The sequence below is a fragment of the Rhododendron vialii genome, chromosome 3a, assembly GCF_030253575.1.
Source record: "Rhododendron vialii isolate Sample 1 chromosome 3a, ASM3025357v1".
Taxonomy (NCBI): Eukaryota; Viridiplantae; Streptophyta; class Magnoliopsida; order Ericales; family Ericaceae; genus Rhododendron; species Rhododendron vialii.
This window is the reverse complement of record NC_080559.1, coordinates 10,963,085-11,069,890: the sequence shown is the minus strand read 5'-3', so window position 1 is coordinate 11,069,890 and position 106,806 is coordinate 10,963,085. Positions and strand designations below refer to the sequence as shown.

Sequence of the window (106,806 nt, the reverse complement as noted above, 5' to 3'; positions counted from 1 at the left end):
AGTCCTCTTGAACGGAGCGAGTACCACTTTTGATGTTTGGTTCATAATCCATGGAGTCCTTTTGGGTGCAGTTTTCAGAGAAGGTTTATACATCTGTGGAAGCTCGCTTAGTTATACTAGTTGGGAAGTGGCTCCTGCGTGCCATCCGTACACGTCAGTTCTCATATGGTCTGTGCCTTTATCATTTTCGGCCAATAAATGTGACGGTGGGCCACCGTTCATTTTATCCTAAAAATGGAATTAAGATGGTTCTAAATGAGAATCTCCAACACCAAGGGTTTTTCTCGAGGATCGCTTGAACAATCTTTGAGACAAAGACCATGCGAAGAATATTGGATTTTCCAGTCCCAAGGGTTATTCTGGTTGATTGGTAGGTTTTTTCTCCACACAATTGACCAGTGTTCGATTTTTGAGGTCAATTTTTTGTGAATGCCTTATTTTCGGTGTGGATGGCCTGTCTTTGACCAGACCTGGAAAATTAGTCAAAGTGCGTGTAAGTTGGTTCGGACATCCCTTACCGTTGAAAAAAAAGAAGGATTGGATTTTTAAAAAGGTATTCAAACTTCCATGCCAAATTTCTAAGTGGAGACTACTGAAAATGACTGGCTATTCCACCCATAGTTCTGAATAATTGCAACACTATCATTTCCTAGGCAGATGAAAGCTACATGCCTGCCCCAACCCTAGTTCTAAAAATGGACCAGCAAATTCAAAAGCATGTTGTACCGTAAAGCAGTGATTAGCAAAAATTACAACACCGTGAAATTTCTTTCCGCGCCACTGCTAGTTGCCTACTAATGCAATTTTGGCGAACAAAACAAGGACTTGGGAAAACCCCATGGTGGTCGAGTCTGGGCCGAGATGTGCTACCTTTTAAAATTCTCAAGTCCAAAATTTTTTAGATGCTACCAACTTTCATGAGGCCAGGCCATACGAGTTTTTGTTAATTGAGCCATTCAATAGATATTAGTCTTCCGAAATTAATCAAAGTGCCCGTCAAGTGGACACCCGAGCTACCAAAAAAATAGAAGGAGTTATGAATAACAACTGAGTGCTGGGGCATGTTAAGCTCCTGGCCTCCACAAGTCACATCCCTCGTTCAATGCACATCCTCTCACATGTTAGGCTCTTGCATCACCCCAGCGCAAAGGAGAAAAAACTTTCCCGGACGAATTAGGTTATCTTCCAAACACCAAAACTAAACCTGGAAAACAACTCACCATTTTCTCCCAATTTCCAACTTCTTACAAAATTTTCCATCACTTCTCCTCCCGCACTTAACCCAGGGCCACCTAATCCCCATGATAGACATGGCCAAACTACTAGCCCACCACACCCCTCAACGCCTCCCGTCTTGCCGCCACCGTCGCTCGGTCCACCCAACAGTAATAGTTTGTTTTTAATCCGGATTGTCCAAAACACTTTTGGACGCGCAAGATGGAGCGCAGTCAATTTTATTTAAAGGAGGCCCCATTAAAAAGTTTTTCTCCTACATGAATGTGTAATGAGTGATAGGGTTGTCTCTGGTCACTACTACTTTGAGTAGAGTAGTAGTGTAAATGCATCAAATACTGGGGAGGCATTGATGCTTTTGGTTTCTTAATGATGTTGTCTTAGCAAATAAACACATTGTCAGATGTGAATCTCACTTATGACTGTTTTGTATATACACCAGGTTTAATTAGACTCCTCGTTCTACTAAGTTTTTATTTTTTAAATATTTATTTTTCGTTTGATGAGACAAGTCATTCTCTCGCAATACATCACCTTTAATTCAAAAAATAAGTACTTATTTCCCTTAGCGCGGAACGGAAAAGTGTGATAAAGTGTCGTCCTTGAATTTTCTCCAGTATTGCTACACCTAAACACAAATAAAATGTCACAAAAATAGACTTATGACTCTCGCTGCGAAAACATCACGGTCACATAATTCTCGTAAAGCTTTTTAGGATTACTCAAAGCTTCAAGTATAGTTTTCTCACACTTGCTAGTTCAGTCACGCTTTTGCTTCTATTTCTTTTCATTTTTTCCTGCTCAAAGCAAGTCCGTTTGGAACAAATGTTTTGAACTTGTTCATCGTAGAGAAGAAGATCCACGACAACAAAATACACCATTCCCGACTAGAGAATTTTTAGTCGGCAAATATAAGCCAATTTCGGACTAAAGAATTTTTAGTCGGCTAAATATAAGACAATTACCGACTAAACTATTTTCGTCGGCCAAAACATATATTTTACCGACTAAAATATATGTTAGTCGGCAAAAACGTAGCACCAACCTAGAATTTTCACTAAATCGTCATATTACAGAGTGAATAGTGAATTGAGCAGAAAAGAAATCTGTGTTGTATATAATCAATATTTTTGTTTCTATTTACGAAGAGGAATGGAGAATGGTAGTGAGAATAGAAATTGGTAAATGGAGAATGAATGCCAGAGAATGCTTGATTGATGGAAGTTGGCTGAAAATGATGTCCAAACTACAAAGGAAATTTCGCAAAAAAGAAAAAAGAAAAAAAAGGCAATGCACTAATTAGGGGTGGGTATCGTGTCGTGTTTTTTCGAGTTTTCTTTCTTTTCGGATTCGTGTCGTATTCAGGTTGACACTTCTTTTATTTTTTTAACATTTACATTAAATTGTATAATTTTCAATGCTTTGAGTGAACTACTTATTTAAATTGATAACAAAAATTGAAGACATTTTGAATACCATCATGATCATAGAAATCGTAAAACCAGCCAATCATGACATTAAAAAATGTCTTAAGTCACACTTAGACATATCACTCATAATTAAATAGTTTTGTACAATTTTTAGCGAAAATAATACAAAAGCATCAACAACTATAAATTAAGTCAATACAAATTTTAAACTAGTAAAAGACTATGCCTTAATAATGAAAAAAAAAACAATTCCAATAAGCCTAAATATGTTTAATTAATTTTGCATTCTTTAGCATGAAAACTCAAGTGAATAAATGATTAGAAATTAGATATATATTCAATTGGTTTTGATTAAAAAAAATCTCTAATGGGTTCTAATAATATACTTGTCTTGTCTTTTCATAATTTTTTTTATCAGCAAAGAAAGGTTTTCCTATTATTAATAAAATATACAAAATAGTAATCCTATTGTGATACATTAGGGAGCATCATGCACAAACGGTAGTATCTCACCTATCACTACACTTCATCTCACATTTTTTTAAAAATAAAAAAGAAAAAAAAAACACCCAAAAGTTGGTAAGCACCATCATAGACCCACAAGGAAACCATTCCAAACAAGAGGGCTAGGCCTAAACACCCAATCCTAACAGCAAAAGCCTATATCAGCCTAAATAATCCTAATCCTGCAATCTGCGGCCTCCACGCCAGACCATCACCGCCACCTCCCCAGCCCCTTAAAGTAATGAAAAAATAGCACAACTCCGGCCAAATACCGCAAACCCTTCAATAAAATGACCAGGAGCACACAACCACATCCCACCTCCATCAGCAGTCACCAAAGCCGAAAGATCAGCGATGCACGCTCGCGCCCTCCACCGGACAACCAGAGCACCAAAGACGATCACAGAAATGAAAACAGCATGGCCAAAGAGGAGGAAGCCAGTAGCCGCGTGAATCCCCTCTCCGTTAAGCATAAACCAGTTCACCCCATGAAAAGGAACTGGCCGGAGATCCCAAACGCCAAACGACGATCACCACCTGCAGCCGAAAACCACCAAGCTGTTAAGCACAAGATCGGATCTAGCCAGGAAAGAAACTGACGGGCAACAATGGAACATGAGAGATCGACGACGGGAAGATGTGCGAAAGGCAGAGAAGTGGAAAGGAGGAGAGCGCAGAAAAAGAAGAAAAAGGAGAAGAAAGCTAGAGGAGTGCCTAGGGGAGGAGGACACCCGCCCCCCAGAAGCCCAACCGGTGAGGGACCAAGGGGAAAGGGAATGGGTTCTAGAGATATAGAGACAGACTAGTGTCTTTCCATAATTATATTGGTATTTCTTTTTATACACGTTCAGCGTGATTTTGAAAATTTTAATCTGTTACTAATTAGAAAATTCAAAAAAAATCAAAACTAATCGTGTCATATGTGTTCGAGTCTTGTTGTCTTGGGTTAACGTGTCGACACGGAAAATTAAACAGTTATCTGTGTCCTTGTAGAGTCAGGCGAGTCCAATCCGTGTTTGACCTATTTAATTGTTGTATTGGCGGACCGTGTCATATTCGCGTTAGCTAGTGTCAAAAATGGTTCAACCCAAAATCCTCTAATTTCGTGTCATGTTCGTATCGTGTTAACTGGTCGTGTCTGAAATTCCCAGCCCTAGCACCAACAACATAGGAGTATCACTATTTTTAGACAAAAAATTGCAATGGCTGAAGTCATTTTTAAAAAACCATTGACCATGCTCTCAGAGGCCCTTTGCTTGCTATGGTCTGATATTTGGGCTTGCACTCCATTTCCCTTTTGGAATCACATTATCCAATCCAATAATCCGTAGAATTGCACAGAACAATTAGTAATATGGTTATATTGGGTAAAAAAAAGTTTAGGAACACAACTTCGGATATAATTGTACTTCAGAGGCGTACGATGTATGTGGGTCCACGTGCATCGAACGACTCTTAACGCAATTGTGTCTCGAATTATATTTTAAAGTTGTGTTCATAGCATTGCTCTAATATCGCTATTAATTATATTATATTATTGTCACATGCAGTGAATCTCACATGCTCACTTGGGTTCTCTCCCAAAAGGTGCGCTCGATTTCCTGCAATTACCCACGTTAACTTCTCTGTCTTGTACGAGAATTTTTTTTGGTGCAAATAGGGTGTCGCTAACGTGGTATTCATGCAGCACATCCGAACCGTCCAAACATGCAACCGACGGCTAGAATTGAAAAGTACGGAACGGGTTTAAAAAAAAGAAAAAGAAAAGGATTGATTTGCACTTGTGTATGTCCGAACCGTCAAAGTGCTATAATTTGCACTTGTGTATGTCTTTGAATTCTGAAAATTCTAATACTCGTATAAGCTAAATTGATTGTTATCCACACTTTTTCTTTAGGCATCTGTTCAAGTCTTATTTTGTGTAAAACAACAATGTAAGAGCTAGGCACGCATCTCTAATTAAACACAGATAAATCCGAAATTGTCTGATTCATGTGGATTTTACACAATAGATGCGGAGCTCACACAAATAAGATGGTTCTGAATACTTGTGAACTTACAAGTTTGAAACTTATTTCAGTATTTTTTTACTTTTCATAAATTTTTGTTTAGTTTTTTGTTCGTAGTTTTTAGGGTTAATCGTTCGTCTCGACGAGACGATTCGAAAAAGTATAAAAATAGGGAAATGATCCCGACATGCATGACCTGTCTTTGACCGGACTGAAAAGACGGGAAGGAAATTAGTCGAGGTGCGTGTAAGCTGGATGTACAACAATACATGTGGTATTAATAATTCTCAGACGACTGCTAGGGTCACAATTCACCGGCCTTGGTGTTTTCCAGTAGAGTTTCTGAGGTACGTCTGATTATTACGATCTCTGTGTCATTTTTTGTTTGGTACACTGGAAAACAAACAACAGGACTAAATTCTCTGAAATGCTACTTCTCTCATATCCGCCTCAAGCAGCGGGATGATGTCTTTCGGCGGGATGATTTTTTCCAAATGAACCCGTTGCTTTCTATTGCAATTTTCACTGTTTAGTTTTCTCGATCCTTAGTTCTGACCCACGTTCAATTCTAATATTCTCAAATCTCTCTGTTGGGGATGCACACAACTTTCAACAACGGAGTTCAGCAACAGAGATTTATGACCAGCGCAAATGGTTCCGCGGAAGGGGTTCCACGGCAGGTGATCACGCGGCAGAAGGGGTCCTGCGGAGGTGTCTCGCTGTAGGAGGGGTCCCACGGCGGGTGGTGTCCCGTGGCGGGGTCTCGTGCCCTAGGAGGGGCTCGCGGCCAAGAGTGGTCTCGCTGACCTAAGTCGATTGGAGGTGTCAAGCTATCACTTAGGATTACCTATAAATATCAGTTGCTGCATTCATTTATTTCTTTATGCTATACGGAGAGAATTCTAGAGATAGAGAGTGCAAGAGAAAACTTTTCTCAGAGAGGAAAAAGAAGACTTGTAATCTTTAGTTTTCTTTGTTCTTAGTGGACTGATGTGGCTACCGGAGACGTAGGCAAGTTGTCAAACCTCGTATATCTGTGTGTTCTATTTTTCTGTTCCTCTTTCTCTTCTTTTTTTCTCTTGTTTGTTTTCCCAAGATCCTGAGTGATTTGTTCGTTGTGAGTATGAGCGCGCGGCTCCGATTTTTCCCAACACTCTCCACCGTTTAAGCTCCTCTCTCTCTACACTATTTTTCAATTTCTGCAAATATTTTTCAAGTGTCAACTAAACACCGAAAATTAAAAGTTTTAAAATTTATTTTCTGAAAAAATATTTTACATGGTAAAACAAACGGAGAGGATAACCCCCCGTACGTGTTTTTGTAGGACCGTTTGATGTTGGTGAAAAGCCAGTCCCTCCAATCCTCCATGTTTCCTGTTTGAGGTCCCAGGACGCTAGGAAATTTAGTCCAAACATTAGCACTCACAGGGCAATCGAAAAACAAGTGTTTTAGATCGTCTCTCCAAATTGCATCTCGGGCACAAGTCGTTATCAACCAAATTACGGATTGATGTTCTTTATTTGTGTTTCTTGTTCAGACATGAATTTCCCTTTTGTTTTTGGAGGAATTAATGAAGCTGAACTGTGTGATTGTTTGCGTACTTTTTAAACTTTGTTATTCGGTAGCTACGAAATTTTTCCTATTTTTTTAATTTATTTATTGGAATTGAAGTTGAATCTCTTTCTCTACCAACTTACCCGGATATAATTGTTTGGTTGGGGGGGGGGGGGGAATGTTTGATGTAATGGATGAATAAGTGGAAAAAAATAAATAGGAGTAGAAAAAATTATTGAATTCTGTGCAAAGAGTAAACAGCTTTTCTCAAAACTTGTAAAATAATTACGTGGTCCACCACTTACTCAAATTTTCACTCAAAAATTTGAGTAAAAATATGAGTAAAAGTTTCATTTGGTATTGTGTATTCCAATGGGTAAACTCAAACCCAAGTACAGATATGCACAAATTGAATAAAAACTTCATTAATGGCAATATTGTAAATTTAAAGGTGTGAAATTTGCAAACAAAAAAATGAGTAAGGGTTTGAGTCTAACCAAATTTGAATAATTTGCTATAGAATTGGGTAAGGAGTGGAGTAGGATTTTGGATGTAGTTTGAGTCAAAATTTGAGCAAGGAGTGGAAATGTTCTTCTTAGGTAAAATAAAGGGGGTCTTGGATTCATTCTTTCTAGAGTTGGAGAAGTGAGATTGAAATCAACCGGGCTGTTTTTATAGGAAAAACTAGGCTCTGTTTTCCTGCTGTTTCAAATACAACGGGGAGAAATTATGTTGCAACGGCTGTATAAGGCCCCTTGGTACCTTCTCCAGCCCTCCATTTTAGAAAAAAGCTCATTAACTGTTGCACTACAGTTAACCACACAGTTAACTTCTATTAAAGTTAGCAAAGTGTTGACAAAACCACTAGGAAGCCCAAACTAAAATTAGTTAACTAAGTCAGCAAATTGCAAGATATAATTAATTGAAAAGTGGCACAAACTCGGAGGAATTTAATTTTGTTCACCCTCTTTTATCCTGCTTTCTATTGGTCGAAATGGTGTAAATCCTACCACATAATGATATCATGTCATGCTTATCAAAAAGATGGAGGATAAGGTTCACTCTCTCTGGGTGAACAAAATTGCAATCAGGGTCGGAGAGAGTAATAGGTTTCAAACTTACATATAGAGATCAAAGAAAACTAAAAGAAGCCACCCATTTAACATCTCTCCGTTTTCCTCTCTTGTCCATTGCCATGGCTGCCCAAACTCAACAGCTTCACTTTATTCTGTTCCCTCTAATGGCCCAAGGCCACATGATCCCAATGATAGACATAGCCAGACTGTTAGCACAACGCGGCGTAACAGTCACAATAGTGGCAACACCCCACAACGCCAATCGGTTCAGGGCTATCGTTGCTCGGGCCATCGAATCCGGACTCTTTATCCGGTTTCTGGAACTCAGATTCCCATGTGAAGAAGCTGGATTGCCAGAAGGATGTGAGAATCTTGATTTGCTCCCTTCAGTGGACTGGGCCTCAAAATTCTTTGTGGCTGCTTCCATGTTGCAACAACCATTGGAGGAGGAGCTTGGGGAGATGGAACCAAAGCCTAGCTGCATAATCTCTGACATGGGTTTTCCTTGGACAAGTGAACTGGCAAGTAAATTTCACATTCCAAGAATTGTTTTCCATGGGACTTGTTGCTTCTCTATGCTGTGCTCTCACAATTTGAAGATGTACAATGTTCTTGATAATTTGAAGTCAGAGTCAGAGCCCTTTGTGGTGCCTGGTTTGCCTGACCTGATTGAGCTAACCAAAGCTCAATTGCCAAGTTTCAATTCAAGGTCACCGTCCCCATTTAAAAGCATTGCTGACCAAATTATGGAGGCTGAGAAAGCAGCATATGGAGTGGTGTTTAATACTTTTGAGGAGTTGGAGACGGAGTATGTCAAGGAATTCAAAAAGGCGAAAGACGGTAAAGTTTGGTGCATTGGTCCTGTTTCATTGTGTAACAAAGAGGTTTCAGACAAGGCTGAGAGAGGTAAAAAGCCTTCAATTGAGGGCACTCATTGCTTGGATTGGCTTTACTTGCAGGATCCAGGCTCCGTAGTTTATGTTTGCCTCGGAAGCCTCTCAAGGTTAACAGCTTCACAGATGATAGAGATTGGTTTGGGACTAGAAGAATCGAACCGACCGTTCATTTGGTTCATTAAGGAAACATCTGACGAGTTGGAGAAATGGATATCAGAAGAAGGGTTTGGGGAGAGGACTAAAGACCGAGGACTTCTGATCCACGGTTGGGCTCCACAAGTTCTAATATTGTCACACCCGGCAATTGGCGTATTTATCACGCACTGCGGGTGGAACTCGACTCTGGAAGGGATATGTGTTGGTGTGCCAATGATGACATGGCCGATGTTTGCAGAGCAGTTTTGCAATGAGAAGTTGGTTGTGCAAGTTTTGAGGATCGGAGTGTGTTGGTGTGAAGGTTCCCATGATGTGGGGGGAGGAGAATAAGGTAGGGGTCTTGGTGAAAAGAGATGTTGTCAAGGAGGGTATAGATGACTTGATGGATGGAGGAGAGGAAGGAGAAGTGAGAAGGGAAAGAGCTAGGAAGCTTGGGGATATGGCAAGGAGGGCAATAGAGGAAGGAGGTTCCTCTCACCTCAACATGACTTTGCTGATTCAAGATATCATGGAGAAGGTGAATTGTGAGCAATGAATATGTGTGTGTTTGTGTGAAGGAGACCAATTTGTTTGTACTTGTGAAAGATATGATATTTTTTCCTTTTGTGCGAGGAACAAAAAATTGCCATCAATAGAGATTTCTATGATTGGCAAAAATCGTGGGTTCAAGGCGTGCTATCAACGCTCCTTTGAACCTGGGGCCACCGCCCCACGACTCAGGTCTTTGGACTCAGGTCTTTGCACACCTTTGGTTGTTCTAACACACAGTTTAATGATACAGTGAATGCAATTTGAAGTTCGTAAATGCAGAGTTGAGTCTGAAACGTGTTCTCTTTTTGAGTCATTTTGGAGACAATCCTTGGGAGTGTCTTTTAGACATCTCCAGTAATAATAGATTACCTAGACTGCAGTTTTTATGCTCCAAAAACATACTCCTACCTACTAGCAAAACTATAGCTCAGTGCAAGAGTCTCCAGCCTTTGCAAAATCTGCAATCTGGCTAAATGTAAGCAATTTTACCCCATTGTTTTCCAAGTTCCAAACCCAATGGTGGTCCTTTGATCCATTTTCATTCTTCTTGTGGTTGAACAGTTACGGTTGAACAGTTACAGTTATTTCCAAATTTGTTTTGTAGTCAATAGAGTACGTTAGAATGCATATGTTCGCAAAACTATGCCCCTGCTTCCTACTGATTTTTCAGTGGTGCCAATGGGTATATTGTTGTAACGAACGCTATGAATGCAAGCTAAGAACAAGAAATTGAAAAACTAAACATGAAATCACAAAGACACAAGATATACGTGGTTCCCCAAGATGGGTACGTCTATAGGCGAGGAGAGAGAGGATTCACTAACCAACGTGAAGAAGAGATACAAAGAGCCGGCTATAATCCGTAACTCTAGAAAGGCCACAATATGAAAGCCCAAAAGATAATTTAGAAGTTCCCCAAAAGCCCTATTTATAATAGGCTACAAAAACGGGAACAATATAATTAACCAATGTGGGACTAAGAATACAAGGCATTCCCAACAATTCTCTACCTTGACTTGAATTTCACTGAACCAAATCACCAAATATAGCTCTCCCCTTCTAACCTCTCACTCACCAAATGCCCCCGAGGGGAGATCAACTGCAAATACCAAGCAAGCCCAAGCAATACTTGAACTTAGCAACCGGAACCAGTTTAGTCAACATATCTGCTGGGTTATCTGCCGTACCCACTTTCTTCACCTCAACTTATTTCTGTGAGATGATATCCCGAACGAAGTAATACCTGACATCGATATGCTTGATCCTCTCATGATACATCAGATTTTTAGTCAAATGTATAGCACTCTGCGAATCACAAAATACTGAACTCACACCCTATGCAAGACCAAGCTCACAAAGCAAACCTCTCATCCACAATGCCTCCTTCACAGCTTCAGTAATGGCCATATACTCCGCTTCTGTTGTAGACAGCGCGATTATAGCCTGTAAAATAGCTTTCCAACTAATGGCACTTCCGGAAAGAGTAAAAACATAACTTGTCAGAGACCTCCTCTTATCGTGGTCACCGGCAAAATTTGAATCAACATAACCAACAGCATGATCACCAGAATTGGCAACCCTAAATAATAGACCAACATTTGTAGTTCCGCACAAATACCGTAGTATCCATTTCACAGCCTCCCAATGTGCCTTTCCTGGACGGCCCATATAACGACTAACGACACTAACTGCATGTGAAATATCAGGACGAGTACATACCATGGCGTACATAAGGCTCCCAACTGCACACAAATGTGGAACCTAAGATATATACTTCTCCTCATCCTCCGACTGTGGTGACAACTCAGCTGAAAGTCGAAAGTGTGCTGCCAAATGGGTACTAACTGGCTTCGAGTTCTGCATGGCAAAGCGCTCAAGCATTTTAAGAACATAAGACTTCTGATTCCAAAATAGTTTGCCAGCTACTTGATCTCTGCAAATCTTCATACCCAAAATACGTTTTGCCGCACCCAAATCTTTCATCTCAAATTCACCAACTAACTGTTGTTTCAACCGATTGATTTCTGATACACTCTTGGCAGCAATAAGCATATCATCAACAGACAACAGTAGATAAACAAATGAACCATTTGGAAGTTTTCGAAAATACACATAACTGTCATACTCACTTCTTGAATATGAATGGCTTATCATAAAAGTATCAAACCATTTATACCACTACCTAGGGGATTGTTTGAGGCCATACAAAGACTTACGAAGTAAATAAACGTGATCCTTCTCACCAGAAACAATAAATCCCTCAAGCTGATGCATATAAATCTGTTCCTCAAGCTTGCCATGCAAAAACGCAGTTTTGACATCAAGTTGCTCTAACTCAAGATCATAACATGCAACAATAGCAAGTAAAATGCGAATGGAACTATGTTTTACAACTGATGAAAATACCTCATTGTAGTCAACACCTTCCTTCTGGCTGTATCCTTTTGCCACTAACCATGTTTTAAACCGAGCATCTTCTACCTCTGGAATACCTGGCTTGCGCTTGAAGACCTACTTGCACCCAACAATCCTCTTTCCTTTCAGCGGTTCTACTAACTCCCATGTCTGATTCTTCTGAAGATACTCAATCTCCTCATTCATAGCAACAAACCACTGTGCAGACTCAGCGCTTAAAACAGCTTCCGTATAGCTTGAAGGCTCCTCATACTCAACTGTTTCAGCAACTGATAAAGCATAGGCCACCATCTCAGAATAAGCCGAATACCTTTCAGGAGGCCGAATCTCCCTCCTTGGCCTATCTTTAGCAATAGTGCGTGGTTGCTCAACTAACGCATCAACCTCTATGTCTGAACTCTTGAACTCCTCTTCAATTGACTGTTCAATGTGCTTCTTCCCTGAGTCGGAAGATTCACTCAAAAACTCCACCTGCTTTCGAACACTCTGTTCTTGAACTGTATCATCAACCTGCTTAGACCCCTTGATCAGATAATTTTCATCAAAAGTCACATCCCTACTGATCAAAAACTTCAAATCATCAGACCACCATAACCTGTACCCTTTAACACCTGCTGCATAACCCAAGAAAATACACTTCTTGGCCCGTGGCTCCAATTTACCTTCATTCACATGAGCGTAAGCTGGACACCCAAAAACACGCAACACAGAATAATCAACCGGATGACCTGACCATACCTCAACAGAGTCTTACACTCAATAGCAGTCGACGGAGACCTGTTCACCAAATAGCATGTTGTGGAAACGGCTTCAGCCCAAAATTCTTTGCCCAATCTGGAATTAGACAACATACAACGCGCCTTCTCTAAAATAGTCCTGTTCATTCGTTCAGCCACTCCATTCTGCTGAGGGGTTTTTCTCACTGTGTGATGCCTCACAATGCCCTCATCACTGCAGAACCTATCAAACTCGCTAAGACAAAACTCCATACCATTGTTAGTTCTCAAACGTTTTATTTTCTTTCCAGTTTGATTCTCAATCAAAATTTTAAACTGTTTGAATATATTAAAGGCGTCACTCTTATGTTTCAACATATATACCCAAACTTTACGAGAGAAATCATCGATAATACTCATAAAATATCGAAAACCACCTTTAGAAGTTACCTCTGCGGGACCCCAAAGATCCGAGTGAAAATAATCCACCGTGCCTTTGGTGCGATGAACAGCTGTACTGAATTTTACCTTGCACTGCTTGCCGTAAACACAATGCTCACAGAAATCCAGCTTCTCAATTTTCTGGCCATATAGCAAACCCTGTTTGCTCAAAACTGTCATCCCCCTCTCACTCATATGCCCAAGGCGCATATGTCACAAACGAGTCAAGTCTGAATCTGAAACCTTGGATGAAGCAACCGTTGCTGCAGCACCTATAAGTGTACTACCTTGGAGTGTATACAGGTTACCACGCTTCTGACCCTTCATCAGTACTAATGCACCCCTTGAAAATTTCAAAACTCCACCTTCACCGAGGAATTTGCAACCATGAGAATCAAGAGCACTCAGGGATATAAAATTTTTCTTCAAATCCGAAACATGTCGAACCTCAGATAAAGTCCTAACAATACCGTCATGCATTATAAGCTGAATCGTTCCTGAACCAATAGTCTTACAGGCCATGTTGTTGCCCATCAAAACTGTACCATCATTGACCGCCTCATAAGTAGAAAACCACTCTTTATGCGGACACATGTGGTATGAACATCCAGAATCTAGAACCCACTCGGTATTAGAGCAAGAATCGCCTTCTGTAACTGATAACACGTTATCTGACTCATCTGAACTTTCAGCAATTCCAGCAATTACTTTACCCCATTTCTGGTCTTCTTTTTCCTTCTTCTTGAGTTTTAAACAGTCACTTTTCCAGTGCCTGGGTTTCTTGCAATAATTGCACTTTCCCTTCTTCTTACTTGATGACCTGGATCTTCCCCTATTACTCAACTTCTCCTTTCCTGTTGTTCTTCCCCTAACAAACAAACCCTCCGCATGTGCATCACCCTCGCCTGACACTTTTTTCCTCAATTCTTTCGAATATAGGCTGGCCTTAACATCCTCCATGGATATCGTGTCTTTGCCATACAATAGGGTTGTAACAAAGTGCTCATACGAAAGTGGTAAAGAACATAGCAAAATTAGGGCTTGGTCCTCATCCTTAATTTTACTATCAATATTTTTCAGATCCATAATAATACGATTGAACTCGTCTAAATGATCCTTAACAGGTATACCTTCTTGCATACGAAACGTATAAAGACGTTGTTTGATAAATAACCTGTTGGTGAGCGACTTCGTCATATATATGCCTTCCAACTTCAGCCAGATTCCTGCTACTGAAGTTTCTTCTTCCACCTCGCGAAGAATGTCATCTGCCAGACTCAACTGAATAGAACTCAGAGCTTTGGCATCCGTATCATCCCAATCTTTCTCTTTGATTCCAGAACTAGTCTTGCCTAACAAATCCTTATGCAATCCTTGTTGGGTTAACGGAGCCTTCATCTTTACTCTCCAAAGACTAAAACTGCTGCTCTGCCCATCAAACTTCGCAATCTCGAATTTAGCCGCCATAGCCACAATCGGAAACAAAACCCTAGTTTTTGTAACCTAAGGCTCTGATACCAGTTTGTTGTAACGAACGCTATGAATGCAAGCTAAGAACGAGAAATTGAAAAACTAAACAAGAAATCACAAAGACACAAGATATACGTGGTTCCCCAAGATGGGTACGTCCACGGGCGAGGAGAGAGATGATTCACTAACCAACATGAAGAAGAGATATAAAGAGTCGGCTATAATCCGTAACTCTAGAAAGACCACAATATGAAAACTCAAAACGTAATTTAGAAGTTCCCCAAAAGCCCTATTTATAATAGGCTACAAAAACGGGAACAATATAATTAACCAATGTGGGACTAAGAATATGACGTAGCGGAAATAACAAAGAGATTAGTTGCGTACTAATCAAACGAATAATAGGAACTCGTAGCCACGAGCAGTTCTTGAATCCTCAAGAGAAAAAGACAAAGTCTGAATATTATTGATAAAAGCTGCATAAACATTAGGTTACAACCCCTTTTATAAGAAAAAGGCGTAACCCTAACTCAAAAATAGAAATTCTCAAAATTTGGGAAAAATAATAAAATTGGAAAAAGGAAAGAAAATCACGACTTTCCCAAAAAGAATCAACTTCTACGGAATTATACGCTGAAAGTTATTAACGAAACAAATATTTTCTAAAATAGCAAAAACGTCTAATTGGAAGCCTAAACGAAGGAATTAGGCCGAAAAAAACCACCAATCACGACTTAGGGTCGTGAGTATTGATCGCAGCGCGAAAATGAGTCAGCCCACTAAGTTTGGGCCCAATCCAAGCTTGTCCGAAAGTTGCTAAATCGGGTAATTTACAATTAACCACGTTTGGACTTCTGAGGCTTCGACCGGTCCAATTGATCATGAAATTGGGCCTCCACGTGTTCTACATCAGAATACAAGGCATTCCCAACATATATTGAGTGCCAAATTGTTGTTGAAGAATTGCAGCACTATCATTTCCTAAGCAAAAAGCTACATGCCTGCCCCCACCCCAGTACTAAAAATGGACCAGAGAAATATCATATTCAAAAGTATGTTGCACCGTAGAGCAGTGATTAGCAAAAATTACAGCCCCAGCTAGTGATGAAACTGAAAAGCACAGATTGAAGATTGAAGGATGTCTCTGGGGCAACCTAGCAGAATCAAAGCATCTGCAATGGATGTGGTATCTAGTGTATTAGTGGTGTGTGGTAAGAACTAACAAACAAATATGCGATTTAAGTGCTCCGATAAATGTATTGTATAGTGTGCTAGAATGTGTTAATTTTGGAGTGGACTGTGCCAAGTTTAGAGAACCTCTTAGCACACTTGAAGAGTGAGGGAGAGGAGAGAGAAAGGGGGAGAGACAATGGCATTTTTGAAAAGTCAGCACCTCACATGCCTGTGTGGGCAGCACCACGCATGCCTCTACTAACATGAAATTTCTTGGTCACGCCACTGCTAGTTGCCTACTAATAATGCAATTTCCGCGAACAAAACAAGGACTTAGAAAATTCCATGGTGGTCAAGTCTGGGCCTCAAAGATTTGCTCTCTCTTAAAAGTCTCGAAATCGAAATTTTTAAGAACAACGCTGCCAATAAACAATGATGCTATGGGGACTGACGGTGCACAGATAGCACGCGGGGCTTACTCCGGATTCCGCACGGATAATCTGAGCTAAAAAATTGGAAAATTGGATCAAACATCTAAGCATATCGGATTTAGCTGATTTTTCGTAGGGCCGCTCGAATAATTATTTCAAAATTATTGAACGGCCCAAATTATCCGTATGGGACCCGGAGTTGTTCCTGCGTGCCATTTGTACACCGTCGATTCCCATGTAGTCGGTGCATTCATCATTTTCGACCAATAAATGTGACGATTGGCCAACGTTCATTTTATCTTAAAACTGGAATTAACATGGTTATGAATGAGAATCTCCAACACGTAATGTTGAAAATCTCGAGGATCGCTTGAATAATCTTTTAGACAAAAACCATACGACAAAGATTGGATTCTAGCTCCATTGGTTATTTCGGTTGATTGGTGGGTTTGTTCTCCATTCAATCCATTAATGAGTGTTTGATTTTTGGGGTCAGGATGCAAGAAAGAAATTTTTTATGAATCCCCTAGTCCTGGCGTGAATGGCCTGCCTTGGACCAAACTGGAGAGAAGATTAGTCGAAGTGCGCGTAAGCTGATCCGGATACCGTTACCATTGATAAAAAAAAAAAAAGATAGGATTATTCAAAAGGCATTCAAACTTCCACCCTCTTTGACTGCCAAATTTCTAAGTGGGGACTACTTCTGAATATGACTGGCTATTCCACCTCCTCCTCGCAGTGGGTGACAAGTTTCAAAGAATCTCTATTTGAATTCGTGCACGCAATGGGTGACAAGTTGACTGCAGAGAAGGACGTGCAATTCTATTTGAATTGTTCATCTTAAAAATTAATGGTTCAAATTTGTTGAATTTATTATCGGTTATAAATTGAAAACAAATCTGGACCCTTAAAAACTTTATCTGACGGCTTCGATCGCTTGAACTGCACCTTTGCAGTCTAAAACTGGATCATAGACAAGCCAAATTCCAAATCATTCTCATAACCGCGAGGGACTGTTCTGCCACAAACCAAATACATAAGTCAAGAAAACAACAATCGCAACCAGAAAATTCGATAAAGTTGTCTTTTTGGGGCTCTAAATCTGGATCAGGTCACTTCTCTAACCTCTGGTTCAGATGTGCTTTGCACCTAGCTAGGTTCCTCGCCGGTAATATATATGCATGTCTCGGCGTCTACGTGATTACAAGTTTCAGTTCGTTCCTATATTATATGATTAAATCTCTTGTATTGCCATCGGGTTTTGAATGAAAATTATCTATGTTCATAAAAAAAAAAATTGTTATACCATACAATATGGAGAAAAGCTTTGAATACACACCCCTATTTTCAAAAAATATTTCGCCTATATTCGAAAAATATTACGACTCTCAATGGTACTAAATGTTACGTCTCACAGTTGTTAGAAGTGCAAATGGTACACACTCTTTATAGGTGTTACGCCTATTGACTAAAATGTTATGCCAATATTATGCCTCTTAGTGACAATGTTACGCCTCTCAATGGTGGATGTGTATCCTATCTCCGAAAAGTGGTGTGGTGTGTATTGTAGCTACCCAACATTTTTTATTTATTTTTTGATCCGCCTACCCTACAATATGCTTCATTCACCTAGAAGAATCAGGTAGTAGAAAGTTTACCGTGGGGTAAGGTGAATCCGTGAACGCGTGGTGAGGTTTCCAATACTTAAACAGACTTCACAAACCAGACAAGGATAACAAAGGAAACTAAAAGAAGCCACCCATTTAATATCTCTCCGTTTCCTCTCTCTTGTTCATTGCCATGGCTGCCCAAACTCAACAGCTTCACTTCATTCTGTTCCCTCTAATGGCCCAAGGTCACATGATCCCAGTGATAGACATAGCCAAACTGTTAGCACAACGCGGCGTAACAGTCACCATAGTCACCACCCCCCACAACGCCAATCGGTTCAGGGCTATCGTTGCTCGGGCCATAGAATCCGGACTCTCTATCCGGTTTCTGGAACTCAGATTTCCATGCGAAGAAGCCGGATTGCCGGAGGGATGTGAGAATCTTGATCTGCTCCCTTCAGTGGACTGGGCCTCAAAATTCTTTGTGGCTACTTCCATGTTGCAACAACCATTGGAGGAGGAGCTTGGGGAGATGGAACCAAAGCCTAGCTGCATAATCTCTGACATGGGTTTTCCTTGGACAAGTGAACTGGCTAGTAAATTTCACATTCCAAGAATTGTTTTCCACGGGACTTGTTGCTTCTCTCTGCTGTGTTCTCACAATTTGAAGCTGTACAATGTTCTTGATAATTTGAAGTCAGAGTCAGAGCCCTTTGTGGTGCCTGGTTTGCCGGACCCGATTGAGCTAACCAAAGCCCAGTTGCCAGGTTTCAATACACCTTCATCATCCCCGTTTAAAAGAGTTTCCGACCAAATTAAGGAGGCTGAGAAAGCAGCATATGGGGTGGTGGTTAATACTTTTGAGGAGTTGGAGAAGGAGTATGTCAAGGAATTCAAAAAGGCGAAAGGCGGTAAAGTTTGGTGCATTGGTCCTGTTTCATTGTGCAACAAAGAGGTTTCAGACAAGGCTGAGAGAGGTAAAAAGCCTTCAATTGAGGGCACTCATTGCTTGGACTGGCTCGACTTGCAGGATCCAGGCTCCGTAGTTTATGTTTGCCTTGGAAGCCTCTCAAGGTTAACAGCTTCACAGATGATAGAGATTGGTTTGGGACTAGAAGAATCGAACAGACCGTTCATTTGGGTCGTGAAGGAAACATCCGATGAGTTGGAGAAATGGATATCAGAAGAAGGGTTTGGGGAGAGGACTAAAGACCGAGGACTTCTGATCCGCGGTTGGGCTCCACAAGTTCTAATATTGTCGCACCCGGCAATTGGCATATTTTTCACGCACTGTGGGTGGAACTCGACTCTGGAAGGGGTGTGTGCTGGTGTGCCGATGATGACATGGCCGATGTTTGCAGAGCAGTTTTGCAATGAGAAGTTGGTCGTGCAAGTTTTGAGGATCGGAGTGAGTGTTGGTGGGGGGGTTCCTATGATGTGGGGGGAGGAGAATAAGGTAGGGGTATTGGTGAAAAAAGATGTTGTCAAGGAGGGCATAGATGACTTGTTGGATGGAGGAGAGGAAGGAGAAGTGAGAAGAGAAAGAGCTAGGAAGCTTGGGGATATGGCAAGGCGGGCAGTAGAGGAAGGAGGTTCTTCTCACCTCAACATGACTTTGCTGATTCAAGATATCAGGGAGAAGGTGAATTGTGAGCAATGAATATGTGCGCGTGTTTGTGTGACGGAGATCAATTTATTTGTCCTAGTGAAAGATATGATGTGCGTGTGTGTGTCTATATATATATATATATTGTGCGAGGAACAAGAATTTGCCATCAATAGACGTTTCCACTATTGACAGAAGTCACGAGTTTAAGGCGTGCTATCAACGCTCTTTTGAACTTGGGGCCAACGCCCCACGACTCAGGTCTTTGGAATGTTGTTCTAACGCAGTTTAATGATACAGTGAATGCAATTTTAAGTTAGTAATGCAGTGTTGGGTCTGAAACTATTGGGAAAAGAAAATTGCATCGTGTTGTCTTTTCTAGTCATTTTGGAGACAATCTTTGTGCCAAGTTTAGAGAACCTCTTAATACACTTGAAAAGTGAGGGAGAGGAGAGAGAAAAAGAGAAAGGGGGAGAGATGAGAGAGAAAAGACCATCATTATGTAATAAATATGCATGTACATTTGTATATATTAATGCATCTAACTTAATTACTCTAGATCTAGAATACACTTTAACTAACACTACCTATTGAATTTCTGAACTAACACATGCCTAATACACATAAATAGGTCCCCACGACTCCCACCATTAATATATTTCATAATTAAGCTAGTACATATTTTAGCACACATTTCCTAAGAGCCCATTGGAGATGCTATTTGGATTATTTCGTTCTTCTGGACCTCTGGTATCAGGAGTCTGGTTTGGTTGTGTGGTGACTTGTGAGAGTAACTTCAATTCGCTGTTAGTTAGTTTGTTTGCGGGTTTGCTTAGCCTAAGGGCTGTTTGTTTGCTTGTTAATTTCTTTCTTGTTGCTTTTGTTGGACGCACAAGGTTGTATCTTCGGTTTTGGTTTTTCGGTTTTGGGTTCGAGTACGAGTTGAATTACCAAAAACAAAAAAAATCAGCATATTCCTAGTTTGGGACGTAACATTGTCGGATTAACATTAATCAATAATTCTAGTTAATATGGCATTCTTCTCCTTCTATGTAAATACATACCAGCATATATACACTATTGCAAAAAATAGTGATACGGTGGAAAATTAATAGATCCTCCACTTGGTGGAAAATTTCTCCCAGTTTATGCAAACGAAACAACGAAAAAATGTTCCAAGGACTTAGACAAACCCCATGGTGGTCAAAGCTTCACTTGTTAAATGAGCCATCCGATAGAGATTCGTCCTCCAAAATTAATCGAATTGTCTGTCAACTGAACACCAGAGCTATCAAAAAAATACAAGGAGTTGCGAATAACAGCCGAGTGCTGGGACACGTTAAGCTGTTTTTGGGATCAAGACCAATTGTTTTTTTTTTTTTTGCTAGTTTGGTCTTTGTTCTGACCGTCTCTCAATAAGGTCAGTTCCTTATATACTCTCCTTATTATTTTTGGCCAAGGTGTAGACTAGACTTGGTAGTGGGTCAAGTATGGTTAGTTCTGAAATAAATTAAGTTTTGGTCAAGAGTACATAATGTCTGAATGTCTATTCCAAGTCTCTACTTGATTAATTAAACGATAATCTTGTTTTGGTCTAAACCTAAATGTTGCTAACAAACTTTTAATGTGGCACCGGATTGAATAGGACACTTTCGGTAGAAAACAATGGGTGGGATCTTGAACAAACCCACCCCCATTGATTAGAGGGCCTTTGGTTCCACTCGCATCTTAGTCAGGCTATGGTAACTGTCTGTCCTCTTTTGAACAACGGTTTATTTGTAAGATTCTGAGAATGTTGTGTAGTGATGACTCTAATCATCAAGACAGGCTAACATTCCATAATGGGTGGGTACCCCGTTGATCACACCCATGAGGGGAAGCTACACCAGTCGCCCCTTCCCATCTTTTTGCTTAGCAACGAAAATCAAGTTAAGATCCGTTTGATAAAACATGTTTATTTGCTTATTTTGGGTATTGCCGACTCATACTTGATTTGATTGCAAGTAAGCAAGCAATGGATACCTAACGAGCCCTCAATAATAATAACGGGCTCTTAAAAAATAAGTACGTGTTTGTAATTTTTAAACTTAAAAATAATGTCTTTATGAAAATAATTTTTTGATATTTTTTGCACCGTTCAAAAGATCTCATCGGAATTTATCAAACAAGATCCATATTGCACAAAAAATTATTTTAGTAAGTCAATTATTTTTAAGCTTGAAAATTATAAATAAATATTTATTTTTTAAGAACCTTTAGCGGAACACAACCTAAGAGAGAAAATGGGAGTAGCTTTTAGGATAGTATTGTAATACGGATTTGAAGAGAAATTTTTTGAAGGGAACAAATGTACTGTAAATTATATTTATGTTCTTCATTGTGTTTTTTCCCCTTTAAATGCTACAAAAATCCTTTACACAACACAAGTGTTATGGAGAGGACCCATTTTTGTTCACTTTTTTCCACCATGGCCTGGTCAGTTTGTGGTTGGATTATGGATATGTGGAGGGATTAGGAGGGGGAAAATGTTTTTTTTAAAAAATGATTTATTTCTTATATTTTTGGAAAAAAATATCGTTTAGTATCATGTAAGCATTAGAAATTGAAAGCAAGAAGCCTACTGAGGCCTTACAAGACACAAAGCCCATACTCATTCCAAAAACCAATTTAACCCGAATTCGTGGGCCTATAATCTTAAAATTCTGTTCATTGGGAATCAGTCAACAAATTAAATTAAATGGTCTTAATTAGCTCCTTCGTACTTTTTTTTAATCGATAGAAGATACTTCCTCCGTCCCTATTTAATTGTCCACTATGATGCGTGCATTTTTAACGGCTTATATCTCTCGACGTACTACAAAAAAGTCGAGTACTACAACTTTTATAGTTTAGTGGAAACAATTAGTTTGGTTTGATTTGGTTGTAAGCTGAAAAAAATTCCAAAAACAGATTATTCAAAATTTATCAGCCCTATATATGATCATGAGATTCGTTGGTAGCTCCAAGCTTTCAAGGACCACACTTGAAGAATCAATACCTTAGCCCTAACACATCGTATCAAAGTAGTAGATTGGGGAGTAGTTTTCATCATCACTTTATATTTGTTGGCCTGAAATTGGCATTTCTATGTTGACTCGGAACTGTAATGCCTAAACACATGCAAATTCAATATTGCCAACATTTGCGTTTAAAACTCTAAAATGACATGACATGGCAAACACCGAGAACCAAACCCAAAGAAAGTCAATGGGCCAACCAAAACAGCACAATAAAAAACAAAACTGAAACATCCGTTGAAACAATCCAAACAACCAGAAAAACCGAAACTCAAGAGAGCAAACCAAAAGGACAAAGCTGAAACCAATAATACAATCCAAACCCGCCAAAAACCTAGAAATTAGAATCCCAGAGAAAGAGAGGCACCATCCTCGAAATCAACTTCTTCCTCTGAAACAAACTCTTCCTCTAAGTCATCTAGAGTATGGATCATTTCCTTAAATTCTTCCTTTTGTATTTCAACAATTTTTTATAAAATAACGTTTCTTCCTCCTCTAACTTCAATGCCGAACATAGAACCTCTATCCCAAAGTCTTGCGAGCTTCCTCAAAGAGAATGAAGTTTCTCCACACGGTTATTATTGACAGAACAAGAAAGGGAAAAAAGGAACAATTGTTGGGCCCAGCCTAATTTAACCCACCACCACATACCTACTTCAATATGAAACAGCCAAACAGGGTACATAAGTAGCCATGGGTGGGTCGTATCAATTTTCAAAGGTCAATTAATTCACAGAATCAATTAAGGAATAAAGAATATAGGTGGCGCCGATTCATTGGCTTGGCGCACAAATGGGCTTACAGGGAGCTTCCATGGCTATTTGATAAAACTGAAACTGAAAGCTGAAAAATTAAGTACTGAAAGCTACATGCTGAAATTTTAAAGCTGAAAAGCTGTTTGATAAATATATTGAGCACTGAATTAAAAAATAATAAATTAATTTTAGTTCCGATTCTCTCTTAATTTACTAATAGTCACAATGTATTTATGGTAATGGTGGAGTGGTGATTGTGGTGGTGGTGTGGTGGTGGGTTGGTGGTGATGGAGCGAGGGTGGTGGTGGTGGAGTGGTGAGGGTGGGGATGGAGTGAGCATGGTGGCGGAGTGGTGGCAGTGGTAGTGTTGGAGTGGTGGTGGTGGAGTGGTGAGGGTGGGGATGGAGTGAGCATGGTGGTAGAGTGGTGGTAGTGGTAGTGTTGGAGTGGTGGTGTAATGGTGGGGTGGCGGTGGAGTAATGGTGGAGTGATGGTGGCAGTGGAGTGATTGTTGTTCAATGGTAGCGTTGGCAGTTGTGGTGGTGGTGGTGTAGTGGTGGAGTGGGTGGTGGTGGTGAGTGGTGGCGGTGGAGTGGCGTTGTGGTGGTGGTGGCAGTGGCGGCATGGTAGTGGTGGTGGTGGTGGAGGTGGATTATTGATGGTGATGGTTGTGAAGTCGTAATGGTGGAGGTGGAGGTGGCGGTGGAATGATTGTAGGAGTGGTGGTGGTGATGGTGTGGTGGGGTGGGGTGGGGAGTGGTTATGGTAATGGTGGTATGGTTGTTAAATGCAAATACACAAAAATTCAGTCAGAATTAAGCTACTTAATTTTTTTTTCAAGTTTTTAGCCTACATTTTAAGTTGCATTTAATTTGTTAAGCAATGTAAAATGTGGTTATCAAATCTACTGAATCACTTATTACTTAATTGATTCAGTTTTAAGTGCTGAATTTAGGTTATCAAACAACCCCTAATCTCATTCTTAAAACCGTCTAACAATATAGATCAGCTCACGAAGAATAACGACATTCTTAAGAGTCAATCCCACTTATTCTTATACACCGCCGATGTAAATATTTGTTTTCCCAAATCAATTATAGTACCCTACGTCGTTAAAACAGTGGTCTCAATTAATAGAACATGACGACGTGGCTCAATGTAATTTGGAGGAAACAAATGTTTACACCGTTGGTGTAAATAATTTAATCTCTTGATGGATTGCCCCTTCTCCTCTCAAGTGTGGGGGCACTTATTGAGGAAGAATAAAATTGGCTTCGCATGTGGTGAGGTAAACAAACGATTTAACACATACGACAACAATCAACCATCAACGATAAACAAAGAGAGAACAAACCATCAAAGACATAGCTAGAGTCTTGTCTTAAAGGCTCCGAAAGCCTCGCTTTGACACTATGTTAAAGCATTCAACTCAGAATCAATTGGCAGTGAGTGAAGAGGTCGTTCAGGCTCATATAATAGTTTTGGTGAAAATTATTTAATACTCCCGGAGTATATGAACAATATACTCTCTCTTCTCACATAACATATGGGGTCCACACGGGGGACACATATGGGACCTACATGTTATGTGAGAGAATAGAGTATATTGTTCATATACTCCGGGAGTATTGAATAATTTCTCTAGTTTTGGAGGTAATTGTTAACCAATATGGGACAAGTTCTAACACTTTGGGCTCATACACTTGTCCAAAGTGTGTGAGAGCCACACAACTTGAGAGTTGGACAGTTGTAACCTGAGGGAGAATAGTATGCTGTCTGTTGTTTGGGATTTACGCACCGAAAAGACTATATCTCCTTAACGAGAGTGAGATACTCGCGCTTCAGCCAGTCTGGTGTTATGCTTACAGAATTTAATATATCATCTGCGGAATATTTCACCAACACTGGTGAAATATTCCACAGATGATATATTAAATTTTGTAAGCATGATACCAGACTAGCTGAAACACGGATATCTCTCTCTTTTAAGGAGATACATCTTCTGCAGTGGGTAAATTCCAAACAATGAAACAACCCTGACAACAAACTATTCCCCCTAAAATACAATAGTCCAACTCTCAAGTTGTGTGGCTTTCACACACTCTGCACAAGTGTGTGAGCCCAAAGCTCCACCAATTAGAACACCTTTCTTTGCCCAAAGAAAACTAAGGGATAAGCATAGTGAAAAATGTATTGCTTTTATTCTTGTTCACTGATACATTTTCCAAATCCTAAGCAGATGCTTTTTATAGCCTATGTAATCTCCTTCATTTTTAATGTCTTGAAACACCCCGCTCACAATTCCTCCCATTAAAGTTAGTAACGCTATTAAAAGCTAATCCGTTAAGTTCAATGTGGTGAATTTAATATTAAAATGTAACAACGGAATTTCTCCCCCAAAGTCTTTGATAGTACTTCCTCCGTCTCTAAATAAGTGTTCGGCGCGCAAAATTAGGCCTTCAAAAAGATGCATTTGTTTCATTAAAAAAATTAATTTTTTTTCACAAATCAATAGATAGCAATGAGTTCAATTAGATTGTGAAAAAAAATTAAATTTTTTAATAAAAAATATGCATATTTTGTATAGTCTAGTTTTGCGCGCCGGACACTTATTTAGGGACGGAGAGAGTAGTACTTAATTCCTGTTTTGACTTGTTCTCTATAGGTTTGTTTTGGGGGGATGGAGATACTGCCAAGCATCCTTGCAAAGCGGGTGCAGTGTGGCCGATCCGGCCGTTCATCTCGACAATCGACGGCTCGGATATTAACCGATCCGTCTGTGTCGATATGAACGGCTAGATCGACTGCTCGGCATCCGCTTTGTAGTTGGTCTTCTGTTTGTTGTTCTGCACTTCTAGTGCTGGTCTAGCTCTCCTTTCCCTTTTAATGAAGTTGGTTGGTTGAGTTCTGTTGGGTAGTTTCCTTTTCTATTTTCTTTTGGGCCTGATAATTGGCCTGATTGTCTGAGTAGATTTGGCTTTAAAAGTTAAATAATAATTTATTTTCGAAAATTTTTAGTCGGTCCTGCTTTTAGAGTTTTGTCTCACAGAAACCCTTTATTGTATTTGCCTTCCACATAGGTCCTAGCGCGTGGACTCTTGCTGATTTTAGGATAGGAAAATTTTCCCATGCGGATGGAACATTATCTTTTGCATTACAAATTTTAAAATGCAATATTTTTTATTATATATATATATATATATCCATTTATAAAATTTATATTTTTAGAATTTACTTGAAGAAATGTATCAAATAAAATCCATATTGACTATAAAATTATGTACAGGAAAAAAATTAATTTTTTGTGGTGTGAATTTTTTGTTATAAGTGAGTGTGAATTGTGTATAACACCAGGTGTAAATAAGATACAAAAGTTTGACGCAAAACAAACAATTCACACCTGGTGTTACAAAAGTTTGACGTAAAACAGACAAATGCAAAAGAAATTCAAATAAAGACAAAAAAAAGTACTACTTAACTTTTTAATCCAAACCTACCCTATGTATGGTTGGTTCTCAGGGATATGCCCCGGTGGTTTTGTATTATGGTTAGTTTCAATAAAAAATTTAACTTATCAAAAAAATATACGAGCTTACGAAATAACCATCCAAATGCACAAGGCTATCCCTACCGTCGATAGACCGACAGCCTAAATAACATAAAGTGCATTTTACCCCTACATTGAGAATTTTTTGCTCAATTGCGTAAAAGAAAATTTAATTTCTTGCTGCAAACCAAAGACCAATTTTCTTGCCAGTTTTTACTTTCATTTGAACGTTTTTTCAACTCGAATCCATACTTGCTTTTTTTTTTTTAATTCCTGTCATTGAGATGAATCAATAAAAATATCCAGAAAAATAAAAAAATAGATTGGCTGTGGAACATATTAAGCTTTTTTTCACCAAAGTGTACGTGCATAAATCATTAGTCTTTTGTTTAATACTAATAAAACACGCAGACTATTATTTACATGACTTTTATACCCTCATAACCTTACAAACACCAACTCAAGGTTACAACCTATATTGTTCCAATTTACTGTAACTAAATACCGAAACTATACAACCAATCTATCTGTCAATGTTTGGCGGTAATTGGTGGACATCCATGGCGGCACTGCAGAGCCGGTCCTGAGCTAAAGCCTGTGTTGCGGCTACTTTAAGCCTCCAAAAAATTTTGAATTTCAAGGCCCCTATTGCTTTTTTTTACCCCTTATAATAGTCTTAAAAAAGCTCTCATTTTTTATTTTTACTTTAAATCCCTGAAAAATCAGGGTCGGCTTTGGGCGGTAGCTGAGGTGGTGAAGGTGGTGCTAGCAGAATTCGTAGTACCCATCTCACTCTCTGCCGCGGCGGCTGCCTCCCTGAACTTCTTATAAATATCCCCTCGGTAAAACTTCCTTGTCCTAATCACCAGAACAAACGAAACCAAACACCCGAACAAAGTCGCGGCCGTGATGATTAAAAACGCCATCTTATAACACTCCACCCCGGTACAGCTCAAGTCCTCCCCTGCTCTCCTCATCAACCCCTTCGCGGCCATTTGCCTCGCCGCCTCCTTATCGTACAACTGACCCGCAACTTTCACGTTCAGTATGTACGACCCGACCGGACTTGCCACGGCTCCGAAGTTGTACAAAGTGGAGTAGTACTTGAGGCCGAAGATCTCTGATATGATGGCGAAAATCAACGGCCATTGCGCGCCAAAGGAGAATCCTATGATGATGGATGAGATGTAGAGGGAGTTGGGGACGCCGAAGGCAATGAGGAGGTGGCCGAGGCAGGAGAAGAGGAGGACCAGGGTTAGCATTAGGGGGCGGGGGAACTTGTACTTTTTGAGGAGGATCTCGGAGGCGAATCCCGAGGCGACTCGGCCGAGGTAGTTCCATATGCTGACGAGAGACACGAAGGTGGTGGTGGCGTGGGAAGGGTAGTTTAGGGATTTGCCGATCTGGCCGAGGTTGTCGATGGCGGTCAGGGTGCCTCCTACGCCGCAGGTGGTGGCCACGAAGAGGACGAGCATATCGAGGCTAAAGAGGGCTTGAAGGATGGTGTAGTCGTCGCCCCTGTCTGGGGGGCGGAACACGTTTGTGAAGCACGAGTCGGACTTTTTCGGGCTCGTCGGAGCTTTGGCATGGAGTGGTAGCGGTGGCGGTGGTGGTGGCTCTGATTTTTCGGCTTGCGGTGGTGTTGGTAATTGGATTGCTGGTGAGTTTTCTGCTACTACCTGAAAACAACGATCAAAATTTGGTTTAGCTGTTTAGGTGAATATCGAGACATGAACTAACAAAGTACACACGTTCAAAATGAGAAGAAAAAAAAAACCTACCGTATTAGTAATAGAAATCGGACCAAGTTATATGTATCTTAATCTTGGGACCATGAAATTAAAGATCGGACAAATTTTCAACGGGCACAACAATTTTTACAAGAGGTGGTGGGTATCGAATTTGCAAGTTTGGAGGTACAAATTTCTTGATGTCATGCATTCACTTGACCAATCGCTTGGAATCATTGAAGCCTAAAGTAGTGATAAATACAAAAAGTATGGAGTAGAGAGGATTATGGATTGATGCACCAACTAGCCAGAGGAGACAACTATACACTACCAATTAAATGGTATGTGAACTAAAATTTGTTGAAGTATTGTTCACTAAACTCATACAACATTTAATTTGATATGTTGTAATACTCTTCATGTGATTTGCTTGCTACATATTCTATTGTCTTCCAGGGGAAAGACCTTTGAATTTGGTTATTTCCACTTCTATACATGGAAAAAGTGAAAGCGAAAATGATTTGGACACAGATTCAAATACAGGTGTGTTCGCAACCATCCTTCTCGTTCGAGTTTCAGGAGTGTCATCTAAAACCCACGTGCACCGAACGCATCTGTGTTTGAATATGTTTGTGTGCAGCAGTACTCAAGTGAAATGTTTTGAAATTTTGTTCGTTACCTGAAACTTTGAAAAATCATTGAGAGCTTCTTGCTTGCTCTTCCAAATACTCAGCTCTTCCCTTATCAAGACACCAAGCGGCGCAAAAAGCAGAACAAGCACAACCGCCGCACTCCCGCCGTACGCCGCCGCAGAGAACACGAAACTGTTTTGCACAATTATTATAACCATCAAAAAACCCGCAAGCCCAAGTGAGATATACAAAAGTTTGTAAAAAATCTCCAACTCATTCCTCTGTCGGACCACTTTGATGATCCGAATCGTCCTCAGAAAAACAAACGAAACCGCCGCCGGAAGCCACCCGATGAGCAAAATGAGATGCGCCGCGTTATTATTCCCGTATAAAGCGTGGAAAATCTGAGTCAAAATCGCCCCACTTAACCCCACAAAGCCCTTTAACAATCCCAAAACGATTCCCCTGCTCTCGGGGAAGTTTTTGACGCACGTGACTAACGCCCCGGTATTCGCAAACGATTGGGAGTTGGCGGCAATGCAAATGTACAAGCACATGTGCCAGACGTGGGGTGTGGGGATGCGGCGGGTGACGGCGAGGTACATCATGAAGTAGCCGGAGAAGTTCATGGCAGCACCGATGGAGAGGACGACCCACGGCGGGGTGAGTTCGTTGATAAGGCCTGACAAAATGCCGACGTTACCGCCGAGGTCCTTGGAGAAGCTGAGGAGGTTGAGGGTGGTTTGGTCGTACCCGAGGGCGAACTTTATGTAGTTGGAGTAGAGGCCGAACATGTAGGTGGCGCCCGCGGTGGACATGATTAGGAGGGATGCGAAGACCATGAACCAACGGCCCGTGATGACGTGGAGGGAGATGTTTTTCATGGTTCCGAAACCGACGCGGCTGCCGGGGGCGGAGGCGGAGGCGGACGCCACCATGGTTTTGGTGAGAATGTCTAAAGAGTTTGGGTTTGGTTTTTTGAGTTGGAGTGGGGAAAGGTTATGGACTGTGAGAGTAATGAAGTGGATAGGCATTTTATAGGCAAGGGAAAGGGGCAATTACCACGTGGCATTGATGTGTGATACTTCTGCAAGTAAATATCGACACTATATAATGTGTGTGATTTCTTATTTCTCAATCACCATATTAGATTTTTTAAAGGGCAACTTAAAACCAATTGGCTATAATAGGTGGAGACCAGAAGCTGAGCGATTGACTCGGACGATAGAGATGACAGACGCCACCCAAAACCTAGCTCTGATACCATATTAGAATTTTTGGAAGGTTCAAACCTAAAACCAATTGGTGGAGTAGCCCCTGAATTTTATTAACCAAGTTTTGGTAGTTTAGATGAGCGATGTAGGATAAGTCTAAGACACCAAACAAAAGTAAATGATGATGTCTCTACCGGATAATTCTGTCGCTATGTAAATGGTTGGGACGCCACGTGGTACCGGGAGTGCTGAGAGAGAGAGAGAGAGAGAGAGAGAGAGAGAGAGAGAGAGAGAGAGAGAGAGAGAGAGAGAGAGAGAGAGAGAGAGAGAGAGTGTGTGTGTGTGTGTGTGTTTTAGGTTGGGGGAGTGAGGTGGGTGTCCTGATGAATGAAAGGTTGACTTGTATTTTGGATGTGGGAATCGAGTGAGGTGAGGGGTTTCTTTAGGAAGGAAAAGCCAAGGGGATTTTTGAGTTTCAAACATGTGAGGAATCGTTTGATCAGAGAATTGAGGAAGGAAAATAACAAACGATACAGAACTCTGACCATAGTGGAGTCGGCAAAGGTGGGTGCGCGATTCTAATAGTCACTTGCGCGGGCCATTGGTAGGTCTATTTCGGCAGTTACGTGTTGAAAGCTTTGTGCTCGTGATTTGGATTTTGACATTAGTTTGTCTCTTTCTGCTTATTGTTTATCCTTAGTTTTCCGGATTAGCGTTTTTTTCTTTATCTATACATTTTGATGAAAATCATGTAGATGCCGTATGGCTTTTACGAATGAAGTTTCTTCTTCGGATAAAAAATAATAATCACGTATGACTACCGGTCAAAAACACATGTTCTAACTCGTGTTATAATGGGATCACTGACTCTCTCGAAGAGCACTTATTTAGTCGAACATTGCACATTTAGAAACCGTTATGGACACATCCAAAGAAGGTCTCTTTGTTCGTGTCCCCTCTCCAACTTTTTTTATTGAATGAACAAAAAAAATACGAACCGGGAAAAGAGTCATTCAGTCCTATTTTCGACTATAAGGTTATATTGAGGCCCTTTTGGAATCCTTCTCGAGCCCACTTTTCTATATATATAAAAAAATCCTATTCACGGTATAAATTTATTTTTTCGAGCTTATTGTGTTACAGCACATTCATTGATCAACCACTGATTCAGTGAGGGATCCCGCATTTTGTTAAAATGCCGACATCCCCTTTCTCGATCTGAACCGTTCAATGTGATTAGAATGTGATTTTAAGGGTTCCATGAAAAATCAGCAAAAAACATGACCTAAAAGTCCTTCATCCGAGCAGTTTTTATTGAACAGTTTAATAAAAAACTGCACAGATAAAGCACTTTCCTGTCTTTTTTTTTTTTTGTTGATTTCTCATGGGGACCTTTAAAATCACATTCTGAACACATTAAACCGTTTGAATCATCGAAATTTAATCAGAAAAGGGGAGGTCTGCATTTTAGTGTTCGAGTCCCACGAGGGACGGGGCTTTGGAGGCCAGGGCTATAGACAGTCTTTGGACCCTTCTGTGCTAACTCTAACACCCCTACTACTAAAATATATACAAAAAAAAAAAAAAAAAAGGGATCCCTTATAGAATAAAGACTGCATTGATCAATATCATATAAACATAACTTTAGCATGATTGGTGTATTTGACTGGGTTAGAATAAGTGAACACTTACATTATCAAAGTAGGCCCAACAATTAATGACAAATCAGAAGCTTAACAAGATACCTAATTTATTCTCCTAAAAATGTGCCAAATTTACCTCCATTTAGATATGTGGTCAGTCGACATCTTCAATTCCATCTCAATTATTAATCAAGTGATGTCATCTCAATTATTAATCAAGTGATGTCATCTTGGTGTTCCCATAATATGTGTAATTGACAGGGACGGCGGCAAGGCATAGGTTGGGTGGGGGTGTCCTACCACTGGCATTCTGGCAACGATTCTGTTCAGTTAGGTCTTTTGATATCCCAAAATGGAACAAGTAATTTATGTGATACATATGGCTAGCTAGATAGGGAGGGGCACTTGGCATCTTAAAAAGTGGAGTAATCCACTATCAAGAAGCGGAATTAATAAGTTTGGTACGCAAAGAACAAATGCATTCTTCGAATTCATCATGTACAATGTACATGCCTAGAGGGGAAAAGTCTACGTATTGAATGTGTCCTTAGCGTCTCTCTTTTGCATTTTGGCCGAGAAAAAATGTAGCGAAACCACCCACCACAATCAAGCGAAACCACCCACCACAATCATTTATTATTTGGCAAATTTCGCAAGATTTGAAAACTTTGGCAATATTCCAAACATTTACTGAAGCCAAAACACATATTTATCGACCGCTCCCGAAAACCTGGAAACAAAAACCGAACGCAGCAAACACAAAACTCACTTATATTTTGCAGATCAAATCATATACAGCCAATCAGTGATTGTAGTGGCAGTAGACGAAGCTTCATATGTAAGACAATGCACCATTTTCTGCGCTCCGCACTGCCATAAGCCATTGCTGCATATCAAAGATGAGATCGATTCAAACCAACAGTATACACCCCACATTAAAGAGAAACATCAACATAACAGTTCCGTAGAACTCATCATCTCTCCTCCTCCTGCCAATGAACTTGGACTAATCAACAGTAGCAGCACAATACTTCGATTCCCCAATGAAGCATTTTGGACAACATTCTCTGAATATGCTGAGCATTGGCAACTGCAGAAAACGAACAGCACAAAAGATGCTTCCCACAGAAAGTGAGCTACAGAGCAGGCAGTTTCTTAACGGCAAAACCCACAGAATCAGCCAGCTAGATGCATAGTTAAAATCATCGGAGCAAGATACCTGGAAAAAAAAAAAATTTCCCTGGACTACAAACAGAAAATGCAATTGTACACGAGATCTCTGAATACGTTACTTCCAGTAGCTAAACTACAAACTGCGAGAATTGAAATGCCAAAGTACTAAGTGGCTAAACAAACAACTATCAACGGACTGGATGACAAAAGCAACCATTGCCTTAGTAACGGTCACAAGAAGAATGACCTCCACTTCTCGGGCGGTCATAAGGACCAGATTTGTCTCTATGACTTCGTCCTTCATAACGGGTGGGCCCTCCGCTTCCAAATCTATCCATACCACCCCTTGGGCCTCCATCCCTACCAATAATCATATCTCTGCTGCACCTGGCTTGAGGCTCCCGGTCTGGAAACCTATCACCTCCGGTCAGTGGCGGACCCAGGATTTGCTTCACGTGGAGGCACATTATACTACTAATCTTGAGCAAAAATCGAAATTAAACGCAAAGGCACAAACTATGAAAAATTTAATTATAAATTCCATTCACTGGGTAAAAACCAAGTAAAGAAATGAAGGCCTAATTTTCCCAAACAATCAATATATATATTACGAACCTTAAAAGAAAAGAATAAAAAGTTTTAAATTATGTAGCCCCAATTAAAAGTCCTTTCAATAAATGTTACTTTTGCCGTGTTGCCCCAAATTTAATTGATGATTGGGGAGGAAAACGGTGAGGTGACGGGCGACGACCATAGAGACGAGCGATCAGCAACGACAAAGTAAATCAAGCATCGAGCGAGTTCTCCTCGTCGAGTTTTTTGCGTGGATTTCTTATTCTCCCACTCATTTTTGCCAAAAAAAAAAAAATACTGATTTTGTATAAAAAATAAACTACAAATTAAAAAAAGGGATGGGGTGGGGTGAGGTGGGGGCACGTGACCCCGCGTGCCCCTTGCTCTATCCGCCCCTGCCTCCAATAGGAAACCTGTCATTGCTGTAACAATCACGAGTCTCGTACCTTCTCTGTGACCCAACTGCTCCCTGTCTCCATAGCGGCTCCCATCAAACCGGTCATCAAAAGTTCAAAACGGTCCAGTCCAAATCAATCACCGCCACCAAATCGTGAATGTGAAGAGAAACTACCGCCACCACCAGTTGAAGGGCATTCCCGTGCAAAATGACCCAAGCACCCACACTTGGAACACTCGAATTGTCCAACTGGCTTGTCCCCTGCCCTGTAAGTGTCCCGACCACTTGGCGCTTGTCCCCTACCATAGCCATAGTCAGGATCATCCCCATCCATTTTGGGCTGGGCCTTGTTCACAAAGATGACTAGACCGTCCAATTCCTGACCGTGCATCTCTCTGATTGAATCCTGCAAAGCCTGACGGTCTGCAAAGGTTATAAACCCGAATCCGCGAGGACAGCCAGTCTCCCTTTCCACCATGACCTATAGCAACCACTTAATATTAGTCTTATCAAAGAAGAAAGATTTCAGTATACCAGCGTGCCTAGAAATTGTTTTCTATTCAGAACAAACAGAAGTGAACCGATCAGTTTTGCAACAAAAATTAGTAAAATGCCATTTATGATGTCTCCCAAGACCAACATGGTAGGATGGAACACAATATTTGTGCAGTACTGTAACAAAACATAAACAGCTGGATATCAAACACACAAAACTTACAACAGTAGGAGGTATCAGGTTAAGGATATGTCGTCCATAAACCACCAAAAACAATGAGGAAATACCACTAAAACACGGAAAACAACATTCAATCAAGAATTTAAACATCATCAACTCAAACAAAATATCCCCTACCGAAAACTATTATACCGTAAATGTTAAAAGCACGTAAAATCAAGAGTCAAAAGTGATGAGATCCAAAATTACACTAACATGCAACATACCTTAAATTTGATGGGAAAAAAAAAGTGGTGTTGAATGTACGTACAAGACTACTTTCTTTTGATCAAGAAGGGAGGCTACAATGTTGCATACGCATGCGTGAGTGATGATGGCGCAGATAAGACAAGACATAGCAAGTTTGACAATAGAAAAAAAAATCACAAACACTTATTTTGACAACAATAAACATGTTTTACACATAGATTAAAACAATAACTAATTCATTTTTAATATCATAACTACATTTATAATCAACCACATAATAGCATTTCAAAATCATTTCTCACCTTCCACACAACAGAAATGAAGTGCCGATGAAAAGTCCTCAAATCTACTGAGGAAACTTTAATAGGAAAAAATTTGGCAGTTTTGGGATATAATTTTTTTTTTTTTTTTTTTTTTTTCGGGGGGGGGGGGGGGGGGGGGGGGGGGGGGAGGGGTGGGGGGAACATATATTCTCTACTTTGTTACTGAATCCAAGTTATTCCTTCCAAACTTGTCATCATTTTCATGGGCATCTAAGTGATGGAAACTTGTGTCCCTCCAAGTATTTAAAGTGAGGTCTGTGGTATAAAATTTTAGGGGTCATACTGGATCAGTTTGAGACTGTGCCTCTACCACAAACACGCTTCCTTCTCAGGAATATACGACTTCGTACAATATAGATAAATATGATTAAGCTGAACTTTCGCTACCAAACGCAATGCAGCAGGTTTTAGAGCTATAGTCATTCAGAAGGGTAAAGGAAAAAAACAACTTAACTCAAAACAGGCTGTTCAACTTTTGGCAAGAATTCTTACCCGAGAACGGTAGAATTGGCATGATTCCATGCTGACCGAAAAGCAAGGCATCCACATAGTTTTTCTAATGACCTAATCAATCTGGTCTTTGTAGCTACAGAAGTCACAGGAAACTACAGCATCCACCCACAGGTCTCTCAGGTACTTCAGGAAACCATTGGTAATAAATCTTCATGGGAAAGGCCGGACACATCATTACAAAGAAGCCACATTAGTAGACGAAATTTCTGCCTCGTGCCTGGTAAAGCAACTACTCTATTGCACTCGACTCCATTCGCAAGCAGATTATACTGGCACAAACTTGAAAATTGCAAGCACTAAAGCTGTTACACAGAATGCATCAGATATAGTCTTCCAAACATGTAGCCAAACTAGATGAATCTTGTTGCGCAACCCGTATGACTCACCTAGATCAGTCGGTCATACTCTTCCAGTGGGCTCAACTCAAACCTCCACCATTCCACTGACTACGGGCTGAATCAAGAAAACCTAAAATGCAGCCTCGAAGAAGACTTGGTCGGTATACAAAACTCATTATATTTAAAAGGAAACTAAATCCTCAACTTTGCAAGAACACTAAAACAAACCATGGAACCCACAGAACAACCAGTCGTCGAACAACTTTGCGCAACATGCACCATCACAACTTTGCTTTTCTGACTCGTAATTTGGCATATCCAAAGAAAATTGAAATCCAAATGCTTATTCTGCACAACAATGACAATATTAAGGCCGTATGCACTGGCAAATTGCTAACCAATCTAAGCCGCACTTAGCAACATCAAGCAAATAACATGTCCAAATATGAAAATAAGGGTGGTGTTCCCGGTATGCAATGACATAATATCAGCTGACAGCCACACAACAGCAATCAGACACTCTAACTCGAATAGCGCACACATACAATCCTGAGAGATGGCGCTTGCAATCAGACAACCAGGTATTAACGGTAGCTGTTGTCCTCATGTCAACTGAATAGTTCTTCCACAGCTCATAACACTCAAAAGGAAAGCGCATGAACATATATGATAAATGAGCTGTCCAGAGATGGTGAAATCCAAGTGAACAACAATCTCGCACATTGGCCATCATAACAAAACCAGAACTGGTATGAGAAGAGTATAACGAAAACAATAATGGTAAGTTCCCTGAAAAAAAAGGGGAAAAAGGAAATGCATAATTGAAGAGAAGATGTCAGAAACACCAACCACCAAATGCAACATATAACTAGTGAAAAATGAGAAATTAGTTAGCTCCCACTTTGACCATATGGAGCATTACGTAATTTTGTAATTTTCAAGTTTAAAAATAATGAGTTTATTAAAATCTAAAAATATACAATATGGATCTTTTTTCACGATGCAAAAAAATTGAAAAATTATTTTCATAAACTCATTATTTTTAATAAGCTCATTATTTTTAAGCTTGAAAATTGTAAAAAGTACTTGTATTTTAAGAAGGTTTAGTGGAATTGAGCCCAAGTCCTCCACAACCACAAGTCTCATCCCTCGATAAATCAACATCCTCTCTCACATGTATGCTCTTCCATCACCCAGCACAAAGGAGAAGAAAACTTTCTCAGACGAATTTGGCCTCCACCTTATCTTCCAAACACCAAAACTAAAAACTGAAAAAGCCTCACCATTTTCTCCCAATTTCCACCTTCTTGCAAAAATTTCCATCACTCCTACTCCTCCCAATCTTGCAAAAAAATGGCTTCACAAACCCCCCTCCACTTTCTCCTCCTCCCCCACCTAACCCAGGGCCACCTAATCCCCATGATAGACATGGCCAAACTACTAGCCCAACACCACATATCCATAACCCTAATCACCACACCCCTCAACGCCTCCCGTCTCGCCGCCACCGTCTCTCGGTCCGCCCAATCCGGCCTCAAAATCCAACTCCTCCAAGTCCCGTTTCCCACGTCCGAATCCGGCTTGCCCGACGGATGCGAAACCATGGACTCTCTCCCTTCCCGAGACCTATTCCCCAACTTCCTCACCGCCATTAAGCTCCTACAGCACCCAATAGAACATTTGATCGACGGCCTAAACCCCTGTATAAGTTGCATAATCTCCGATAAAAACCTAGCGTGGGCCTCGGAAACCGCGCGGAAGCGCGCGATCCCGAGGCTCGTTTTCGACGGGACGAGCTGTTTTTCCGCATTGTGCACGCATGTTTTGCTGAGTAGCAAAATTCACGAGGGTACGGCGTCCGACTCCGAGCCGTTTGTGGTGCCCGGTTTGCCCGACCGGATCGTGCTGACGAGGTCGCAGTTGCCGAACGCGGTTAACATGCCGGACGCGAAGGGTCTCCGGTTGGAAATCAGGGCGGCCGAGAGGGCGGCCTACGGGGCGGTGGTTAACAGTTTCGAGGAACTTGAACCGGAGTACGTCGAGGAATTCGGGAGGGTGAGAGGAGGGAAAGTGTGGTGTATCGGACCGGTTTCGTTGTGTAACAAAGATGATTCGGATAAGTTAGAGAGGGGAAGCAAATCATTGGTTGATGAGAAAAAGTGCTTGGAATGGCTTGATTTACAAGGCCCTGGGTCTGTGGTTTATGTTTGTTTCGGAAGTCTCGGGCGGTTTACGACACCGCAATTGGTGGAAATTGGGCTGGGCCTCGAGGCGTCGGGCCGGCCGTTTGTTTGGGTCGTAAGTGGGGGAAAATCGGAGGAGTTTGAGAATTGGATTGTGAAAGACGGATTCGAGGAGAGAAATAGAGGGAAGGGTGTTTTGGTCCGCGGTTGGGCCCCGCAAGTGCTGATATTGTCGCACTCTACGGTTGGGGGGTTCGTGACACACTGCGGGTGGAACTCCACGCTGGAAGGAGTGTGTGCCGGGGTGCCGATGGTGACGTGGCCGCTTTTCGCAGATCAGTTTTATAACGAGAAGTTGATCGTGGAATTGCTGCGGGTGGGAGTGCGGGTGGGAGTCGAGTTTGTTGTGAATTGGGGGCAAGAGGAGAAGTATGGGGTGGTGGTTGGGAGGTAAGGAGTGACGAGGGCAGTGGAGGAGTTGATGGGTGGAGGAGTGGAAGGGAGAGAGAGGAGGGCGAGGGCTAGGGAGCTTGGGGAGATGGCTAAGAGGGCTGTCGAGGAAGGTGGTTCTTCTTTCCTTAATATCGAACGTTTAATTCAGGACATAAGGGAACAAGTCATGGGCAACCAAATCACTAAATGAATGTGTAACTTATTCACGGCTCAGTCGTGAACAAATTCTTTACAGCAGCAACCAATCGCAACAGTTCAAAAGTGTTTTGTACAGTTGCGATTGACTCTGTAAACAGGTTATTCACGGCTCCTCCGCTAAAATGATCTTCTCATTAGGGATAAGAGCTGTCTCTGATCAGTATTACTTTCAGTAGAGTTGAGAAGAGTAGCGTACGTGCATCAAATATTGGTGAGCCATTGGATGCTTCTGGTTTATAATGCTATTGTCTTGGCAAATAAACATATTGCCAGATGGGAATCTCACTTTTGACTGTTTTGTATATACACCAGGTAAGGTTTAATTATGAGGTTCATATTGCGATAGACTTAAAAGCGTGATCAAGTAACCTTGTATTTTCTCCAGTGTCGCTACACCTAAATACAAATAAAATTTGTAAAAAAATTAGACTTATGACTTTTGCTACGAAAACGTCACCGTCACGTAATTCTCCGGAAGCTTTTTAGGATTATTCAAAGCTTCAAATATAGTCTTCACATTTGCTAGTTCAGTCAGGCTTTTGCTGTTTTGAGCAAAAAGAGATCGCCCGTGAGGCGTTTTTGAGGATTAAAAAAAACAATAAAACAAAAAACAAAAAGAGAATGGGTCGGTTAAAATTAGAGGTGACAAATGAGCGTGTTGGGTTGGGTATGGGCGTGTTGAAACGGGTCATGGGTCAAATATGAGCGGGTTAAATAGTAAATGGGTTGAAACGGGTCGTATGGAATATGGGTCAAGTCAAACCCAAACCGACCCGGCCCGTTTTTCCATCAAAATTTTGAACGGGTGTTGGAATTGGTAAACGTATGATCTAATCTCTCTTCTCTTTTAAAAAAGTGGCATATGAGTGATCGATCAGACTCAAAGGATGAAAAATTCAAGCCAATCAGTAGGACTCGAGGGTGTTGTAGTGCACGCCCCGCACTACAGCACCCTCAAGTTAAGTGATTTTTTTCTTGTTTCTATTAAATTTTTTTTGAATTTGTTTGTTTGCGTCAAATTGTTGTGACTTGATTCGTCTCATCGGGAGAAATCCGAAAAGTAAAAAAAAATGATCGAAACTCGTACTAATTTTTTGAATAAAGCAAAAAAAATGAGTTTCAATCAAATTTTTTTTACTTTTTCGATGCCTCTCAATTAGACAAATTAATAAAAACTGAACGAATTGATCAAGTCTTTATCGATATCCGAGTGAGTCAATTTTTTAATAAGAATTTCTTAAAAATATGTTTTAAACAAATTAAACAACTCTGATTATTAGCGTATTTGGGTCAAATTTTGTGTTTAAAACTCTATCCAATTATTCACGTAATTAACTTGCTTGTGGTTTTCCAAATCAATTGAGAGAGAGAGAGAGAGTCGCTGACATGTACAATGCCCACACTTCAAGCGTGAGGTAAGAGGTTCTGAACAAATTTTCGGAAAACAAGTTACGGGATTTTAGGAGTAAAACAACTCTCGTGCAAAATGAGTTTTTTTAATTCAAACCCATATTAAATCCATCAAAGAGCATATTCAGCCTTGATCTATTTTTAAAAAAATCACAAAAATTTCTCTCCAATCCTTGACCCAAATCCTTCTCCATTTTGGATTTTACCCATTTCTCTCCAAATCTGGAACAACTTTCGCCTTGACCAATTTCTTCAACGGCTAGTTAGAGAGAGAACCTTGTCTACAGTGGCGATAGGTCGAGGCAGTCATCGGTCAATGCAAAAAGTGGTGATGGCGTTGTGACCTCTAAGCCATCTTGGATCCCCCTAGAGTTGTTGTCTTCTCTTCTAGCCTCCTTCTCCAATGATGAATGAGTTTCAGAGTTGCCTTTCATGGTCATGTCCGGTTCTGTGTTTTGTGTGAAATTTTTTGTGTATGATTCTGGGAGAGAAAAGAATACAATTTCTCCTCATTTTAGGTTTGATTGATCTACTTCATTTACCATTATGCCATTAAGAATAAAACATAGTAGTATATTTTTGGGTAAAATTTGGATTTGATGGTTGGATACGTGCCTACCCAAAATGGATTTTTATCCTAAATTTGACTCAAAATTAAGGGAAAAAATAGTTGAAGGCTGGAGATGCTCTAAACCCATGTAAATATGGGTTTATATGGGTTGAACTCATATCAATCCGTTATGTAATATGAATGGGTTGGGTTGGGTTATGTTATAAATGGGCAAATTGGGCGGGTTAAAAAAATATGGGTTGAGATTGCCTTCGGTTAACATCCATCCCTTCTAAGTGTGTGTGTATATATACCCACACACACTTTAAATAAGGGAAAATTTCAAAAATAGCCATCAACCTTTACACCAAAATTTAATTAGACTCCTAATCTTTTAAAAACTTCAATTTTACTCCAAACGTTATATTCCGTTAATCAAAACGCCTCATTCCGTCCAAATGACTAACAGATTCCGTTAAAAGGCTCCGTTAAATATGGTCCCGATTGAATTTTGATGATCCGAGCCGTTCAATATTTTCAAAACGTGATTTGCTGGGAATTTTATAAAAATCAGCAAAAAAAAAATGACCGCGCAAGGCTTCATCTAAACAGTTTTTATTGAATAGTTTAATAAAATACTGTTCAAATCAAGCATTTTCTGGTCATTTTTTTTGTTGATTTCTCACAGGTACCATTAAAATCACGTTTTAATCACATTGAGTAGCTCCGATCATCGAAATTTGATCGAAAAATGGGAGGTGCAGACCGAAGCAAAATCCGAACGTCCGGACTTGAACAAAATCCAGATCGATCCACACCTCCCCTTTTCCAATCGAATTTCAATGATCAGAGCCGCTCAATATGATTAAAACGTGATTTTAAGGGTATCTGCGAGAAATCAGCAAAAAAAAAAGACCGGGAAGGATTTGATCTAAACAGTTTTTTATTGAACTATTCAATAAAAAGTTGTTCAGATCAAGCTCTTCCCCGGTCATTTTTTTTTTGCTGATTTCTCGCGAATAGCCTTAAAATCACGTTTTAAACATATTGAGCGGCTCGGATCATCGAAATTCGATCGGGACGCTATTTAATGGAGTTTTTAACGGAATCCGTTAGTCATTCGGACGGAAGGGGGCGTTTTGATTAACGGAATATAACGTCGGTAGTAAAATTGCAGTTTTTAAAAGGTTGAGGGTCTAATTGAATTTTGGTATAAAGGTTGGGGGCTATTTTGAAATTTTTCCGTTGAAATAATCCCTTCCAAGTTTCGAATACATAGCGGATAAAAAAAAAAAAAATAGTTTCGAATACAGAAACCCAAAACCCTCGCCGGCAGAACTCAACAGACTCACTAACAGAGAGAGAGAAGATCAAATCGGTGGGAGAATAAAAATGGTGGTGAGACTAAGGTTATCGAGGTTTGGATGCAAGAACAGGCCGTTCTATCGAGTAATGGCTGCCGATAGTAGATCTCCCAGAGACGGCAAGCACTTGGAAGTCTTGGGCTATTACAATCCCCTCCCGGGTAAACTTCTATAAAGAATATAAATGAACTCCCCTTTCTGTGCGGATAAGTAGAGTGATTTGGCAAGTCTTGCTTCATCTGTTGTAGATTGAATTGGTATTATGCGCTGAGTTATGCGAATTCTTCCCTGCTTATGATTACCTTGTTTGCTGAAATAACGTTGGTAATGAAAGAATTTGGATTGGAATCCCCTTAGAACCCAAAATGATTAGGCTTTGCTCTTTCTTGTATTGCTTCGAAATTTCAATTTGAACTAAACAAACGTATATTGTTAGAAAATTCTGACCGTAAGAGTGGAAAACCCGGAATAATTTGGCTATCTATTTGTCCAATTGCATCAAAATTCCTTTGATGGCATCCCTCTTTATTGTAAAAAGCAACCTTGATATCTATGTAGCCATAGCAATAGCCTTTGTTTCTTCGGTTAAAATCCCATTCATAGTTTATTGAAAGAATTAAAGCAAAGACCGGGAATGTAACCATCCATGGAGGCTGCTAGCAGGAATACGGGAATAAAGCAATTTCGCTTGCGGTTCAAAAAAAAAAAACAAAAAAAAAGCAATTTCGCTTATTGGTCTCCATAGCCGCAGCAGCAATTCAAAAGTCAACTATTGCGATTGAAAGAAATTCAACAGTGTTCGGAAGTGAACTGAAACACATTTTGTTCAAAGAGTCTGTAGTATTATATTGGCCAAACGGTGTTCAAACAGTGTATGCTATAAATGCGTTTCAAATGGTGTATGCTATTTAACGGTGTTCAAACGCATTCTGTTTCTAATCTTCTTAGAAACAGTACACTTTTTATGTTGTTCTATGTGTATTAGTCTATATAGTTGTTTCGGCTCCAAAGTAACTCAAGGACTGAGCGGGCGTGCCAGGACTTGTCGCGTCCAACGTAAAGGACTGAGTGCCCCTTTTCTGACTTCGAATCTGTGAGGGCGACAGTGCTGCAACCTAAGGGCTGGATTGCAATGAAGGTCCGTGGTTTTGCCTCTACGAGCGAGGACTTAATAATTTCCTAACCGTGTAGGAAAAGAAGTAACAACGTAAGAATAACTTTATTATATCGTAATAATAAAGTTGGGGATACAAGGGAGAGATCAATAATTTTGTTATGTCGTAATAACAAAATTGGGGGTACAAGAGAGATAGAAATGAGGGAGAAATGAGATAATTGCTTCGCTAGGAAGGCTTTTGGTTTTAAGCGTTGAGCTTGATTGGTGTGTGAACCCTTTTTTCCTCTTTGCTTCTAGTATTTATAAGCCACGGCATTGCATGCAAAAGGGTTTGCTGGCCTTCTTCTCGTGATGACACGTGTCCCATGTAACTCCTCCACTTGTACACTTCATGGGATAATGGGCAGTTGCTGGAGGTTAATAAAATTTACCCACATGCCTTTTTCTCCGTCATGGGAAGTTACTGGAGATAATGGAGTACTCCATTTCCCCATTTCGTGGGCACCAGAGAATAATGAGTCAGTTAACCACATGGCTTTGGAACAATTATTCCATGCATCATGGCCCGCAGTCTTCTTTGTTCCCAACGGTTGGAGTCAATCCACAACTGTTTATCCACAAATCATGGGCCAAGCCTCACAAAATAAAACATGGGTCAAGCTTCAAGACTAAAATTAATTGAGCCTTACTCCCAATCACCAACTTAATGCGGCCCATTAATTTTTAGCCCGAGAAAGCAATAGACATCGGCCCAATTTCATCAATAAATGACCCCTCCAGCGCTAGTCCAAGAATTGGTGCCAAAAACGGGTGTAAACAATAGTATTGGTGTATGCTATTTTTTCTATTTTTTTCACCTAGGTACGGCTAGCTTCAAAAGGCGCGCGCCTCTCGCCTAGGCCCCAACAGATCTTTGCGCCTTCTGCCCTTAACATCTACTGTCTGAACCAACCAATAGCATGTGTTTTCCCGTGTGTGTCCTATTGGCCTTCACCCATCCACCTCCCACACTTCTTCTATGTCGTAGTTCTGATTTCAATGGGAAGATTTTTCAGTTCACCTTTCGGCAGTTTGAAAGGTTGAATCTACTCGATATCTCCACCCAGAAATTGTGGGATTCAACATGTATTTTGTTTGTGTTGTCAACGAGTTGTTACTATCTGAAAGACTATTTTGATTTTGGTATCACTAATTGTTTTCGTTGTGTTTTCATTTGTGCAGGTCAAGATGGTGGTAAAAGAATGGGTCTTAAATTTGACAGAGTGAAGTAAGTAGCTTTGAGAGCGGCTCTCCTCCTAAGTCCTAACTTATAATCCCAAGTCTGTGATAAATACTGAAATGCTGCATTTAGGAAGTTCTTTTTATTTTTGGTTTGTTTGGATGGTTGTTGGGAACTTGGAAACTTTTATATCTTTGTGTCAGCACTATTCGACTGATGAAAAACTAATTAGATGACTGTCACTCCATGATGATGGGTAGCCAAACTGTTCAAATTGTGCAAGTTTGATTAAAATGAATATCTGATCATAATACTCTCTCAGATTGTTAATTGCTCGATTATCTAAAATTTTAGGATGTTAGGAGAATTTATCCTCAACTGTCAACTTGTGGAACAGGTATGAGGTATTACAATACTTGGATAGGATGCGAGGTTCATCTATATTATCTTTTGCTTCCACTTTTTATTGCTTATCAGTGTGATCTTTGGCTTATGATTCCATTTTCAAATTTTGGTAGATGACAATTTTAAAGATTAAGTTTTCACGACAAATGATAATCTATCATCGTATTAAGAAATAACAAATCACTTATCATTGGTTCATCTAGTTCGCCTTTTACGGCAAAGAAAAGAAATTAAGCTGAATGTTTTTCAAGTTTCTGTGACAGTGGTGCCTAAACTAACCGTGAGCAGGAACTAATTTTATAGAGAGTTTAGTATTTCGTTGCAAACTGTTATGTTCTTTCCTCTCAGACAGGGAGAAGGGAGTAAACACCTTCATTTTCAATGCCAGTGCAACTTTAAACGGGTGGAAAGGCTGTGGTTATGCTGATTGTCATGGTTGACCTTTTCCTCGTCCCCTTTCTATGCTAGGATTTGTTGTGTGCAACCAAGTTGTCTTAAGACTCTTAATGCTTTTTGTTCCATTCAAAGCTTATATACCTATTCAGTTAAATTTTTTTTTTTTTTTGAGCAGGACTTATTCAGTTTGTTAGAAGTTTAATCTTTCTTATACCGGAGTATAAGTTACGGTCTGCAAACAAGAAGTCTAGTCATTTTGGTCCTCAGCATGGCAATTTTGATGCTTGTCATGCTGAGAATTATTGAAAAGGCACCTGTATGCCGTAGATTTAAGTGACCGTTACGTAAAGAATCAACTTGGGGTTTGGTAAATGGCCTATCATGTATAGTTTGGCGACTTGGTTTGTTGAAAGCTTGCGGCAAAATGACTATTTTGTTTTGCTTTCAGGTATTGGCTATCAGTCGGCGCCCAGCCTTCAGAACCAGTCCAGCGCCTTTTGTTTAGAACAGGGTTGCTACCCCCTCCCCCAATGCTGGCTATGGGACGCAAAGGTGGGCCAAGGGACACCCGTCCAATCGATCCAATGACAGGGCGCTACTTGACACCTAATAAGCCAGCAACTGATGACGGACTGAAGGAGTCCGAAGGTGATGGACAGAGTGGGTAAGCATTATGGTGAAGATTGTTCAAGAACATTGTTAAACTGTCTGTAACTTTAGCACCTAAGATCTGGATATGGTTTCTCGCAGTTCTGCTCGTATTATGGAAGAGTTGTTTCATGTTGCGTTTGATTGTGAAACGAGTTCGATTTTCTCAAGTGACGAAGCAGCCTTGTGTGTAGAACCTTTTGATGCATAACTACATCTTGGTTGAGGAAATATCTTTGTCTTGCTCATGTCTCCGGCATTGTGTGTTCACAAAATCACTCCTGCAGTTTTAGCAGTGACAAACCATGATACTCCATCTATCTCCAATGTGTTTTTGGACATTACTCGAATGGAATGGGTTGTCCAACATTGGAACTTCAATTTCCTTGCTTTTTATTAGGTTGTTTGATTGGAATGGTAATTAGCAAGGCCTAATCTTGAGAGACGAATTTCCAGTAAAATAACCATACGAGGGAATTTTGGTGGATTTCAAATAAATGGTTTCTTTTGCCAAAAAAAAAAAGGGGTTCTATTTCTTTTAGTTTCATTGCCCCGCATTCCGATGATTGTACTCTCTTATTGATATCAATGAAGTTTTCAATTTCTAAAAAAAAAAAATAATAATTGTAGTAGAGGGCTAACCCAATACACAAGGCTTCCATCGTTACGAGGTCTGGGGAAGGGGTAGTGTATGCCGTCTTATTCATTGACAAATAGAAAATAACAACTCAATGAATGACCCTGTGGTGGAAATCCTCCATTGGTTTGTCATTTTGGAACTTGGTCAAGCAACTTCCAATGGTTAAGAACTTGAGGGTCTCCACACAAAACCTATTTATCTTTTAGATTGATTTTTGAGGTAACTTATTTTTACGCACTTTTGAAGAGAGTTTTCAACATTCTTTACCACATTGAAAAGTAAGATCAAGATGGCTGACAAAAATACTAAGATCAAGATGAACAAAATTTAAAAACTAATTAGATCCTCAATCCACACAAGGTTTTTGGTGTTATTTTTTGCATTTATCTGGAATGATGTTTTATGAAACACGAGATTATTGGATAAAAGAAAATTTGATGAAAAAATAAATAATCTCCCCTGACAAAACTATTCCCCCGTCCGTGCCTGTTTCTTTCTTTGGATCTCTGGAAAAATTGTCTAAATCTTTTATATCTAATATGGATCTTGTTTGATGAACTCCATTAATTTTGTTAAATAAGAATTCCAAAATTATAAAGATATTATACATTGTGAAATACAGTCAATTTTTTGAAAGGTCCCAAAAATGAAACAGATACAACAATTTGAAAGGAGGGGAGTAATAATTATGTCATTACATTATAGGAGGAGTATTTTCTTGTTGCGTAGGTATATACGAGTACTTATGCTCAATTTCAAAAGAGTAATCCGTTCCACATTCACTTCTTAAAAAAATAAGTACTTATTCACACTTCCCAAGACAGGTCACTCTTTCACAATACACCACTTTTAATTCAAAAAATAAGCTACTTCTCTCCAAATAAGTACTACTTTTTTGAGCATGTGTGGCTTATTCACGAAGGCTCCGTGAATCTCTCATTCACGGAGCCGCGCGATCTCGGCCTTTAATTTCGACTTTAACTATTCTCCTGAAAAATTTCATTAACATTCGAACCGTTCAAAACACTCTTGGACGATCGCAATTCACCTCCGTAAATAACTGTTCACGAAATCCTCCGTTAAAAAGTTTTTTCTCAAAAAAAAAAATGGTCAAGCTTAGTCGGTGTGTCCAAAAAAGAAAAAGAAAAGAGAAAGAGATTAGGACATACACAGTGGTATAATCAAAAGCCAATTATTTTTAAAGTTAATAATGTTAGTGCAAAAAATGGCTCACAATGGTATAATCAAACTTAACATCCTTAGAAATAATCAAATTTTGGACTTTGAATAACCAAAATTAGTAACATTTTTCAATAATCAAAATTTGTGGACCACACCACATAAGTTAACTAGTTCCAAAATTTGTATACACGCAAGTTTCAACTTGTATTTTCTTCTCTTCTTCGCCTACTCTATATATTTTTCACTTCACCCACAAATTATTTCTCTTTATTTCCCTCTAAAAGTGAAATTCATATCTCTCGATCATCTACAATTCAACCCATCATCGCTGGATTAAGGTATTTCACTCTTCTTTCTCATTTCTATTTTTTTCCCTTCAAAAAAATTCATAATAGGAGGGAAGAAAGTCACAAATTTTTTTCCAAAATTAAAAAAGGGAATCAATATATTTTTGCAAAAAAAGAAAAGACGTAAATGGAGGGAAGTGAATTGAGAGAGAGAGAGAGAGAGAGAGAGAGAGAGTGAAATTGTAGTGAATATCTTATTTTGGTTATGGACTAGAAGTAATCATTGTAAAGCTCAACAATCTCTTAAGTGAATAATCAAAAGCTGATGTGTCAACTTTTGTTTATTTTATTTATTTATTCTTATATCACTGTAGAGAAAGGAAAAACCATAAACCCTAAAAAACACTCCCGCGGAATGCTCTCCTGGTATGTATTTGCAGTATTGAGTACTGCTATTGGTACTGACGGTACCGTAGGGAAAATGCACGGACGGCCACCGGAAGGCCATCTCCGGCTACCGGACGGCCGATCCGAGCCGTCCAAAAATTTAAAAAATAAAACCGAATGGGTCTATGCGAGAATCAATGGCATCAGAGGTGTGTAGGGTACTTGATCCGAGCACCCCTTTTTTGTGTATATACACGTATATACAAATATACACGAAAAATGGGTGCTCGGATCAAGTACCCTATACACCTCGGATGCCATTGATTCTCGCGTAGGCCCACTCGGCTTTATTTTTTAAAATTTTTGGACGGCTCGGATCTGCCGTCCGGTGGCCGTCGGTGCATTTTCCCTATGGTCTCGTCGGTACCAATAGGATTTCTGGTATTTGCAAGACCTCGATGAGACTATACATCTACTCGACGCACGTGTAAACTAGTTCTTTCTTCGATTTGAGCAGTACGTTCTTACTCCGATTACGAAATGGATTTTGGTGCGGACTCTGATTTATCCCTTTTTATGCAGTCGATACGTATAGGTGTGCGTGTATAAGCTATTCCGAAGAGGATTTTGCGTGGTGCAGTGGACTGTGGAAATAATTTGAGAGTTTTTTTTTAGAAAGTCCAATGGCGAGGCTTCTTCGGAGCGACCCGTAAAGAAGACTTTTACAGACCCGTAAAGAAAACTTTTACAGGATTTATGGCGCTAAATCGGACATTTTTGGACGGTCTTGATTGAAAACCAATTATGACCGATAACAATTAATTTTGACTGTGCGAATGAATGGATGAAATTGTGCGAAGCCGTTATTCATGGTTTCTCTCTGGTTTCCTTTTGTTTTGTTTCTGAAAGCTAGATTCTAGCTAGACAGTTCTAAGCATCTGAATTGGGGATTTCCAATTGCTAATAAGTATTCATTCTATTCTAAATTGAAAGTTCCTTTTGAGAATTTCAACTATTTAAGAAAACATGGAATGATTACATCTATAATATCTATCATTTTCATCATTACTCCTATATTTTACTTACTTTAAAACACTTATATTCACATGTGAGGGAAACTTTTGAAAAATCACCAAATTTTTTCTTCCATTTTGGAACAACCCAAAATGGGACAATGGACTCTCGATTTGGAACTATGGGAGTATGTTGATAGATTTATTTACTATTTTTCTGTTTGAAAGTTACCAAATTCTTGTTGCAATCATTCTTCTAGGGATTTACCCTTTGTGAAAAATTTGTAATGTACTTTTTCCAAAATCGTGGGTTGGATGAAGCATTGGAATTGTTAAGTTAGTGCGTCAAACTTTCCTGGCAAAGTTCTTTACAATGAGATGAGGTATTAGTTGAACACAAATGGCTTCCATTGTCCACATCATATCCAACCATGAATTTACACAAATTTTTTTTTTTTTTTTGGGGTCAAACGGAAACTTGAATTTGCACATTTTGTCCATGTGTGTAGGTCTCATAACCTAGTTAAATGTCCATATTATCTGTTTTTGATCTGAAGATGAAATTGCATTTGTCCTTGCAACTTTCAACTGGAAACATATTCAGCATAAAATTTTGCGGTAAAAAGGGAGGAACATTTTGGATTGAGGGAACTAGAAACACGAAGTTAAAAAATTGCATGTTTCAGACTCCTGCATTCATTGTGAATCTTAAGAACGACGGCAGAACATGCGATTGGAAGTACATGCCACTTTTTAACTCAACTTTTATTTGGCAGGGTTGCAGAATAGGGCTATTAGTACCACCTTCCAATATATGCAGCTTTTCTACTAAAGGTACTATTGCAAGCAACATGGATGCAATTAATTTGTTCTCTTTCCCTCTTGCATCATTCATCCCTGATTATTATTATTGTCATCTTTATGCCTGGTTGAAGGTAGAAGGAAATCTAAATCAGAAGGGAGTGATTCTAATGAAGAGAATTTGTCCACGAAAGAGCTGGCCTTACAACAAGCATTGGATCAGATCACTACCTCATTTGGAAGGGATCTATCATGTGGTTAGGTAGGTCTGTCTCTCCTAGCTAGACAAGTTCCAGTGGTGTCTACAGGATCTTCTTCTTTGGATATGGCTCTGGGGATTGGTGGACTTCCAAAGGTATCCTTTAGCAGTTGGAATTTAAATGACTACTTGTTTTCGGTGCTGCGAATTTGTCGAATAACGAGTATTAATACAGTTTCTGGTTGTTCTTCGACTGTTTTTTGTTTTGCATTTAGGCAATGTGTCAAAGACTCAAATGTGTTGTCTGGCCACACGTTTTGATGAAATATATAATTGCTTCTTTTGTTTTTTTCTTGGGCGACGGGAATATTCCATTCTGCTGGCAGCTACTGTCCAACATTTTCTGTAACTAATATTTTTATTGAACTACCGTGGCCTGGTTTGGCTTAATAATCCTTGTTGGTTTTTTTTTTTTTTTTTTGTATTCATTCAAATTTTTTCTGCATTTGTTAGTTTTGCATGAATTTTTTTTCTGGATTATTGGTTCGTCTCAAAGAAAGAAATCTAAAAAGTAAAAATTATGTTCACATAGATATTTTTTTTAAATAACAAAAATAATCCAAAATTTAAGTGATCCATTGTGCATAGTTCGTAGAATGCTCCCAGAGGCAGCTGAGGGTCCTCCTTATGTTACTATGAAGATGTGGCAATGAATCCCAAAGGAATTTGGAGTACCATATCTCGATTTCTATTTGACATTGCCCCGGAATTCGTAGACTCGAACCACTTTTGTGCGACTGCTAGAAATAAAGGTTATATACATAACCTCCCAATCCACTACAGGTTCCAGATTCATCCACCTATATATCCACTCAAAATACACCAAGCCTTTCCTCATACAAAAAAGAGATTTTTTCGTATTTGTCTTTATTTATTAAAAAAAATCTGCGTTGAACATAATCATAAATAATTAAATTTCTCTCGTCAAGACAAACCAATAATCTACAAAAAATTGACGCAAAACTAACGAATGCGAAAAATTTGAATAAAGGGAAACACACTAATCCACGCATATTAATTATTAAGCCAAACCATTGATATGTTAATACGCGCGTACACTTTCTGTTTGCTTGTGCAGATGAGATACCAAACTAATGTAGTAAGTAATTTCAAATAACTTTAGTTCATGCATTGTAGAGTTTGACTGTGATTGTCAGATTGAATTAGATGATTTGCCAGTTTCTTCCTCTACCTATATTGGAACCATAAGCTCGATCGGTCACCATTCTTGGACATTTTGTTTACTTGTTAGGATTATGTTGCTGTGACAGGTATTGTTATCTTGTATTGCTACAACTCAACTGTATAGGCTTGGATCACCGACTCCATGTATTCAGTTCTAATTGTTCTTTCCAATCTGAGACACATTACAGGCCGTATCCGTATGTACTAAATGCTTGAAATTCGATGTTTATATGCTGCCCGACACATACAAGCATATTATTTTGTACGTTGTAGCTTAATTGTATGGCTGTATTGTGTGTAAATCTGTTCTATTTCTCTGCACAGAGAGTTGGCAGAAGACAGAATTGTGATCCCAAGGAATCTTTTTTCTTTTTTTCCTGGCTGCTTAATGTCTTACTGGATTTCTGCAGGGGCGTGTTGTGAAGATATACGTACGGTCCTGAAGCTTCTGGGAAAACAACCCTTGCTCTCCATGTAATTGCCGAAGCACAGAAGCAAGGAGGTTACTAGCTCTTTGAGATAAGATATATATATATATATATATATATATATATATATATATATATATATATATATATATATATCGTAATTAACGTTATCTGAATCATCAAAGACATAGTATGGATGATTGGCTGAATTTGTTGATGAGATGTCTGATGCGTAACATTCTTGTCCTATTCAAGTTATATTTTTTTGATTGTTTGAACTCTGAAGTGCAGGATTGGTTTGGGATCCAATTAATCACTTCTTTCGCCTTTTTTGGTTCTAATAATGCTCGCCGCTTTCCATGTGTATGTCACAAATGAATGGCTACCTTTTCAGTCGACATGAAGTTAACGTACGTAGTCAAGTGCTTTAGTTTTTCTTATTTCTTCTTTTGCGAAATCCATTGACCAAAATCTGGCTACAAGAACAGACGGACATAAAATAATTAACTAACTCAATTGTTTGTCCGTGATTTTATTTCTTTTGGATGGACGGGGGGGACGGCCTAACGAATATTCCGTGATTGATACAAGGGGAGAAGTCTCTTAGCATAATTGTAAGATGAATAAGATATAATAGGACAAACTGGTAGCTTGTGCAGGCTAGCTCTTAGTTTGAATATCTATCATTGACACGTATGTATTGTATTTTATTGTTTGTCTTCTTGATGAAAGGTATATATATATCCTTTGTAGTTGGTTATAAAATCAGTTTCTTCCGTTGATTCAGAGTTTTATATGGGTGCAGGTTACTGTGTTTTTTTTGTAGATGCTGAGCCATGCTCTTGAAGGCGGATCCACCATACGCCCTTTAAATTTTATTTTTTTTCGGTTTTGTATATATATTATTTATGTTGAATGCATGTAAGGAGTTGTTGTTAGTGTAGTGTTAAAGTACTCTCTTTCTTAACAAGAGGTGGCAGGTTCGAGACTTTGCCCATGCTCTCCTGCAGGTTCTTTCTGCCTGCCTTTTCCCAAAAGGCAGAGTAGAATATATATATATATATTCCCCCAACAGGCAGAGTAGAAAATCAAAAGGCAGAGTAGAATATATATATATATATTCCCCCAACAGGCAGAGTAGAAAATGTGTTTTTTTTCTTCTTTTCAAAAGGCAGTAGAAAATAGTAGTATGTATCTTGATTTTTATACTATTCATGGGTTTGAGTCTACCCCCGCATTGCATTTGTATACTTTTTGTCCCCAAAATTGTAATAGTAGAGTTAGTAATAGAAGAATAGATGATGAACATATGATAATGAATATAGTCAAGGTGCGCAAGCTTGTCCAAATAGCTAATTATTAAAATACATATATACTTTAAAATTGTTAATTTATCATGAATGCTGAAATTATTTTGGAGTAAATGTGCTTAACTGTAATTCATATATATACTAACCAACAACAATCGCAGCCTATGAGTCCATTTTGTTGATCTATATACTTAGTCCTATTTTGGATCTTTTGTTGTGTTTTAATCAGTGTTTTGGCTGTGACAGGTTGCTGCCCGCCCTTGTACCCAAAGGTGAACTCGATGGTGAGATGGGGTATGCCCCCCGCGCCCCCCCCCCCCCCCCCCCCCCCCCCCCCCCCCACCAACACACACACACACACACAACATGGCAATGCAAGCTAGATTGATGAGCCAGGCAGGCTACTTCCCAGTTGGACGTTGTGGTAATTGTAATTTTATTCAATTTGTATATGGATGTAGTAGTACTATAAAGTGTGAAGTGAAATAAAGTAAAAATAGTGCTTTACTTTTAGTCATGTCATTCCTTTAGGAATGAGTGAATTATGTATCACAGGTGGAATAGTAAGTCTAATTATGTGTACCACCTTTCGGGAACCTTCCTGAGTGGTGATAAATATGTGTTGTCGTAAGTGTGTAGTATTATTGATGTAAAGTAAGGTGTGATGTAAGCAATATATGATGTAAGCAAGAATATACTCTTGCTAGTGTTTCCTCCTTTTATGCTCCATTTTCTTTTCTACGGATGTTCTTAAATAGAAAATGTTCACATCCTCTACTAAATCTAAAGGTTTCTTTTTGCCTTGCGCGCGATCCCGTCACTAGCTAGTGAATAAAAAGAGAGTAATTGTTAGGTAGTTCGGGAACTTCATTACATCAATCTGCAACATCAACTCGCAGAAAACCACCCTGGCAACCTCAACTTTTCCTCTCCTCTACCAACTGCTCGGCGGGAAAGGCCGGCCCACTCAAACGTACCGTTCTCCCTTCTTTTAAGGCACACTGACACTCACGACGGGACTCTCTTCTCAAACATCCACTCTCCCTTTTACCGTTTTCCTTCGCATTCCCATCTCCCTTTTAAGGTTTTGATTTACTTCCCCATTTTCCTTTATTTAATCCAACTATTCATTTCTTCTGCACGGTGATTAGGATAGTGTATTCTTTGATTCTGGAACTTGTATTAAATTTTGATGTGTTAATTTACTTGGACACCTACAATTGTAGAGTTGCTCTGAATTTTTAAACCTGCTCCCGCAATTTGTTGAATCTCCCATGGATTGTCTTGGTAGGGATGTATTTAGATCTTCAATTTGTGGAGGGAAAAGAGACAAATTGACCGACGAACGAACAAGTGGCTGGCGATCTGAGATGGAATTGGAAATCTACAAGAGTGGGAATAAAGCCGCCGGAGTATATTAGTTGGATGAGCAGAGGCTCAACACTTTCTACTGGTATATATCACGCACAAATTTCTTTGCTTTTGTTTTGGTTATGGCCAAAAGGCCTCTATCTCTCGAGATACAATCGTGTTTTGCTAATTTTATGGAGTTTTTGTTTGATGAAAGTTAGAACTTAGAAGAAATGTTGCTTTAAGTAGATATGATTCTGTCCACTATTTTGGCTGATAGGCCTGGTTGGTGATTCATAAAAGAACTAGAAAAACCGTCAGCCGAAAACACTTATTCGCCGATTACGTGTTCGGAAAAATGCCAACAGGGGAAGAAGAGGTATGAAGACTTCTTATATATGTCTCCCTTTTCTTGTGTTGTCTTTTTTCTTTTGGTTTGACCATGTGCTGATGGAAAAAGGAAAATTCGTTGAAGGTGTGAGTCGTGTGACAATCTATAGGTTTTACCGTCGAATTCAATTGTTTGATGAGTGAAATAAGCCAATGATCCAAGAGAATGGATTTACCGAGTCATTAAAGGTGCAGTTTGATGGAGTCAAGTTTTATATTGTATATCTATTTTTCGACAGGATCCCTTGTCACCGCCTACATTTGAAAAGGTCCATTTGTTGCCAGTTTTGTATTGTACGGAGTAATTCTTTGTATACGCGTTGGTGAGTTGTTTGACCACGTGTATGATTTTTCTTTGTTGTCTCAGTGGATTGATAAACACCTTCAATCGGAGAAGTATGTACGAATTATGCTTCAATCAGAGAAGTATCTATCTAGATCTTCACAAAAATGCTTAAAATTTTAAATTCGGAAGATGTTGGTCGTCCTCAAGAATAATGTCAAGTTGTCAACTTTCATATGGCCGACTTGTTGGACTTCATTTTTGACTGATTTGTTATCTTAAACCTTAAAGGGCATTGCTTAGTACAAGGTTTGCACATGTTTTTCAGATTCTTGGGTACTCCACAGGAAACTGTAAGTTGCCGAAACTAAGGCTGTAGGTCGTACTTTGATTTCACTTATCAATTTTGAGTAATCTGGTCACTCTATTTGATTAAGACGAGATGTATCTCAAGTTCTAGTCTGTGAGTTTCAGTGCTAATTTTCAATAATGGGAAATAGAAAGAAATTTTTCCATCCGTTAAGATGGATCATTCGATGAGAATGAGAAAGAAGTTTTGCAGGATTGCTTCCAATTCTGCTACAAGCCATCAGGACTCTCCTAACAATTAGTATTTTTTGATTCTTGACTGCAATTATTTGAGAAGTACCCATTGGATTTGACGAGGGTAAATGGTCTGCTCAGGTGACCGGCTTTGATATTGTAGAAGCAACAACTTCTTTCATGAGACATACTTTTTGTTAAACTCGTTTAAATATGTTGGTGCCTGATAATTAACCCATTATCACTATTAAACTTGTGTTTTATCTCTCTCTCTCTCTCTTGACGATTATGGAATTGCCTTGAATGCAACTAACAAGACTTCTACTTCGAGGCAACATTTGTTTGTAACTTTCAGGATGGAGAGCTTGGATTGGCAAGGTGCTGCAACCTGGGTAGAACATAAACAAGACCAATCAGAGGGGGTTCTGTTTGCTCATTTAGCTGCTTTCGTGGAGGCTTTTGCAGGTGTGGAAGTATTGCAATGTGTTGCTGGTAGAGGAATCAAAGAGGTTGTGATTTTGCTGGGCTTAAAAGACCAATGGATGCTGAGACTTTTTTGGCCAATGTTCTTTTGGATACTCACTCCCTATGTAAAAGTTTTTTAAGTATTGTAGTTGTTAAGGTATCTAAATGTGTTGTTAAGGTAGTCCATGATGTGGCTAAAACTACTTTGTAATCCTTTTGGGGGGTTTATATATTCTGATCTCGATTCCTCAAAAGAAACAATGAGTGCCATGAAGAATATTGTCAGCAATGTTTGCATTTGTAAGCTAGGTTTGAGTTTGATGCATCATTATATGAACTGAGTCTTATGCGAGTATTGCCGAAGCAAGGTGCACATGCCGATCAAAAACAACTGTCATATGGTAGCGGAGCAACAGTAACAAAAGTAAAAACAAGAGTGATACAATGTGAGCATACACGCTTAAACCCTTTCTCTCTTACCCATAAATGTTTTGGCATTCTTTGGCAAAATGCCCTCTCTCAACGATAGGTGTAGCCACCACCCCCTCCACAACCACCACTGCTACCTATGGCAACATACCGGCCACCGCCTGATCACCTTCATTGCAGTCCCGAGACTTATGTTCCATTTCCCCAACTACTACTGCCACCTTGGTGAGTCTGTTTGGTGCAGTAATATCAACTGCTTCAGTACGGCCATCAACATCCTCTCCGAGGCCACTATGCAAATGCATAATCATAAACCAAAAACAAAAAAGATGAAGTCATCTCACATATTAACACCTCAGGCACAGGAAAACAAAGAAAATCAAATCAAACTGCAATAGATTAAGCATACATCAAATGGAGTTGTATACTGACTGATATTGAATCTTTAACCAATTGAAATTGTTGCATATAGTCCTAGTCAATAGGGGCATGAAAATGTTGCTATATACATGTGTGTGTGTGTGTGAGAGAGCGAGAAAAGATGAGCACTATTAGAAAAAAGGGTAGTGCCAAAATCACTTCCCTTTCCATAGATTTCAATACACTCGCCAGATATTTATGCATCTCTCACATATACCAATTCACTTTTTCTTTTTGTACAGAAATCACAACGAAACTATAAATCATCTGGAAGAAGATAAAGTGCAATCGTACATAAAAATGTAAGATGGAATCAGTAGACAACCAAAGTAGCAAAAATCAGTCATCTGTGGAATCCCATCTCTACGGTTGTCTGGCCGCTGCCTGATTTTCCTAACAATTCCACCACCAAACACAGTTTTAAACAACTCTATTTGCACTGAAATCAAGAGTAAATTAGACGTTCAATGTATGCACTGTTGTTACAGAGGGAGAAACAAAAATCATAGATTTTCCTTCCTCTACAATCAACACAACAAATGCTAGCGCTAAAAACTGATTGCTAATTTTGGCGAATTGTAGGGCTCATATCAAGTGTAATTTTTATAAGAACTGTCATCGTGGGCGAAACCATAATCAAAAGAGGGGAAGAGAGAGAAAATGAATGGATTTTGTGATTTCAGACACCAAACCCTAGGGCAGCACCTAATTCACTAGATCTCCATCGTCTACTATCTCTTCCTGACGTCGAATGGGCTCTCGGTAAAGAGAACAGCCCACTCAAGCCTCTCTTTTTAATCACAGCCCCAGTAATGATGAGAGAGAGAGAGAGAGAGAGAGAGAGAGAGAGAGAGAGAGAGAGAGAGAGAGAGAGAGAGAGAGAGAGAGAGACCAAAGCTCCTGATCTAGGTGCAGGCAGAGAGGCGTTTGGGAACCCTTATGCATATAGTCATCTATATAAATAGATCTATGGGTGTTAAAACCCTAGTATTGTGGGGCTGAGATCCCCTTCCCTCCAGCCCAGTCCAGTCCAGTTTTGGAACATTTGTGAGCCCTTTCCAGTTTAGCCGATTTAGATTGGTAACTTTGTTTTCCATAGGGGGCCCTTTTCTCTAATGGCACTCGCCTTCTGTGTCTTTATCAGGTGGTGAAGATAGAGAGAAAAGAGGAGTGCTATTGGAAAAAAGGGTAGTGCCAAAATCACTTTCCTTTCCATAGATTTCAATACACTTTGCTGGATATTTATGCATCTCTCACATATACCAATTCACTTTTCTTTTTGTACAGAAATCACAACAAAACTATAAATCATCTGCAAGAAGATAAAGCGCAATCGTACATAAAAATGTGAGATGGAATCAGTAGACAACCAAAGTAGCAAAAATCAGTCATCTGTGGAATCCCATCTCTACGGTTGTCTGGCCGCTGCCTGATTTTCCTAACAATTCCACCACCAAACACAGTTTAAACAACTCTGTTTGCACTGAAATCGAGGGTAAATTAGACGTTCAATGTATGCACCGTTGTTTCAGAGAGAGAAACCAAAATCATAGATTTTCCTCCCTCTACAATCAACACAACAAATGCTAGTGCTAAAAACAGATTGCTAATTTCGGTGAATTGTGGGGCTCATATCAAGTGTAATTTTTATGAGAACTGTCATCGTGGGCAAAACCATAATCAAAAGGGGAAGAGGGAGAAAATGAATGGATTTTGTGATTTCAGACGCCAAACCCTAAGGCGGCACCTAATTCACTAGATCTCCATCGTCTACTATCTCTTCCTGACGTCGAATGGGCTCTCGGTAAAGAGAACAGCCCACTCAAGCCTCTCTCTTTGTAATCACAGCCCCAGTAATGATATTAAATCTCGATCGATCGATCAATCGAGAGAGAGAGAGAGAGAGAGGAAAACCAAAGCTCCTGACCTGGGTGCAGGCAAAGAGGCGTTTGGGAACCCTTATGCATATATATATACACTCCCTCCGTCCCATAATATTTGTCCGGTCCGCAAAACGAGGACTATAAAATAATGTATTTCTTTCAAGAAAAAATTCAAATTTTTTTCATAAGTTAAAAGAACTCATCAAGATCTAGTAAATTGTTGAATTTATTTCCAACTTTTCTTACAAAAATTGTATTAATTTTACATCTCCGTTTTGCGGACCGGACAAATATTATAGGACGGAGGGAGTACATATCTATGGGGGTTAAACCCTAGGATCGCCGGGCTGAGATCCAGTCCAGTTTCCCTTCCTCCAGTCCAGTCTAGGTTTGGAACATTTGTGGGCCCTCCAGTCTAGCCGATTTTAGATTGGTAACTTTGTTTTAAATAGGGGGCCCTTTTCTCTAATGGCACTCGCCTTCTGTGTCTTTATAAGGTGATGGAGATAGAGAGCAAAGAGGAGTGCTATTAGAAAAAAGGGTAGTGCCAAAATCACTTCCCTTTCCATAGATTTCAATACACTTTGCCGGATAATTTATGCATCTCTCACATATACCAATTCACTTTTTCTTTTTGTACAGAAATCACAATGAAACTATAATCATCTGCAAGAAGATAAAGCGCAATCGTACATAAAAATGTAAGATCGAATCAGTAGAAAACCAAAGTAGCAAAAATCAGTCATCTGTGGAATCCCATCTCTACGGTTGTCTGGCCGCTGCCTGATTTTCCTAACATTTCCACCACCAAACACAGTTTAAACAACTCTGTTTGCACTGAAATCGAGGGTAAATTAGACGTTCAATGTATGCACCGTTGTTTCAGAGAGAGAAACCAAAATCATAGATTTTCCTCCCTCTACAATCAACACAACAAATGCTAGTGCTAAAAACAGATTGCTAATTTCGGTGAATTGTGGGGCTCATATCAAGTGTAATTTTTATGAGAACTGTCATCGTGGGCAAAACCATAATCGAAAGGGAAAGAGGGAGAAAATGAATGGATTTTGTGATTTCAGACGCCAAACCCTAAGGTGGCACCTAATTCACTAGATCTCCATCGTCTACTATCTCTTCCTGACGTCGAATGGGCTCTCGGTAAAGAGAACAGCCCACTCAAGCCTCTCTCTTTGTAATCACAGCCCCAGTAATGATATTAAATCTCGATCGATCGATCAATCGAGAGAGAGAGAGAGAGAGAGAGAGAGAGAGAGGAAAACCAAAGCTCCCGACCTGGGTGCAGGCAAAGAGGCGTTTGGGAACCCTTATGCATATATATATACACTCCCTCCGTCCCATAATATTTGTCAGGTCCGCAAAACGAGGACTATAAAATAATGTATTTCTTTCAAGAAAAAATTCAAATTTTTTTCATAAGCTAAAAGAACTCGTCAAGATCTAGTAAATTGTTGAATTTATTTCCAACTTTTCTTACAAAAATTGTATTATTTTTACATCTCCGTTTTGCGGACCGGACAAATATTATGAAATGGAGTGAGTATATATCTATGGGGGTTAAACCCTAGGATCGCCGGGCTGAGATCCAGTCCAGTTTCCCTTCCTCCAGTCCAGTCTAGTTTTGGAACATTTGTGGGCCCTCCAGTCTAGCCGATTTTAGATTGGTAACTTTGTTTTAAATAGGGGGCCCTTTTCTCTAATGGCACTCGCCTTTTGTGTCTTTATAAGGTGATGGAGATAGAGAGCAAAGAGAAGTGCTATTAGAAAAAAGGGTAGTGCCAAAATCACTTCCCTTTCCATAGATTTCAATACACTTTACCGGATAATTTATGCATCTCTCACATATACCAATTCACTTTTTCTTTTTGTACAGAAATCACAATGAAACTATAATCATCTGCAGGAAGATAAAGCGCAATCGTACTTAAAAATGTAAGATGGAATCAGTAGACAACCAAAGTAGCAAAAATCAGTCATCTGTGGAATCCCATCTCTACGGTTGTCTGGCCGCTGCCTGATTTTCCTAACAATTCCACCACCAAACACAGTTTTAAACAACTCTGTTTGCACTGAAATCGAGGGTAAATTAGACGTTCAATGTATGCACCATTGTTACAGAGGGAGAAACCAAAATCATAGCTTTTCCTCCCTCTACAATCAACACAACAAATGCTAGTGCTAAAAACTGATTGCTAATTTTGGCGAATTGTGGGGCTCATATCAAGTGTAATTTTTATGAGAACTCTCATCGTGGGCAAAACCATAATCGAAAGAGGGGAAGAGAGAAAATGAATGGATTTTGTGATTTCAGGCACCAAATCCTAAGGCGGCACCTAATTCACTAGATCTCCATCGTCTACTATCTCTTCCTGACGTCGAATGGGCTCTCAGTAAAGAGAACAGCCCACTCAAGCCCCTCTCTTTGTAATCACAGCCCTAGTAATGATAAGAAATCGAGTGAGAGAGGGGGAGACAGAGAGGAAATCCAAAGCTCCCGATCTGGGTGCAGGCAGAGAGGCATTAGGGAACCCTTACGCATATAGTCATCTCTCTCTCTCTCTCTCTCTCTCTCTCTCTCTCTCTCTCTCTCTTTATATATATATATACCCAGGCTAAGATCCAGTCCAGTTTCCCTTCCCTCCAGTCCAGTCTTGGAACGTTTGTGGGCCCTTTCCAGCAACAATGATCGGACCCGATCACTTTTTAGAACTCGTCGAGAACATTGACCACATTGAACATCACGTTGATCGAATACCATATCATATGTTTTCAAAATGCATTAAGTTCGTAAAAAAACAAGCGTGCAACATTGGATTGCTACCCATGTAACCTATTAATGCATTCTAAAATCATAGTCATACAACATCCGATCGACGTGATGTCCGACATGGTCAATGTTCTCAACTAACTCCAAAAAGTCCACGGTTCCAATCATTGTTGTGGGCCTAAAAAGAGCCCACAAATGGCCCAAAACTGGACCGGACTAGAGGAGGGAAACTGGACTGGATCTCAATCCGTTTCAGGATAGAGGATACTTGACTGAAATCCAGTCTAATTTCCCTTCCTCCAGTTCAATTTTGGGCCACTTGTGGTTCTTTCCACAATGATCAAAACCATTCATTTTTTGAGCTCGCCAAGAACATTGATCGCATTGAACATCACGTTGATTGATACTATATAATATGATTTCAATAAGTTTGTAAAAAAACAAGTGTGCAGCACTGAATTGCAATCCATGAAACACAAATATATGAAGCTTAATGCATTTTGAAATCATATCAAATGGTATCCGATCGATGTGGTTCTCGACGTGGTCAATGTTCTCTGTGAGCTCTAAAAAATGAACAGTTCCGATCATTGTTGTGGACCCACAAATGTACAAAAAAAGGACTGGACTAAAGGGAAGGGAAGGGAAGGAAAATTGGACGGGATCTCAGCCCTCCCGAACAGAGACTTGGGGTCCCTTTAGTGCCTTGGCTTTCTAGAGTCTACATTTGTGATCAGGTATGTTTAGCATAACATTTGTACAAAAAATCATATTGATAGGACGTTAGTAGACATAAGATTGAGACACAGTTTTCTTACAGTTCATTCTTTAAATCATATTGTCCATCCATTTTTGTAAAATAAATGGTATCCGACCATGTTGTTTCCAATATCCAATTAATTTGATTTTTCGCATGAATCATCTTTCTTCTCAACATTTCCAAAAGAATAAACGATTTAGATAACTGGCATAGATGGGTTTTAGAAAATAGAATAACGCAAGTACCCCAAACAGGAATAGGAAAAAATGAAGAAGAAATGCTAGGCATATAGTATATAGAAGTTATTTTGTTAGGAAAGAGATTCATGAAGGTTCTGATTAACAGTTGAAAACAGAAAAAAAGAATATTATTTTAGTGCTTTTTAAGATTTTGTTTTCTAATTAATTGTATGAACATAGTTTCAGAGAGAGAGAGAGAGAGAGAGAGAGTCACTCACCAAATTTTAACGCCGGAAGGGGAGGGAAAGAGATTTCCACTCTGTTTTGCTGCAAGAATCCGAATTCCGTCGAAACAGCCGATTCTTTGAAGAACCCAGATCCCAAAGGCCCCGAACCAGACCTCGAATCGGGCGCAAAAGGCTTTGGCGAAGAAGAAACTGTGGAGTTGGAGATCAAGAGGGTTCACAATCGCTGCACGAAAGGTTTCTCTTCACAATCAAAGAAGAAACTAAGGAGGACTTGGAGTCGGATGATGGGAAATCGAGAGGAGAAGAGAGAAGCAGGACAGGGTTTTCGCTATCTCTGGAGCGTGGAGACTGCTGGAGTGAAGTCGGCGGGGAAGAGGAAATGAGATTAGGTCTGGATTCCATTAGGGTTTGTGTGTATATATATATGGTGTTAACTCCAAAACGACGTCGTTTTGTGTATCAACACAGTTCAGTTTTGGTGTTTCTTTATCAATTTTTTGAGTGCCAAAATCACAATTCATATATTTATTATATGATTGGAGTATATTAAATAAAACAGGTATGGCCAAGTGGTAAAAGGTTAGGGCTGTCCGTAGTCCGGATTGCAATGAATCCAATCTTAATCTGTAAGTCATGGTTTTTAAAAAATACAATCCGTATCCGGACCAAAAGTCCTACGGTTCAGTTTCAATCTAATCCGTGAGTCACGGTTCAATTCCGATTTTATCTACAGATTACATTCCATAAACACTAAATTGAAAATCCAACCATAAAATCCAAATTCTTGCTACCAAAAAAACAAGCATTACAATCTGTCATTACATCCAATAAGATAGCAGGTGTTCCACTTTAAGAAAAAGTATTTTGTTTTCAAAATGTTTGAATTTCAAACTTAAATATAATGAAAATGAAAAATATATTTTTTAATTTTTTTTGCACCATTTAAAAGATTTTAATGAGATTTATCAAACAAAATTCATATTGGTAGAAAAATTATTTACGTAAACACATACTGTAATTTTTAAACTTGAAATTACCTTTTTTTTCAAAAAATATTTTTTTTAAGAAACCAGAACGGCCACTAAGTACACAAGTATTATCCAGAGTTCCAGATTAGCTACAGTAAGTCAACAACCAAATGGCTTCACTAACACAATATGCAAATTCTAGTCACGTATTCTCCAAGCATTATCTACACATTTTCCATAAAACCTAACAATGCCAATTAGTTTCACAAAACAAGCAAATAGTATCACATTAAGATAAAATTGCTAAAAAAAATAAAATCAATTGGTAAAATTTATATACTTACTTACTATAAATATTACACACAAATATTTTTTATTTATTATTTTTAAATATTTCACGGTCTGATTAGGTTAATCCACGGTTTCATAATGAAAATCCGTGGACCGAATCGTATCTCAGGGTTTTTCAATTTTCAAATTCGTGTCAGGATCATTATTCCACAGATCCAATCCAAAATTCACTGATCAGTTTGGTCCGGTCCAATTTCACGGTTCATTAATCCACAGATCCAATCCAAAATTCACTGATCAGTTTGATCCGGTCCGGTTTCACGATTCTCGATTTTTCTTGGACAGCCCTATCAAAGGCGAGTCTCCAAAAGCATTAGCTCCAAGGTTGAGCTCTACTCCGCGCAATTTTTTCATATGTGCATACAACTGGTCCGGTCCGGTCCTTAAATCTTCTAAACCGAAAACTGGACCGAATTAAATTTTTAGGAATTTTTAGAACCGAACCGGCCGGTTTTCATTGAAAATCAGCAAAATAGACTAGTTCAGTCCGGTGACGCACTAGACCAAGGTCATCGACGGTAGTCGATAAAGGTATCACTCTTCAAACGCATGAACTTTTAGTTAAAGCTAACAGCATATCCAGGAAAGAGAAAAGATCCTTCTGCCCAAGTTTCTACGCCAAAGAAGAAAATAGAAGCAACTATAGTAACACTAACACCAAGATAGTGTGTAATGTTTTTGGATTCTCTAAATCCACATCTACACACACACACACAAAAGAAGGAAAAGGGTGTCAAGCCCCGTTCCGGAATAGCACCTCATCGGCCTATCCTGATACGACACGTGACAACCAGCTACTAGCAAATCCAAGAATAACGAACAACTACAGTTCAACAGCCACATTTTATTTACATCAAAAAAAAAATATTTTTCATTTACAAACTACAGCGGAAGTCTGTCAAGAAATAAACTTTACATAACCAACTATTATCCAAAACTAAACTAAGCAAAATCATCTACGGGCCAGGAGACAAAGACTCCCACAGGCCTCAACTACGCACTTCTTGAGCGAGTCACAAAATGCAAAACGCGACCTGTAGTGGACACCGACCTATACCTGCAAAACTGGAACCCCAAACGAGTTCCAGGAGTGTATATGAGACATGGATGTTGTTCAATATAGGCAATAAATCCAAGTTCATCATTAATTAAGCATTAAGCAAATAATCGATACAAAGTCTTTAATCCGACACAAAGTCACTAGCTCGACACAAAGTCATAATTTTGGCATAAAGCCATTGAATCGACACAAAGTCAAAGGCACGACACAAAGTCCGGCCGTTGGCCGTTGTTGCCCACCGACACGAAGTCACAGTGCAATATCACAAATTCAATCCAATTGAAGAACATCTATGAATCGAACACTCACCTCGGTCTCCAACAAAAAGAAAACCAACGCAGTCACTCCCTACGTGGAGCTGCGGTACTCGTTGTCGTCTCCGAACCTAACAAATATTCCGCACATATGAGCTCAAAGTTTAATTCCAAAAGCAAAGAAGTAAATTCATCAATTTGTACCTCAAAGCCAAAAATCTCACAAACACACACTTTCTAGCAGAACCATTGATCGAATTCTGACTATAGCATTCTATAAGTTTCAAAGAATACTACAAGACCACCACCACTGGCAAGAAGACTTCTAGCACATCAATCTAGATATAAAATTTGCCCAAATTGGACTCCGAATGACTAAGATATGCTCAATTGAAATAACACATCTAAAATAGAAACTACAGACCCGGCAGAACAGTCTGCGATCGAATGCTCATTAAAAATCACATACTCAATCTTTTCCAATAATTCCAACACCAAAACTTCACCAATTGATCAATGTTTAACACTCAGTAGCATCCATAGTCAGTAAGCATATTCAACTATGACAAAATTGATGAAGAACACAGCTACAAAACCTGCCCAGAATTTCAGAATCACCAAACTATTAATTTCAGAACCAAAACTGCTTTTTCTCAGACCAAACTAAGGCACAATCTTTACAGATTCAGAAAGATATACAAGTCTAGTTTAGGAATCAAGAAACGGTGCGTAAAACCGATACCCGAGCAAGAAGTTATGCCCGTTTTTCCAACATGTGTCTGGGCTGTCAGTACAGACGCGAATCTGACTGCAGTCCGGTTCAAGATTTTTATCTTTTTCCAGGTTTCTCAGAAAATTCTGAAATTTTTACAGCATAAACTACACCCAAAGACGCATCTACAGTAAAAATACCAGAAAATAACATGATCGGTATGTCAATGGTAAAAATTCGTCAAAAACAGGACAGGCTCAACTCTACTCAAAACACAGTTATGCATATTCATATGTTATACACGAATTTTCAGGAATAAACTCAACTCCAAGCTCAAAAACCTTCTGCTATGGATTCAATCCATCTCTAATTACTTCAATCAAGTACATACTAGATGTAAAACATGAAACCTAACATGAAAAACATGAAATTCAGCCTTGAAGGAGATGGAAATCACCTAATTAAGCTTCAATCAACCTAACTCTAATTTTCTTCTTCTTTTCTCCTTCTTCTTCCTCTTCTCCACGCTGCTCTTTCACTCACTCTCTCTCTCTCTCTCTCTCTCTCTCACGTTGGAACAACCTGATGGATTTTCTTGTTTTTGTTTTATTTTTGTTTTCTTTGTTTTGAAGAAACCCACACACACTCAACACATCGGCGCACACACACGGCACACATGCACAATTTAAAAAAAATTGCACTTTAGCCCTTGAGTTATTAAATTTAGCATTTAAGCACCTCAAAGATAAAAGGATGTTACACCCTTCCCCTCTTAGGAAATTTCGTCCCCGAAATTACTTACTAAGTTCAAACAAATGCGGATAGCTCTTTCGCATAGACTCCTCTGTTTCCCATGTAGCTTCCCGCTCCGAATGATTACGCCATTGCACTTTTACTAACGGTATTACTTTTGAACGAAGGACACGCTCCTCTCGCTCCAAAATCTGAATTGGTTCCTCTACATAGGTCAAGTTCCCCTTTAGTTCCATCGGTACCGTACCCAAGACATGAGATGGATCTGGCATGTACTTCCTTAACATTGAAACATGGAAGACGTCGTGTAATCGTGCCAACTCCGCTGGTAGAGCCAAACGATACGCCGTTGCTCCTACTCGTCCGATGACCTCATATGGCCCAATATACCTTGGAGCCAATTTCTTCTTACCCTTGAAACGTACAACACCTTTCCAAGGAGACACACGAATAAATACTCGGTCACCAACTTGAAACTCCAAGTCTCGCCTCCTTTTATCAGCATAGCTCTTTTGTTGATCTTGCGCAATTTTCAACCGTTCTCTTATGAGTTTAACACCATCAGCAGTTTGTTGTACCAATTCCGGTCCCAATATACGCCTTTCTCCCACATCGTCCCAATAAATAGGAGTCCGACACTTTCTGCCATATAACGCTTCGAACGGTGGCATGCCAATGCTGCTATGGTAACTGTTATTGTAAGCAAACTCCATTGTCGGCAAGTATTTATCCCAACTGCCTTTAAAATCAAGAACACATGCCCTCAACATGTCCTCCAAAGTCTGAATAGTTCGTTCAGATTGCCCGTCCGTTTGAGGGTGAAAAGCGGTACTGAATTTCAAAGAAGTACCCAAGGCATGCTGCAAACTAGCCCAGAATCTAGAAGTAAACTTAGGATCTCTATCACTAATAATAGACACAGGCGCCCCATGCAATCTGATAATCTCATCAACATAAATCTGAGCATATTTATCTGTAGTGTACGTAGTCTTAACTGGCAGAAAATGAGCTGATTTTGTCAATCTATCCACAATCACCCAAATGGAATCGTTCCCCTTTTGAGAGCGCGGCTAACCTGTCACAAAATCCATTGTCACATGCTCCCATTTCCACTCCGGTATAGGAAGATTTTGCAACAAACCTGCGGGTCGTTGATGTTCTGCCTTAACTTGCTGACACACCAAACAACGAGCCACATACCAAGCTATCTCCTTCTTCATCCCATACCACCAATAATGTTCTCTAAGATCCCGATACATTTTTGTACTTCCCGGGTGCATTGCATACGGTGAATTATGAGCCTCCTCCAGAATTTCCATCTTTAAGTTTAAATTCCTAGGAACACACAACCGATTCCCGTACATCAGCACTCCATCATCCCAAATCGTGAAATCCTTTCGTTTCCCCTTTCTCACCTGATCTCTGAATCCCCTCAACCTTCGATCCTCATACTGCGTTTCTCGAATGCGATCAATCAACACAGGCCTCACTCTAATTTGAGCTATCAAAGCATCAGTTTTTGTTAAAGCCAGCTTTACTCCCATCATAGCCAACTCACTAAAGATATCAACGCGTGTACATTGAACACAAGCCAATCTCCCAGTTGTCTTCCGACTCAGAGCATCAGCAACCACATTGGCTTTCCCCGGATGATAGTGTATAGAACAGTCATAATCTTTGATTAACTCCATCCACCGCCTTTGTCTCAAATTCAAATCCTTCTGCGTAAACAAATATTTCAAACTCTGGTGGTCCGTGTAAATTTCACAAGTCACCCCATACAAGTAATGCCTCCACAATTTCAAAGCAAAAACCACCGCCGCCAACTCTAAGTCATGAGTAGGATAGTTATGCTCGTGATTTTTCAGTTGTCTCGACGCAAACGCAATAACTTTACCCCGTTGCATCAGAACACAGCCAAGACCCTGATGTGAAGCATCCCTGTATATCACCAAATCCTCATTACCCTTCGGTATAGTCAACACTGGCGCTGTTACCAATCTTGTCTTCAACTCCTGAAAACTGTTTTCACATTCTTCAGACCAAATAAATCTTACATCCTTCCTTGTCAATTTTGTCATGGGTAATGCAATAGCAGAAAAGCCTTGAATGAACCTTCTGTAGTACCCTGCCAAGCCAAGGAAACTACGGATCTCAGAAACATTAATTGGCCTTTCCCAATTCACCACTGCTTCTATCTTCTTCGGATCAACACAAATACCATCCCTGGAAATTACATGACCCAAAAATACGACGCTGTCACGCCAAAATTCACATTTGCTCAATTTACCGTACAATTGCTTCTCTCGCAAAGTCTGCAATATGGTTCTCAAATGCCGTTCATGATCCTCCTTATTCCGAGAGTAAATCAGAATATCATCAATGAACACAATAACAAACGAATCCAGATATGGCTCAAACACCCTATTCATTAGATCCATAAATACCGCAGGAGCATTAGTTAACCCAAAAGGCATAACTAAAAATTCAAAATGGCCATACCTCGTTCGGAAAGCTGTTTTGGACACATCACTGTCCTTCACTTTTATCTGATGAACGATCTCAAATCTATCTTGGAAAAGACGGCTGCCCCTTGCAACTGATCGAACAAATCATCAATTCTAGGCAAAGGATACTTGTTTCGAATTGTAACCTTATTCAGCTGCCTATAATCAATGCACATACGCATGGTACCATCCTTCTTTTTCACAAAAAGAACCGGTGCTCCCCAAGGTGAAATACTCGATTGTACAAACCCTTTATCCACCAAATCTTTCAACTGAATCTTCAACTCTAGCAATTCAGCTGGTGCCATTCTGTAAGGTGGAATAGAAATAGGATTTGTCCCTGGTAGCAATTCGATAGTAAACTCCACCTCCCTATCAGGCACAATTCCCGGTAATTCGTCTGGAAACACGTCCGAAAATTCATTCACAATAGGAATATCGGCCAACTCTAGTGGTTTCTTTTCAGTGTTAACCACAAAAGCAAGATAACCCCGACATCCCTTTCTCAACAAGTTTGCTGCCTTAAATGCAGAAATCATACCATTCAAAGGACCTGTTTATCACCATAGAATTTAATTTCCGCCTCACCTGGTATTCTAAATACAACTTCTTTATTAAAACAATCTAGAGATGCATGATGCATTGATAGGAAATCCATGCCAAGAATAATGTCAAAATCAGACATAACCAAAGGAATTAAATTCGCCTCTAGTTCCCTATCATTAACACACACCACACAATTCGGGTATGACACCCAAACTATCACTACCTCTCCAATGGGGGTAGATATCGCCAAAGCAGTGTCTAATAGCACACAAGGTTTATTTAAACACATGCTGAACACGTTCGACACAAAAGAATGCGTAAAACCTGGATCAATTAAAACTTGTGCATAAATACCAGAAACTACTAGGGTACCTGTCACCACTTCCGGAGTAGCCTGAATATTCTGTCGTGTCATAGCAAACACCCTACCCGATGCAGTAGAACCACTCACTCCACCACCACGACCAACAGAACTACTCGAAGCTCCGCGTCCAACAGGAACGTTGCCAACTGACGATGCTGCCGGCGCACGAGATTTTGGACACTGTGTTGACATGTGCCCCATTTCACCACAATTGTAACATTTAATTCCCTTGCCTGCTTCCGGACAATCTCTAACACGATGATCAGGAGAACCACAACGGAAACACTGAAAGAAAGTCCCTCGACCACTTGATCCACCTTCCCTATTCACGCTTTGCTTACTCACCTCTCGCCCTTGTCCACTTTGAAGAAACCCACACACACTCAACACATCAGCACACACACACGGCACACATGCACAATTTAAAAAAAATTGCACTTTAGCCCTTAAGTTATTAAATTTAGCATTTAAGCACCTCAAAGATAAAAGGATGTTACAAAGGGTCTCTGCCTTTCAATTACTCTATACCAATGTTCTAAAAGTCGCTAGGCGCTAGTCGGGCGGTCGGCCACCTCTCGCCCTTGTCCACTTTGAAGAAACCCACACACACTCAACACATCAGCACACACACACGGCACACATGCACAATTTAAAAAAAATTGCACTTTAGCCCTTAAGTTATTAAATTTAGCATTTAAGCACCTCAAAGATAAAAGGATGTTACAAAGGGTCTCTGCCTTTCAATTACTCTATACCAATGTTCTAAAAGTCGCTAGGCGCTAGTCGGGCGGTCGGCCACCTTTGAGCAATTAATCGGATTAAAGGCGATTAATCGGTGCATATTAATTAGTAATTGGCGATTACTCGTTAGTCAGACCTAATCGGATAGGCCTCGCCACCAATTAATCAACGATTAATTCCTTGTTTTAGAATACTGATCTATACAAGTTCCATAATTAGCACTTACATCAAGCAACGTCACGATAAACACTGCTTAAATGTCTTTTGTCATGCCAAACTTTTTTACAGACATAGCTCCTAGCAAATCTTCGATGAATTTGTGACACGATATGGAGTCATGGACACCTGCCTAGGCAATGGGCACGTACGCCTCCAACAGCCAAGGTACATTATCTGTAAGCACGGAAGATAAGGTCTGTTCCTGATTCATATAGTGTATGTGTTTTACATCAATATATGCTTCCAGGTCAGGTGAACACTTACATGAGAAGAGAGAATTTTTCCTCTCCAATAAATAAAGAACCATGAAGTGACCCAAACAAGAAGCTGTAAAACATAGTTTGTCATCGTCTATGCTTGTAGTTTGTGTAGCTTACTGATAGGAACTTTGCCAAATGTAGGACCGGATGTTGGCGCTAACCCTGTCACCTTCTGCGTTTAAGAGACTTGAGACTCTTCAGTTGCTGGACTATGCAATCAATTACCTCTTTTAAACACGCTCTCCTTACCTCGTTGAAGTTCTAGAGTTCTTTCACTACATACCTCCCACTTGGATTATATTCATTTAATTCCAATAGAGCATTGACGACAGAATTGTATGCTGCCTCACCCCATAGACGTCTCAATTCTTTCAACTTACTGTCTTCCTCATCGATTATTTCCTGCATTTTAAAGGAACTGTAATAAACAGAAGGAATAAATTTCATCATAAGATAAAAAAGAGGGAACATCAAGCAAAACAAAGGTAGCAAAAAAAGTTAAGAAAAATAACGGGAAAAAAGGTGTCCAACAAACATGTGTTTCGAGAGTAGAGACCGGTGTAAATCAAACTGAGTTTCCAGTATTCTTGTCCTTTAGTTGAGTTAATTGGTTGCTCAAATAAACTGGTGCATGGATCTTTGTAATGAATCTTAAATCTAGTTTTTTGCTACCACTATGGAGAGAGTGATGCCTAAAATGCTTACCCACGGAACTCCATACACGAATTTGCCATCAGTGAAGTTTAATGTGTGCCCTTTGGTATGAGTAGCTTTCCATCGACAAGCTACCTTGTCTAAATCTATGGAGTTGAGCCAACAAGTGGTTCCTCGTTAATGCTCTTAGTCCTTTTGAAATTTCAATAGATTGAAGGCAAAGAATCATGTGACATGAGCAATGATAGACACAACTCCCCTATGTCCAGCTTGACCATGTATTTTACTTCAGAAATAGGTTTGTTTCCTTTCCTCTGAACAAAAATATGCATGTATTGGTCACTGGATTTTTGCAACTTGTTAAATTAACATAGTGTGGGGCAACAAAAGAAAATGATAAGAAAAAAAAAAAAACCGGGTAGCGCCCTGTGTTTGAGATAGCTAAAGAACAAATTTAACAATACCTGCAATTTTCCATCTTTGGTCATTTTTTTAAAAGGCTGCCAACCTGGATCTCACTTTTTCTTGCCACAATGAGCTTTGCACCACAGCTCTTACCTCCCAATCCTCACCAGAGAACCTCTGTAAACATACATCTTGGAAAGGTTTCTGATCAACCTCTCCCATCCTTTTGACTCTGATTGTCACTATATCCAATACATTTGGTAAAACCTATATCGGAAGACAAGAAAATCATTCAAACAAGTATTTGGAATCGCATTAATTTTCCAATAATTGTACTCCAGTAGAACCACGTGGCACGTGTCATATTCTAAAAGGGTGGTGCTATCCTGGTTTTCTATTCAACATTTTAACCATGAAGATCAAGTGCTCACATTGATCAATTCTTTCCAAGCATCCTGGAGCTCAACATTACTCATGTGCTCTCTAAGTATAAGTGTCTAGTTAAGGGTTTCCATATCATGCAAGTCATCAACTTTTTCAGCCAATTCTTCCTTCAAAGCATCAAGCTGGATATTCAAGCTATAGTCATCTTCAAAGCCATTCTGATCTTTCAGCTGCATCACTCCTGACCAAATTTCACATCAGCTTAAAGGAAAATTAAGAAATGATTAAGCAAACTTGAATTGTGCTGAAAATTAGATAAATAAACGAAAAAATATGCTCCAAAGGTGGAGTAGTAGTGTTATAAAAAACCAAATTAATGACAATATAATTTGCAACAAGTTAGATATGATTCTTTTTACACCAACAGCTAAATACTTTATCCAAACTTCTTTGCTGGCCAGAAACGCAATATATTGGAACATACATCAGCCATTAGAATCTGAATTTCAGGAGTACAATTGTACAAACCATGTCAACATGGGAACATGTTACTGGAGCAAAACAATTAGAATCTGAATGTAAACCAAACCCCACTAAAGACTTCAGCAGGTTTACAGGGAAGACTTTAAACAGTCCTTGGCATCAGAGTAGGGCTCATTCCATCACATTTTACGAAACTTTATCATCCACACTCCACGATAACAGACCAAACAAAAAGGTTGCACAATGATAGAGCCAAAAAAGAGGCTACACATGAAAAATCTTGAAAAGCTGAGGGGGGATGTTAAGAATACAATCCCACATTGGTTGGGTATGGAACGGGTTATCTTTTAATATAATTGGAAACTCTCTACCTAATTGTTTAAGCTTTAATGGGATGGATATGATTTCCACCTTACTTACTAGCATATATACTTTAAATGCTCACACTAGGTAACACCAACTCGTGGGCCTGTTTTTTCTCCAAAGGTTTGAGGCCTGATGTAGAACTTGAACCAATTCAGTCATGATTCTATACAAGTAGAAACAAGAAAGAAGGCTATAGTCTTGTTAAAGAGACAATGAGTTGATTTAATGCACAAACATACCTTTTCCTTCTCAGCAAGCAAGTTTTTTCGCTCAAGATCAACTTTGGCCCTTTGCTTCTCCATTTCTTTTGCTTGTTGCTCAAGTTCCTGACTTTGATTTACCAAGTCATCTTTCAGCTTCTCATTTTGTAGCCTCATGAAATGCATATTCCTCATTTGACATTCCAATTCGAGCTTCAGCTTTTCATTTTGTACCCCAATGAACTCCATCTGTCTCATTTCTGCGAGAACTTGATATGTTAGTGAAGGAAAATAACTTCTATATCCTGCACGATGGTATAGCAGAAACATCTATGTGAAAGACCCCAACGCAAAACCAACAAGCAGAAAGTAAAGAAACTAATTCGGAGACTGACCAGCTCAGACCACCACATTCTCTCATACAATTTTGATGGAAACTGCAAGGAAAGAACATGGCAGAGCCAGCATTTTTCCCAGGAGGGCAACAATAAGGGAGAGGGTTATGTATACAGATGGTGCCCCTTGAATCTTGGTCCTGACTTGGGGCAATTGTAGCCTATCACCCCCTCATCCCCACCCAATATACCTCGAGAGAACATGAATCAACCGATGAAACTACATGGATATCATAGAGGCATAACATGCCTAGTTATCCCTTATACACCTCACATTAGGAAAAGATCGACCGACAGAAATAACTTTCAAGCAATCATAGATTCCCATGTTTTCTCCAAAAAAATCAAAAACTAAGCGGGCTCTGTGACATGGAGCCATCGGGAGCCTGGCAATTGGCGAACACTTTCTAGATACCATCTCAGAACAATGAGCCTTATTCTGGCCTAGAGGAATGTCTGTTCTCTTTCTCACTCCTCGTAAAACATATACACAAATGATGTTTACCATCATAGGCATTGAACTCATGCATCCCATGATATGTAAAGGTGGGAAATGTCCATAAAAACTGTACCAAGAGCTAACATTTTCACCTCATTCAAGAAAGGCGTATCACTGAACGGGACATCTGCAACTTATGAATGCACCAAACCTTGAAATAATTGGTTTGTTGACACTAATACATGAGCTAACCAAGAGGCCACAAATCTTACATATGTTAGTATACTTGGAGACACCAAAATTCGCGAATGCCTGAATGCTTTAATCTACCATGATTCACAGTAAGGAACGGTAAAATGACAATGTTTGCCAACCAGGAAAAGCAAACAGCTCCAATGTTGGAATGTTGTTCACCATTGGAATCACTAATACATATGCAAATACAAAGATGAAGTGGAAATTGGAAAAGATAACACAAAATCCAAAAGAGCCATGAACTTTATACACCCTTTGCACACTCAAATACTTCTAGCATTTGTAAAGAGCATGATGTACCATCAGCAAATGCTTGATGCAGCCTATCTTTCTCTGCAATCATCCTGCCTAGAGTTGCTGAAGTCTCGTCATACTTGCGTTCCAGATCCCACAATCTCTGATTTTTGACATCAACTTCTTTGGCAAGGCTCATAACCAGAGTACATGTTCTTCGGAGCTCTTCAAGGATTTCATTTTCCATTTGAATCAAATTGGAAGTGCCTGCACCGCTGAAGGTAAAGAAGTTACAGAAATTGTGATAAATTCCGAGATGATGACGAGGTGGATACCAAAGTTAGATTCCTAAAACTACTAATGCAGACAAAATATGTAGTGGGCCGAATTATATGGCTCGGACCACCTCGAATGCTAGGCTGCAAATGCACCTTCTGGAGTCGGCCTGGGGCTAGGCCAGGGTGCTCCGCGCCAACGTGCGGGAGTACCCCCCTACATCCGTCGTCTTTGCTCGGACAAAGGTCAGGCTCTTGGGCTCGGTAACAACCGAGCCCGTGTAGGGGATATCTCACCCAACTCAATCCTACTCACGAAGTCCCCGCCGGAAGCCAAACTCTTAGGTTCGGCCGGCGCCAAGCTCGGACAGAAGGCTCCCTCTCGATCAACCCTTCTCTCACGGTCGCATAGCCGATGCCGAGCTCCTAGGCTCGGCCATGCTCAATAGACTGCTCCTATGCATAGGAGGATGGCTCGCTCCGTGGTGGCGTGTGTGTGACATCACCCCTGGCGGTTACGCCCAAGGATAATGATGAGCGCACATGGGGGTGCTAGTTCAATCCTGGAAACGGTTATCAGCCCTATCCCTGACGTCATAGTGATGCTAGCCAACACGTTCAAGGCATATGTGCGTACTTGGAGAGTAAGCAAGGAGAACTCTATAAATACCTCTTGAGAGCAACCCTAAAGAGGTACATGCTTCTACCCCACTCAAACCCTTGTACTTTCCTTCTTGCTCTGCACATTTCTCATCCTCACGCCAGAGAGCCAATCCGAAACTCATCCGGTGTGGTCTTTTCGCGGTGCTCCCTCGTAGATAAGAATCAAGTCTATACTTGCTCTGTCAACTTTAGTTTCCTCTACTCAGAGACAGGGAGAGACAGAATAGATTCAACCCTTAATTGGTGTTTTACTTGCACGAAGTGGTCGGCAATTGATAAATTAAAAGCAAAAAGTGGGTGGGCAGAGACCCAAACGTACGTCCTAGTGTCCTACCACGATCCAAGAAAAGAAACCTGTCAAGAAAATTGAAGGTACCCACCGAACGTAGATGATATTTAATCTGCCTTAAACTTAATGGCTTTCAGATGAAGGATATTACTGTAACTCAAAGCCCAAAGGATGAACTATCTTTGTTCAAATTTGTAGATTTGAGTTTTCTTGTTTATATCCCTCCAACTATCCACCATTTTTTTACTTAGTCCTCGAACTATTAAAAACGTTTACTTAATCCTCCAACTATTCAAGTGTGGTCTATGTAGTCCAAAAGTTTTAACTTCTGTTAACTTTTCTCACGGAAATCCCATATTTAATTTTTTACACTGCTTAATATATTTAAAAATATGATTAAAAAATTAAATGCTCTAATTTTTAATCCGTTTGAACAGGTGCAGAGATTTTATTATTTTGATCATATTAATCTAAAGGGTCATAAATAATTTTTGTTTCTAAGGCTTTCATTTAAAATCCTATAGAGCAGATACTTGATTATTAAAGTCCTAGAGATAAAATTAAATTATGACCTTTTAGAATTATATAATTATAATAATAAGATCTTCGCAACAATTCAAGCGGATTGAAAATTGGAGCATTTTAATTTTTTGAGAAAATTTGAAATTTTAATTTTTGATACTGTTTATATATATTAAAAATGGTTAAAAAATAAATGCTTCGATTTTCAAACCGTTTGAATCGGCACGAAAATTTTATTATTCTGATCATATTATTTTAAAGGGTGATAATTAATTTTTATTTCTAAAATTTTCATAATCAAGTCAATGCTCTACAGGATCCCAGATAAGAATCAAGTCTATACTTTACAAGATCCCTGATATCCCTAATAAGAGCCATAGAGACAAAAAATAATTATAACCTTTTAGAATAATATGCTAAGAATAATAAGATTTTCGTATCGATTTAAACGGATTGAAAATCGGAGCATTTATTTTTTAAACTATTTTTAATATATAAACAGTATCAAAAATTAAATGCTCCACTTTTCTCAAAAAACTAATTGCTTCAATTTTCAATCCGTTTGGACCGTTGCGAAGATCTTACTATTCTAATCATATAATTATAAAGGGTCATAATTTAATTTTGTTTTTAGGACTTTAATAATCAAGTATCTGCTTCACAAGATCTTAAATGAAAGCCCTAGAAATAAAAATTATTTATGCCCCTTTAGAATAATTAGATCAAAATAATATATAAGATCTTCTCACCGATTTAAACGAATCGAAAATTAGAGCATTTAACTTTTTAATTATATTTTTTAATACATATAAACAGTTTAAAAATTAAATATGGGATTTTCCGTGAGAAATGTTAACAGAAGTCAACTTTTGGACTACATAGACTGCAATTGAATGGTTTGAGGACTAAGTAAACGTTTTTAATAGTTTGAAGACTAAGTAGAAAAATGATGGATAGTTGGAGGGATATAAACAGAAAAAACCCTTTGTAGATTCAACTGCAATCTAGAAGTTTGATACGCACAAGGCAACATGGGCAAGTAGCCAAGTAAACATACAAATATACAATCACACTCAGAGCGGACTCCACATTTTGCACTTATGTCTAATGACGAAACTAGCTATGACAATGTTCATCATGACCCAATTGATTTATTCTCTCTTCAGGAAGGATTTAAACCTGATCTGGAAAGGGTATTAGAAAAATTACACAATGCCCTTGGAGCACCGTCATGTTGTGCCTCAAGAGCATTGAATAATCTCTCGATTAAATTCCAATCCAAGACATGATTATTGCTCTTGGGAAAGTACAAATCATATCTTTTGTAAGAATCAGCCCAAAAATGAAAAACTATTCAATGTTTTTAAAGCAATACCACCTGGTGTCTCTAGACCTCTTTTCACTACACATTTTGGTGTAGGACCCAAATAAGTGCGTAGGTCTCATTCAATGTGTGGTTGAAAAGGGTCTGCTGGCTTGAGACACCACTTGACTGTGCTCAGGGCCCCGGGGCATGGAATAATCTCACACATCTTCAATCCAAAATCTCTATTTTAGAGTTCATTGAAACAGTGCATATAAAGAAAACATTGTCCGTAATATTTTGGATAAATAAATATACACTATTCCACTCTTACCCTAAAAGTTTAAATTATAAATTCTCATATTGGCTCAATATTGATCTAAATTTAAGGGTTCGAGATCCAAAGGTCTATCTCATGAATATTTCTCAATGGTACCAATTTGATCAAATTGGATTAAACATATGATTGTAATAAATAAATAAATAAATAACTAAGTAAAACGCACATACAAAACATGGTCTCTAGTTTTGTGAACAAGTCTCTGATATTTGAAGAATCAAAGTTGAATCCCTACTTTAGACAACCCGTAGAGCTCTCGGTTGGAATTTGCTTTGAAACACAGATGCACAAACAGATTTTTCGTGTCGAAATACATTCCAAAAGACTTGCTCTGAGCCAAAAAAAAAACAGAAAAAGAAAAAGAAAAGAAAAGAAGCAGCAGCAAAAGCCTACTGAAATTTACCCTACTCAAAGCTTCAAATATTGTTTTCATATGCATTTGCTAGTTCAGTCGGCTTTTGTGGCTGCTTCTTTTCTTTTCTTTTTTTCGCCTTAGAGCAAATCTATTTGGAATAAATGTTTTGAGCTTGTTCATTGTAGAGAAGAAGAGGATAATGATAGTAGTATTGAGAAGAAAAGAAATTTGTGTTGGTAGATGGTTGTGTTGAATAAGAAATGGTAAATGGAGAATGAATGCTAGAAAATGCTTAATTGATGGAAGTTGGCTGAAAATGATGTACAAGGGATTTTCGCAAAAAAAAAAAAAAAAAAAAAGGCATTGCACCAACAATATAGAAGTATCACTATTTTTGTTGCCAAAAAATTGCAATGGCTCAAGTCATTTAAAAAAAAAACATTGAACATGCTCTAGCTCAGGGCCCTTTGAATGCTAGTCATTCCCTAGTTGCTATGGTTTGATATTTGGGCTTGCACTCCATTTCCCTTTTGTAATCACATTGTCCAATCCAATAATCCCCAGAATTGCTCAGAACAATCAGTATTATGGTTATATCAGATAAAAAAAGTTTAGGAACACAACTTCAGATATAACTGTATTTTTTTCATTGGCAAAAAAAGTCTACATATCATTAATGATAAAAAAAAAAAAAAAAACAAACTGTAGTAAAACAATAGGAGTCGTCATGCATTGAGGTAGCTTCGAAAAATTAGAGCCCGCCATAACTCAACCAATCTCCTCACCTCACATTTTTAGATAGAAAAAAATTACATCAAAGACACCAAATACGTACACCATGTTGGCAAAACACCATCCACACTCTATCAGGCCCAGCCCAAACCCACAAGGCGCCCAAACTAAAAGAAACCATACCGCTTGAACCCACTAGCGGCCCCCACCCCTCACCAATCCCTAACGAAAAATGTTACACACGACAATCTAAACACAACCTCTCACATACATGTAAGATTCATACGTAATGTGTATGGAACCCACATATATGTAAAACATTATATTTAGATTGTTGTGTGAGTATTATTTTTGATCTTTGAACCTAAACTCTGCCCCCAAACATGCCAGGCTCAGCACATTCTCACTTATAAGTGTGCCAAGTTTAGAGAACCTCTTAGCACACTTGAAAAGTGAGGAGGAGGAAAGAGAAAGAGGGAAAGGGGAAGAGATGAAAGAGAAAAGACCATCATTATGTAATAAATTCATAGGCACATTTGTGTGTGTGTGTGTGTGTCTATATATATATATATATATATTAATGCACCTAACACACTAGAATATACTCTAACTAACAGTACTATGTGGTATTGTTAGATGCATGTATCATTCTCATGAGCACCTCACATGCCTGTGCGGGCAGACAGGGCAATTAGCAGCACGCATGCCTCGGCCATGGTCCCCATGCACCCATACCGGGATACCCGGCCAGCAGCCAAGTTGCAATTAGTAGCCACCACTGCCGGAAAATTAATACTGTGGGAACAATGTTATATATGGGCCTTATGGCCCCATTGGCAACGAAACAAAGAAGACGAAGAAAAATAGCAATTAAGTTTTTTTAAGGGATTCGGACTTTTCACGGCCGCAAAATGTTGGGACAATGATTTATGAGAAACGCATGAGTACTATTTTACTTATAAATTCTGCGGAGAACAAGAGTGTGGGACCTATTGATTGATTCCGAGATGAGGTAGCTAGATCTTGATCTTGAAAAACTTTACAAGTATTTAACTTCTCGTGGACAAGATCTTGAAAGTTCCATCATTCGCTGCGTAATTAGCAATCTACTGGAGTAGTACATTGAAACTAACGTGACAGGATCTAGCTAGCCCATTGTATTAATTGGAGTAATTATTCAGTTTGTATACACGGACTCCGAAAATGTGTGATGGAGAATGCATGGTGTTGGGTATGTGACGGTACCCTAAGACCACCCAGTAATTTTTTCCGTTATCTAGTACTCAAGACAGAAAACCTTTGATGTCATAACCGTGAAACTATTCGTTATTGATTCTTGTTAGAGCAACGCTAGCTTCTCATTAACTGACCGATTCTTTAGAGCAAGTTTACCAGATGAGGCATAATGCCTTTTTTAGCTATTTTACCAAACAAAAACACAAAAAGTCACCTGCAGCAGATGAGCTAAAGGAGAAGGTAAAATAGATTTGAAGAAATAGGTAGCTATTAATACCTATGCACTGTTCATGTGTCATTCTTAAACAATTAATTTCTCTCTCCTCTCTCTCTCTCTCTCTCTCTCTCCAAAAAAGAAATAGTATTTTAATAAATGATAGGTAAAGTAGAGAGTATTGGTGTGAGATTGAGAGAGATTTGAGTAGGTAAAATGAAAAAAATGTATTGTTAAGTAGGTGAAATACATTTTCATTGGTGTACATGCTCTAAATGGGTTATTGATTCTTGTTAGAGCAATGCTTCTCATTAACTGATAGATTCTAAAATTGAGTTCTTCCTATATTATTTCTCCGGTTCTGGATTTGGTATTATTTAATTTTCGTTATTTGTTTGTTTACCTTTTCACCATGATTTTTTGAAATAATCAATCATCTGATCCATAAAAGGAATTAGAAGAGTATAAACACATCTATCAAAATAGTAAAAAGTTCATGTAAACAACACTATAGAGAAAACAAGACTGTTCTTTTAATTGTACGTTTTCTTCTTCGGAGAACTTTATTGCCCTTATGATGGTAACGTTTTACCTTTTTGATTGCTCTCATTGTAATGAACGATTAATCAAAAAAAAAAAAAGTACCAATCTAACAAAAATTCAGAAAAGATGAAAAAATTACAAAAAATAAAAACTTAGGAAGAACTGGGCTTCTAGAGCACATAGTTCTACGGCATAATTATAAAGATGAAATGAACTGGGCCTTTTTAAGTCTTCCTTTTATGAGACATTTCGACTTTGATTTTGGAACATAATTCTACGTCATAACATCCCTTGAGTTTCTCGATTTTTCGGAGGCATAAGAAAACCGCTATTAGTGGTACAACTTTCCAAGAGCACATGCAGCTTTATGCATACATACAAGTATATGTTGCCAATTTTCAAGTCTGTCTTGGATATTCGAAGTTGTTTAAGCAGATTCCTCGTTTTTACTACTTTTTTCCCTTTCTCTCTCTAAAGAAATGCTACGTACAATGATTTTCTCGATAACAAAAGAAGAGAATAATGTTTCGTAAGCGCCAGTACCCCACCAAGCCTAAAATATATATTTGGAGGAGAATCTTTGCAGTACCAATCAGTCCCCATTAATGTGTTATTTTAGTAGTTCAGAAGTTTAAAATAGAATATATGCATGTGGTTGTGCAATAGTGCGGGTAGCTTCCATACCCGTCAACTGATCAGTTGTATTAATTTCCAGAGAAAACTGTATGAATTAGGAGAGAGAGAGAGAGAGAGAGAGAGAGAGAGAGAGAGAGAGAGAGAGAGAGAGAGAGAGAGAGAGAGAGAGAGAGAGAGAGAGAGAGAGACTGAGTGGGTGCATGATTCATTGAGAGAGAGGATAGGAATTGAGTGGGTGCATGATTCATTATTTTGTTTGCCACTCTCTTTTATTTTTTATTTTTTATTTGAAATCAGGCAATTCATTTATTCATATCCGAAGGCAAAAATTACATCGCAATATACAGGAATGCACCAAACTATCTAATCCGAGACATGAGTTACTACATAAAGCACGACATGCTACAGACTCAATGACACCTTGCAAATGCAGCCGACACAAGTGTCGGCATAAGAACTCTGTCCGGGACTAAGTAGAGAAATACCAAACGGAATCCCAGCACAAACCATTAAATAATAAACACAGATGTAATCACAACAACAACAAATACAAGCGAGAAGGAAATATCTGCTCCCATCAATTACTACTCTTATTCATGCCCGTCAATTATTACTATTTTTGTAGTATGCGGTGATCAAGAAAACACCAATAAAGAAGAAAAGCAAAAACACAAACATATCAAAATATATGATTGCTGATCTAGACGGGATCCAGACGCAAGGGCAGGGGATTGGTTCGATATCTTCGATCGACATTCGATCGTCCATCCGTGGGCGTGCAATCGATCTCTCCTTCCATTTCGATACGTAGTTTGCCCTTCTAACCATTGTTGGCCCTTCAATTCTAACGTTGCTTTCATTTCTAGAAGAGAACCAAAGACGCAAGCCAGTCCAGTACGGTCCGTCCAAAACCTAGTTATTTCGTCAAGCTAACTAGGGAGTGACGTGATTCCAAGATATCAGACAATGAAATAGATAGGAAGAACTCAACTAAACTTAGCCCCCCAAGGCACTTGCTAGATGTCGGGGCAAGATGGGCTAGATTCGTGAAAATCAAATTTATAATCGTGTTAAAAAAGATACTTCATCCGTCCCAATTTAAATGTCTCCTACGGTTTTTTGTGCATTTTCAAACTCCAAAAAGATACACTTTTACATATTATTGAGTACTTCAATTTGGTGTAAGAAAATTAAAAAAATAATATTTAGAAATATATATTTTTTGGAGTTTTTGCAGGCATGCATGGAATAATTTTAAATACTACCAAGTGGATAATGCTAAGCCCACCCATGGTGAGGGGCTGTATCATCAATTAAGAAATGGAGTACTATTCATTAATGTTTATCAAGGCCGCTAACCACTCATTTCAGGTGGCTTTTTTGGAGTTTAAAAATGCACGAAAAATAGCATTGGACATTTAAATTGGGACGAAGGGAATATATAAGAATGTCTAAGCTCCAGCCCCTACAAATAGAGTGACACTACGTACGTACCTTATTATAGTTTTTGATATATTTCAATCTGATATGCTATGTGTTTATGTATTTTACTTGCTTTAATTTTACTGGAAAAATTCTTTAACATTTTGTAGTATTAGTTTTGTAACACATACTCTAATTCCGTTCTTTAATATTTTAGTCTGTAATGAAAAATTAATCGTGCTATTTTTGGATTAAAAAAAATATCACGAAAGTTCGTTGTTTTGTCCCATTCTTAGAAACCGCGCGTTCTCATTTTATCTCCCAATTTGAATTATTCCATTTTTAATTTAAACTACTTTTCCCTCAACAATTAAATCCAACACATTAAGCACGCACACACGTGTATCAATGTCTATCTATCTATAAATATAAAGATCCTAAAATAGGTTATTCATATCATTGCAAAAATGAAAACTTAACCCACAATGATGTCATGGGCGAAAACTTAAGTAGCATGCTGTATCTAGGAGTGTGATTTAATTTGTCCTTTACAAAATCATCCATCTTTTCCCAATGGATTAGAGTTATCAAACGAGAGAGGGTATATATATGATTGTGTATTTTATTTTGTAATCACATTTTAGTACCACGTTTTATGTATCATGTGATGCGTTACGAACAAATTGATAGGCTGTGCCTCTTCATGTAGAGGCGCATATTCTACAACGCATAAAAGTGACATATTAAATGGGGAGAAAGCTATGGTACACAGGGTATATTGTATTTATAAATTATGACAATTTGTGATTTTCATTATGCCGATTTTTGATTTTCTTATGCATATTTATGATGCTAGTTACGACTTGTACTTTAAAATTTGCCTGTTGAACAGGTCATTAGCAGGTTACCCATAATTAAAAAATATTGTTATTATGTAGCCATAATAATTTGTACTAGAATCCATAATACTCGTATCCCAACCAAATATATGAGTATAATATCAAAAATTAAATAATACTACCTACAAATGTTATAACAATACCATAAATTGGCATTATCTTATCACAATGACTCGCACCAAAAATTCTTTGACTCGTATGATATTCCGTAATAAAATCAAAATATGTCGTACTAGAATCAACAATTGTTATACCCAAGCCAAAAATATTTATAAAATACCACAAATTTTATAAAATAACCACAATTGTTATGACAACATCTAAAATTGTCATTTTCTTACTACAACGTGTTGTATCAAAAGTGTAAAGACCCGTAAATTCGTAAAATTGATTTAGATGGGTTACAAAGAAATAAAAGGAGGAAATTGATTTGAAAAATTGAGAATTGGGGTTAATGTGTTAAAGTATTGCATTTGAGGGGTGAGTATGTGATGTGTCCTAGTGTATATATGTATCATAGGTGTGTGTATAGGGAATAACTTTCCCTTTTCTTTTCTCTCTCTCACTCCCGTCCATCTCCCTCTCTCGGCTCACTCTCTCACTCTCACGGCTCCCTCTCACTCTCATCCAAAATTCCACCAAAAACATCCACAACCCACACAAAACAGCCTTCAATCCTTCATTCCTTTGTGTAGTGGGGCTCGTTTCTTGTTGGTTTGAGCTCGGTGGAGATGTATTCCATTCGATTGCAAGCTTTGGAGTTAGGGCTTGGAAAATCACTTGATTTCGTTCTTCAATCTTGAGGCAGGGAGTTCTAACTTTCAATATATGTTTATGACTTATTTCTTAGAGCTTGAACCTTGCTATTGATCGTTGTTATTGTTGTTGGGGTCGAAGTTGTTAAGAAACCCATGAAAATCTGCTAAGAATCTGCTCGAACTGAATTGTTATCGATACCCTTAGTATTGTTATCAATACCTTTGTGTTCCAAAATCCAGAAATTCACTTGTTATCGATACCCATTGTCCTTGTTATCAATACCCTTGCGTCTGGAATGCTTTTTGACCAAATGGTATCCATACATTTTTCCTTGGTATCGATACCTGTTGCTTATCTCCGGCTTTCACTATTTTGCTTCATTTTTCACCGTTTTGGTCCCTAATCACTTCCAACTTACCCAAACACCTCCCAAATGACCCTTAACTTGATTACTCGTGTTTAACGACTTCATCGAATGTTTAGCATAATTTTAATGCTCGTTTGGACATAATTTTACAAGAATTACTTTATGTATCAAAGTTGGGTTTGAACGATACGAACATGACGATAAAGAGGATTTTGAAACTTTACGGACACAACGCGAACATTCAGGACTCATCGACGGGTGAGTGCCTGGCAGAGGATATCGAGATCTTTTAACTGGCCCGGCAGGAGCTATATGCTTGTATTTGATACTTCAGGACCTCCCAATGGGTAAGGTGCCTGGCAGAGGACATCAGGGTCCTTTAATTGGCCCGACAGGAGTTACGGCTCAAGACATTTGTACGAGACATGATTGGTCACGTGGTACTTTCAAAGGTTATTATTTGATTCATACGGTTGGTTTTGAAAACGAAATGTTGAGTTATCGATTATTGATACCGTCCATTCTTCTAACTTCATTATCATTGTTCATCACAAGATTATTCCTATATTTCATATGCATACATTGTTAGATTAGAGCTTTCTACTGGGCTAGTGTAGCTCAAACCTTACATTAATTTCAGGTACTAACCCAGGGCAGTAGTTGCATGCTTGGAGTGCTTGGACGTGGACATGTTTTTGAAAGCTAACATGCTGAAGTTATTTAGCCATATTTGTAAATCATTTTTTTTAAAAGATGTATTTGTAACGTCATTTGATATTGTTTATGGTTTAAGAATATTGTAAACCCCAACTCTTGAACACTTGATACTTTTGTTGGTTTTGGGGCCGTTGAGCCGATGATGTATTATTTGGAAATCCTTTGGACTTGGAAGTAAAATTGTGGAAATGAAAATGTTGAACTATTTGGGGTATTGTACGAACTAATGTGAGGTTTTGTTTATGGAAATTCATTTATTATTATGTTGAAAATCGAGAGCGTGACAAAAAGAAAATATATGTAAATACCACAAATTATATAACAAACCACAATTGTTATGACAATACCATAAATTGATATTTTCTTACCACGTGTCGTACCAAAGGAAATCGATTAAAATATTTGGTAATAAGACCAAAATATGTCATACCACAATCAATAATAATTATACCCAAGCAAAATACGTGTTTAAAAAATCATAAATTCAGTAACAATACCATACATTTTCGTTACCTTAGCAAAATGTGTTATACGAAATTTAACTAAAATTATTTTTAATTTCCGCCACAATAGTTTTTTAAAAATTTAAAATTTCCTCCACATTATCTTAATTTTCAATTCCATCCATATTATTTTTTTGAAAATTTAATTTTTTCCTATACAATACCTCAAAAATTTAAACTAAAAATGAAATTCTCGCTCAAAATTTTCATCCAAGAAATTCACCAAAAAGTAAGAACTATACCCAAATTTTTTAATACAATTGCAATTTCCTCTCAAAATATTTCTCCAAATCAAATTCTCTTCCAAAAAATCAAAATCCCTCCAATTTTTCGTGGCTAAATGAGAGTTCACTAAAGAATTAATTATTCAACTGTCTTAAGACAAGAATTTGGGTTCGACTTTTCAGGTGAAATGGGTTGAGAATGACTGTCAAAAGTATGACCAATTTTAACTTAAGTTTTATTTTTTAATTTTTTTGTTAGGATGATCGATCTAAACTGTTAGGATATCAAGTCTTACGATATTCAAAATTGTTACTAAAATCAAAGATTATCGGATATTGTCAAGTACGTATCATAAGACATTAAAATTTAATAATGTTATGTTGATCAAATTGGATTAAAAAATTGATCATATCGAACAGTCTAACTTTATTGATTTATTAAATTAGTTTTAAATTATTTTATTATTTTCATAATTTTATTTAATAGTTTAGAAAGTAAAAAAAATATTCATAAAAATTCTCATTTCTAGTCCACCCAAATTGATATTGGACCGCATTTGAAAACCCATTAAAGATAGAAGAGAGAGAAACTCAACAATAGAGTACGTGATAACCGGTTAGACAGGTTGCCCTTTTTTTAATTAAAAAACTAAACGGTTAAGATTAGATTATCTCAAATCCAAGGGAATATATAGAGGGTGCGTACGGTACACACTTATTAAAGGATGTGTCCCATAGGTCTACCCATTAAATGGTACACAAATGTAATCACAATAGCATTTGCTCAAGTCGTAATAAGTACTAGAGTCACTTCTATAACAGAAATGCTACTGGTACAACAAGTGATGTACAGAAAACGCGTTTTTGGGCACAAATTAAGATAATTAGAGCTGCTCATTTTGTTTAAAAAAAATTAGCTCTATTCGATATCTTAATTTAGGCTAGCAAATACGGATATTTCATAAATGCCCTTAACGATATCGGATGGAGTTGATTTTTTACGAAGACTCTAAACAAAATATTTTAAACAAAATGAGCGCTACCAATTATCTTTGTTAGACTTGAGACAAGCCCAAAAGCACGATATACGCTCTGTCTAGCACGGTTGCTTCTATAAATAGAAAGAGCCAGCCACCCCCAATCTCGCACAATACTCCTACTAATAATACATCTCATGCACTCAAACCTCGATCCAAAACTCCTACTACCAATCACCGCCACCACATCATTAATTCATTTGCTCTATGTCTCCTCCTATGGCCACCCAAATCCACCACCATCTCCACTTCCTCATCGTCCCTCTCATGTCCCAAAGCCACCTTATCCCCATGACTGACTTCGCCAAACTCCTCGCGGCCCACCACCGCGGTCTCACCGTCACCATCATCACCACTCCATTAAACGCCGCCCGCTTCCAGCCCCTCATCGATCGAGCCACCAGTTCCGGCTTCAATATCCGCCTCATCCCCCTCCACTTCCCATGTTCCGAAGCCGGCTTACCCGAAAGCATCGAGAACCTGGACTCCCTCACTTCACCTGACCACGTCACACTCTTCTTCACAGCCACCTCTTTGCTCCAGCAACCCTTGGAAAAACTAATATCCGAGTTAAAACCCCCGCCTAACTGTTTAATTACCAGCAATGCCCTTCCCTGGACATCCGAAATCGCTGCAAAATTTGATATCCCGATATACGTTTTCAATGCTATTTCTTGCTTCACTCTCCTCTGTTCCAACCGGATTGAAGATGGTGTTATAAACACGGATTCAGAGTCCATTCTGGTGCCCGATATGCCTCACCGGATCGAGTTTAAGAAAACCCAGCTGCCCGAATTCGTGAGAAAGAACGCCTCCCAGCTGAAAAGGATTTTGGATCATATGAGAGGCGCAAGGGGTATTTTGGTCAATAGCTTTGAGGAGATGGAGATGAAGTATGTGGAGGGATACAAGAAAATAGCAGAGAATAGTTGGTGCATTGGGCCTGTTTCTCTCTGTAACAAAGAGGTTTCGGATAAGTTTGATAGGGGAAACAAAGCTGCCATTGATGAGCACTACTGCTTGAAATGGCTCGATTCGAAAAGTTCGAATTCTGTCATTTACGCTTGTTTTGGTAGTTTATGTCACATATCATGTTCCCAGTTAATTGAAATTGGGTTGGGTTTGGAATCGTTAAATCGGCCGTTTATTTGGATAATCAGAGGAGCAGATAAATCAGTTGAGCTAGAGATGTGGTTGGAGACAGAGGAATTCGAAGAGAGGAATAAAGAAAGGGGGTTAGTGATTAAAGGGTGGGCGCCCCAAGTTATGATACTATCGCATCCTGCTGTAGGGGGGTTCTTGACTCACTGCGGGTGGAACTCGACTCTCGAAGGAGTGTGTGCGGGGGTGCCCATGGTAACGTGGCCGATGTTCGCAGAGCAATTTTATAATGAGAAGCTGGTCACGGAGGTGTTGGGGATTGGAGTGAGGATTGGAGTTGAGGTTGGGATGCAGTGGGGTAATGAGGAGGTTGAGGTGCTGGTGAAGAGAGAGAAAGTGAAGGCGGCGGTAGAGGAGGTGATGAGGGATGGGGAGGAAGGAGGAGAGAGAAGGAGGAGAGCAAGGGAGCTTGGAGAGATGGCGAAGAAAGCAGTTGAAGAAGGAGGATCATCTTACTTGAACATGGCATTGTTGATTGACGATGTTATCCAACATGCAAACCAATCCAATGGGGTAATTAAACTAGAAACACTAGTGTAGTTCGTGGAGAGATTATTCAATGCCTCTAGGCACTGTCACAAAATTGATGTCGGATCCATAAACTTCTTCTTTTAACTCCACATCAATGTATGGTGGCGGAAGACTCTGTAGGACTGTTACGGGGGAAATTGGTGATTTCTGTTATATAGGAATTTACAATTGAACCTAGTAGTACTAGGTTGTTGGTTTTTGAAGAGAGTTGGAGTACCACGTGGGGATGGTTGCTTCGGGTCGTCCGGACGTTTACATTGGATAGATGGGTTCAATTAGTGGCCTGGTCTCCTGTGGGGTGATCCTTCTTCAACAAAAAATTACTCCCTCCGTCCCAAATTAGATGTCAATTTTTGATATTTGTGCTAATTTCAATTTCTTATATCTTTCAATAAGAATCTCAAAAAATATGTAGTATGGATCTTATTTGATAGTTCTCGACTAGTTCTATTATACAAAATTTTCAAACTCATGAAAAACATTATAGATTAAAAGATAGAAGCGATAAAAAATTACACGAGTTTCAAAAATTGCCATCTTTTTTGGAACGGAGGGAGTAAAAAAGTTGAAGCGTGTATATTTTTCCAACATTGCGACACCTATATACAAATATATTGTTACTAAATTAGGCCTATATAGTTATTGTAAAGCTTTTCTGGACTACTCAAAGTTTCAACTCTAGTCTTGATACCAGCTAGCTAGTTCAGTCAAGCTGCTGCTGCTTCTTCTTCTTCTTCTTCTTCGCTCAGAGCAAGTCCGGTTAGAATAGATCTTTTGAATTTGTTCATTTGTAGAGAAGAAGAGGTTAATGATAGTTAGAAGAAAAGAATGTGTGTGGTAGTTTTTTTATTTTATTTACGAAGATGAATGGTAGATGGTAGTGTTGACCGAAGAATAAGGAATGGTAAATGGAGAATGAAAGCTAGAGATTGTCAATCTTAGGGTTAAGAGACCCCAGGGTCTCGTTATTGGTACGCCTTGGAACGTTATTTTTGTCACTACACTTCGGCAAATCTGGAAAGATAGGAACCGTAACAGTTTGGATAACATCAATGTTAATTTCAAGGCCATCAGTAACCTTTCCTCTGAGATTACTGCTGCTTTCAACTCTTCCCAAGCTGGTCATGACCAAAACTAACGCTTTGGAGCCTTCCTTGGGCAGGTGAAGTTAAACTTAACACGGATGGATGCTCGTATATGAGTTCAATGGCAAAGCGGGTTTTAATTGGAGGCTCATTTTGAGACTCTATGGGTTCTTGTATCTTGGGTTTTTATGGCAAACTTAACATGAGTTCTTCCAGTATTGAAGCGGAACTATGGGGCTTATATATAGAGGCCTCACCATAATATTGGGAAAAGGAATTATTGATGTCAAGTTATGTTGTGCCCAAAGTTTGCCCATACACTCACACACACACCAAACACACAGATTACAGAGGAAAAATTCCGTTTACTCAGTACATATCAACAAATATACAAAAACATGAAAAAACCTCACCGGGGGAGCCACAACCGGCTCCCCACACTCAACCTCGCCCTTTCAGCTCGCATATCTGCTACTACACATTCAACCTAACAAATACATCAGTATTTATAGGGGAACCAGGGAGAAACAAAACAAAACAAGGGAGGAAGATTTTTCAAGAGCAATAAATGCTCTGCCATGCCAAGATCTTCCGGAGCATGCCTAAATCTTCCGGAGTCCATTTATGCTGCTCAATCTTTGACTCTTGGCAAACCATCACCATCACCCACATGGGTGAATTCCAACAAGTTGGAGACGGACTGGCTTGGCCCCGTTCCTGTTGTAAACATCCGGCCCCCCTTCCCCTTTTAAAACACCCCCACTTCCCTTAATTTTCAATTTAGTTGAATCGGGCCGAAAATCGTACTTTTTTGATCATTTTATTTTAAATGGCCATAATGAATTTTTTGCTCTAAGACCTTTCAACAAACACCCTAAAACTCATTATTTAGTTTCAAAACTCTCTTACGGTGTTCATTGAAAGGCCTTAGAGGCTTACGACTATTTATGATGAAATGATCAGAAAAATAACATCTTTGTACCGGTTCAAACGGATTGAAAATTGAAACATTTATTTTTGTAACTATATTTTTATTAGACTTGAATCTAGAATTAGATTTGGAACAAATATGGGGGGGGGGGGGGGGGGGGGGGGGGTTTCCTCATTTTCCTATAAATAGAACCATTTGTGAAGCCATTCAATTCACACCTTAAATCTCTCCAACTTTTCTCTCTACATACCTTATGTTTGTTCTTTGTTCTTGGTATCATTGAGTTCTTCAAGAAACTCAACCCAAGGCTGCCACCAAACCACCACCTGACCAGCCTCTCGATCCAAAAAGTTTAGTAGTTTAGTCAATATTTATTTTTGAGAGAAAAAGAAAGTCTTTTCTTTTCTCTTTCGAAGCTATCGTAAGCTTACCGTAAGAAGTCACTTCGTTCGATAGCCACATTCACCTTCCGTAAGCTACCATAACCTTGTGTTATATTTTATTTTTTTGTTTAAAAATGCATATTAAGTTAAAGTACTAAAAATAGCTAGCAAACTTATTTTACTAAAATTACTGGTCTAAAGCATAAATGGTTTTTACTCCAAAAGTGTTCGTCCATGTGGCACTATGCTTTATGATCATTTTTACAACTGTGGAGTAACCCGAGGCTAACACCCTTGAAAGTTTGTCGACAAGTCTGATTTCGTACAGACTAAGGAAGGAATGGCGATTCTAACTATACTCGTCCGACCATCCAATCTGGGACTTTTTTGGTTATTTCTATGTCAAACATAATCCACAAAATTTAGAATAATGATTTTCGGTGAAAATTTAGCATGGTTACTTAGGCTTTCCTCACAGACTGTGTGTCTGTCAAATTTTTTAGGAACGTCGCAGCAGAAAATTCGGGACGGAACAATGGATGACTACAACTTTTTAATTTCAGATAGTTGGTCATTTGAGAATGATATTCGTAGTGAGGAGAGCGTCTCCCACAATAGTTGCGATTATACACCAAAATTTACCACCGACCAGGTTAGTTTTTACTATTATTGTTTTGCATATTCGTTATTTAGGTTAAGACTGGTTAATATTGTATTTATACATATATTTTTTTTTATATAGATTTTTGAAAGTAGAGAAGATATGTTAGCTTGGGTGCAGAGCGTTGGTCTAAAATATGGTATTGTGGTGGTTATTTTAAATTCTGCTAGGTTAAAAGTCGGTAAACTGCCGAAGTGCATTCTTGGTTGTGAAAGAGGAGAAAAGTACGAACCGCCACGGTATTTGGTTGAAGGGCAATCCTTGCAAAGAAACACTGGGACTAGAAAATGCGATTGAACATTTCAACTGCAAGGTATACCACAACATCCATACAGTATCAGGTGGGGTTTAGAGGTTATTAGTGGTGTCCATAACCATGAAATAGCAAAACACATTGAGGGCCACGAGTACCCGCCAAGGCTAAAACCAATAGAGAAACAATTTGTGGTCGACATGGCCAACAACACCACGCCTCGTGAGATTCTTAATATTTTGAAGCAAAAAGACCCGTCAAACACTACCGGAATCAAGAGCGTTTATAACGCCATTTTTGCAAACAAAGCAGCCAAATTGAACGGTTTAACTCCTATTCAGTATGTCATAAGTTAATTACTTAAGAAAGATATCCTCCATCAATTTCTTACAAATCCAGATACCAACGAAATCACAGATATTATTTGGGTTCATCTTATGAGTCTAAAGCTATCTGTCAACTTTCCGTCCGTACTGATCATCGACGCCACGTACAAGACCAATGAGTATCGAAAACCACTATTGGAGGTTGTGGGTATCACATCCACATGGCGAACTTACTTGCTTATGTTCGCTTATCTTAGTAATGAGAGAGAAGAGACACCGACATGGGCATTGGCATTGGATAACTTAAAAAATTGGATGCTTCAAAAGGGGGCATCGATGCCATTAGTGTTTGTTTCAGATTGGGATTTAGCGCTTGTGAAAGCCATTGAAGCATGTTTCCCCACGACACGTCACATCCTGTGTATTTGGCACATAAATCAGTGCGTCATGAAGAACTGTAGCCGTGTGCTTGGTCCGGAATGAAAGCTCTTCATCACGTCATGGCACTCGCTTATCAATTCATCTATACCTTTGTCTTTCGAACAGAAGTGGCAAGCCATGTGCGACGATTTTCTCCAGTTCCCGTGTGTCATAACTTACCGTGGCAAACATGGTTAAGGTCGTACAAAGAGCGGTTTGTTTCAGTATGGACATATACATGTATGTACCTCGGAAGCAATTCAAGTCAAAGGTATAATCGCTTTTTGACTTTACTATTAAAATTTTGTGCATTTCTCTACTACACTAAGGAATACTTTTTGATACTTTTCTATTTAAACATAGTGCATTATTCTATTACAAGGCAGAGTCTGCACATGCAAGGCTAAAGCTATATTTGGGGAATACCATGTCATCGCTACAAACATCTTTTGATAAAATAGAAAAGATGTTGAAAAATCAGCTCGGGAAAATTAAAAAGTCGTTTGAGAAATCATTGAACATTCCACGCCACAAACAATTACGTGACGACATTTTTTGATCAGGTAAGGTATCGCATTTCATTAGAGGCAATGGAGTTCATACATGATCAGCTAGAAACCGCTTTAGAAGTATCCCTCCACATTGTTGGCTATTGCAACTGTACGATCAAAATCACACACGGATATTATCGTTCTATTTCCACTCAAATTCCGCTATGGAGTATCCACGCTCATTGGACTAAGTTGTCTATGCACGCAACCGAGTTTAGTGAGGAGGGAACACGACCTGACAGGACATCTCAGGTCGTTGAGATATTAGATGGGGATGGATCCACCTATGCGAGAGCATATCATAGACATGATTATTGATATGGCAGATCCATCTCGTAGCACAGTTCGACCTCCATCGTACAACACAAAACATAGAGGTCGACCTGCAGGTAGAGATGAGCAAAGTACACGTCGCATACCTTCTTTCTTAGAAGCATCCACTTCAGGATCAATGACTGCAACATCGCGAGTGAGAGGGGTTCAGGGGTTCGCAACACTCAATTTATATTTCCACCCATCCCTGATCACTACATTCAGCGATTACCTCAGGCTTATCAGCATTATATTTTCCACACTGTTGACGTGCTTGGTGATGGTCATTGTGGATTCAGGGCGATAGCTGCACTAATCGGGTATAGTGAAAATGATTGGAATCGAGTACGAGAGAAGCTTATTGAAGAGATTCGACAAAATTATTATCTATACAGTGTGATTTATCCAGTAAATGATTGGGCAAAACATCTACTAATTTTACTGAATTGGTTCAAGCCTACGGCACCAAAGGAACATTGGATGGAGGCTATGACTTTGGGAGTTGTCATCGCAACAAGGTACAACCTTGTACTGCATTCATTTGATGAGGATGTTTACGGTTGTTTTACTCATTTGCCATTGAGGTTCCCTCTAGTTCCAGTCGAATACCGCCGGGAAATTGCTATTGCCCGTGTTAACAACAATCACTTCGTGCAAGTTTTCTTAGAACCTCATACCCTGTACCACCCATCCCAACATGGTGGGAGGAGCATGCATCGGACGAAGCTAAAGGATGGGCTGCCGAACATGTTTGCAATTGTGGTACGAAGTAATGGGTATAAGCACGCTGGGAGCAGCATTTGGAGGAGATATTGATTAGAATTTGTGTTTTATGTATTTTCATGTTTTGACAATATGTACTCAATTATAATAAAATAAAATTTTATTTCAATTTATTATTGTTCATTACAAGTTATTTTTATTATTCATTGTTAAGACTAATTAATTAACTAATTAAAATAATATAAATTTACTAGGTATAAAGTCAATTTTAATTTAAAATAGAATTTGAGTTAACCAAAATAAAAAAGAAGAAGGGAGGTAAATGGGAAAAGAAACAAATAAAGAAAATAATTGAAAATAAAAAAAAAAGATTCAAAGTGGAAGGAAAGAAAAGGAAATAAAGAGAAAAAAAACGAAAAAAAAAATCTAACTGAAAAGAAACAAAAGGAAATAAAGAGGAAAAAAGAGAAAAAAAAAAATCTAAAAGGGGGGGGGGGGCTGGGGGTAATCAGGTCTCTTCCAGTTTCGGAAAAAATGAACTTTTAGAAAATGAAGGTAATTTCAAGCTCAAAAATTATGTGTTTACTCAAATAATTTTTCTACCAATATGAATCTTGTTTGATAGATCTCATTGAGATCTTTTGAATGGTGCAAAAAAAATTAAAAAATTATTTCTCATTTTCATTATATTTGAGTTTGAAATTACCTTGTTTTTGAAAAAGAAGATTTAAAAAGAAAGCGGAACGGGGCCTACTGCTGTAAGACTTCTCAATGGAGATATAGACATTCAACACCAGCATGCGGCTCTAGTGAAAGACTCCAAAATGCTCATATCCCGAACTGGAACTACTACTACTCACGTTTACAGAATGGCTAATCAGAGAGTGCTGATAACCTCGCTCGCCTTGGAGCTGATCGACAAGACGAGGAGCTGGTAGTAACCTATGGCATACCAGCAGCTACTAGGCCTTTCCTTAGAGAGGACTTTCTGGGGGTGGGGCACCTCTGGGACTGAAGTTTAGCTTCTGATTCTGTTGAAACTGGCGTGTTTATTAGGATGTTTGTCTCTATGACTTGGTCGTGTAAAACTATAACTCTTTGATGTTTTATGAATTTCTGAAGTACCAAAAAAAGAAGAGAGAGCTAGAGATCAATGATAGTTGATGGAACTTAGCTGAAAATGGGATACAAAGAGAAATTCGCCAAAAAAAAAAGAGGCATTACGCCAACCGTGTCAAATTTTTTTGGGCAAGTTGTCACTTTTCATTACCAAAAAATTGCAATGCCTAAGCCATTTTATGCTCTCAGTGGGGCTTTGCTATGGTCAGATATTTGGGCTTGTCTACAAAACAACTGACTGGGGCTTGCACTCCATTTCCCTTTCGGAATCACATAATCCAAACCAATAACCCCCAGAATTGCACAGAACAATCAGTATTATTGTGAAATATTGCATACAAAATATTTAGGAACACAACTTTGAATACATGCATTGAACCGCTCTGGATACCATTATGTTCGAAATTGTACATGTTCCTCGTACTATTATTCTATTGGGTATTATAGTCACATGCAGTGGATCTCACATACTCACACTCACTTGTGGTCTCTCCCAAATGCTGTGCTCTATTTCCTGCAATTACCAACGTTATAAGCTTCCCTGTCTTGTAAGAAACTGTTTGCTCTGTCCTTTAGTTAGATTCCTCGACAATTTCACTGTAATAAGTCGCCAAGGTACCATAATTTGCACTTGTGTACGTCTTTGAATTAAGAGAGGGCTCCTAGGCCTTTGCGTAATGGAAGCTGGTCCCCTCCGCCTTCATCGGTTGATAAGTTTAATTGATGGAGCATACTCTTCCTCCTGCAACAAGGCTGCCTTTGGCATTTTGGCCAGAGATGGTGGTGGAATCGCTCAGTTTCGGAAGCATGGTAGAGTTCAGGCATCCTCGGCTTTGATTATTGAGGCTTGGGCATTGAGGATTGCTTGTTCCATGACGCTGGATAGAAATATCTAGGAGGCAATTTTTTTGGTTGGATTGCAAGACAATTATTGGGTGCATCAACTATAGGAACGCTGATTGTCCTTGGGAGATCAAGGCTTTGGTGGAAGATTGTAAAGGATTCTCAGGAGTTGACCAACTCAACTGTTGCTGAAACAGATTTCACCTCCACTTTCACGTCAGATTAGTGGTTAAGTTTGTTGAGATTAGCTTCTAATTAGGGACAGTAATCAGTTTTGTAATTAGGGATAGATATAAAAGGAGGGGCTGCTGTGTATTGTACTGACGATTTTCAGAAAGGAAATAATAGAAAAGTGCCTTTCTTCTCTTTCTCTCTCATATATTTTCTCTCTCTGTTTCTTGAAGAATCTTTGAAATTTCTCTTAGTTTTTGTCAAGAATCATGAATTTCTTCATGGTATCAGAGCCCTAATGGCGAAAGTCTGTTGATCCTAGGTGTACATCGAAGAACAATTGTTGATTTCAAGTTAGGGTTTCTCACAGATCTCTTCACCAACCTAGGGTTTGTCAGATCTCTTCAGCACCATGTCTGCAAGTGCGACTGATACGGGGGTTACGATGCCTCATTCCTTGGCGTTTCTGGTTGCCAATTTTCATACGCTCGTCAAAATCCAGCTAAGTTCTGATAACTATCTTTTGGAAAACACAAGTCTTGAATGCTCTTCGTGCGAATGGATTTATTGAATATGTTGATGGTACTATTCGTGCTCCACCATTACAGATACGTGATACAAGTAACGATCTTATCACCAATCCTGCCTTTCTGCTTTGGAAGTTAATTGATAGTCAATTGCTTTCATGTTTGACGGCATCATTGTCTGCTTCTGCTTTACCTCTAGTGTTAGGGTTAGAACATGCATGTGAAGTTTGGAGTTGTTTGGAGCAGCGGTTTAATTCCTTATCTAGAGCCAATATTCATGATCTTAAGCGCACTCTGTTCAATTTTACCAAGACTAGTACAATGGACCAATACATAGATGGCATCAAAATCTGTGCTCAAAAATTAAGTGCTGTTGGTTATCTTGTGGATGATGATGGATTACCACAAGAATTTGATCCCATAAAACCTGCTATTGGAGCACAACGAGATCTAAAGTTTCATGAGCTAGTGCCAATTTTAAAGGCAGAAGAGGCACGTTTACACAAGGGAAAAGGGGCGTTTAGTTCAGCTAGTGTGTTTGTTGCCACTCAGAAAATGCAAGATCTACATGTATCTGGTTCAGGTAGTTCTGCTCAGGGTTCCATGTTGCCAAACACTGGATCTTTTTCTGGTTCTATGGTTCCATCCTCTTCTTCTTCTGTGGTATATCAGCAGTCTCAACCTCAGATGCAACACTCTCAGACTCCTATGTTTCTGTCTCAACTATCACAGGGTACTTACTTCCCTCAATCCTCACAGTCAGGGCTCAGATTTTCTAATCGAAACAAGCCACGAGGTCAAGTCTTTGTTCCATTTTCGAAGCCAGGATGCTGTCAAGTCTGTGGAAAAGACAATCATACAGCTCGTACTTGCTATTATAGAAATACACAAACCTCTTTTCCTTCTTCCTCTTCACGAAGCATGTTTCCTCCATTAGTTTTTCAACCACCAAATATGTGGAGACCTGATCATACCACACAATTCTCAGTACCGTTTCCCCATGGACAACCCTATGTTCCTCCACATCCTCATGGATTTTCTCATTCTAGACCTCAGGCTCATTTTGTGCAATCTGATTTCTCCTCACATGGCTCTGGTATTCCTTTCTCACATGGATATAATAGTGGTTACAGTGGTCCTATGTACTCCACTCCAAGTATTCTTCCAGGATTTGAGAGTCCCACAGTACAGCATTCCTCAGGCCCTTCTACAGCAGCTTTTATTGCTACTTATCCAGCAACTCAAGGATCTTCTGCATATGTCTCTCCTTCTCAAAATTGGTATTTTGACAGTGGAGCAACAAACCATGTCACTCCTAATGCTGCAACACTCGCTCAAACTCAGCCCTATACTGTAGGAACATGAGTGACAGTTGGGAATGGCAAGATTCTACCTATTACATGTGTTGGGAAAGGACTATTGCCTACACCAAATGCCAACTTTCATTTAACCAATGTTTTGCACACACCTGCTATCACACATAATCTTCTTTCTGTTTTTCAGTTTGCCAAAGACAATAACTGTGCCCTAACCTTTGATTCCTCTGGTTATGTCATTCAGGACAACCAGTCTCATCGGATTCTGTTTCAAGGACCATGCCACAAGGGTCTCTACCCTATTCAGACTGTTTCTGAGTCTTCTTCTACTCAGGTTCCTGTGGCTTTTCATAGTAATAACACTGTGCCAGTCTCTCCTGCCTTTCTCTGGCATCAGAGGCTTGGTCATCCTAGTTTACCTCTCTTTCACGCTTTAATAAAGCAATTTGATTTGCCTGTTACCAAACCTTTTAATGTCTTGTTATAGTTGTCATAGTGTGAAAAGTCACAAACTGAGTTTTCCTATTTCTGTTTCTAAATCTGTTCAACCTTTTGATTTGTTACATATGGATGTATGGGGTCCTGCTCCTATACCATCTGTTAAGGGGTTTAGATATTATCTCCTCATCATTGATGATTGCACTAGATATTCTTGGTTGTTTCCCTTGCACTATAAATCTGATGTTGAGACAACTCTCACTCATTTCAAAGCTTATGTGCAAACTCAATTTCATACTTCTGCTAAGATGGTGAGACCTGACAATGTAAAAGAATTTGTTAATCATTATCTTACTAGTTTATTTCTAACTAGTGGTATAATACATCAGACTTCTTGTCCACACACACCAGAACAAAATGGTGTGGTGGAAAGAAAACATAGACATCTTATGGATGCTACTCTCACACTTCTTCATCAAGCAGGCATGCCAGCTAAGTTTTGGTTGGAAGCTTTACTCACAACAATTTTTCTAGCTAATAGACTTCCTCACTCTTCCTTGAATTTCCAGGTTCCTTATGTTCTTCTCTTTCATACAAAACCTGATTATCAAGCTCTCAAACCTTTTGATTGTGCTTGCTTCCCTTGGTTAAAACCATATAACTCACACAAACTAATCCCTAAATCCAAACCTTGTGTGTTTTTAGGATATTGTCCTACTTCTAAAGGATACAGGTGTTTTGATCCAATATCCAACAATGTATACATCTCTAGACATGTCAATTTTATTGAGTCTGATTTTCCCTATACCTCTCTTGTTTCTCAGTCCTTATCTCATACTTCAGATGAGTTGTCTACTTTTGTTGTTCCTCTTTCTAGTTTCCAAGATATTGTTGTCACAGTTCAACCACATGTGCCTGTGCCTTCTGTGTCTTCTTCTTTAGCTTCTTCTGTTGTTCCAGTTCCTTTTTTTGAGCATACTTCCTTTCCAATTCAATTTGGTTCCGATTTTACTGTTCATGTTCATGTTTCAACTTTTGTTTCCTCTTCTTCTAGTCCTATTTAATCTTCTCTTTCTGATCCTGCTTCTATTGTTCCCTCTTCTCCTGTTGTTGCTCCATCACATTCTATGAGAACTAGGTCTAAAAATGGTATATACAAACCATGACATCCTCTGACTTTGCTTGCTTCTGTATCCTCTTTTCCTACTAAAGAACCTTCTCATTTCTCTGAAGCCATACATCATCATGTCTGGCAAAAAGCCATGGCAGAAGAGTATGAAGCATTGGTTAAACAAGGCTTTTGGCATCTAGTTCCCCCACCCTCACATGGTAATATAATAGGTTGTCAATGGATCTTTAAGATTAAAAGCATTCTGATGGATCCGTAGCCAGATATAAGGCTAGACTTGTGGCTAATGGTAATCAACAAGAGGCAGGTATGGATTTCACTGAGACATTTAGCCCAGTGATCAAACAGCCTACTCTAAGAGTTATCTTGAGTCTTGCTATTCACCATAACTGGCCCCTCAGGCAGTTGGATGTTTCCAATGCCTTCTTACATGGTGTCATCCGCGAAGATGTTTACATGAAGCAACCCTTGGGGTATAAGGATCTTGTTCATCTCACTTTTGTTTGCAAGCTTTCTAAAGCCCTTTATGGTCTTCGACAAGCTCCCAGGGCATGGTATGCTATGTTCTCTGGTTATCTAGTAGAGTTGGGGTTTTGTTCTAGTAAAGCAGATACCTCTCTCTTCATTCTCACTAGAGGCAGCACCATCACTATTGTTTTGATCTATGTAGATGACATAGTCATCACTGGCAGTGATTCTGTATATATCTCTGAACTTATTGCTCTTCTCAGCAAACGTTTTGTCACGAAAGACTTGGGTACTCTTAATTACTTTTTGGGCCTTGAGGTTACTTCTACATCTTCTGGATTGTTTCTATCTCAAGCTAAGTATGCTACTGAGTTGCTACACAAGGCTGTCATGGTCGACTGCAAACCAAGTGACTCACCTGCTTCTGTCAAGCCAGGTTTACCCACTCCTGATTCTCTTTTTGTGGATATACATCTGTATAGAACTCTTGTGGGTTCTTTGCAATATCTGACATTGACTAGACCAGAGATCTCTTATTCTATAAATGTTGCTTGTCAACATATGCATTCCCCAAAACAGAGTGATTTCATTGCTGTTAAAAGGATCCTACGGTACATCAAGGGTACTGTGCATCAAGGGTTGCACTTTATTTCTAGTCCTCTGACTCTTACAGCTTATGCAGATGCTGATTGGGCAGGGGATCCTGTTGATAGAAGGTCCACTACAGGTTTTGCTGTTTTTATGGGGTCTAATTTGGTATCTTGGTGTGCCAAAAAACAACCTACAGTGGCCAGGTCCTCCACTGAAGCTGAGTATAGGGCCATGGCACACACAGCTAGTGATTTAATTTGGCTTCAACAATTATTTTCTAAGTTGCATATCACTGTGGCCACTCCACCCATGTTGTTTTGTGATAACAAATCTGCCATGGCACTTGCTTCTAATCCTGTGTTTCATGCCAGGACCAAACACATTGAGATAGATTATCACTTTATTCGTGAACAAGTTCTTAGTAAGCATATTGCTTTGTCTCATATTTGCTTTGCAGAACAACTTGTTGATATCTTTTCCAAAGCTTTATCAGTGTTTCGATTTCAGTTGCTTAGGTCCAAACTCATGGTGAGTGATCCTCCCATGCGTTTGCCCGGGGATGTAAAGGATTCTCAGGAGTTGACCAGCTCAACTGTTGCTGAAACAGATTTCACCTCCACTTCCACGTCAGATTAGTGGTTAAGTTTGCTGAGATTAGCTTCTAATTAGGGACAGTAATCAGTTTTGTAATTAGGGATAGATATAAAAGGAGGGGCTGCTTTGTATTGTACTGACGATTTTCAGAAAGGAAATAATAGAAAAGTGTCTTTCTTCTCTTTCTCTCTCATATATTTTCTCTCTCTGTTTCTTGAAGAATCTTTGAAATTTCTCTTAGTTTTTGTCAAGAATCATGAATTTCTTCAAAGATATTAGATTCTGGGCTACTTCGTTTAATTGGTCTTTCTCGTGGTGTTGCCATGAAAAAGAATCGAGCGGCTCATTGGCCAGCATCAAATAGTTTGAAAAGGATTTGTTTCATTTCAGGTTGTATTCTGTCTAAGCTAGAACTTCTCATGTGATCCTTTTGGGGAAAAAAATAACCGTCTTTGAATTCTCAAAATTATAAGCTAAATTGATTGTGATCCAAACTTTGCCTTTAAGCATCTTTTCAAGCCCGATTGTGTGGCTAAAGTATACAACAATGTTAGCGGCACCGATGGAGGTGCACATATATTTGAAATCGTCCATTACCCGCGAATTTTATATGAGAAATGTGGAGCTCCCACACATTAATTGGTTCCGGATACATTAGTGTCCTAATTTTTACCGTTTTGTTGGAGTCCATAATATTTTTGGTGTTGGGAAAAATTCAACATGATCAACTAATTCTAGAGACGAATTCCAGTACAAAACGATTAATTGAATACATATTACAAATTAAATAACTAGAATACATAATGAACTGCAAATATAAACCCAATTGAGCTCTGTAAACAGTCTCTTTAACGCAGATTCACTACCTCATCGATGGGAGTTGGAGGTTGACTAGTGTTTTTCTCCTCAGGATAGAACGGTTAGACTACAACTGTCAGAACACCACCAAAGGCTGTCATGGCAAACTGACTAACATTTGCGTCTCTCTCACACAAGAACATTTTCAGAATGTTGCTATGAGGAACTTGTGAACTGGTGAGCAACACAAAACGGGAATGATCAATTTATTGTTAGAAATTTTTCAGAATTTGTGAATAAAATTGAGGCATTCGGAGAGTCCCCATATGTGGTTTATGACAGAAATCGTATGTGAATTCATTTCATGAGCTTTCCCCTGTTCATGGCTGTGTATTCTTTTTTTGTCAAAAGCCTGTGTATTCAAGGCCTGAATTCATGGTGTCGCAGCAACCAATGCTCACCTCTTGTGTATATATTGGGTATCCCGTTTTTCCATTTCTACATCAGTTCCATGAAATACACAAAGCTCCATTCCAAAATTGTTCGTGTGAGAGAGAGGCAGTTCGCCAAGGCATCCATCGGTGGTGTTCCGACGGTTGTGGTCTAGCCGTTTTATCCTGGGAGATAGATGCCAGTCAACCTTCCCCATTGATGAGGCGGTGAATCTCTTTTAAGGATACTGTTTACAGAGATTGGCTCGGTTTATGTATCGGATTTCGGAGGTGTTTGACAGGTGGATTTTCCCATTTTCCCAATCCTATTTCTGCATGCCATCACGTTTGATTTCTGTTTTCGTATTCTGGATTCTTGCCGATCGCATTTTTCCGGACATTTATATGCGAAGATGCTGCAGAATGAATAGGGTGCCATGAATTCGTGAAACTCCAGAATTGATTTCTTCCAATAACTCTATATAGGAACTGTTGGTGCAAAATTCGTCATAGCCGATAAAAGTGGATAAACAGAGATGCTTCAAGTCACGTTACTATGTCGCTGTCCTTAAGACGATATTCGCCCCCACCAATTCAAGAGAATACGGTGTGCACCGGGTTACAGCGAAGCCGCCTCCAAGATAAAATGAAGCCCAGTCTCCAACTGTTGTCTAACTGCGTTATGCACAAACGAAGAGAGACCCGAATACCTTTGGATTTTGCGAGCCTCTTAAGTATAATCGTAGGAGATAATTCTAGAGAGAAAGAACAATCAGAATTGTTCTGATTCTTTTCATCATTTCAATTGGTAGAACCATTTGCCTTTTATAGGCATAGATCGTGACCGTTGGCTAATGATTACACCTCTTTTATTAAATGCAATAGTCATGTCTATTCATTCTACCCCAATGGTCACACCTTTTGGTCTGGTAATGTCTATTCATTTAACCTGAATAGACACACCTTTTGTGCTCAAATCCAATATTCACGTCTATTCATTTAACCTGAATAGTCACGCCTCTTGGATTAAAACCGTTCACCAATATTTACATTTAATATTCATTAAATATTTTGGAAATGTTCCAACAGGAACATGGGTAATAAACCTGCAAAACTGTACGTTGGCCTTTGAGTTCCGCTGTCCAGGTGTCCGTCTTCGGTTCAAATTTGGCTTGCCATCAAAAAACACGGGACCCTCCGAAATTTCAAAAGTGAATTCACTAATATTTCCAACATTTGCAAACGTACATAAACATTTCTCCTCGTTATGGCCATTGGAAACAAAACAAAGAAGACCAAGAAAAATAGATTAAAGTGATTTGGACTTCTCACAGCTGCAATTTTAATGGTGTGATAATGATAATGGAGAGGAACAGAGTATGGGTATTAATTCCAAAATTGTACTAGTATATTTATAAGAAGTTTGAATTAGGTGAGAGATTTCTTTTTTAGGAGTATAATTATTTTCAAAAGTGCTACACACATAACGGTTGTATAAAACACAACACACAACCAATCTCTAGCTGTCCATTGCTGTAATAAATGGTCACGATTCACTCAAACTCTTTCCATAAAAGTTAGACTTTTTCTTGGAAGAGTTTGTTTAAAATCTAGACCATCCAAATACATCTGGACGGTCAGAATTATGCACACAACCAACACAACGGTTGTGCAAGTAGCATTTTTGAATTATTCTGGGGTACCTCGGAATATTTGGTGAGATATCTCTCTCTCTCTCTCATGCCTATAATTTTTTTTTTGATCGGCCTCTCATGCCTATAAATTATGTCTGTGTATGGTGATGAAAAAACTAACAAGAAGAAAAAGAAGGATAAAAACATAATCGTCATATTAATAATGTGATTGCTGATCTAGAAGGGGGCAGGGATTCGTTCAATATCTGCAAAATGATCATAGCCCAAAAAATTTGTCTTCAACTGTCTTCAATACTCTTGAACGAATACCTACTTCTTCAAAGAGCAGAATTAAGACTATGAACAACACGAAAACATACAAAAAATAATAACTGAGTAAGAATTCTCTAAAGTAAAATGTTGATGAAAATAAGGTACCTTAATCATGGATCTCGTCTATTCGCATTTAGCATAGATTATGAACCTCTCTTTCTCCAATAAAGGTATGAAGCAAAAACTGATTTCTCCTCTTTTTGGAGAGGCTGATGAATTGGAAGAATTGTGTGTATAATCATAAAGGAAAA

General features: G+C 39.0%; 7 protein-coding genes, 2 long non-coding RNA genes, 4 other non-coding genes and 3 pseudogenes across 14 annotated transcripts; 7 read left to right on the top strand and 9 right to left on the bottom strand.

The window, feature by feature from the left end:
* The first annotated feature begins 3,105 nt into the window (after positions 1–3,105).
* Positions 3,106–6,186, top strand: LOC131319133 (uncharacterized). The gene is made up of 2 exons (XM_058349272.1): positions 3,106–3,920; positions 5,803–6,186. Exons 1-2 carry the CDS (start codon positions 3,776–3,778, stop codon positions 5,985–5,987), a joined length of 330 nt encoding a protein of 109 aa, XP_058205255.1. The 5' UTR covers positions 3,106–3,775; the 3' UTR covers positions 5,988–6,186.
* Positions 6,187–7,844: 1,658 nt separating this feature from the next.
* Positions 7,845–9,810, top strand: LOC131319075 (UDP-glycosyltransferase 73C6-like; annotated as a pseudogene).
* A 7,816-nt stretch (positions 9,811–17,626) lies between these two features.
* Positions 17,627–19,578, top strand: LOC131319073 (UDP-glycosyltransferase 73C6-like). The gene has a single exon (XM_058349182.1). The coding sequence runs from the start codon at positions 17,836–17,838 to the stop codon at positions 19,303–19,305; it is 1,470 nt and encodes a 489-aa protein (XP_058205165.1). The 5' UTR covers positions 17,627–17,835; the 3' UTR covers positions 19,306–19,578.
* A 7,435-nt stretch (positions 19,579–27,013) lies between these two features.
* LOC131319497 (uncharacterized) lies at positions 27,014–29,994 on the bottom strand. Its single transcript, XM_058349756.1, has 2 exons — positions 29,019–29,994; positions 27,014–28,288 (listed from the first exon to the last, which is right to left on the bottom strand). Exons 1-2 carry the CDS (start codon positions 29,907–29,909, stop codon positions 27,332–27,334), a joined length of 1,848 nt encoding a protein of 615 aa, XP_058205739.1. The 5' UTR covers positions 29,910–29,994; the 3' UTR covers positions 27,014–27,331.
* A 4,096-nt stretch (positions 29,995–34,090) lies between these two features.
* Positions 34,091–37,203, bottom strand: LOC131319459 (glycine-rich RNA-binding protein RZ1C-like). 2 transcript variants are annotated; one of them, XM_058349700.1, is made up of 3 exons: positions 37,157–37,203; positions 35,712–36,418; positions 34,091–34,452 (listed from the first exon to the last, which is right to left on the bottom strand). In XM_058349700.1, exons 2-3 carry the CDS (start codon positions 35,766–35,768, stop codon positions 34,105–34,107), a joined length of 405 nt encoding a protein of 134 aa, XP_058205683.1. In that variant the 5' UTR covers positions 35,769–36,418; positions 37,157–37,203; the 3' UTR covers positions 34,091–34,104. The 2 variants fall into 2 exon arrangements, with proteins under 2 accessions (XP_058205683.1, XP_058205682.1); XM_058349699.1 differs by lacking the exon at positions 37,157–37,203 and having other exon boundaries at positions 35,712–37,066.
* A 67-nt stretch (positions 37,204–37,270) lies between these two features.
* Positions 37,271–38,897, top strand: LOC131319458 (UDP-glycosyltransferase 73C11-like; annotated as a pseudogene).
* Positions 38,898–42,175: 3,278 nt separating this feature from the next.
* LOC131319457 (small ribosomal subunit protein bS16m/bS16c-like) lies at positions 42,176–46,394 on the top strand. Its single transcript, XM_058349698.1, has 4 exons — positions 42,176–42,389; positions 44,567–44,612; positions 45,814–46,029; positions 46,116–46,394. Exons 1-4 carry the CDS (start codon positions 42,257–42,259, stop codon positions 46,222–46,224), a joined length of 504 nt encoding a protein of 167 aa, XP_058205681.1. The 5' UTR covers positions 42,176–42,256; the 3' UTR covers positions 46,225–46,394.
* A 10,196-nt stretch (positions 46,395–56,590) lies between these two features.
* Positions 56,591–59,143, top strand: LOC131318859 (uncharacterized). The gene is made up of 2 exons (XR_009197829.1): positions 56,591–57,484; positions 58,530–59,143. It is a non-coding gene; the product is annotated as an uncharacterized LOC131318859 (long non-coding RNA).
* LOC131318858 (uncharacterized) lies at positions 56,912–58,581 on the bottom strand. The gene is made up of 2 exons (XR_009197827.1): positions 58,073–58,581; positions 56,912–57,927 (listed from the first exon to the last, which is right to left on the bottom strand). It is a non-coding gene; the product is annotated as an uncharacterized LOC131318858 (long non-coding RNA).
* On the bottom strand, positions 57,684–57,830 carry LOC131321513 (small nucleolar RNA snoR143). The gene has a single exon (XR_009198553.1). It is a non-coding gene; the product is annotated as a small nucleolar RNA snoR143 (small nucleolar RNA).
* Positions 58,729–58,874, bottom strand: LOC131321510 (small nucleolar RNA snoR143). The gene has a single exon (XR_009198550.1). It is a non-coding gene; the product is annotated as a small nucleolar RNA snoR143 (small nucleolar RNA).
* An 822-nt stretch (positions 59,144–59,965) lies between the features above and the next one.
* On the bottom strand, positions 59,966–60,111 carry LOC131321514 (small nucleolar RNA snoR143). Its single transcript, XR_009198554.1, has one exon. It is a non-coding gene; the product is annotated as a small nucleolar RNA snoR143 (small nucleolar RNA).
* A 1,103-nt stretch (positions 60,112–61,214) lies between these two features.
* On the bottom strand, positions 61,215–61,361 carry LOC131321511 (small nucleolar RNA snoR143). The gene has a single exon (XR_009198551.1). It is a non-coding gene; the product is annotated as a small nucleolar RNA snoR143 (small nucleolar RNA).
* Positions 61,362–71,706: 10,345 nt separating this feature from the next.
* On the bottom strand, positions 71,707–73,525 carry LOC131321105 (factor of DNA methylation 1-like; annotated as a pseudogene).
* LOC131318857 (uncharacterized) lies at positions 73,128–76,058 on the bottom strand. Its single transcript, XM_058348869.1, has 4 exons — positions 75,857–76,058; positions 74,507–74,727; positions 73,466–73,648; positions 73,128–73,301 (listed from the first exon to the last, which is right to left on the bottom strand). Exons 1-3 carry the CDS (start codon positions 76,035–76,037, stop codon positions 73,532–73,534), a joined length of 519 nt encoding a protein of 172 aa, XP_058204852.1. The 5' UTR covers positions 76,038–76,058; the 3' UTR covers positions 73,128–73,301; positions 73,466–73,531.
* A 12,855-nt stretch (positions 76,059–88,913) lies between these two features.
* Positions 88,914–91,878, top strand: LOC131319554 (UDP-glycosyltransferase 73C3-like). Its single transcript, XM_058349858.1, has 2 exons — positions 88,914–90,500; positions 91,681–91,878. The coding sequence occupies exons 1-2, from the start codon at positions 89,034–89,036 to the stop codon at positions 91,717–91,719; spliced, it is 1,506 nt and encodes a 501-aa protein (XP_058205841.1). The 5' UTR covers positions 88,914–89,033; the 3' UTR covers positions 91,720–91,878.
* The last annotated feature ends 14,928 nt before the right edge of the window (positions 91,879–106,806 follow it).

Excerpts from the sequence above, each read along its gene's own strand:
- LOC131319497 (XM_058349756.1), bottom strand. The coding sequence starts at position 29,909 with ATGGTGGCGTCCGCCTCCGCCTCCGCCCCCGGCAGCCGCGTCGGTTTC. Across the intron at positions 28,289-29,018 it reads ATGATTTTTCAAAGTTTCAG|GTAGTAGCAGAAAACTCACC; the intron begins GTAACGAACAAA and ends CGTTGTTTTCAG.
- LOC131318857 (XM_058348869.1), bottom strand. The coding sequence starts at position 76,037 with ATGGAAAATGAAATCCTTGAAGAGCTCCGAAGAACATGTACTCTGGTT. Across the intron at positions 74,728-75,856 it reads GCATCAAGCATTTGCTGATG|AAATGAGACAGATGGAGTTC; the intron begins GTACATCATGCT and ends AAGTTCTCGCAG. Across the intron at positions 73,649-74,506 it reads TGCTTGCTGAGAAGGAAAAG|CTGAAAGATCAGAATGGCTT; the intron begins GTATGTTTGTGC and ends GGAGTGATGCAG.
- LOC131319133 (XM_058349272.1), top strand. The coding sequence starts at position 3,776 with ATGGAACATGAGAGATCGACGACGGGAAGATGTGCGAAAGGCAGAGAA. Across the intron at positions 3,921-5,802 it reads GCCCCCCAGAAGCCCAACCG|CAACAGAGATTTATGACCAG; the intron begins GTGAGGGACCAA and ends AACGGAGTTCAG.
- LOC131319457 (XM_058349698.1), top strand. The coding sequence starts at position 42,257 with ATGGTGGTGAGACTAAGGTTATCGAGGTTTGGATGCAAGAACAGGCCG. Across the intron at positions 42,390-44,566 it reads CTATTACAATCCCCTCCCGG|GTCAAGATGGTGGTAAAAGA; the intron begins GTAAACTTCTAT and ends TCATTTGTGCAG. Across the intron at positions 44,613-45,813 it reads CTTAAATTTGACAGAGTGAA|GTATTGGCTATCAGTCGGCG; the intron begins GTAAGTAGCTTT and ends TTTTGCTTTCAG.
- LOC131319459 (XM_058349700.1), bottom strand. The coding sequence starts at position 35,768 with ATGTGGATGCCTTGCTTTTCGGTCAGCATGGAATCATGCCAATTCTAC. Across the intron at positions 34,453-35,711 it reads GCCAATTCTACCGTTCTCGG|GTCATGGTGGAAAGGGAGAC; the intron begins GTAAGAATTCTT and ends TGGTTGCTATAG.
- LOC131319554 (XM_058349858.1), top strand. The coding sequence starts at position 89,034 with ATGTCTCCTCCTATGGCCACCCAAATCCACCACCATCTCCACTTCCTC. Across the intron at positions 90,501-91,680 it reads ATGCAAACCAATCCAATGGG|GTGAAGTTAAACTTAACACG; the intron begins GTAATTAAACTA and ends TTCCTTGGGCAG.
- LOC131319073 (XM_058349182.1), top strand. The coding sequence starts at position 17,836 with ATGGCTGCCCAAACTCAACAGCTTCACTTCATTCTGTTCCCTCTAATG.